Source organism: Saccopteryx bilineata, chromosome 1 (genome assembly GCF_036850765.1).
Source record: "Saccopteryx bilineata isolate mSacBil1 chromosome 1, mSacBil1_pri_phased_curated, whole genome shotgun sequence".
Lineage (NCBI taxonomy): Eukaryota > Metazoa > Chordata > Mammalia > Chiroptera > Emballonuridae > Saccopteryx > Saccopteryx bilineata.
In genome coordinates this window covers 154096112-154222874 of record NC_089490.1, presented here as the reverse complement: position 1 = coordinate 154222874, position 126763 = coordinate 154096112, and the positions used below count along the sequence as shown (strand labels likewise).

Genomic DNA, 126763 nt, shown 5'->3' with positions numbered 1-126763 from the left:
GGAGGAAAGGAGAGAGACAGAGAGGAAGGAGAGGGGGGTGGAGAAGCAAATGGGTGCCTCTCCTATGTGCCCTGGCCGGGAATCGAACCTGGGTCCCCCGCACGCCAGGCCAACGCTCTACCGCTGAGCCAACCGGCCAGGGGCATATTTGATTTTTTTAAACATTAAAATTTTTTTAAAATTTGTTGATTCTAGAGAGAGGAAAGGAGATAGAAACATCTATTTATTGCCCCACCCACCTATGCATTCACTGGTTGATTCCTACATGTACCATGTTCCCTGACTGGAGATTAAACTCACAACCCTGGCATGCCAGGCTGATCTCTAACCAACTGATCAACCAGGCCAGGGCCTATACCACGTTTGGTTTATCCATTCATTCACTGATGGACGTTTGGGTTATTTCCTCCTGTGGGCTGTTGTGAATAGTGCTGCTATGACTGTGTTGAAATTTTTATGTGGATGTTTATTTTTATTTCTCTTGGGTAGAAACATAGGGATGGAACTGCTTGGTCAGATGGTAAGTGTATGTTACATTTTGTAAAAGGAAATGTCTTTTTTTTTTTTTGATTAATTTTAATGGGGTGACATTGATAAAATTGTCTTCCGTCACCTTCTAACTGGTTTTCTTTGTGCCCCTCCCCTCCCCTAACCCTTTCCCTCTCCTCCCCCCCACCCTGTAACCCCAACACTGTTGTCCATGTCTCTGAGTCTCATTTTTATGTCCCACCTATGTATGGAATCATATAGTTCTTAGTTTTTTCTGATTTACTTATTTCGCTCAGTATAATGTTATCAAGGTCCATCCATATTGTTGTAAAAGATCCGATGTCATCATTTCTTATGGCTGAGTAGTATTCCATAGTATATATATACCAAAGCTTTTTAATCCACTTGTCCTCTGACGGGCACTTGGGCTGTTTCCAGATCTTTGCTATTGTGAGCAATGCTGCCATAAACATGGGGGTGCATTTCTTCTTTTCAAACAGTGCTATGGTGTTCTTGGGGTATATTCCTAACAGTGGTATAGCTGGGTCTAAAGGCAGTTTGATTTTTAATTTCTTTTTTTTTAATCTTTTTTTCTCTTTTTTTCTTTATTCATTTTTAGAGAGGAGAGAGAGAGGGAGAGAGAGAGAGAAGGGGGGAGGGGCTGGAAGCATCAACTCCCATATGTGCCTTGACCAGGCAAGCCCAGGGTTTCGAACCGGCGACCTCAGCATTTCCAGGTCCATGCGTTATCCACTGCGTCACCACAGGGCAGGCTGATTTTTAATTTCTTGAGGAATCTCCATACTGTTTTTCTTTTTTTTTCTTTCTTTCTTTTTTTTTTGTATTTTTCTGAAGCTGGAAACGGGGAGAGACAGTCAGACAGACTCCCGCATGCACCCGACCAGGATCCACCCGGCACGCCCACCAGGGGCGATGCTCTGCCCACCAGGGGGGATGCTCTGCCCCTCCGGGGGGTTGCTCTGCACGACCAGAGCCTCTCTAGCACCTGGGGCAGAGGCCAAGGAGCCATCCCCAGCGCCCGGGCTATCTTTGCTCCAATGGAGCCTTGGCTGCAGGAGGGGAAGAGAGAGACAGAGAGGAAGGAGGGGGTGGGGGTGGAGAAGCAAATGGGCACTTCTCCTATGTGCCCTGGCCGGGAATCAAACCCGGGTCCCCCGCATGCCAGGCCGACGCTCTACCACTGAGCCAACCGGCCAGGGCTTCCATACTGTTTTTCACAGTGGCTGCACCAGTCTGCCTTCCCACCAGCAGTGCAGGAGGGTGGAAATGTCTTTTTGATCTACATTGAATATGCATAATTATGTGGGTGTTTTTGTTTTCTGGAAAAAAAAGACTTTATACAGAAAATACATAGCAAAACAGAGCTGGAAGGTGGTGGGGAGTGAAAGATATGGAAAATCTCAATCACCAAACAAGTTGCCTGAACAAAGCTTTCTGCTGCGGAGAGTGACTTGGCCCTTACCTCACCTGCCTTTTTTTTTTTTTTTAATTAATTTATTGATTTCAGAGAGAGAAGAAGGGAGAAAGAGAAAAACAAAACATCAATTTTTTCTTCCACTTATTTATGCATTCATTGGTTGACTCTTGTACATGCCCTGATTGGGGATCGAACCTGCAAACTTGGTGTATGGGACAATGCTCTAAACAACTGAGATACCCAGCAGGGCTCACCTGCCTCTCATGATTCAAAGAAACCTAGCAGTATTGGGCTCAGGGAGCCCCATTTTCCAATCTATTTTCTTTTCTTCTTTTTTACAGAGACAGAGGGATAGACAGGAACAGAGAAAGATGAGAAGCATCAATCATCAGTTTTTTGTTGTAGCACCTTAGTTGTTCATTGATTGCTTTCTCATATGCGCCGTGACAGCGGGCCTTCAGCAGACTGAGTAACTCCTTGATTGAGCCAGCGACCTTGGGTCCAAGCTAGTGAGTTTTTGCTCAAACCAGATGATCCTGCGCTCAAGCTGGTGACCTTGGGGTCTGGAACCTGGGTCCTCTGCATCCCAGTCCGACGCTCTATCCACTGCGCCACCGCCTGGTCAGGCCCAATCTATTTTCTTCCTGGGTGTTTCAAGATATAGAAGACTTATGAGGAAGGGAAAGATGTGACAGCCCTTTGTTCCAAAGATGTCCCTATCTATTTATCTATCTATCTATCTATCTATCTTATCTATCTTATCTATCTATCTATCTATCTATCTAATCTATTTATTTTTCTGTATTTTTCTGAAGCCGGAAACGGGGAGAGAGAGTCAGACAGACTCCCACAAGCGCCGGACCAGGATCCACCTGGCATGCCCACCAGGGGCGACGCTCTGCCCACCAGGGGGCGATGCTCTGCCCCTCCGGGGTGTTGCTCTGTTGCAAGAAGAGCCACTCTAGCGCCTGGGGCAGAGGCCTAGGAGCCATCCCCAGCACCCGGGCCATCTTTGCTCCAATGGAGCCTCCGCTGCGGGGGGTGGGGGGGGGGTGGTGGGGGGGTGGGGGGTGGTGGTGGGGGGGGTGGGGTGGGGGTGGGGGTTGGAAGAGAGAGACAGAGAGGAAGGAGAGGGGGAGGGGTGGAGAAGCAGATGGGCGCTTCTCCTATGTGCCCTGGCCGGGAATCGAACCTGGGACTTCTGCACGGCAGGCCGACGCTCCACCACTGAGCCAACCGGCCAGGGCTGTCCCTCATTATTTATTTATTTATTTTTTTTTCTGAAGCTGGAAACGGGGAGAGACAGTCAGACAGACACTCGCATGCGCCCGACCAGGATCCACCCGGCACGCCCACCAGGGGCGATGCTCTGCCCCTCCGGGGCGTCGCTCTGCCGCGACCAGAGCCACTCTAGCGCCTGGGGCAGAGGCCAAGGAGCCATCCCCAGCGCCCAGGCCATCTTTGCTCCAATGGAGCCTTGGCTGCGGGAGGGGAAGGGAGAGACAGAGAGGAAGGCGGGGGGTGGAGAAGCAAATGGGCGCTTCTCCTATGTGCCCTGGCCAGGAATCGAACCTGGGTCCCCCGCACGCCAGGCCGACGCTCTACCGCTGAGCCAACTGGCCAGGGCCCCTCATTATTTATTGATGTCAAAAAAAGGTGTTCGAGTCTGCAAGCTTGGCATATCAGGAGTATGCTACAGACAACTGAGCTACACAGCCATGGTGAAACCTTTTAAAATATTTTATTTATTCATTTTAGAGAGAGGAGAGAGAGAAGGGGGGCGTGGAGGAGTGGGAAGCATAAACCTATAGTAGTTGACCCTGTGCATTGACCTGGAAAGTCCAGGGTTTTGAACCCATGACTTCAGCATTCCAGGTTGCTGCTTTATCCACTGTGCCATCACAATGGATAAACCATTTAAAAAGACTTTTAGCCATGAGCCTTGGCCGGTTTCAGTTGGTTAGAGCATCTTGATATGCATTGGATTCCCGGTTAGCGTATATAGAAGAACCAACCAATGACTGCATAAGTAAGTGGAACAACAAGTCAATCTCTCTCTCTCTCTAGTCAATAAATACAAATTAAACAAACAAACAAAAAAGACATTCAGCTGTTCAAGTTAAAAAATTTTTAACACAGCGGTCTTAATTACATTGAGTTCTTGGAGGACAGGCTAACAGTATCTAGTGCTCCCAGTATTTCAATGCCAGGGACAGTCCCCAGTGCCTTAGGCGTGAAGTCATTTAATTCTTGTGCCCCTTTATAAGAACAGTAACATTATGAGTCCCATTTTACAGGTGGGGAGACTGAGGCACAGAGGCATTAATTAACTTAACCACTAAGTGCTCAAAACATTTTTCTTGAATAAATTAATATCTACACTGGAAACTTTGTGACTCTGGCACACGTTGCTCAATAAACTTTTTCTAAGTGTTCTATGCATTTCACGACTGTTCAATTTAAGAATCCCACCATGGACCGCCCCTTCTCTTGAGCCCAACCCCCGTGGTTGGCCATAGCACCTCCCTATTTGGCGTTAACCTCCCTTACGACATCCAATGGCAGGCAGGTGCTTAAACCACGCCTCTCGTGGTAGTCAATAGTCATCCCTACCTTGAGACGCTTCTCTTTTGTTATCCAATGGCCTGCAACTCTCTTTTAAACCCCGCCTCTGGGAGCGGAAAGCTATCAAATGACCCGCCGTCTACATTGATTGGGCCTTCTTTCCTGTGGTATCCAATGGCCTGCCTCCTGCATAAAGTTCCTCTTACTGTCCGGTCCCATGGACCGCCCCTCTACTCTAGGCCCCGCCCAGAAGAAACCTGGTGGCTCTCCTCTGCGCTCTCCTCTTCGCTCTCCTCTTCGCTCCCTGAGTGCCTCCGTTCCCCTCCTCTCTCCTTTCCCCTTTCACCTCCCATAACCTTCCCTGGGTCACGCCCCTTGACTCTACCCGTTATCCAGTCTCGTTAACTTATTCTTCGATCCCTCTTTTCATTGGTCCCCGCGCTTCTCTATCCCGGCACGTGGTTCTGAGCGACAGCATCTCCCGCCGGTGACGGCAGGAAGGTGGGATATCCGGCGTCGGTACGCAGCCCAATAAGCACGCTCCAGCCCAAGGCCCCAGCGGCCGTCTCCGCCCCCTTCGCTCCTTGCTCCCGCCCCCAGCTTCGCCTCCCGCTGCTGCCGCCGCCGCCGCCGCCGCAGCCGCCGCAGCCGCCTCAGCCGCAGCTTCCCGCGGCCTGGGCTTCCCGCTGCCAGCATGCCGCACGCCTTCAAGCCTGGGGACTTGGTGTTTGCCAAGATGAAGGGCTACCCGCACTGGCCGGCCCGGGTGAGGCCGCGCGGAAGATGTGCCAGGCGCGGGATGGGGGAGGTGGGGCAGTAGAGTACCCGGGCCTGAGGGACCCGCGCGCTGGGGATCTCGGGGGTCCCTGGTCTGAGGGACCCGCGTTCCTGGAGGTCTGAGGGTCCCAGCCCAGAAGTACCTGCATGCCGGGTGTCTGGGACTTTCGGGCCTGGGGGTGCTGGGAAACCTCGGGCTTGGGGTACTCGGGGAGTCTAAGGAACCCTGGGGCTTGGAGCACTTTCGCGCCGGGGTATTGGGGGGCGCTCGGACGTGATGGACCAGCGTGCTGGGGTTGGGGGGAGGTCCAGGCCTGAGGGATTCGCGCGCCAGTGTGCTGGGGGACCTCCGAGCCTGGGGGGCCCTCTTGACTTGAGGTCTAAGGGTCCTGGGCCTGAGGAAAGCGCTACGGGCGGGTCCCAGTTTTGAGGGACGTGGGTTTCAGCGATCTGGTTCCTGAGCCTGTATGGTTCAAGTTTGAACGTGGTCCGTGAGTGGGAGGGGAGATGAGGAACGTGGAATTTGAGAAGAGGGCTCAAATTGGTGGGAAGAGGACGTCCACACTGAATGATCTCACTGGGGAAGCCATGAGAAGCTAAATTCTGATGGGAGCCCTGGGGCCTTTTGTGAAGGTAGCTAGGGATGACGAGTGCAGTAAGGGAGAAGGGTTGAGGGTCAAGGCTGAGGGAGGCCAGGCCTGGAAATGGGGCTGGGGCGCTGTTCATAAGGTCACTAGAGCTGAGAGGACTTGATCTGATAAAGCCTAGGGCATCAGGAACCAGAGGTTAGATTAAGACTCGTGTGGAGCACCCCCTAGAGCCTGGTGGAGGCTGATTGGGGCATGAGGTAGTCCTCCCAGATGCTTGAATCAGAAGCCTCTTGCAAAGGGGGTCAAACCCACAAGAGAGAGCATGTGAGAGAAGGGGGCTGGGCTAAGGGGATTTTGGGGATCCCCTTTGGAGGCAGCTGTGACCCAAAGGACCCAGATGGTCTGAGGATTCCATCCAGGTCTAAAGAGTAGTTCTGGGCGTAGGGTCCCTTTATCACATCTACAGATTGGAGTTCCAGGCATTGTCCAAGGCAGGCCAGTGTAGAGAAGGGACCCGTAGGTTATTGTCAACCCCAGGTTTTAGGACTAAAGTTGTCCCAGGGCTGGGATTGGTGGAATATGGTTGATAGGACTGAAGGAATTTGGGCAATGGGGGTGCAAGGTTCAGGCAGCAGCAGGGGATAGTGTAAGGATGAGGCTGAAGGTTTGACTGGAAAAGGAGTGCAGGAGTTACCAGAGCAGTCCTGTGGGATGGCTGGAGATTTCAGCCTGTACTGCCCCTCCCTCCTTATGGATAGAAGTAAGCAGAAGGTCATCACTTGGAGCTGGGAGTTTGGGTGCAGAGAACCTGCAATGGGTATCAGAAGAGGCTCAGGGACTGCTGTCCGGAGAGCATTCTGGAGCTGGTGCTGCTGCTAGGATGTCTGGGCTTCAGGCTCAGGGGCGGGTCCTGGGTGAGGCCAGAGCAGAAGATTGCCTAGAAGGCATACTGGGCTGGGACTCAGGGTGGTGGAGCTTGAGAATGCTTCTGTGTGTGAATAGGACGCATGGGATAGATGCTGGAGAACCACAGCCCAGAGCGAAGGATTTGAAAAGTAGCCTGTAACGGCGAGGCCTTCAATAGCTCAGTTGGTAGAGCGGACTGTAGTGGATGAAAAGTAGCCTATAAAACTGAGGAAGGAAGCTGGGTGAGGAGGGGAACAGGGAAGATCTCAGCAGCCCTCAGGCGTTGAAGAGGATGGTAAGGAATTAATGGGGACCAGAGAACTGGGATTTACTCAAGGTTATTTTCTTGGGGGACACCAGGGCAATGAAACTTTATGGGCACTTCCCTGCTTTCCAGAGTACCGGGTTCTTCCTCTCCTCCAACCCCCTCCAGCCTGAGCTCCTAAGCCTTGAACATTTCCAACCACCTGATTGGAAGTGAAAAGGCTGCTAGCCTCCTGGGGAGGTGACTGACAGCTGCTGGAGCCCATGGGCCTGTAGGAAGAGGGTGGGACTTCCTGGATGCTCAGGGCCTGCCTCCTGCAGCCCACCCCCCACCCTCTGCATCCTTGGAGCTGCCAGCTGCAGCCTCTGGGAGACCAACCACCCCACCACCAGATCCCTTCCTTGAGGGAGGGGGTCCTGTAGAAGGGTCCTGGTAATTCATAGAAGCTGAGGTTGGCCTTTCCCTCTGGCTTCACAGAGGACTATTTTTGGCTTGCTCAGGTGAAGCACCTACTTTGGGGGCAGAGAGCACCCTGTGTGGGGGAGGGGATAGATATGCATTGGGGGTTGTGTGCACAGAAAAATGCAGATGCATAACTGGAAAGTGATACCATCTTCCTAGACAGAAGGCTTACCTTCTCCCAGCATGCTTTTCCTTAAGTAACTTGGCTTATTTCTGGGTGACTTTCTGCATTAGTGGGTGAAGCTGCCCTGCCTCTCAGCTACTCTATTACTGGCCTTTCACTGTAGATCGATGACATCGCTGATGGTGCTGTGAAGCCCCCACCCAACAAGTATCCCATCTTCTTCTTTGGTACACATGAAACGTAAGTGTCCCTTTCTGGGCTTGATTTTTTTTACCCTCTGGTGCCTCCCAGGTTGGCCTGACTCACCTGGGACTGGCCATGGTTCCTCTCTCTAGAGCCTTCCTGGGACCCAAGGACCTGTTTCCCTACGACAAGTGGAAAGATAAGTACGGGAAACCCAACAAGAGGAAAGGCTTCAATGAGGGACTCTGGGAGATCCAGAACAATCCCCACGCCAGCTACAGTGCCCCTCTGGTGAGTACCTGCAGGTGGGGGACAGCTGGCGCAGGGTCTGCAGACATGAAGGGGACTAGAAGTAGCCTTAGCTTGTCTCATTGGAAAATGAGAGGCCTCTGGCACAGGGCTCCTCCCCCTTGGTCCTACTGACAATCTGGGCTTGACCGCTCTCTCTGTGGGGACACCCTGGGCACTGTGGAATGTTGAGCAGCATTCCTGGCCCCCACCCACTCAATGCCAGGATTGCCCTCTCCACCTCAGTTATGACAGCCACACACATCCTCAGACCTTGCTAGTGTCCCCTGGGTGGGGAAGAGGGGTACAGGTTCACCCCGGGTGAGACCCACTGCTCTGGGATTGGTGTGAATTTATAGCAGTGTTGTTAGACTCTTGTAAAACCTTTTGTTTTCTAAGGAAAACATTTTTTTCTTTCAATAACAACCCACATTTCTGCCATTGCTGCCAGCTTTTAGACTTGGAAAAAGGCAGCAGTTAGTAGAGGTGAGAGGTCTTGCTTAGGTGGAAAAAAATGCCAAGAATCATAGAGTTGACTTCTTAGTGATGAATCGGTATCTGGAAACACTCAGGGAAAGGAAGGGTTCTAGAAAAGTCAAAGTTAAATTCATAAAAAGCCATGGAAGGCCATGGAAGGACGGCAGAGGGTGCTGTGTTTGGCTATTTTGGGATGAGATGCCGATGTGGAGAGGCTGGTTTGGGGTTCTCCACTCTGCCTGTTAACCATTGCTTTTGGGGTTTCTGTGGGTGTAGGGAGGCTGAGTAGCCTGGGCTGAGGAGGGGTGGGCTCAAAGTTGGCTGGGAGCAAACTGACCAAGAAGGGCAGAGCTTGGTTGGTAGGCAGGAAACCAGCATGGTCTGTAGGGAGGGAAGCAGGCGTCTGAGAGGGTCTAGTTTGTGTGAGTGAAGGATTGAGTAGTTCTGTGGGGCCTAGTTCTGCTTTAGAACTTTGGGTCTTGAGATGGTCTGGGTGTACCTCTCCTGTGGCTCAGTACCACCACCACCACCCCCAGCCCCTAATCTAACAGACACTCCTATATTGACACCTGCATATGACTAGGGACCAGGAATTCAGAATGACTCAGGCACATTTCTTGCCTCCTGGGAGCTCATGGCCAGAATTTGGGGTTCACTCAACAGGTAGATCAGGCTCACATTTAGTGCATATTGGGGGCTGTGACTTTTACCTTCTAGGATGGGTCTTGGAGAAAGAAGTCCCTCTCCTTTGATACCTTCCCTTTTCCTGTGCTTTGAACGTCCCCAGCTCAGGTAAACATATTGGAATTTCTTTTTTTTTTTTTTTAATTATTTTTATTTATTCATTTTTTAGAGAAGAGAGAGAGAGAGAGAAGGGGGGGAGGAGCAGGAAGCATCAACTCCCATATGTGCCTTGACCAGGCAAGCCCAGGGTTTTGAACCGGCGACCTCAGCATTCCAGGTCGATGCTTTATCCACTGCACCACCACAGGTCAGGCTGGAATTTCTTTAAGGTAGTTGAATTTCATAAGATTGTTTTCTGGCCCCCACCTCAAGTTCTGTTTGGTCACATTTTAAACTTACTACCTCCTGGTGAATCATCGCACCGTTTAATACTTATTGCAAACCCACATCATGTTCACTACCGTGTAGATGCTGGCCCTCAAGGTAACAAGACTAAAAAATGGTGTTACCTTGACATTAAACCAGCCCCAAACAGGCTTCCCAGGTTGAGAATTAGCTCTGAGTGTGAGAACTTATCACTTCTCTTTGGTTCTCTAACCAATCTATGCCAACAAATGTAACATTGGTTTAAATACAGATACCTGTGCCCCGCCTCTAGAGGTTTAGGTGTAGTAAGGGCTGAGGTCTGGGGACCTTGGGGTTTTTCTTCCCATGCACTATCCTAGAATCTTCTGAAAGAGCCAGTCCACAGGCAGGCTTTTAGAGTCACTGCTTTATGGATACCTGAGCAGTCTCTTTTTTAATCTTCTAGGTTTGTAGTTTATTTTTACATATTCAGTGGGAATGCAGACTTGTAGTACAAAATTGAAATGATATAAAAGGGGTGTACAATGAAAAGTCAGTCCTGCCTCCTGGTCACTCTGTGTCCATCTTCTGTCAGGATAGCCATAGCTACCAGTTCCTTATATATCCTTATAAGATTTTTTATTCATTAAAACCCTATACGGCCCTGGCCGGTTGGCTCAGCGGTAGAGCGTCGGCCTAGCGTGCAGAGGACCTGGGTTCGATTCCCGGCCAGGGCACATAGGAGAAGCGCCCATTTGCTTCTCCACCCCTCCGCCGCGCTTTCCTCTCTGTCTTTCTCTTCCCCTCCCGCAGCCAAGGCTCCACTGGAGCAAAGATGGCCCGGGCGCTGGGGATGGCTCTGTGGCCTCTGCCTCAGGCGCTAGAGTGGCTCTGGTCGCAATATGGCGACGCCCAGGAAGGGCAGAGCATCGCCCCCTGGTGGGCAGAGCTTCGCCCCTGGTGGGCGTGCCGGGTGGATCCCGGTCGGGCGCATGCGGGAGTCTGTCTGACTGTCTCTCCCTGTTTCTAGCTTCAGAAAAATGAAAAAAAAAAAAAAAAAAAAACCCTATACGGCCTGACCAGGCGGTGGCGCAGTGGATAGAGCGTAGGACTGGGATGCGGAAGGACCCAGGTTCGAGACCCCAAGGTCGCCAGCTCGAGCGCAGGCTCATCTGGTTTGAGCAAAGCTCACCAGCTTGAACCCAAGGTCACTGGCTCGAGCAAACGGTTACTCGGTCTGCTGTAGCCCCACAGTCAAGGCACATATGGGAAACCAATCAATGAACAACTAAGGTGTCACAATGAAAAACTAATGATTGATGCTTCTCATCTCTCTCCATTCCTGTCTGTCTGTCCCTATCTATCCCTCTCTCTGACTCTCTCTCTGTAAAAAAAAACAAAAGCCCTATACGTATAGCTTTCTTTCTTTTTTTTAATTAAAAAAATTTTTTTAAATTTATTTTAGAGAGGAGAGAGAGAGAGAGAAAGGGAAAGGGGAGAGGAGCAGGAAGCATCAACTCCCATATGTGCCTTGACCAGACAAGTGCAGGGTTTTGAACTGGCGACCTCAGCATTCCAGGTCGATGCTTTATCCACTGCGCCACCACAGGTCAGGCCTTATAGCTTTCCTTTTTTTTTTTTTTTGTATTTTTCTGAAGCTGGAAACGGGGAGAGACAGTCAGGCAGACTCCTGCATGCGCCCTACCGGGATCCACCGGGCACGCCCACCAGGGGCGACGCTCTGCCCACCAGGGGGCGATGCTCTGCCCCTCTGGGGCGTCGCTCTGCCGCGACCAGAGCCACTCTAGCGCCTGGGGCAGAGGCCAAGGAGCCATCCCCAGCGCCCGGGCCATCTTTGCTCCAATGGAGCCTTGGCTGCGGGAGGGGAAGAGAGAGACAAAGAGGAAGGAGAGGGGGAGGGGTGGAGAAGCAGATGGGTACTCCTCCTGTGTGCCCTGGCCGGGAATCGAACCCTGGACTTCTGCACGCCAGGCCGACGCTCTACCGCTGAGCCAACCGGCCAGGGCCTAGCTTTCCTTTTTAAAGCATATGGTTTTCCACTTTGCTTTATCTCCCCAATAATAATATATTTTGATGACTGGTCCATGGCAACATGCAGAGAATAGCCTCATTCTTTTTTTTTCTTTTTTTCAGGGACAGAGAGAGAGTCAGAGAGATGGATAGATAGGGACAGACAGGAACAGAGAGAGATGAGAAGCATCAATCATCAGTTTCTCAATTAATTGCTTTCTCATATGTGCCTTTACCGTGGGCCTTCAGCAAACCAAGTAACCCCTTGCTTGAGCCAGCAACCTTAGGTCCAAGCTGGTGAGCTTTTTGCTCAAAGCAGATGAGCCTGCACTCAAGCTGGTGACCTCGGGGTCTCTAACCTGGGTCCTCTGCATCCCAGTCCGACACTCTATCCATTGCGCCACCACCTCGTCAGGCGCCTCATTCTTTTGACAGCTTTAACTTATCTGGTGCTCCTACCACAAGTGTACGGCAAGGCCTGTTCCACATCCCTTGCCAAGCTGGGTGAAAAACGGAATATTGGTATGGTTCCAACTTCATTGTCTTTTTTTTTTTTTTTTGTAGAGACAGAGAGAGAGAGAGTCAGAGAGAGGGATATACAGACAGGAACGGAGGAACGGAGAGATGAGAAGCATCAATCATTAGTTTTTCATTGTGCGTTGCGACACCTTAGTTGTTCACTGATTGCTTTCTCATATGTGCCTTGACCGCGGGCCTTCAGCAGACCGAGTAACCCCTTGCTTAAGCCAGCGACCTTGGGCTCAAGCCGGTGAGCTTTTGCTCAAACCAGATGAGCCCGCGCTTAATTAAGCTGGCAACCTCAGGGTCTCGAACCTGGGTCCTCGGCATCCCAGTCCGATGCTCTATCCACTGCTCCACTGCCTGGTTAGGCCAACTTCATTGTCTTTTGATCCACACAGTAATCCTGAGAGTGGGGTGGGCCAGTGGCATCTTTTAAATTTTACTAATGAACAAACTGAGGCCCAGAGGGTTTCCTTGATTGCCCAGAGGGAACCAGCTGGAATCTGAGACCTCTTAGACACAGACCAGGGTTTTTCAACATTTGGACCAGATCATTCTTTGTCGGGGCCTGTCATGGGCACCATGGGTTGTTAAGCAGCATCTCTGGCCCCCATGAACTCAATTCCAGGAGCACGCCATAATGATAACCAATATGTTTCAAGAGATTGCCAAATGGCCCCTAGGGGACAAAATCATCCCGATTGAAAACCATTGACCTGGAAAGATTCCATTTAATGCATCCTGGTCACCAACAGAGGAAGAGGTAGGGGAACCTATCCAAGGTTCTCAAGCTGATTAGAGCTGAGCTAGGACTAAAACAGGCCTCCTGCCTCTGCAGGTGACATGCTTTCTCTCTGGCCAATGAAAACCATAGTGGGGGCCTGGAGGAGGACCCAGATAATGACCTCTACATGGTAGGATCTAGTGTTAGAAGCTGTGTGATGTGGGCATCTAGACCTGGGTTCAAGTGAGCAAATGCATGTCAAGTACCTAGCACAGTCACACAGTAAGTGCAGGATTATTATTATTTATTTACTTACTTTTTTGGTGACAGACAGCGAGTCAGAGAGAGGGATAGATAGGGACAGACAGATAGGAAAGGAGAGAGATGAGAAGCATGAGTTATTCACTGTGGCACCTTAGTTGTTCATTGATTGTTTTCTCATATGTGCCCTGACCGGGGGGGGGGGGGGGGGGGCTACAACAGAGCTAGTGACCCCTTGCTTAAGCCAACGACCTTGGGCTCAAGCCAGTGACCTTAGGGCTCAAGCCACCGACTATGAGGTCATGTCTGTGATCCCACACTCAAGCCAGAGACCCTGCACTCAAGCTGGTAAGCCCACGCTCAAGCTGAATGAGCCAGCGCTCAAGCTGGTGACCTCGGTGTTTTGAACCTGGGTCTTCCGCATCCCAGTTCGATGCTCTATCCACTGCACCACCACCTGCTCAGGCATAAAGTGTAGGATTGTAGTTGAGAACAAGGAGGCTAGGCTGGATTTTTTTTTTTTAACAGAGAGAGAGAGGCAGACAGGGATAGATAAGGACAGATAGGAACGGAGAGAGATGAGAAGTATCAATTATCAGTTTTTCGTTGTGACACCTTAGTTGTTCATTGATTGCTTTCTGCAATGTCCCTTGATGTGGGACTTAAGCACACCGAGTAACCCCTTGCTTGAGCCAGCAACCTTGAGTCCAAGCTGGTGAGTTTTGCTCAAACCAGATGAGCCCGCGCTCAAGCTGGCGACCTCGGGATCTTGAACCTGGGTTCTCTGCATCCCAGTCTGACGCTCTATCCACTGCGCCACTGCCTGGTAAGGCAGACTACTTTTTTTAATCTTGTTAAACATTGTCAGTCCCTGCCTAATTCCTTTACTCTCAAGGGAGACAAAAGGTGTTTGGTGCTGAGCAGCACCCAGATCCTGTGAACACCCAATTCTCATTTTTCTCACTTGTTAAATAAGGATTGTGGTGAAGTCTGGGAGGGCTCATGACCAATTTCTTGGTGGGAGCAGAATGGGGCTTTGTATACGAGTGAGCATGGAGTGGGGAGGAAGGATGGACTGAGTCCCCTCCTGCCTACTCCCTCCTCCCAGCTCTCCTCTGGCATTGCTGTTCCTTGTTCAGCTCTGGGGCCCACATTTCTGCTTCCACATTTCCATCCTCTTCTGAGCATTTTCATTTTGATGTGCTGTCAAGACCTGGCTTCAGCTTCTGTCCCTCTGTTCATGACCCCTCTTCCCTCTCCTGGCCACCCAACCACACAAACCTTTGCCTCTTCTCGCACCTCATTTTAGTCTCACTTGGTACGTACTTTCAGTGCTGCCCTGGAGACTCCTCTCCTCTCCTGCTCTTTTGGTCCTCCTTCCTTTTGCTAGGCCTGTGTACGTGCCCTGTTCCAGTCCATTGAGCCTTAACTATCATCACACCAAGAGAATGTGGCTTTTTTGGAGTAATGTTTTTTTTTAATTTTGGTTAAAATTCACATAACGTGAAATTCATCATTTTAAAGCACACACTACAGTGACATTTAGTACATTCACAATGTTGTACAACCATTACTACTAATTCCAGAACTTTTGCAACACCTCACAAATAAACTGCCCTCCTCATAAGTAGTCACCCCCAATTCTCTTCTCCCCCAAACCCTAGGAACTACCAACCCACTTTCTGTTTCAACGAATTTGTGTATTCTGGACAGTTTGTATAGATGGAATTATATATATTTGGTCCTTTGTGTCTGGTTTACCTCACTGAAAATGTTTTCAAGGTTCACTCAATGTCTGAATAGTATTCCATTCTATAGCTGTCCCATTTTTTTTTTTTTTTTTTTTTTTTTTACAGAGACAGAGAGTCAGAGAGAGGGATAGATAGGGACAGACAGAGGAACGGAGAGAGATGAGAAGCATCAATCATCAGTTTTTTGTTGCCGCACCTTAGTTGTTCATTGATTGCTTTCTGCAATGTGCCTTGACTGTGGGCCTTCAGCAGACCAAGTAACCCCTTGCTCAAGCCAGTGACCTTGGGTCCAAGCTGGTGAACTTTTGCTCAAACCAGATGAGCCCGCGCTCAAGCTGGTGACCTCGGGGTCTCGAACCTGGGTCTTCCACATCCCAGTCCGACGCTCTATCCACTGCGCCACTGCCTGGTCAGGCTGTCTCACATTTTAATTATTTGTCAGTATACAGATATTTGGGTTGTTTCCAGAGAATGTGGCTTTAAAAAAAAAAAAAAAAAGAATGTGGCTTTTAAGAATCTCAGTCATTCTTTAAAAAATATTCAGTTATTTATTGATTTTTTTTTTTAGAGGTAGAGAAAGGGATAGAGACAGAGAGAGAAATATTGACTTGTTGTTCCACTTATTTACACATTTATTGGTTGATTATTGTATGTGCCCTGATCTGGGAACGAACCCCCAATCTTGACGAATTGGGGTGATGCTGTAACCAACTGAGCTACCTGGCCAGGGTATAAAAAATCAGTTATTTAGAAAAGCATCTCCTGGTCAGATATTACACTTGGAGTTGGCTGGGCGTCCCCCTCATGCTATGTTGTAACTGCATCTACTTGTCTGTTCCCCATTAGACTGTGAGCTCCTCAAGAGCAGGGACCCTGTCTTACTCATCTCTAGCCGTAGCACAGGGCTGGGCATATAATAGGTATTCTGTGATGTTCTTTGGATGAATGAATGATGACTGAATACAGCTGGGACTCATCCATTTTCCTCCCACAAACATAAAACATCCAGAAGAAGTTTAGAAAACGACCTGAGAAAGCCCTGTGGCCTGTCATTGTGCTGTCTGCCTGATCACTTTGAGCCTTGATAACTCCTGCAATGATCCGGCCGAGCCTAACCCCCCAGCCTCTCAGCTGCCGTTTGCTTCTCCTTTGCTGTGCCTCCTCCCCGACCTGTCCAGGTTCCTTAGGGGATTGTCACTTATGCTGATCTTGTTGTCCCAAATGCATCTAGTCCCTCTCTCTTTGAATGTTTGAGACATCCCCTCAGCTAAAATGTCACATCCTCTGAGGGCCCCCATCCCAGTGCAGAATACTTCTACTACTTGGCACCCACCTGTCTCTGACACCCCCCCCCCCCCACATGCTGATATGTTCCTTGCTTCCCATTACTATGATGTCACATTGGTCTGTTCAGATGGCTATGGTCAGTTTCTCCTACTAGATTGTAAACTCCCCAGGGGCAGGGACCCTGCCCTGTTCATGTCTATGCGCTCACCACCTACCTAGCACAGTGCCTGGCACACAGCACATGCTCCCAAAAGTGACTGAATTGTAAATGAGCCAGGCATGTGGCTCACTATGTGTTTGCTGTCTTTTTGGCTGTCACTGCCTGAGTGGGAATTTTGGGTGAAACAAATAACGGTGCCTTGAAGTTCAAGCCCAGAGGTCCTATACTAGATTGTCTTCCTCCTCTTAATTATGAGAATAATAATAATAAAATAAAAAAGCAAACCTTGCTGGACCTCTTGCCAGTCTGGTCACTGTCCTAAGTACGTCACATAACACTTGTGTCTCATCTTTGTGATAGGCCTGTGAGGTCAAATGGTGGCATCCTCATTGCTTTGATGTGGAAACTGAGGTACAGAGATGTTTAAATCACTTGCCTGTGGTTTGACTTTGAATCTCACGGTGCTTGAATTTTAGTTTAGTCCATCTCAACCTTCCACCTCAGTTCTCAGGGCTTTCTGGGCCTCAGTTCCCCCATTGGGAAAGCTAGGGGGCTCTGGCGTTTGAGACACTGCCATCGGTAGGTGCTGTCCTCTGGTTCTCTGTCCTAGTTGGGAAATCCTGCCAAGCCTTGGGGTGACTCACTGTCTCTGCCTCCCACTCTCCAGCCGGTGAGTTCCTCTGACAGTGAGGCCCCTGAAGCTGATCCAGCAGGCAGGAGTGAGGACGACGAGGACAGGGGGGTCATGGCTGTCACAGCTGTGACTGCTGCAGCTGCCAGCGACAGGATGGAAAGTGATTCAGATTCAGACAAGAGCAGTGACAACAGCGGCCTGAAGCGAAAGGCATCAGCCTTGAAGGTAGGGGTGGGGTGGGATAGGTGCACGTGACCTATGGGGGGGTTGGTGTCCCAGCAATGCTCTGACTCCTCCTTCCACCTTGACATTGCTGTCTCACCCACCCTGACTTTTTTTTTTTTTCAGTCAGAGAGAGGGATAGATAGGGACAGACAGACAGGAATGGAGAGAGATGAGAAGCATCAATTATTAGTTTTTTGTTGCAACACCTTAGTTGTTCATTGATTGCTTTCTCATATGTGCCTTGACTGCGGGCCTTCAGCAGACCGAGTAACCCCTTGCTCGAGCCAGCAACCTTGGGTCCAAGCTGGTGAGCTTTGCTCAAACCAGATGAGCCGCGCTCAAGCTGGCAACCTCGGGGTCTCGAACCTGGGTCCCTGGCATCCCAGTCCGACGCTCTGTCCACTGCGCCATCACCTGGTCAGGCCTGACTTTCTTTTTTAAACATGGATTTAAAAAATTGAGAAATCAATCATTCATATACCATGAAATTTACCTTTTCTTTTCTTTTCTTTTTTTTTTTTTTTTTTTTTTTTGTATTTTTCTGAAGTTGGAAACGGGGAGGCAGTCAGACAGACTCCCACATGTGCCCGACTGGGATCCACCCGGCATGCCCACCAGGGGACGATGCTCTGCCCATCTGGGGCGCCGCTCTGTTGCAACCAGAGCCATTCTAGCGCCTGAGGCAGAGGCCACAGAGCCATCCTCAGTGCCCAGGCCAACTTTGCTCCAATGGATCCTTGGCTGTGGAAGGGGAAGATAGAGACAGAGAGGAAGGAGAGAGGGAGGGGTGGAGAAGCAGTTGGGCGCTTCTCCTGTGTGCCCTGGTTGGGAATCGAACCCGGGACTCCTGCACACCAGGCCGACGCTCTACCACTGAGCCAACTGGCCAGGGCCTTATCATAAGTTTTTCGTTGTGACACCTTAGTTGTTCATTGATTGCTTTCTCATATGTGCCTTGACCGTGGGGCTGCAGCAGACCGAGTAACCCCTTGCTCAAGCCAGCGACCTTGGGTCCAAGCTGGTGAGCTTTGCTCAAACCAGATGAACCTGCACTCAAGCTGATGACCTCGGGGTTTCAAACCTGGGTATTCCACTTCCCAGTCTGACACTCGATCCACTGCACCACCGCCTGGTCAGGCCCTCTGCCTTTTGACAGCTTCTAAATACTTGGGTGCAAAATGAAAGGACCTGGACCTCCAGCAAACTCTTGATAAACTAAGACATTCTTTTCATTATTTTTATAAATAATATTTGCTTCTATTTCCAATGATAATTACAAGCCAAGCTCATTGTTTATAAGTAATCAAGGTGCAAAAAGGGTTAAAAAGCTAGTAGAAAATACACTATCTGCACCCAGGACTAAAAATATTTTTATGACCTGACCTGTGGTGGCGCAGTGGGTAAAGCGTCGACCTGGAAATGCTGAGGTTGCTGGTTCAAAGCCCTGGGTTTGCCTGGTCAAGGCACATATGGGAGTTTATGCTTCCTGCTCCTTCCCCTTTCTCCCTCTCTCTCTTTCTCTCCCTGTCTCTCTCTCTCCCTGGCCCCCCTCTCTCCAAAATGAATAAAAAAAAAATATTTTTAAAAATCAAACGAACAACTATATAAGGGAACAAAAAAATTTTTTTTAAATACTTTAAAAATATATATTTTTATGTATCTTCTCTGTGATGTGTTTGCCTCATACAGTATATGAGTGTGTGTGTAAAGTACAGAATTAGCAATACAATATGTGTCTTGCCTTTTTTTCACCACCTAATAAACATTTCCTTGTCATTAAATATTATTTTAAGGTTATTGAGAAGTAGTTTATGATGTGGATTCTAGCTAATAAGATTGTTGGGCATTTAGCCCCCCCCCCAACATTCTATGATTGTACTTTGTATTGTTTTTTAAAAGTCCCCATTATTTCTGTTAGAGAAGTTAAATATAAATATGTCAGTGCCCATCCTATATACCCCATAGAGAAATCACTATAGGTCAGTATATGTTCAGATTTTTTTGGCTAACTTTGTATTAAACAAATATGTATAAGTTCTTATTATAATACCTTTTAACAATACTGGGGAAAAATTTTAAAGACTTCTTCACTCTGAGCTCCACTGCACCAGCATATCCTTGTTGCTCCATTCCCTGATCTATGGTGTGCTGTAACCTTCAAAATAATGTATATATTTTTAAATTTATCCTTTTTAATGGCCTCATAGAGGAACACCTTTTGTCCAGGTTTAATAACAGACTCCTGCCATGAGCCCTCCTGGAGGGGAGCTGATCTGGCCCCTTCGAGGTGGCATTGCCTGGTAGCCACTCCAGCCCCTTTTCATGTCCTTGACAGTCCCAGGCTACCTTCCACCCCAGGGGCTTTGTACTTGCTGTTTCCTCAGCCCAGAACACTCCTTCCTGTGTTTGCCGTGTCCTGGTCCTGTAGATCTCTCCGCAGCTCTGTCTGACCACCACTATAAGGCATGCCCCATCACTCCACCACAGTGCCCTCCTTTATTTTCATAGAACTTACTCTTTTTTTTTCCCCCCGAAGCTGGAAACGGGGATGCAGTCAGACAGACTCCTGCATGCGCCCAACTGGGATCCACCCGGCATGCCCACCAGGGGGCGATGCTTTGCCCCTCTGGGGCGTTGCTCTGTTGCGTCCAGAGCCATTCTAGTGCCTGAGGCAGAGGCCACAGAGCCATCCCCAGCACCCGGGCCATCTTTGCTCCAATGGAGCCTCGCTGCGGGAGGGGAAGAGAGAGACAGAGAGAAAGGCGAGGGGGAGGGGTGGAGAAGCAAATGGGCGCCTCTCCTGTGTGCCCTGGCTGGGAATCGAACCCGAGACTCCATGCACGCCGGGCCGACGCTCTACCACTGAGCCAACTGGCCAGGGCCTAGAACAGGGGTCCCCAAACTACGGCCCACGGGCCACATGCGGCCCCCTGAGGCCATTTATCTGGCTCTCGCAGCACTTCTGGAAGGGGCATCTCTTTCATTTGTGGTCAGTGAGAGAAGTATAGTTCCCATTGAAATACTGGTCAGTTTGTTGATTTAAATTTACTTGTTCTTTATTTTAAATATTGTATTTGTTCCCGTTTTGTTTTTTACTTTAAAATAAGATATGTGCAGTGTGCATAGGGATTTGTTCATAGTTTTTTTTTTATAGTCCGGCCCTCCAACAATCTGAGGGACAGTGAACTGGCCCCCTGTGTAAAAAGTTTGGGGACCCCTGGCCTAGAACTTACTCTTTTCTCAGACTATCGATTAATGTTTCTATTTGTTTCTCCTGATGAGATTTAAGTATCATCTCTTATTGGCATATCACTGAGTGTATGATTTGCTCAGGCCATCATAGCAAAATATCTCAGACTGCGGGACTTAACAGACAATTATGTTCTCATATTTTTGGAATTAAGGTGCTAGCAGGGCTGGTTCCTTCTGAGGCTTTGCTCCTTGGCTTGTAGATGGCTGTCCTCTCCCTGTTCTCTCATATCCTCTTCCCTCTGTTTCCTGATCTCTTTTTATAAGGACATTAGTCCGATTGGATTAGGGCCCATTCTAATGACCTCATTTTAACTTATTACTTCTTTGAAAATTTCTATTTCCAAATAAAGTCACATCCTGAGGTACCAGAGATTAGGCTCCAAATTTGAATTTTAGGGGAACACAATTCAGCTATGACACCCTGGTCTTGGACAGGGCATGCAGCAGGGACATGCTTAGGGAGCAGTTTCTTTTTTTTTTTCCTTTACAGAGACAGAGAGAGAGAGAGAGAGACAGATAGACAGGGATGGAGAGAGATGAGAAGCACCAATCACCAGTCCTTCGCTGCGACACCCTAGTTGTTCATTGATTGCTTCCTCATACGCGCCTTGACCGCGGGCCCTCAGCAGACCGAGCAACCCCTTATTTGAGCCAGTGACAAGCCAGATGAGCCCGCACTCAAGCTGGCGACCTCGAACCTGGGTCCTCCGCATCCCAGTCCAACGCTCCATCCACTGCGCCACCACCTGGTCAGGCAGGAAGCAGTTTCTTTATGCTTCCTTACTTCTTTAAGAAGAACTCGTAGGTTGGCTTCTTTGGATGGACATCAGTCTATGAATCCCTGAAATTGAATTTAGTATTGTATGTATGCATATATATGTTTTTTGAAATTTAATTTGAAGTTTTAAATTTCTTCTAAGGAGAGAGAGAGAGGGAGAGATTGAATTTTTTTATTGAGGTGAAATTTATATAACAAAATTAACCATTCTGAAATGCACAGCTCAGCAGCATATAGTACATTCACAATGTTTTGCAACTACTGTCTCTATTTCTAGAGTATATACATATATGTTTCTCTAGGGTAAGGACCTCTGTTTTGATTTTTTTAAAAAATTGATTGATTTGATTGGATTGATATATTTTTATTAAAAATTGATTTTATAGAGAGAGGAAGGGGAAGAGAGAGAGACACATCAATCTGTTTCTGAAGTGCCTTGACTGGGGATTTTTTATTTATTTTTTTGACAGACAGAGAGAGAGTCAGAGAGAGGGACAGACAGACAGGAAGGAGAGAGATGAGAAGCATCAATTCTTTGTTGCGGCTCCTTAGTTGTTCATTGATTGTTTTCTCATATGTGCCTCGACTGGGGGGCTACAGCAGAGCAAGTGACCCCTTGCTCAAGCCAGCAACCTTGGGCTCAAGCCAGTGACCTCGGGTTTTGAACCTGGGTCCTCCGTGTCCCAGTTTGACGTTCTATCCACTGTGCCACTGCCTGGTCAGGTCCCTGACTGAGGATTGACCAGCAACCTTTGTGTATTGGAAGGATGCTCCAACCAACCGAGCTATCCAGTGGGGGTTATTTGTTGATTTTAGAGAGAGAGGGAGGGAGGGAGAGAAATATAGACTTATTGTTCCACTTATTTATACATTCATTGGTTGATTCTCATACATGCCCTGACTGGGAATTGAACCTGTAACCTTGGCATTAGGACAATAAGATAACCTACTGAGTTACCTGGCCAGGGCTTGATTTTTTTCTTTCTTTTTCTTCTTTTTTTAAAATTTTTTATTTTCATTATTTTAGTGAGAGACAGACAGACTGGGACAGACAGACCGGAAGGGTGAGAGATTAGAAGCATCAATTCTTTGTTGTTGTGCCTTAGTTGTTCATTGATTGCTTTCTCATATGTGCCTTGATGGGGAAGGGGCTCCAGCAGAGTGAGTGACCCCTTGCTCAAGCCAGCAACCTTGGGCTTCAAGCCAGCGACCTTTGGGCTCAAGCCAGTGACCAAGGGATCGTGTCTGTGATCCCATGCTCAAGCAGGCAACCCCATGCTCAAGCCGGTGACCTCGGGGTTTCATACCTGGGTCCTCAGAATCCCAGGTCAATGCTCTATCCACTGCACCACTACCTGGTCAGGCTTCTTTCTATTTTTTTTTATGTAAGTAAAGTATATATAACATAAAACATACCATTTTTACATGTATAGCTCAGTGGCTTAAAATATATTCACACTATTGTGCAACCACCAATACCATCTGCCTCCAGAATTTTCTCATCTTCTCAAACTGAAACTTTGTCCCCATTACACACTAGCTCCCATTCCCTTCCCCAGCCCCGGCACCTACTCTCTGTTTCCTGTCTCTATGGATCTGACTCCTGTAGGACTCTCTTTTATTAGTGGACTCTTAATAATATTTGTACTATTTGTAGTATTTGTCCTTTTGTGACTGGTTGATTTTATTCAGCATAATGTCCTCAAGGTTATAAGATCCCTATTTTTTTTATCATATTCTCGAAGGGTCCCCGCTGCCCTCATAAAGGTTCTAGAACCTCAGCTCTTCCCCAGGTTAAGAGGGGTCAGGTGGGAGACGGCTCTGCTGAGCACACGTGCTTTCCTTGTCGCTGATTTCTTTGGACTGCTCCACCTCCAGATGTCTGTCTCAAAACGAGCCCGGAAGGTCTCCAGCGACCTGGATCAAGCTAGCGTGTCTCCATCTGAGGAGGAAAACTCTGAAAGCTCATCTGAGTCAGAGAAGACCAGTGACCAGGTGAGCAGGCGATTGGCTCCTGGGGGGGAGAGATGCACAGGTGGGAGCCGAGCTGTGTCCAGCCAGCGGGACCCTGTTCAGCTCCCTTCTCTCTACTCAGGACTTCACCCCTGAGAAGAAAGCCGTCGTCAGGGTCCCACGGCGGGGCCCCCTGGCAGGACGGAAGAAAAAGGTAGAGGTGTGTTTCTTTTTTTCCATGCCCACCTGGGAACAACTCTTAAGAGTTTCTCTCCAGGGTCACCAGCCATTGTCTGTGATTACAGTTGGGTCCTTTTTGGAGGAGGATAGGGTATAGATTACAAGGAGACCCCAAAGGACCATCGACTTTCGCCTCTGGCTTCACTGATGGCCTTAGCCTGTAGTTTCCAGGTACCATGTGTGCAGAGCATTTCCCTGAGCAGGAGATGACCTGGCTGCCGCTGCTCCTGACCAGAATTCACAGGCTGGTTTGGAAAGTAGTATTCTGGAGTGCTGGCATTGGAAGGGAGTAAAGTACCCTTAATTGCCTAGTGTGTGTGAGAGAGGAAGCGAGAGAGATCTGTGTGTGTGTATGCCTGTATGAGTGTGTCTGGTGCATGTACAACTGTGTTGCATGTGTATGAGTATGGTTGTGTGTGTATGGTGTGTGCAAGTGTACGATTGTGTTGGTCATATGTGAGTCATGTGCAAGTTGTATACAAGTGTATGTATTGTATGTGCGTGAACATGTGTGAGTGTGCATGCACCTGTGTGTGCATGTAGAAGTGTGTGCCCAGGAGAACTTGGTAGCTGAAACAGTGAAAGGGCAGCTCCTCTGTTTGGGCTTCCAGGCAAGATTTTGTGGTGTTTTAAAAAGCTCTTGCCTTAGGGAAAAAACCATGAATCTCATTTGACCTCCTGCACTTCACCCAGGACATGGGAGGTCTGGAGAAATTACACTCTGAGGGAAGTGAAAGCTCAGGCAGCTGCAGGCACATCCAGAGCTGCCTGTGATTACAGGCCTAAATGAAGCTTTTCTCATTTGGGGGGGCAGATTTTTTTGGGTTGGGGGCTACAAAGGGCATTGGGTCTGCCCTCTCACCTCCATGCTCCGGCCTCTCTCAGAAGCCGCCCTCTGCCTCCGACTCAGACTCCAAACCAGAATCAGAAGGGGCCAAGGCTGAGCCAGTGGCTGTGGCCAGGTCGGCCTCCTCCTTCTCTTTAGCCTCCACATCTTCCTCCTCTGATTCGGATGTGTCGGTAAAGAAACCTCCCAGGAGCAGGAAGCCAGGTAGGATCATTGACACTAGTCCTGATCTGGTTTGCAGGACCTACCTTGTATGGGCCCTTGCCTCTGGGCTAGCCTATGGGGGTCCCCTGACCCACCTGGAGGGTGTTATGGGAGAAGACCACCCCCTTCTCCTTTTTCTTAGCTGAGAAGCCTCCCCCAAAACCCCGTGGGCGGAAACCGAAGCCTGAACGGCCCCCGAGCAGCTCAAGCAGTGACAGGTGGGCAGTGACCCTGGGTCGCCTCTGTCAGGGTCCTCAGCCAGGCTGTGGGTGGGTTTGGAGCTGTGCTTCCTGAGTACCAGGTCTCCCTTCTAATTGGCCCACACTCACAGTGACAGCGAGGAAGTGGACCGAATCAGTGAGTGGAAACGCCGTGACGAGGAACGGCGCCGGGAACTGGAGGCCCGGCGACGCCGGGAGCAGGAGGAGGAGCTGCGGCGGCTGCGGGAGCAGGAGAAGGAGGAGAAGGAGCGGAGGCGCGAGCGGGCAGAGCGCGGGGAGGCCCTGCACGCGGGCAGTGGGGGCAGCAGCGGCGATGAGCTCAGGGATGAGGAAGAACCCGTCAGGAAGCAGCGTGGCCGGAAGGGTCGGGGACGGGGGCCTCAGTCCTCCTCTGACTCTGAGGCTGAGGCTGAGCTGGAGAGAGAGGTGCGCCAAACCTGGTGGGGGTCATGGGGGCCCATGGAAGGTGATGGGGAAACATGGGTGGCTGAGGAGGCTTCTCCTTAACACCCACTTCTTCAAGCAAGTCCATTCCTTACCTAGCACATTTATTAAGCACATACTGCACTAGACACTGTTATGGGTGCCAGAGGTGTGGCAGTAAAGTAATGGGTGGGTGACATAGACACCTCTGCTGTTAAGCTGGCATCTGTGGGTGACAGAGTAGACAATGTTAGGATGTTACATGGTGTTTTCCAGAACATTCTGTGCTAAGAAGAGTAAAGTAAAGGGAGGGATGTGAAGTGTGAGGGTGGGAAGGTTACTATTTTAACTGGGGTAGATATAAAGGCTTCAGTTGAGGGAGTGACATGTAGGGGTCTGGATTAAGTGAGGTGATCTGGGAAAATACCTGGGGTTCGAGCATCCTAGTCTGCAGGCAAAGCCAGTGCAAAGGCCCTAGGGCAGAGCCATGTCTGGCATGAGGGAGGAAGAACAGGCCTATATGGCTGGATCAGAGTGAGCTGGCAGAAAGAAAGAGGTGAGGGCAGGGAGGGAATGTGGACAGGCTTTACAGGGCCTTGTGGGCTGTGAAGAGGACTTCAGCTTTTACTCTGAGGGAGGTGGGAGCCCTGAAGGGTTGTGTGCAGAGGAGAGATGGACCTGACTCAGGTGTTCACATGTGTCCTCTGGCCACTATGGAAGAACAGTGTGTATTGTTAGTGTGGGAGCATTTAAGAGGACTCGGATGCCAATGACGGGCAGTGGTGACTATCAGGTACCATTCGGTGCTGCAGGCCTGTCAGTCCCTACTTGGTGGCACTCACAGTCCGGCTTGAATCCAAGAGTCTGACTTCCCAGGACCATCACATTCTAGACTGAGCCTAGGACCACACTTGATGTGGAGATGATGGAAGCCTGATAACACCCTAGTCTCTCCCAGTTGCTCTTCCTTTTGTCACTAGGGGAGCTAAGTTCTCTGCCTCAGGAAGTATCCTGCTTGGAAGGAGGAATATGGTGGGTTCTCCACTGTTGGGTGGTCCTTTCAGATCCTGACAGCCTGTTGCTGGAGAATGGATTAGACACAGGGATCTTTCTTATCCCATCCTGTCCATTCCATCAGCTCCCAGCAATGCGAAGGTCCATTCCATGATACTTCCCAGCAGGAAGTATCATGCTGTATCTCCAAGGGGGACAGTTCAGGAGATCAGGGCAAGCCCCTGCTCCTTCAGCTCCTCCATTTTGCTGCTGCAGGTGAAGAAATCAGCTAAGAAGTTGCAGCCACAAAGCACAGAGCCTGTGAAGAGATCCAGCCATAAGGAAAAGAGAGGGCGCCCCGAGGAGAAACCTCGATCCAGGTCAGCACTCAGCCTGTACTCCCACAGCTCCCCAAGGTTGTTCCTGGTCCCTAGGTTCTCAGCCTCCTGGGGACCTCTTACTTATAGTTGAGATGACCCAGCTTCCAAATTTAGTTTGGTAGTCAGATTCAGTTGAAGTGTCTATCCCCTGTTCAGGATTGTGGTCTTTGGGGGGGTATTCTTGACATCGAGCAGGTGGGGGTCAGGGATGCTGCTCAACACCCCACAGTGCCCAGAACAGCCCCCCATAGAGAATGAACTGGCCCCAATATCAGTAGTGCTGAAGAAGAGAACTGTCCCCAGACTAGTGGTTCTTAGGCTTTTGAAAGTCTGAGGCCAACTGAGGTGTGGGGATGGTACATCTCCCTGCCATTCATTTTCAAAAGATTTTGTTTTATTGATTTTAAAGAGAGAGGGAAGAAAAGAGGGTGAGATAGAAACTGATCTCTTCCTGTATGTACCTTGACTGGGGATCGAACCCGCAAGCCCTGCATATTAGAACGATGCTCCAACCAATCAAACTATCCAGCTAGGGCCTCACTGCAATTTTTTTCAGTGGAATTCCAGCCATTGGTTGGAATCTGCTCACTGGGAACTTGGCATCCAGACTGCCAAGTAGAGTATAGATCTACAACTAAGTTAACGAACACTGCTGTCATCTATGAGTGTTCAATTCGAGTGCCTTTTATTATTTATTTGTTTACTTACTTTTTTATTCAGTGAGAGGAGGGGAGGCAGAGAGACAGACTCCCACATGCACCCTGACCAGGATTCACCTGGCAAGCCCCTTCCCCGGTGATGCTCAGCCCCATCGGGGTGGCAGCTGAGTTCCTAGTGCCTGAGGCAGAGGTCATGGGGCTATCCTCAGCGCCCAGGGCCAACTTGCTCTGATTGAGCCATGGCTGCAGAGGGGAACAGAAAAAGAAATGAGAGGGGGAGGGATGGAAAAGCAGATGGGTCCTTCTCCTGTGTGCCCTCATTGGGAATTGAACCTGGGACATCCACACACCAGGTCAACACTCTACCACTGAACCAACCAATCAGAGCCTATTGATTTATTGATTGTATTTTTCCATAGAGAGAATCAGGATGAAGTCAGACAGATAGACTCTCACATGCACTGACCGGGATCCACCCGGCATGACCACCAGGGGGCGATGTTCTGCTGCAATAGGAGCCATTCTAGCGCCTGAGGCAGAGGCCATAGAGCCATCCTCAGTTCTCCAGACCAACTTTGCTCCAATGGAGCCTTGGCTGCAGGAGGGGAAGAGAGAGACAGAGAGAAAGGAGAGAGGGAGGGGTGGAGAAGCAGATGGGTGCCTCCCCTATATGCCCTGGCTGGGAATCGAACCCAGGGCTTCCACACATTGGGCAGATACTCTACCGCTGAGCCAACCAACCAGGGCCCCAATTTATTTATTTTTTAATGAGATAGACAGGAAAGAAGAGGGATGAGAAGCGTCACTCAAGAGTTGTGGCACCTTAGTTCATTAATTTGGTGGGGTGTTTGTTTTTTTAGATTTTTATTGATTTTAGAGAAAGGAGAGAGAATGAAAGAGAGGGAGAGACTGAGAGAGAGAGAGAAAGATGGGGGAAAAACAGGAAGCATCAACTCATAGTAGTTGCCTTGACTAGGCAAGCACAGGGTTTTGAGCTGGAGACCTCAATGTTTCAGGCCAACGCTTTATCCACTGTGCCACCATAGGTCAGGCTTGATTGCTTTTTCATATGTTCCTTGACAAGGGGGCTTCAGCCGAGCCAGTGACCCCTTGCTTAAGCTAGCGACCTTGAGCTCAAGCAGCAACCTTGGGCTTCAAGCCAGCAATCTTTGGGCTCGAGCCAGAGACTATGGGGTCATGTCTGATCCCACGCTCAAGCTGGCGACCTTGTGCTCAAACTGGTGAGCCCGTACTCAAGTCAGACTAGCCTGTGTTTAAGCCAGCTACCTCGGGGTTTTGAACCTGGGTCCTCAGTGTCCCAGGCTGACGCTCTACCCACTGTGCCACCGCCTTGGTCAGGCTCGAGTGCCTTTTAATAACTCATTCACTAGGTTTCTAAGTTTTACTCACTAGCCAGTAGCCCTGACACATATTAAAATAACAATTTTTGGATTTCACATGGTTTGTCCGAGGTGCCCATTTTAGACCAGGTCATGATGGTCTCTGATCCCTCCTTCCAGCTTCTAGGGCCTCCTAAAGGTTTTCTTCTGCAGCTCCCAGCTCTTGATGGGGAGGATGGTGGTGATTGGGTTAGGGTGGCTTTGTGGCTGTTGGTCGAAGGCCTAAGGAGTGTGAGTCTTCACAGGCCTATGAAGGTGGAACGAACCCGGAAGCGTTCAGAAGTGTTCACAACGGACAGAAAGGTTGAGAAGAAGAAAGGTGAGGGCCCAGCTGTCCTGGTCACTGCCCAAGGTCTTGCAGCCTGAAGTTGCTGAGGGGTTGGGAGGAGGGAAGATTTCTTCTGTCATCATAGCATTGCTCAGGCAGGTTGTTGGCCACATCTGGGTGTAATGGCTTAGGCCCAGGTGGTGCATTCTCTCCTGGCCACAGAACCTTCCGTGGAAGAGAAGCTTCAGAAACTGCACAGTGAGATCAAGTTTGCCCTGAAGGTTGATAATCCGGTAAGAACCACCTTCAGGCCACAGGGAGCCACTTTCCCTAAGTGAAGCAGTCCCTGCCACCCCCTCATGTCTAGAGATCCCTTAGAAGTCTCCAGAAGTTGAGGCAAATTCAGGGTGCCTCAGGTTGGGTGGGGTGGGGGTCTTTGTTTCTGTGTGTCTCCCTGCTGAGGGCCATCCTGAGGTGCAGTGCTTAGTATGCCCACCAGGTGGCGCTGTGGACAGCCCCCAGGGCTTCTCCAAGTTCTGGGTCTTTTTGCTGTCCCTGGCCTTCCCAATTACTCAGCCCTCCTGTGGGTGAAACCCCAGGGTGTCTTTCTCAGACCCATTGGGTCTCCTAGGTGCTGTCCCTCTTTACTTCTTTCTTTCCCACCCTACAGGATGTGAAGAGGTGTTTGAATGCACTAGAGGAGCTTGGGACCCTGCAGGTGACCTCACATATCCTCCAGAAGAACACTGATGTGGTGGCCACATTGAAAAAGGTGTGATTGGAACACAGGTGGAAGGGGCTAGGGGAAGGTGTCCAAACAGTCTGAGGTCTGCTTGGGGAGCCCGTGTTTCTGGGCACAGCTGCCCTTGGTCGGTGAGGAGAAAGCTGGTGTACTGGCTCAGGGAGTGCCAGTCTCAGGGGAGGTACCAGGGTGGTGGCAGCAATAGGGAGGGTCTCAAGTTAGGGGTAAGGCCAGTTGCACTCACTGAGCCAAGTCTCTTGGTGGGCAGATTCGTCGTTATAAGGCCAACAAGGAGGTGATGGAGAAGGCTGCGGAAGTCTACACCCGGCTCAAGTCGCGGGTCCTGGGACCAAAGATTGAGGCCATCCAGAAAACAACCAGAACTGGAGCAGAGAAGGAGCAGGCTAATGCAGAGAAGGCCGAGGAGGCTCTGGTTGGAGAGGAGGCCCTGTCAGAGAGGGTGGAGGATGAGCCCAGTGCTGGTGAGGAGCCGAGTGGGCTGCCTTCCCTACTTCCTGACAGCCAGGGTGGTATGTCCTGCTGGTGTTCTTTGCACAGGTCTAGCTGTGTTCCCAAGGCAGCTAGTGCCTGGTACTCACACCTATGCTGCTCACAGGCTCTGCTCCTTAGACCGGGTAGTGTAGGAGGCTGTGTATGTATGCTAGCTGGTGTGTATGAACACTTCTGGGAGGCACAAGCCTTGGGCTGGTTCTGGAGGGTCATGGGTAAGCTAAGAGGAGGAAGAGGGTGTTTCTGGCAGGGGCAGTGGCCTCTGGGAACAGGAGTGTGTTCCTGTTAGGGTCACCTGGTCCTGATGACAGATGCTTGAAGTAGCCCTTGAGACTGATGTCAGGTTGACTCAGCTGAAGAGGCCTCAGCAGCCTGAGGAATAGCCCAGAAGGGGCATCTCTCTCCTTTCTAACTCAGCCTCAGCCATTCTTCAGGGGTTCTGGATGGCTGCAGTACCACACGCAGCCAGCCGTGGCCTGATGGAGCTGACAGTCCCCATGCATCTGGAAGGCATGGAGGTAGAGATGACTGGGCATAGGAGGCCAGAGCCCTTCAGGAGGGTCAATAGTCTCCTGTCCCAAAACTGACTTGCTCTCCCACCTGCTCTCAATGGGAAGGGGACAGGGATCCCAGATAAGAGCACTGCAGTGCCCAATGACCTCCTTTCTGTCCGCCCCCCCAGATCTCTCAACCTCAGTGAACGGTGAGGCCACATCCCAGAAGGGTGGGAGCACGGAGGACAAGGAGCAGGACGAAGGACAGAACTCTGAAGAGGGGCAAATACGAGGCTCTTTTGAAGACCTGTTACACAATGAGTAAGTGACCCTGGGAGCAACTTTCTAAAAAATGGGGGGTGACTTGCTGAGAAGGCACCCTGATGTCTTGAGTTGCTCCCAGTGGGCTGCTTGTCCTGGTCAGGGTCCCAGGGACTTGGCCCCCATGTGCTAGCCTCCCATCCCCCACTTTAGCAGCAGACACCCCTGGACCCCCAGTTGAGGGATTTGAGCTGCCTTGGGTCAGATGCTAGGAACAGTGGCTTCCTCCTAACTCTCCAGGAGTGGGTTCAGGCAGGCTCTTTCACAAGCACCCTGGAGTCTAGTATGGGGCCGAGCTGAGAACCCTAGACCATTCAACACACACTTACTGCATTGGGCATGGTGGGGGTAAGCCTAGGGCTTTCAGTCTGTCCGTGGTAGATTGAGATAGACAGGAAGGCAGTCTGCTCATACCCACCGTGCTGTGCTTCACCAGCAGTGCGAGGGAGGGGCCCGACCTGGATGGGCCTGGGAAGGACCTGCAGGAGCGCCAGAGGGCGCACGTGGACTCTGAGTCCCTGGACGACGAGGACAGCTGAGCCCCGGGCAGCCTGGCGGCCAGGCCCTGCCCATCATGTAGATGCCTGTAGGCCTGCCCTCCTCCTTTCCAGCCGGCTGCCTAGGGAACAGAGAACTGCTGGGGAGATGCTGTGCTCTTCATTTGTATTTGTCCCCTTCGGGTTGTTTTATTTTCTGCCCAATTTCTGTGATTTCCAACCAACATGAAATGACTATAAAGGGTTTTTTTTAACGAAAAACACTTTTATTGGCTTGGTTTTCTAGTGTTGCTGGTGCAGCTGGGCTGCAATTGCGGAGAGGTCTGTAGCTGACAAGGGCCCATTTGGGGACAAAGGGTTTTAAGCCATACAGTAAATGTGAGCTTGGTTTTAGTAGTGTTTCTGGCCTGGCAGGGCTGATGGGAGCAAGGCCTTTCCAAAAATAATAAAGTAAAAATAAAACTTTATGAATTTCGAGGCTCAAATGGAGGCTGTGGTTTGATGTCCTGGGTTTGGCTGCCCAGTGCCTAGCAAGGAGGAACAAAGAGGTTGGGAGGGCAGGTCCAGGACAGTGACCACCATGTTTTCCCCAGAAGCTGCTTTCTTGCTCCATTGATTCAGCCATTTTCCCTCTCACCCTCGGGGCAGATGGCACTGCACCTCCCTCCCCAAAGCAAGACCCAGAGAGGTTGGCACTGCCACCTCAGGGCATTCAGGCCGGGAATGGCTCTGTGGGCTGTCCTTTCTCTTTACACATTCACAAGGCATAAGCACTGGGGGTAGGCCTCACTGTGTGACCTTGGGCAAGTGGCACTTCCACTCTGGGCTTTTCTTTTCTCACCTGGATATAGGATGACTCGAGCCTCAAAGGGCTGTCTCATGGATTCAGATGGAGGATGTGTGTGTGGCTTCCAGCCAGGCACCTTTACGTGGCAATTTGTGGTTAAGCAGTGGCCTCCTGTGTGTCCCCCTGCCCTGGCTGAGTCTATCCATCCTAGCTGAGAGGGAAACCATGGTGTGGTGGGTGACTTCTTGAGCACTTCCCCCCTCCCCATTTGGTTTGGCTGGATTTGAAGTCAAGTCACTTCTGCGAACAGCTATATTCCCAGTGTCTTCAACTCTGATAACCTTACTTGATGGAAGCCAAGGAAAAGAAGGCTTAGAAGATTCCCTGACTTGTTCCCATGTCGAACCAGGTGCCAGCACCCTGATGCAGAGCCCCTCCCAGGTTCTGGCAGCCTTTGGTAAACTTTAGGGAGATTTGGCCCATCTGTCCTTGAGCTCAGAGCACCTGATCATTTCTGAGAAGAGGGTGCAATGTGGGGGCATGCTGTCAGCATGGTGTAGGTTCTGGGAAGGAGGGAGCTCTATGGCATGGGCAGCTGATGTTCTGATGTACAGCTCCCCGCTGGAAAGAGGCTGAGGTCAGTGAGAGGTGTTTCTTGAATGAACATTCGGGTTTGTTTTTTTTGTGTTTTTTTTTTCATTTTTCTGAAGCTGGAAACAGGGAGAGACAGTCAGACAGACTCCCGCATGCGCCCGACCGGGATCCACCTGGCACGCCCACCATGGGGCTATGCTCTGCTCACCAGGGGGCGATGCTCTGCCCATCCTGGGTGTCGCCATGTTGCGACCAGAGCCACTCAAGCGCCTGAGGCAGAGGCCACAGAGCCATCCCCAGTGCCCAGGCCATCTTTGCTCCAATGGAGCCTTGGCTGCGGGAGGGGAAGAGAGAGACAGAGAGGAAAGCGCCGCGGAGGGGTGGAGAAGCAAATGGGCGCTTCTCCTGTGTGCCCTGGCCGGGAATCGAACCCGGGTCCTCCACACGCTAGGCCGACGCTCTACCGCTGAGCCAACCGGCCAGGGCCACATTCAGTATTTTTACATCTGGGTACATGGGCAGGGGGCTTGGACCTCTGTGGCCAGGAAGGCAGAGACGCTTTCAAATTATTGCAGGCCCTGGTCTCCAGCTGGGAGCAATTACTAAGACCTGAAGGATCATTCAGCCCACTTTGTCACATACTCCTAAGGGTCCTTTTCCCTGTGGGGAAGCTCTTCTATTTGGCCATGGGCAGCCTCTGGGCTCAGGTGCCTTAGGATTAGAACCTCAGCTCTGTGATCCTGTGATTGGCAGGGCCAGGCAAGTGGGTAAGCAGAAGAGGGAGGAAGAGACTTGATTTGTAACCCACCCCCTCTCCTCCTGAGCAATGTAGTCTTCAAAGGAGGCCTCTGCAAAGCCCCTCTGGGGGTGGCTGCTGGTGGCTTTGTCCTCATAAAGCTCCTTCTCTTGGCTACATTGGTGTCAGCAGAGGCAGTGGATGCCTCAGGATGGCAGTGGCACTCTGGTACATTCTCGTACAGGTGTTTGCTAAGGGCTGGGGTCGACATTTTTCACAGTGAGGATGGAGGAGCAGGACCACCAGCTAAGCTGGTAGCTGAAGGCCCAGACTAGGGTGGAAGACCCCCGCTACCCACAAGATAATGGAGCTCTTGGTGGGGGGCTTTATCAACCCTGGGCTTCTAGGGCCAGATGTGCTGGGGAAAGAAGGTGGACGATGCAGTCCCAGAGCTGGGAGCGTGGTACACTTAATGCAGAAAGTTTTTCGGGCACCAGCCGGCAGGGTCCAGAGTTTCAGGAAGTTGGGGCTGGTTTGGGGCTGGGGAGTCTCTGAGGGGGACCTACAGCTGCTGCCCACCAGGATGCAGGTCAAAGGGCCCCACCAACCAGCTGAGTGGGGGGCTGTGCTGCACGCTCTCCAGCAGCTTTTCCAGTCCTTGCCAGGCCTGGGTTACACCCTCACGGCTCTGGGCCAGGCGCTCAGCCGGCAGCTCTGCGATGGAGCCAGCAGAGGAGACAACACCATAGAGCTCGCAGAGGCTGTGCCGCGCCCGCCTGACCCACTGCTGGAGCTCGGCCGGGAGACCCTGGAGGCCAGAGGCCAGGGTGCTGTAGGCCACATGGAGCTCCTGGATGAGGCCACAGGCCCTGGACAGAGCCCCTGAATCTGGCACCTGTGGAAGGAGGGAGGAAGGTAAGCAGGTGTCAGAGAGCAGAAGATGCTGGGAGCATTGGCTTTTCATATGTACCTCTTGGGTGCCGGCTTTCTCCACTCTGCCTCTCAGGCTTGGATCTGGCGACAGTTGTTCTTCTTGAGCCTGCTTGGTCTTTTCAATCTGGAAAGAGCCCCATAGAAAAATGATGGCTTTTGGCAGGGACCTTTCACATATTTTCCCCTGGGGGAGGCATGAGAGGCTGAGGTGGACACTCCAAGGCCTGGCCTGGAGCCTCATGTGTAGACCTTTGGCATGTTGGAAAGGCCACAGGTTTAGAGCCAGCTGTGCCACGATGGGCTCATTTCCTCTTGTAAAGTGGCAATAATCCAAATTTCTCCTGAGGTCTTCGAGAAGATCAAGTAACAGATAATGGGATCTTGTCACCCCTCAGCTCAAAGCTCCCCAGTGCCTGTTTGTTAAAACCAACACCTCACCATGGTCTGTGCAGTATGTTCCCAAGGCGTCTCAGTCCTCGTCTCCCACTGGCACTGCATCACGATCTCTGCCCATCACTGAACCCTAGATACCTGGGCTCCCCCTTATCTGTCCCCACCTTCACTTCACCCTGTCATCCCAGCTGCCTTTCTGTTCTCTTAACATCCAGCTTGTTATTGGGCACTCTGTTCTTGTGGTCCCCTTCTCCCCAACTCTGCAGGGCTTTCCTTGGCATTCACAATGTGGCTGAAAGGCACACGCTCCTGCCCGGCCTGACCCTCTCTGCATGGTCTTGTTCCTTCCTTGCATCCCCATTGTGAGTAGGTACAAGTCTCCCCTTACCCTCGGTTTCACTTTTCACAGTTTCAGTTCCCGTGATCAACCATGGTTTGAAAATAATTAAAGGGAGAATTCAAAAAATAATTCATAATTCTTGAATGGCATACTGTTCTGAAGAGTGGGATGGAATCTCACATAGCCCTACTCTGTCCTGCCTGGGATGTGACATCCCTTTGTCCAGCATATTCACGCTATAGATGCCCCTGGCCTGTTAGTCACATAGAAGCTGGCTCAGTTATCAAATCAACTGTGAGGTTATCACACCATTCATGTTCAAGTCACCCTGATTTTACTTAATGTCACTTTGTTAAAATGTTATAATATTTTTAATTCCTTATTGTTAGTCTCTCACTGTGCCTAAATTATAAGTTAAACTCTTATCATAGCTATGTATGTATAGGAAAAAACAGTATATATAGGGTTTGGTACTATCTCTGCTTTCAGGCATCCCACAGGGAGTCTTGGAATATATTTCCCGTAGATAGACAAGGAGGGACTACTGTATTTGGTTTGGTTGTCCATCTCTCTCTCTGGGACACAAGCCCTTCAAGAGCAGTCTGTGGCTGTCTTAGTGGCTGACAGATGTCAGATAAGGAAGCTCTCAGGGGATATTCTGAGGAAGGCGCCCTTGGGGAAGGGAAGACTTACCAACTGGAAGGAATTATCAAGCTCGGCCAGTGTGGCCCTGGCCTGGAACTGGCCATGCTGCAGGTGGCTCAGGGCATGCTCAAAAGCCCGCTGGCGGAAGCCATGGGCCAGGTCACCCAGACGTACAAAGTAGCTGCTCTGGTCTGCTGCTGGTACCCTGGGCCCAGGCTCAGAGGCCATCAACTGAGCTGGAAGGAAAGATAGTATTACTCGACCTGAGAGTCCCCTTGGGGCATTCAAGACCTGGGTTGGACAGATAACAGGCCCCCACTAGGACTTGGGACCCATTCCGTCTTATTCTTACCTTGTTCCTTGGCACTCATGGGGTGGAAGAACTCCCCCAGCTGCTCCAGCTCATCCTGGAGTGTAGTAAAACCTGTGACACCTTCATGGCCACATGTGGTAACCAAGTACCTCACATCCTCCTTGCCCAGGGTGTCCTCTTGGATGAATGTTCCCACAGAGGAGTCAAGGCTGTGGCTGCAGGTGGTGACTTCTAAGATGAGGTCCTGGTCAGTACAGAGAGTGTCTGGATTGCTGGAGGCCCTGCAGGATGGAGTCTCCTGGGTTATCAGGACAATAGGTTCCCCACATTTGTTAAGGTCCCTGTCATAGATGAGTTCACCAGAGGAGCTTTCCTCCGTGCCAGGTAACCAGTTCTGTATGGTTCCCAGACCAGTCTGGACAGCAGCCTTGGACATACACATAGCCCCTGTGAGCCCAGTGGACACTGTGTCTTTGGTGCCAGTCAGGACGGTTTTGGTGGTGTCCATGCCAATTTGGACAGTACCCTTGGCCACAACCATTGCTCCAGTGAGCCCAGTGGACACTGTGTTTTTGGTGCTAGTCAGGACAGTCTTGGTGGTGTCCATGCCAGTCTGTACAGCACCCCTGGCCACACCCATTGCTCCTGTGAGCCCAGTGGACACTGTGTCTTTAGTGCTGGAGAGGGCTGCTTTGGTGGTGTCCATGCCAGTCTGGAGAGTACCCTTGGCCACACCCATTGCCCCGGTGAGCCCAGTGGACACTATGTCTTTGGTACCAGTCAGGACGGTGTTGGTGGTGTCCATGCCAGTCTGTACAGCACCTTTGACCACACCCATTGCTCCTGTGAGCCCAGTGGACACTGTGTCTTTGGTTCCCATAAGAACCGTCTTGGAAGTATCCATGCCAGTCTGCACAGCACCCTTTGCCACACCCATTGCTCCTGTGAGCCCAGTGGACACTGTGTCTTTGGTGCCCGTCAGGACAGTCTTGGTGGTATCCATGCCAGTCTGGACGGCACCCTTGGCCATACCCATTGCTCCTGTGAGCCCAGTGGACACTGTGTCCTTAGTGCCAGAGAGGGCTCCTTTGGTGGTGTCCATGCCAGTCTGGAGAGTACCCTTGGCCACACCCATTGCCCCGGTGAGCCCAGTGGACACTGTGTCTTTGGTACCAGTCAGGACGGTGTTGGTGGTATGCATGCCAGTCTGGACAACACCCTTGGCCACACCCATTGCCCCAGTGAGCCCAGTGGACACTGTGTCTTTGGTGCCGGAGAGGGCCGCCTTGGTGGTGTCCATGCCAGTTTGAATGATACCCTTGGCCACACCCATTGCTCCTGTGAGCCCAGTGGACACTGTGTCTTTGGTTCCCATAAGAACCGTCTTGGAAGTATCCATGCCAGTCTGCACAGCATCCTTGGCCACACCCATTGCTCCTGTGAGCCCAGTGGACACTGTGTCTTTGGTGCCCGTCAGGACAGTCTTGGTGGTGTCCATGCCAGTCTGCACAGCACCCTTGGCTACACCTATAGCTCCGGTGAGACCTGTGGACACTGTGTCTTTGGTGCCCGTCAGGACAGTCTTGGTGGTGTCCATGCCAGTCTGGACAGCACCCTTGGCCACACCCATTGCCCCGGTGAGCCCAGTGGACACTGTGTCTTTGGTGCCCGTCAGGACAGTCTTGGTGGTATCCATGCCAGTCTGCACAGCACCCTTGGCTACACCTATAGCCCCGGTGAGCCCAGTGGACACTGTGTCTTTGGTGCCGGAGAGGACCGCCTTGGTGGTGTCCATGCCAGTTTGAATGATACCCTTGGCCACACTCATTGCTCCTGTGAGCCCAGTGGACACTGTGTCTTTGGTTCCCATAAGAACGGTCTTGGAAGTATCCATGCCAGTCTGCACAGCACCCTTGGCCACACCCATTGCTCCTGTGAGCCCAGTGGACACTGTGTCTTTGGTTCCCATAAGAACGGTCTTGGAAGTATCCATGCCAGTCTGCACAGCACCCTTGGCCACACCCATTGCTCCTGTGAGCCCAGTGGACACTGTGTCTTTGGTGCCCGTCAGGACAGTCTTGGTGGTATCCATGCCAGTCTGGACGACACCCTTGGCCATACCCATTGCTCCTGTGAGCCCAGTGGACACTGTGTCTTTGGTTCCCATAAGAACCGTCTTGGAAGTATCCATGCCAGTCTGCACAGCACCCTTGGCCACACCCATTGCTCCGGTGAGCCCAGTGGACACTGTGTCTTTGGTGCCCGTCAGGACAGTCTTGGTGGTGTCCATGCCAGTCTGCACAGCACCCTTGGCTACACCTATAGCTCCGGTGAGACCTGTGGACACTGTGTCTTTGGTGCCCGTCAGGACAGTCTTGGTGGTGTCCATGCCAGTCTGCACAGCACCCTTGGCCACACCCATTGCCCCGGTGAGCCCAGTGGACACTGTGTCTTTGGTGCCCGTCAGGACAGTCTTGGTGGTGTCCGTGCCAGTCTGCACAGCACCCTTGGCTACACCTATAGCTCCGGTGAGACCTGTGGACACTGTGTCTTTGGTGCCCGTCAGGACAGTCTTGGTGGTATCCATGCCAGTCTGCACAGCACCCTTGGCTACACCTATAGCCCCAGTGAGCCCAGTGGACACTGTGTCTTTGGTGCCGGAGAGGGCCGCCTTGGTGGTGTCCATGCCAGTTTGAATGATACCCTTGGCCACACCCATTGCTCCTGTGAGCCCAGTGGACACTGTGTCTTTGGTTCCCATAAGAACGGTCTTGGAAGTATCCATGCCAGTCTGCACAGCACCCTTGGCCACACCCATTGCTCCTGTGAGCCCAGTGGACACTGTGTCTTTGGTTCCCATAAGAACGGTCTTGGAAGTATCCATGCCAGTCTGCACAGCACCCTTGGCCACACCCATTGCTCCTGTGAGCCCAGTGGACACTGTGTCTTTGGTTCCCATAAGAACGGTCTTGGAAGTATCCATGCCAGTCTGCACAGCACCCTTGGCCACACCCATTGCTCCTGTGAGCCCAGTGGACACTGTGTCTTTGGTGCCCGTCAGGACAGTCTTGGTGGTATCCATGCCAGTCTGGACGGCACCCTTGGCCATACCCATTGCTCCTGTGAGCCCAGTGGACACTGTGTCTTTGGTGCCCGTCAGGACAGTCTTGGTGGTGTCCATGCCAGTCTGCACAGCCCCCTTGGCTACACCTATAGCTCCGGTGAGACCTGTGGACACTGTGTCTTTGGTGCCCGTCAGGACTGTCTTGGTGGTGTTCATGCCAGTCTGCACAGCACCCTTGGCCACACCCATTGCTCCTGTGAGCCCAGTGGACACTGTGTCTTTGGTGCCCGTCAGGACAGTCTTGGTGGTATCCATGCCAGTCTGCACAGCACCCTTGGCTACACCTATAGCTCCGGTGAGACCTGTGGACACTGTGTCTTTGGTGCCCGTCAGGACGGACTTGGTGGTATCCATGCCAGTCTGGACAGCACCCTTGGCTACACCTATAGCCCCGGTGAGCCCAGTGGACACTGTGTCTTTGGTGCCGGAGAGGGCCGCCTTGGTGGTGTCCATGCCAGTTTGAATGATACCCTTGGCCACACCCATTGCTCCTGTGAGCCCAGTGGACACTGTGTCTTTGGTGCCTGTCAGGACAGTCTTGGTGGTGTCCATGCCAGTCTTCACAGCACCCTTGGCCACACCCATTGCTCCTGTGAGCCCAGTGGACACTGTGTCTTTGGTTCCCATAAGAACGGTCTTGGAAGTATCCATGCCAGTCTTCACAGCACCCTTGGCCACACCCATTGCTCCTGTGAGCCCAGTGGACACTGTGTCTTTGGTGCCTGTTAGGACTGTCTTGGTGGTGTCCATGCCAGTCTGGGCAGCACCCTTGGCCACACCCATTGCTCCTGTGAGCCCAGTGGACACTGTGTCTTTGGTGCCCGTCAGGACAGTCTTGGTGGTGTCCATGCCAGTCTGGACAGCACCCTTGGCTACACCTATAGCCCCGGTGAGACCTGTGGACACTGTGTCTTTGGTGCCCGTCAGGACAGTCTTGGTAGTATCCATGCCAGTCTGGACAGCACCCTTGGCTACACCTATAGCCCCGGTGAGACCTGTGGACACTGTGTTTTTGGTGCCCGTCAGGACAGTCTTGGTAGTATCCATGCCAGTCTGGACAGCACCCTTGGCTACACCTATAGCCCCGGTGAGACCTGTGGACACTGTGTCTTTGGTGCCCGTCAGGACGGTCTTGGTGGTGTCCATGCCAGTCTGCACAGCACCCTTGGCCACACCCATTGCCCCGGTGAGCGCAGTGGACACTGTGTCTTTGGTGCCGGAGAGGGCTGCGTTGGTGGTGTCCATGCCAGTTTGAATGATACCCTTGGCCACACCCATTGCTCCTGTGAGCCCAGTGGACATTGTGTCTTTGGTGCCATTCAGGACCATTTTGGTGGTGTCCCCACCCGTTTGAACGGCACCCTTTGCCATACTGATTGCCCCGGTGAGGTTAGTGTACATTGCATCTTTGGTGTTTGTGAGGACAGCCTTTGAAGTATCCAGGCCTCCCTGTACAACCTCATTGGCCATGTTCACAGCACCTGTCACTCCACTGCAGATGGTGTCTTTGGTGCCAGTCAGCACAGTCTTGGTGGTATCCATACCAGTGTGAACGGCCCCTTTGGCCATGCCCACTGCCTCCACAACCCCGCTGGCCATAGCATCCTTGGTTCCTGTGAGCACAGGTTGGGTCATGCTGAGACCTCCTTGGACCACTCCTTTAGCTGAGTCCATCACGTTGGCCGCACCAGAGGAGATAGCATCCTTGGTTTTAGACATCGTGGAGCACACCAAGTTCTTCGCCCCTGAGATCATCTAATGAGAAAGGATACATGTAGTCAAGAGCAGAGCTGGGAGATACCTCCCACCTAATTATTGCCAATCTGATTCCTGACGAGCCTGCTGAGTGGGATCAGGCCCCATCTCCTCACTTTCCACCTCTGATATACCCATGGCCTTCCAGTACACTACACAGCCTTAAAACGCGCTATCATGGTGTCAAATTATTCCCCCAATTCAAGTAATTCCCCATTGCTGACAGCAAGTCCCTAACACCTCTGGAACCCCTGACAAGGTGCCTTGGCCTTGGGCTCAGCAAGCCATTGAATTATATATTTTTATCTGTAGCAGAATTTGAGCTTGGTTTCCCCATTACAATGGAGGGACCAAATTGCTCATCAAAATGAATGTATTCAACTAAGAAGGGAATAAATGTTTGGGAAATTAGTAACTGAAAAAATACAGGGACAGCCTGACTGGCGATGGCACAGTAGGTGGAGTGTCAACCTGGGATGCTGAGGACCCAAGTTCTAAACCCGAGGTCACTGGCTTGAACATGGGATCATCAATGTAATCCCATGGTCATTGGATTGAACCCAAGGTCCCTGGCTCGGCTTGAGCTCCCCTGGTCAAGGCACATTTGAGAAGCAATCAATGAACAATTAAAGTGCCACAACTATGAGTTGATGCTTCTCATTTCTCTCCTCCCTCACTTTCTCCCAGTCTTTCTTGAGTGCGCTAGAAGGAAGAGAGGGAGGAAAGTATTGGGGTTGAGCCATAGGAAATTGTCAATAACTTAATTATTTTAATCTACTCAATGGTAGTTGTCACTAGTTTAACCAAACTACCAAAGCATTGTAGTGTCCTCAGGGTTGCCACCATTCAGGTTCAGCTGTGAGTGTGCTATTTTTTATTAAGTGGTTTTCACGGGCGATTCTGTCCCCCACCACCACCAGGGGATGCTGGGCAACATCTGTGGTTGTCGCATCTGGAGGGGGAGGGGGAGGGTGCTACTTGCAATGATTGAGTGGGGGCCCAGGCTGCTTTGCAGCACCCCATGGTACCTAGGATGACCCCACAACCAAGAATGATTCTGCCTCAAATGGCCACAGTACTGACATTGAGAAGCTCTGAAGTTTTATTCTCACTGACTGCCTCCTGTCTAGCATTGAATCAAGTGGGCACCTTGGGCTCCATGCCTGTTGAGACCCAGGTTCAAATCACAGCTTTCTTGTACTTGCTGTGGGAAAGCCACATCTCTGAGCCACTTTCTGAAAAATGGTGGTTAAAATGGCATCTCCTTCGTCCCTGGATGGCTGACTCAGTGGTAGAGCATCAGCTTGGCATGTGAAAGTCCTGGGTTTGATTCCCGCCAGGACACACAGGAGAAGCGCCCATCTGCTTCATCCTTCCCCCTCTTTTCTGTCTCTCTCTTCCCCTCCCGCAGCCAAGGCTCCATTGGAGCAAAGTTGGCCCAGGCGCTGAGGATGGCTCCATGGCTTCCTCCTCAGGCGCTAGAGTGGCTCCGGTTGTAATGAGGCAACACCCCAGATGGGCAGAGCATCGCCCCCTAGTGAGCATGCCAGGTGAATCCCGGTCAGGCGCATGCGGGAGTCTGTCTCTCTGCCTCCCTGCTTCTCACTTCAGAAAAATACAGGCCTGACCTGTGGTGGCGCAGTGGATAAAGCGTTGACCTGGAAATGCTGAGGTCGCCGGTTCGAAACCCTGGGCTTGCCTGGTCAAGGCACATATGGGAGTTGATGCTTCCAGCTCCTCCCCCTGTCTCTCTCTCCTCTCTCTCCTCTCTCTCTCTCTCTCTCTCTCTCTCTCCCCCCTCCTCTCTAAAATGAATAAATAAAAAAATATTAAAAAAAAAAAGAAAAAAGAAAAAGAAAAATACAAAAAAAAAAAAAAAGGTACCGAGGGCACTTTGTAGATAGCAAGTGCTCAGTTAACACAAGCAGAGAGGAAGTAATGCATAAATGGAAAGAGGGTGAAGGGTCTGTTTTAAATTTTTTTGTGACATAGACAAGGCCAAATAGGGACAGACAGACAGGAGGGCAGAGAGACAAGAAACATCAATTCTTCATTGTGGCACCTTAGTTCATTGATTGCTTTCTCGTATGTGCCTTGACTGGGGGGCTACAGCAGACCGAGTGACCCTTTACTCAAGCCAGCAACCTTGGGCTTGCAGCCAGTGTCCATGGGGTCATGTCTATGATCCCACAGTCAAGCCAGTAACCCTGCACTCAAGCCGGTAACCTCAGGGTTTCGAACCTGGGTCCTCTGTGTCCCAGTTTGATGCTCTATCCACTGCGCCACCACTTCGTCAGGCATGCCTGTTTAAATTTCTGTCAGAAGGGCTTTCTGAGGTTCTTTGCTCTCTGAGACCCTAGACCTGGTTGAGCTGAGGGCAGAGGAAAACTGGGAAAACCAAAGTGAGGGCATGAGCATATGCTGGGCAGAGGCGTTCCTGTCGGGGCTCTGCCACCCTGCTGTGGCCTCAGCTGGCTTACATCAGCCCCTCCACTTGGCCCAGCCTTGAGAACAGAATAACATGGGCGGTCACCAGGTAGTCAGGATGGAGGGTGGATGCAGCACTGGTGTAATTCAGCCTCTGACTACCCCTGGGTTCAAATCTCAAGCTACCACATCCTGTGTGACCTTTGGCAAGTGGCTTAGCTTCTCTGTGCCTCAACTACAGTGTGGGGTACTATCTACTCCCTCACAGGGTGGTTGGAAGAATTAACTATTAAACAGCATGTATAAGGCATGGTGCCTAGAGCCTGACATGGTGAGTGAATTGTAGTTGTTTGGGTCATTTCATCCTAGTCACAGCGAAGGGCTCTCTGTATAGTCTGTTTGGAGGCTGACCATGCTGAGCAGTGAGGCAGACTGCACCCATTTCACAGATGTGGAAATGGGGCTTAGTGGGGAAGGATCTGTCTGAAGTTTTATAGTAGGACACACAGGGATGTCTTGGGGAGGAACCAAAACATACCCAAGGGAGGCAGAGGCCATCAGACCAGACTCTTCCAGCCCCCCCCCCCCTCACCTTGTCTGAAGGCGGTGGCAGCTTCTCCACCTCCTTGGCCATCTGCTTCAGATCGGTAGCTGCTATGGGGACAGGAGCTGGTCAGGCACCCCAGGGAAGGCGAGGGAAGCGGGCTGGCATCAGCCACGCTGATGCTCGTTGCGCAATTGGTGGGCACAGCCTGAAAGGTCAGGAATGTCCCAGCTACCCTGCCAGGGACAGCAGGAGGTGACATCTATGGCTATGGGCTTGGCTCCCTTCGACCGCCCCCCAAGGCCACGGTACCCTGGAACAGGAGTCCTTGGTGCTTTCTCTGCCTGGGGCCTGGGTGCTGGATGCCCACCCAGGGAGGCCACAGGGAGAGGAGTCGGGGCCCTGCCCCATCCCTGCTACAGCTGGCAGTTGCCTGTCAGTCCTGGGTATGTGGAGCAAAAGTCAGCTGCCAAGGGCTCTGGGCCTAGGGTGAAGCCCAGCCCAGGCAGCCACCCCAACTCTGGGCCCCCCTGCACCAGTCCCTCTATGTGTCTTGAGTACCCTGGCTGAGTATCTGGAGGGTAGGGAAACCCCCAGGCTCTGCCACCCCAGGGAAGCCACTGGCCCTCTTTGGGAACCAAGATCACCATTCCCAATAAGTTGAGACCTGCAGAACGCCCAGCCCCTGGTCCATGGGCATCAGAAATGGGGTGATGGGGTGGTAGGGGCTGGAGAGTGTGGATAGTACTGGAGGGAGACAGGCTGTATTTGCACCCCACTTTTGCTGGTTATGCCACCTTGGGCCACTCAGCTGCCATATTTATGCCTTAGTTTCCCCACCTGGTGCTGAATGAGTATTGCCAGTCTTGCAGGAGTGTCTATTGAGATGACGCAGGTAAACATGAAACACCCCCAGGGTGGCCGGAAGTCCTTTTGATTTCCTATTGCTGGGGTCCCCGCCAGATCCTCCACCCTATGGAGCTGTGAACTCACCCTGGGCCTGGGGATGGGTGACCTGGGGGTTGGGAGTACCTGTGGGGTCAGTGACTGGCCGGGCCTCCCTTGTTGAGCCATAGTTGTTGGTCACCAGGTTCCGGGCAGAACTGAAGCCAGGCAGGAACCCCAAGAAGCTGCCCAGGGTCTGTGTGAGGAGGGAGCAGCGTAAGCTGGGCCAGGCTGTGGTGGGTGGGGGAAAGCATCAGACAGCCCTGGGCTCCCACACCTATGTGTGGCCCTTGCTTTTGTGTGACCTTGAGTTTTAAGCCTCAGTTTTCTCGTGGGGACATTGGGCAGATGCAGCTGGCCTCCAATGGACAGAGAAAAAGGTCTTTCTAATCTCCAAGGCCTTCTCCTTCCACAGTCCCCATTTCACAGATGGGGAAACTGAGGCTTAGAGAGGGGCTGTGGATAGTCCAAGGTCACAGTAGGAAAGGAGCTGAGGTCTGCAGAAGCCACCCCTCACCTCAACTTGGGAGAGAAGGGAACAGCTAGCACCAGGCTATCAGAGTCCTCCCATCCCACCCCCTTCCAGACAGAGGACTGGAGGTCATGACCTTCTCCAAGGTTCTGGGGGGTCTCCAAGCCTCAGCAGGGATCCCCCTCCCATACCTCTCCTTACCTTGCCCTTGGGTTTAGTGGGCTCCCGGCCACCTTCCTCTTGAGCAGACATGTTAAACTGTAAGCAGCTGGAAGGGGGCAGAGTGAGTCCATAAATGGGTCTCCAAGGCCTCCTGCCCCACACTCAGCCCCCAGACGTTCCTGGACACCCACCTGGAGAACTGGCCTCACCCTGGTACTGCTCACCTGGACTGTGAGAGGGTCCTTTGGAGTGACTGGTGGCACAGCTGGCAGCTGGCTCTGTTTTCAGCTCCCACGCCTTATAGGGTCTGGGGCAGGCACAGGCCTGGCCAGCAGAGGCAGGCGGCCAGAGGGTTGGGGGAGGGCCCTGATGGTCATGTGCCTGCCTGCCTGCCTAGCCCAGCCCAGCCCAGCCCAGCCCAGCATGGGCCCTGGGCCCAGCACCCTTCCCCTGCTCTGAGTACTGGGCCACCTCTGCCCACAGCACCCACCTCCACCAAGCTGAGTGATTCACAGGCCATCTATGTCCCTGAGACACAGCCTATATGCTCCCTTGGCCTACTCTTTCCATCCATGAGATGGACATCGTTCAAATTTCAGCTCTACTAGGACCTTGCCCTCAGTTTCCCTTCCAGGCTCCTCACTGTTGCCCATAATGTTTTTCTTCCCCTATGCTTTCATTTTTCCTGGCTCTTTGCCCTTGATCACTCTAGCCACAGGAGCCTCCTTGTTATTCCTCTAAATCTCCAGGCATGGTCCTGCCTCAGGGCCTTTGCATGGGCTGTGCTCTGCCTACAGCACTCTTCCCCAGACACCCACACAGCGCTCTCCCTCTGTTCCCTGCATTAGAACAGTACCCAGCACACAGTTGGCACTTAAATATTTGGTTAAATAGGCCAACTAATAGGGTGGTTATGAGTGCATAATGAGGACACATATGTGACCTGTTTATCCCTGTTCCTAGTACCCGGCAGGTGCTCAGCAGACAGCTTAGTATTGTCCAGGCAGAGAGTAGCAGTGTCCTCAGCAGGGAGGGGACATGTCACTCTCCAGAAAGAATTTCCCTTGAGACAGACTAAAATGCATATCAAGACAGCGCCAACAGAGATGGAGGTACCCTAAGCGTGAGAACCAGACCTGGTAGAACCAATTTAATATAGCTTCCTGGAGGAGGCATTCTATGCCTGAGGCCACAGAGCCAGGAAGTGGCAGAGATAGGATTCAGACCCAGATCCTGAGCCTATGTATAGAGTGAGCTGTCTGTGGATGGGCACACAGAGTGCCCTGGGCTGTTGCCCCCCTGCCTGCTCCTGAAACAGGGATCCCAGTTGTGAACTGGTGGGGGTTGGGGAAAGACCCAGCTAGTGACTCTGGGTTCTAGGCTGGGAGAAGGGAGGGTCCTGATGCTGGTTCTGATTACCCTCAGGTTGTCTCCTAGGAGTCAAATGTTTGCCAAACAGTCAAGGAACAAAAAGGGGCAGGGGATCCTCAACCTCTCCTCCTGCCAACACTTCCTAAAGGCAGCGTTGGGGGGTCATGGGCCTTGGGTGTGCCCCTTCCCTCGGCTACCATAGTGCAGCAAGGCCTGGGGAACCCAGCAAAAATAATAAGAATGATCATAAACACCAGGTCAGGTTTCATCCCCCTTCTTCCCACAACTCTCCAGGGCTCCTACCTCCCTTGGAGTTAAGGCCCAAGTTCTCCCTGTGGCCCATTGTCCCTGTCCTCTCGCTGCCTTCTCATACCCTCTTTCCCCCATTCTGCTCTAGGTACATAGGCCTCTTTGCTCTTTTTCCAACAGGTTAGGCAAGGTCCTGCCCTAGGCCCTTTGCACAGGCTATGCCTCCTGCCTGGAATGTTCCTCAGTCTTTGCTCTATGTCACCTCCTCAGAGGCCTTCCTGTGGACCCCCTCTCCTATTTAAAAATAGTATACATCTCTCCTCGAACCCCCATACACTCCCCATTGTTCTTTCCTTTTATTTTCTTTTTTTTTTTTCTTTTTCTGAAGCTGGAAACGGGGAGAGAGAGTCAGACAGACTCCCGCATGCGCCCGACCGGGATCCACCTGGCACGACCACCAGGGGGCGATGCTCTGCCCCTCCGGGGCGTCGCTCTGCCGCGACCAGAGCCACTCTAGCGCCTGGGGCAGAGGTCAAGGAGCCATCCCCAGCGCCCGGGCCATCTTTGCTCCAATGGAGCCTTGGCTGCGGGAGGGGAGGAGAGAGACAGAGAGGAAAGGGGGGTGGTGGAGAAGCAGATGGGCGCTTCTCCTATGTGCCCTGGCCGGGAATCGAACCCGGGTCCCCCGCACGCCAGGCCGACGCTCTACCACTGAGCCAACCGGCCAGGCCCTCCTTTTATTTTCTCATCATTCTACTAACACTAAGTTTATTTACTTTTCTTGATTATTGCCTGTCTTCTGCTTTATTGTCAAGTCATAGAAGGCAGGATTTTTATCCATTTTGCTCACTGCCATGTTCCCAAGGCAAAGAACTGCCAGGCACATAGCAGGTGTTCTATAAATATTGGTTGAATGAATGAACGAGTGAATAATAACTGAGGTGGTTTACTAGGATTGGTCCTGCCTTACTCGTTTTGTTGAGCAGAAAATGGGTTCAGAGAGGGGAAGTCACTTGCCTGCCCATCTGTAGGAAAGACTGGGATTCAACCCCAGGGCAATAGGGAGCCAGGGAGGTCCCTGAGCAGAAGTGAATCTGGCTGGCGGGAGTGGTCAGGGCTCCCAGAGCTACCCCTGGGCTCAATCCCAGGGAAGCCAGGGGCCACCCTGACCTCACTAAATCAGACTGTGGTTTCCCAACACCCTGCCTGGCCACTGGGGAGTCTGAGGGACAAGAAGAATGTGGTCAGAGGACAGGAAGGTCCCCATGAGACTGTCCTGTGGCCCTTGCCCTGCCTTTTACCCCCAGTCCTGTCCAGTGAAGAAGCCACAGCAAGATCAGTTCCTGTGGGTCCAGAGAGGTGGACATGGGGCGCGGGGGTGGGGCGGGGGCTGACCTGTCTAACTTCTTTCTCCTGATGATCCTGCTCACTAGTTTCCAAGACATTCATTTATACTAAAATGTGAACTTTTACTCCAGGAAGCTAGAACTGAAGGTGGACTGGGCACTAAAAGTGCATTACAGACTGGATGGCAAGCTGGTGTGTGTGGGAGGTATCACTCCTTTCAAATCTCGAAGCCTGACCTGTGCCATGCAGTCATAACTGCAACTGAGACTCATCCTGGTCAGAACAGAGGTCATGGGGCCTTTGAACAACATGAAGCACCTTTATTCTGGAGAGCATACCCCAAACAGCAAAGCAAGTGCTCCTGGAAGGCCGAGTTGGTGCAACCCAGCATCTCTGGAGACCCCTCAGTCCAAGATGTAGAAGCTGGGAGGGGGGCAGGGGGGTGCTCATTTTTCAAAGCCCCAAATAGAAGCCATTGGGTAAAATGTGTTTCTCTGAGGAGCTTGGTGACCACAGACCCAGCTGGGGATCCCAGTTGTGTGCTGGTGATTAGTCGGATCTGAGTTAGGTTCACATCCCCATATATCCAAAGGGAAGACTGGGAAGGGTCTGAGGTCAGTAAAACTGGCCTAGATTAAGAATTCTGCTGCAACCCCCCAACTGAGCCTAGGCCAAGGTCAAAAGGCACTGGCTGTTTGTGCTTCTTCATGGCCACTAGGAGGCAGCAGGATATGGAGGTGTAGGGTAGCTTCCTGCTGCCTCTGTGGTTCAGAGGCCTCATTCCGTCAGAAGTCCAGCTCTGGCATCAGCGTGTGCTTGGGCCGGCTGGGGGCCTCAGGCTCCTCCTCTGGAATGTCCTCTGGGAAACCTGTCCCGTTCCGGTGCTGGGCCTGCCAGGCTCTCTGCTGGGCCGGCCAGTCCAGGTGTGCCCAGCGGGGGTCAGGGCTCCCCACGACCTCATCGACTAGGTTCTCCAGGTCGGGTACGGGCTCTGATCGCTCTATAAGGACGGGCGAAAAGGGCCCCACGAGCCAGGGCAGTGGCACGGCCTGCATCACTAGCTCTAGCAGCTCATCCACGCATGCGTGGGCCCGAGCCACTCTGCCCCGGCCCTCGGCCAACGCTGATGCTGACACGTCCCTGAAGCAGCGTGCGTCAGCGAAGGCAGCCTGCAGGGCGTTCACACTGCGCCGTACCTCAGCCACCTTCTCCTGGGCGCCCTGGGGCAGGCCTCGCACGCTGGTCTCCAGTGCGTCCACTGAGCTCTGTAGCTCCTGCATCAGACTTCGAGACAGTACCAGTGTTTCCAGCTCTGCCTGCGGGGAGAGGAGGGGCGGAGCCTCAGTATCCCGGATGGACATATGCTGAGACAACCTCCCAGCCTGTTTTCCTATAAACACACAATGGGACTATCGTCATACCTTAGTTTCTCCCACAGGTACATACTGGGACCATCACCCTAACTCAGTTTCCTCCATGGACACAACGAGACAGCCTTGCCTCCCCAAAAGCAGGAATCGGGAAGGTTTTAAAGGACCCACAATAAGACTTCCCCTGCCTCAGTTTTCTCGAATGGGCACCCAGTAGGACTGCCTCACCCGGCCACAGTTTCTTCCATACGCTAAGTGAAACCAAGCCCTGCTTTAGTTTCCCCTTTGGGCACTCAGTAGGACTGTCAACTTGCCTCAGTTTCCCCACGGACATTCCGAGCAGCTGACGTCAGCAGTTGGTTAGACTAACAGCTTGAGCCTGGCCTCTGGCAACCCTGGGCAGATCCAGAACCTATCATCCTACCTGGCTGCGGCGGCGTCCGTTCTCTGGGGTGCACAGACTCCAGTCCTCCCACAGCTCATGCACCTTCCCAGGGCAGGCTGGGGCGGTGGGGGTCACCCCACACTGCACGAGGTCAATCTGTGAGGTTGGGCGAGGTGGTCATCAGAAGAGGATTTGGGGGAGTCGGGGAGCCAGGACTGATCTTAGCTTGGATCTGGCCTCAATAAGTATTTAGGGAACACCTCCTGTGTACAACGTTCTGCACCTGCTGATCCAGCCTGGCCAGCCTGTTCCTTGTCTCCTCCACTCTGGCAGACCCCGTGACCTGTGGTTACCCTAAAACGGAGACTCATGGCCAGGCATTTGCTCATATTGGTTCCTCTGCTAGGTATACTCTTCCCTCTACCCTCTCTCCCTTCCTGATTCACTCCAGTTTAAGTCTCAATGTAGAAATCACACCCTCCAGGAAGCCTTTCCTCCTCCCCTCCTGGCTGCCGTGGATCCACCGCACCTGCTATGTTCCCTGTTAGGACCTTGGTCCCCCGACTGGACTGTGAGTGTCTTGGACGGGGCTCTGTGCCTTTAGTACCCAGGCCAGGGCATGTATTAGAAGAGGAATAGAAATAATCGTGGCCCATCCATACATTGGAATATTGTTGAGCCATAAAAAGGAAGTTCTCACACATGCTACAAAATGGATAAACCTTGAGAACATTACCGCTCAGTGAAATAAACTAACTCAGGTGCTCACAGGCGCCCTCTGGTGGCTGCTCTGGGGATGACAGATGGGTCCAGGAGGAGAGCTGGGGATCAGGTGAGCAATCTTGGGGACTGGACCCAGGTGGTGGAAGAGGAGGGAAGATTCAGGATAGACTTTGAGGGCAGATATAATATTATGGCTGATGTGTCTGATGTGGGTGGGGGTGAGAATGCAGAACTGCTGGCAGTTGAGATGAGAGGGGATGTGGGATAAGCAGGTTGGGACATCTGAATTTATCAAGCCCAGTAAGCAGGAGCTGTCATGTTCCTTTGGAGCAGGGAGGGATGGACAATGGGGGAGGAAGCTGGGTGTAAGCTGTAACCTAAAGGATGGAGAGGAATGGGATTGGTGACAGAAGAGCAAGGGAAGAGGCACCTTCTCCCTCTCTATCTGCTTTAATTGCCTATAAATTCCAGCTCCCACTTTTCCTCCTCCACAAAACCCCTTCCTTACTCCCCAGGCTGAGCCTTAGCACCCCCTGAGCTTCCCCAGCCCAGGCATCCCTCTTCCCAGCCCTGAACACACACAGCGAGAGGCAGCGGAGCCCAGTTCCCTCCCCCTTCAGTCTAGCATGAGACCAAGCACTCAACTAGCACTCAGTCCATGCTTATTGGCCTGCATTGTGGGGTGGAGGCAGGCAGAGGGCTCTCACCAGCTCCAATGTCTCCCGGAGCTGGGCCAGTGTGTCCTGGGCATGGTGTTTCTTCTGCCTCAGTTTCCCCAGAGAATGTTCATATGCCAGGTGGCGGAGCCGTGTTGAGAGGGAGCCCAGGCGCACAAAGTAGCCCTGCTGTCTCCTCTGCTCTTCCACTGAGCCCACTTCTGGGCCCTCAGCCTCAGCTGCCAGCGCCACTGGAGGACAGGATGGGGGAGAGACGGTCAGCGTGGACACTACCTCTATGTCTGTTCACCCTTTTTCTGGCTGGACAAGCCCATGGGCTCCCAAATTGATAGTGTCTCTTTACCAGTATCAATTCATTCAATCCTCCCTAAACCCTATGATGTAGCCAGGGGTCCCCAAACTACGGCCCGCGGGCCACATGCGGCCCCCTGAGGCCATTTATCCGGCCCCTGCCGCACTTCTGGAAGGGGCACCTCTTTCATTGGTGGTCAGTGAGAGGAGCATAGTTCCCATTGAAATACTGGTCAGTTTGTTGATTTAAATTTACTTGTTCTTTATTTTAAATATTGTATTTGTTCCTGTTTTGTTTTTTTTTACTTTAAAATAAGATGTGCAGTGTGCATAGGGATTTGTTCATAGTTTTTTTTATAGTCTGGCCCTCCAATGGTCTGAGGGACAGTGAACTGGCCCCCTGTGTAAAAAGTTTGAGGACCCCTGATGTAGGCACTATTACTAGGCCCATTTCATAGAGGCAGAGAGAGCTGAAGTCCCACAGTGTGAAAAAGCAGAAGTGGGATTTGAACTCAGTCATTCTGGCTCTATTTTTTTTTTTTTTTTTTTGGTATTTTTTCTGAAGCTGGAAACAGACTCCCACATGTGCCTGACCGGGATCCACCCGGCATGCCCACCAGGGGGCAATGCTCTGCCCATCTGGGGCATTGCTCTGTTGCAACCAGAGCCATTCTAGCGCCTGAGGCAGAGGCCACAGAGCCATCCTCAGCGCCCGGGCAAACTTTGCTCCAGTGGAGTCTTGGCTGCAGGAGGGGAAGAGAGAGACAGAGAGGAAGGAGAGGGAGAGGGGTGGAGAAGCAGATGGGTGCCTCTCCTGTGTGCCTTGGCCGGGAATCAAACCCGGGACTCCTGCATGCCAGGCTGATGCTCTACCACTGAGCCAACCGGCCAGGGCCCATTCTGGCTCTATTCTTAACCACTCTACTAAACTGCCTCATATCACAAGTGCCTGGCACACAGTAGGTGCTTCATAAATGCCTCACAGCCTTTCCACTGAGGGAGCACATCAACATATTCTTCTAGTGTTGTAACACAGCAGTTAAGAAGTCAGATTTTTTCCAGGGCCAGAGACAATAATGGAACATTGGAGAAAGAAGGGCTCTAAGGGGGCAGATGCTAGGCATTGGCTGGGTGGCTTAGTGCATAGAGCATTGGCCCGGTGTGCAGACATCCCAGATTAGATCCCTGGGCAGGACACACAGAAACAACCATCTGCTTTTTCCTTCTGTCTTTCCCTCTCGCAGACAGTGGCTCAATTGGTCCAAGTATTAGCTTCAGGTGCTGAGGATAGTATTGGCCCCAAATGGGCGTTGCTGGGTGGATCCAGGTCGGGGCACATGTGGGAATCTGTCTATCTCTCCTCCTGTCACTTTAAAAAAAAAAAAGAAGGGGGCAGACGCTAGCTATTCAACCCAAGTCTAGTTTTTTAAGGCAAGCCAGAAACCGGGATTTATAGGGCAAAATCTGATTGTGAAAGTCATGCAATGAATTAAAACATTTTAAAGGCACTGTACAGGCCCTGGCTGGTTGGCTTAACGGTAGAGCGTCAGCCCGGCATGTGAATGTTGGTTCGATTCCTGGTCAGGGCACGCAGGACAAGTGACCATCTGCTTCTCCACTCCTCTCCTTCTCTCTCTTCCCCTCTGGCAGCCATTGCTTGATTGATTTGAGCAAAGTTGGCCTTGGATGCTGAGGATGGCTCCATGGCCTCTGCCTCAGGCTGAAAAAAAATGGCTCCATTCCTGAGCAATGGAGCAATGGCCCCAGATGAGCAGAGCATCGCCCCCTAGTGGGCTTGCTGGGTGGATTCCTGTAAGGACACATGCGGGGGTCTCTCGGCCTCCCCTCCTCTCATTAAAAAAAAAAAAAGGCACTGTACAGGCTAGATAATACAATTTGGAGTGTTACCAGTTTGAGACCACAGCCCTCTCAAAATTTTTTTTTATCTTTATTGAGAGAGTCAGTAAAAAAGAAGGGAGACAGATGAGAAGCATCAGTTCGTTGCAGCACCATAGCTGTTCATTGATTGATTTCTCATATGTGCCTTGACTGGGGGGTTCCAGCAGAGCCAGTGACCCCTTGCTCAAGCAGTGACGTTGGGCTTCAAGCCAGCAACTTTTCGGCTCAAGCTAGCAATCTTGGGGTTTCAACCTGGGTCCTCTGCACCCCAGGGTAATGCTCTATCCACTGTTCCACCACCTGGTCAGGCAAGTCTTTAAGCCACTTACACCCTTGGGGTCTGGGTGGTCTGGTTTCTAGTAGGATGTGAGTGAAGGGCCTGGAAGGGGAATGGGAGGTCAGGGCTGGGCTTTAGCTCCACATTGCTGCTAATCTGTTGTGGCCTTGAGTGAGTCCTGAGCTTTTCCGATTTGTAACCTCTGGGGATGGGGACTGGGCAGGAGGTTTCAGGGGCAGGGTGGGGAGGGCACCAGCCTCACCGAGCTCCTCCTCAGTCATGGGCAAGAAGTGGTCCACCAGCTCCTCCGACTTGCCCAGCACAACGTCCACAGCGTGGCTCATGGAACGCTTTAGCTCCACACTCCAGCGTCGGCTCTGCCGTGCCAGGCCTGTCACACTGCTGGCCACTGCATCCTTGGCTGAGGTCACCACCTGGTGGGAGGTAGCCCTGATCCAGGAGCTGTCAGTTTCCGGTTCTCTTCCCTGACCCCTGGGGCTGGGGGGTCAAGGATCCCTGGCCCCTTCCCAACTCTGGGCCTCAATTTCCCCTCTATAAGTTGGAGAAAAATAAAATCTCTCCCACATAGTGTGATTGAAGGGGTTACCAGCACCTACTGGCATATATTAAGTGTGCTATTAATATGGGTGCCATTTATTTTAATGTAGCTGATTTTTTTTGAGTTGACCAAAGCCTAATTTGGTCCCAGAATCCGACTGGCAGAGGATTCAGGCCAGGTCTGGAAGGAGGCAGCCCCCTCCCACCTCCATCCCTGCAGGTCCCCATGGTCTGGTGCTGTACCATCTCGGAAGGTTGCTGGAGAAAGGGTAGCTTCTCCTCCAGCTTGTCCAGGCCCCTGCAGGCAAGATCATTCACTGTAGCCACTGGTGGGAGAGAGGCAGGAAGTGAGAATGTGGGGCAAAGAGGGAAATAGGAACAAAGAGGGACAGGTAAGGGGGAAGTTCTGGAGAGAGAAGCAGAGAAAAAAGGAGAGAGGGAGAGACAGGGAGGGAGAGTGACAGGCAGGAAGAGATCAAGGAAGGCCTTCCTGGCAGGGAGACCTGGCTGGTCCCCTGAGGGGCTGGAGACCCTGAGGGACTGGGTAGGCCACCAAGCTGGGCCCCGCCTCCTCTGCTTTCCCCACCTCTGCCCTGTTACTGGCTTCTGCCAGCTCCAAGGTGACTCCACACCCATGCTCAGCTCAGATGCCTCAGCCGAGCAGGCTCAAGGTCACTCAAGCCAGCTAAGAAGGAGGTGGGGAAGGCCCTGAGCTAGGACCCTAATGTGACCATCTTCTTCAGTCAAATGTGAGGCCAAGTGTCTGTCTCCCTCACCCCCATCAGGTTGACAGATTTGACTCCTGAGCTGGTCACAGGTCTAGGGAAATGCGGGGCTCAGGGAAGATCGAGGCAGGGACAGGGGGGCAGATAAGGAAGGGAGGTTGGAGACCCAAGGCACCACAGGCCAACCAACAAGTGAGGAGGACATCAAAACAGATGAAATGGGGACAGAAGTAGGGGGACCACAACTAAATGACTAAGGGCAGATGATAGCCAGGCAATAAAACATAATATGCAACAGGTGTGTGTGTGTGTGTGTGTGTGTGTGTGTGTGTGAAGGGTGGAACAGGCAAAAAGGAATTGGGAGATGGCACTGAGAGAAAGACTGAGCAAGGATGACAGGTGAATGGGGGTCGGGAACAGGCAGTCAGACTAAAGGCACACAGGACAGGGAAGACTGAGGAGGGACACCCAGGTCAGAGGGTCCACCCCAGCACATGCTATGTGGATGGAGCACGAGACGGTGGAATCATGGGGCAACCACGGGACTCTGGCCAGGGGGACTCACACTGAGGCTGCAGGTGGTTGATCAGTGGCTGGGCGTGGTCCAGGGCACTGTTGGTAAGGCTGCACACGCAGTTCTCAGCCAGGCGGCAGGCAGAGCCCAGCAGTGGGTGCCTGTCCTTGGCTGCGCTATAAACATCGGATACCGCAGTACACGTGGCCCTGACCAGGGGCAGGGCCACAACTCGCTGCACCACGTTCTGTGGGAAGGGGCAGCATCAGAGGGGCTCCCAGGGATGTGGGAACCTCTGCCAACACATTAGCTCACTTCTTCTCTATGGGCCAGAATGAGGGGTGGGCAGGGGTGTGAGCACCTGGCTGTGTACAGCAGAGGAAACCCACATGAAGGTCCTCACAGGCTCCTGTTCTCCATAGCACACACAGCATGAAAAGTTCTGAAAGAGTCTGGCAGCTAAGGGCACATAGTCTCTGAGGCAAAAGTGCCTGCATTCAGTTCTGTTTTGGCCACCTCTGAGTTATGTGAGCTTGGGCAAGTGAGTGAACTGCTTGGTGTCTTGGTCTCCCATCTGTAAAATGGGTTTGAAGGGCTGGGGTGGGGATTCTAGGAGCCAATGTATGTGCAGCACTTGGAACAATGACTGATGCAGAGTAGATGCTGAGAGTGCTGATATTACTGTTTTTGTTTAGAGTGCCATGATGGTGGATACAGAAACAGGGAAATAAAGGCAGAGACCCAGAGGTGGAAGAGGGAAAGTCGGGCAGAGGCCAGGTAAGCCAGCTGGGTGTGCTTGGAGGGATGCCCTCCCTGGGCATCACTGTGCCCCTCTGGGATATGGGTAAGTGGTGCAGAGGTGCCAGCTTCCATGGTCCAATGCCCTAAGAGTGAGGCACTCTCAGCAAAGATAGAGGTGGGAGGGGGTACTCAGCCTGCAGCTGTTCAGGGAGGGATTGTCTCCCACTCTGCTTCATGCCCTGTTCCATAGGAGGTGCAGCCCCTCACCTGCTGGTCCTGCTCCCACAAGCTGGGTCTGTGAGTCTGAGCTGTCTCATCTTCTGACATGCCTGCTGAAAACAGGGTCACCCTGGGGGGCAGGATAGAGTGAGGGGGCCATTCCTTTCAGCTCTCTCCCAGGCCTTGGGTTCTGGCTGGCTGGGCTCTGTGACTCCAGCAAGTCTTGTTCCTTGGGGCCTCAGTTTCCTCATCCAAAAAATGGGGTAATGATAATACTTCAGAATGTCATAAGGAGCACGGACAGTGAGTGCCCATGACTCTGCACACAGTAGGTGCACACTAGAGAGCCTCTAGCAAGATGGGGACCCTGTAGTGATTCAAAACATAGGCTCAGGGTTTGAACCCTGCCATTACTTGCTGTGTGACTTTGGGCAAGTGCCTTCACCTCTCTGGGCTGTTTCCTCTCCTGCAAAGTAGGGTGGGTCCCTGTAGCCCCTGCCTAGGAAAGAACTGTACAGCAGCCCCCGACAGGGATGCAGGTGGTAATTACAGAATTCCAATAAACCCAGTCACTTTGACATTGGGGGAAACTAAGGCACACAGCGGTTCCTTGCTGGGCCCAAGGTCACTCAGCTTAAGCTGACTCAGAGTAGGGAGTCCGACCTCAGGCTCCCCGGCAATTCATCCCTACCCCGTGCTTTCAGAGCTTGGTCCCCGCCCAACTGGGTCCCGAGCTTCAGCCAACTGGGCCAAGGGTCCCAGCCACCTGCTCCAGCCCGTCATCCCCCCTCCCCTCACCATGCCGCTGGACTCTAGCCTACCCACCCATTTCTGCGCTCCCAGGCCTGAGGGGCACTCCTGGACGCCACCCACGTGGTACTCACCTGGGCGCGCGCAGCCTCAGCACCCCAGCACGGACCCCAGACTAGGGCTCCAGTCTCCGCCCCCTGCCACCCCGCCCGCCTTATAGTGGCTCGGGGGGCGGAGCCTCCTGAGACTGACCAATGAGGAGAGGTTATGCGGGGGCGTGCTCCAGGGGGCGGGGCTCTAGGCCCCCTCTCTCTTTTCCGTTGCTCCCAGAGGAAAGTGCGGTTGCCAAAGTAACTTGGGAACGGTGGATGCCCAAGGATTGAGCTACTTTCGTGGGTCACATTTGGCCACTTGTCACCCTCACTGCTATTGCCGCGGAGACAATGGAGGGCGATCACAGCCCGACCTCCTCCTCCAGTGACCTTGAGCAAGTACTTAATGTCTTTCTATATTTTTAAATCCTCCCCTTAACTGAACCAGGAGCCAGGCCGGCTCATTCCGTCAGGTTGCTTTGTTTTTTCCCAGCGAGAGAGAGACTGACAGACAGGGACAGACAGACAGGAAGGGAGAGAGATGAGAAACATCAGCTCATAGTTGCGGCACCCTAGTTGTCCATTGATTCCTTTCTCCTATGTGCCTTGACAGAGAGTGGGGTGGGCTCCAGCTGGGTCAGTGACCCTTTGCTCGAGTCAGTGACCTTGGGCTTCAAGCCAGCGATGATGGGGTCATGTCTGTGATTCCACGCTTAAGCTGGTGACCCAGTGCTCAAGTGTCCCAGATGCTCTATCCACTGCGCAACCGCCTGGTCAGGCCCCTTAGATTGCCTTTTACAGATGAGTAAACTGAGGCTCAGAATGTTTAAACTACTTGTTCTGGGCCCAACAGGGCTTGAGGGATTCGATTTAAACCAAATTCTGCCAGGCTCCAGGTCTAGCTTTTTCATCACCATGCCTGGAATGACCACCAATGTGGACATGACACTCCTAGGGGGCTGAAAAAGCCGAGCATGGCCCAACACCCCCAGAACCCCCAAATCTGACCTGGCCCCACTATGTTCAGCATCGTGTCATCAGGTGGCTCCAGGTTCAGAATTGTGATAACACCCCTGGGCTTTTTGCCCATCTGTTCAGCCCCATCCAGCCTGTCCATGCTTGCCCTGGGTGGCTGCCCCTGGGTTATCACTGGCCAGCATGACAAATTGTTTGGAGACCTGAAGCAATCTGGCTTAATTTAAACCTTACCAGGACACATGCTCTGGCAGGAATCTGCCAGTAAAATGACACCCTGGGCAATTGTTAAGGTTTTACTTCCAGTTAAGGGGGAGGAGGAAGAGCAGCCACAGGCCATCAGATCCCAATTGCCATCCCTTTGGGATTTCAAGTCCAGCACCTTAAGCCCTGGGTCATGCCTCCGCTTTCCTTCTTCATCCTGGAGACTTAGTAAGTTGACTTGGGAGATGCAGGAACACAGTGAATGCCAATTTTTCCCAATTCTGTTCAACAATTATTTATTAAATCCCTCAGCTCTGACCCCTGAGTGATGATTAGGAGATAACTCAGCCCCAAGGCCCTTCAGAGAGTCCCCCAAATTGGGAGAGACCCAGTGTGGCCCCAGTGTGGCCAGGGCTATGCCAGAGGGAGGGTGAGGGATCTGAGGGACCCGGGAGACCAAGAGATCTGGGAAATGGGGAAGGCATTCTGGAAGAGGGTACAGCTTGAGCAAAGACAAGGAGGTCAGAGAGCCTAGGGGGTGTTCTGGGAAGCATGGGCAAAATGGGTCCAGAAACTATGGGAAGTCTGCCTCATCCTTAAAGGGGAGGATTAATTGTCTAGTGGGTGCAGTATTCTGCCAGGCCACCCCAACCCCTCTTCCCCTTAGCCTCAGGCTTCAAATAGGACATGGCTGCGGCCAGGAGTGTCTTGCCCTCCATGGCTTTAGGCTCAGCGCAGCATGTGCTATTCCGGAAGAACATCTTGTCTTTATTGTCCACAAGCCACTGATAGAGGTCGTCCAAGTTCTGGTCGCAGGTCCAGCGGTTACCAGAGATGTCAAAGCCATCCTTCATGTCCCGGCCTGCCCCGGGCCGTCCCAGGGATGACCAGAACCCTTTCGGCACGCTTTTCAGTGAGTTGTTGGAGAGGTCCAGCATGTCCAGCTGCTTCAGACCTTGGAGGGCACTGGCTGCCACTGTGCCCAGCTGGTTGTCATTCAGGAAAAGGTACTGCAGGTTTGTCTGGGGCACCAGCAGCCCCTCTGGAAGCACTTGCAATCTGTTGCCATTCAGGTACAGCCATTCCAACTTCAGGGGGCCCCTCAGAAGGTCAGAAGGCAAAGTCTCCAGCTGGTTATTGCCAAGGTTAAGGATGCACAGGTCGGTGAAGTTGGCCAGCAACCCAGGAGGCAGCATCCGGAGGCGGTTCCCAGATAGGTCCAGATGCCTCAGGGCTTTCAGGCCATGCAGCCACGAGGTTTCCAGGACTTCCAGCTGGTTTTCCTGCAGCACCAGGGTGTGGAGGGCGGCTGAGCCCTGGAAGAGGCCAGTGGGCAGCTGGGTCAGGGCATTGCGAGTTAGATCGAGCACCTTTAGCTTAGGCACAGGCAATAGACACTTGGCTGAGAGGCTCTCCAGCCCATTGCTGGAAAGGTGTAGTTCCTGGAGGTTAGAGACGCCCTCGAGAATACTGAGTGGCAGCTGAGTGAGGTTGAAGAACTCTACAGACAAGTATATGGTGTCGCCTGAGAGGTTGTGGGGCAATTTGGCAGGTGGGTAACAGGTGACGGAGCTGCCGTTGACTGAATGGAACACCTGGCAGGCTTCAGGGTTTGGGGCAATCTTCTGGGCTGAGGTGGCCACAACTAGTAGCAGCAGGAACAGGGTTCTAGAAAGATGGGAGTCCAGGCCCCCTGGGCTGCAGGCAATAACAGAAGGTGCTTAATGAGCCGAAATGAAAATGCACTCAGCTCAGTGAAAATATACCCAGAATCTGCCCACTTCTTCCCATTTCCTCTTCCAACCCCAAGACTGTGCCTCCTCATTGCTCCCCTGGACTAATGCAGTCATTAGTCCTCCTCCTCTTCTTATTTTGAAGACAGAGTCAGTGAACTCCTATTCATCCTGCAAAGCCCCCAATTCTTTTTTTTAAATTCATTTTAGAGATTAGAGAGGAGAGAGAGAGAGAGAGAATGAGAGAGAGAAGATGGGGAGGAGCAGGAAGCATCAAGTCCCATACGTGCCTTGACACAACAAGCCCAGGGTTTTTTTTTTGTTTTGTTTTGTTTTTTGTATTTTTCTGAGGTTGGAAACGGGGAGGCAGTCAGACAGACTCCCACATGTGCCAGACCGGGATCCACCTGGCATGCCCACCAGGGGGCGATGCTCTGTTGCAACCAGAGCCATTCTAGCGCCTGAGGCATAGGCCATAGAGCGCCCTCCCCCCCCCCCAAGCGCCTGGGCCAACTTTGCTCCAACAGCCCTGGCTGTGGGAGGAGAAGAGAGAGACAGAGAGGAAGGAGGGGGGAGGGGTGGAGAAGCAGATGGGCGCTTCTCCTGTGTGCCCTGGCCGGGAATCGAACCCGGGACTCCTGCACACCAGGCCAATGCTCTACTACTGAGCCAACCGGCCAGGGCCCAAGCCCAGGTTTTGAACCAGCGACCTGAGAGTTCCAGGTTGACACTTCATCCACTGCACCACCACAGGTCAGGCTGCAAAACCCCCCAATTCCAATTCTCCTTTTCCATGAAGCTTTTTCTGACTTTGCCAAGCAGAACTCTGTTTCCCCCTCTGTGCTCCTCTTCTTTTTGTCAGGTCTGACTAAACCAGCTTAGGTTATCTGTGTCCAGCTCCATCTTGCTTTAAGCACTTGGGTACAACCCAGGGTTCCAGGTGCAAAACGGCTCTGAACATGAAAAATGCCCAAGCAGGTCTGGGGAGTGCATTTGGCCCTGGGATTGGGTGGTTTACAGTTGGCACTATAACCCTTAGAGGGCTGGGGCTCCTGCTCCTCTTGGTCCCTCCAGCAGGCCTCCGACCTGCGGGGTGGGCTCCCACACTTTGCCTGTGGTGTCTACAGGTGAATGTGTGTATGGGAGCAAGCCTGGCCTAGTTAGAACTTGAGTGTTGGTCTGTTCCAGCCTGTAGGCCTACATCTGGCCCTGTGACTTCAGTGGGTCAGACAGAAATCCTGCTGTCCAAGCCTGCCCATGAATGGCAGGGTGGGGGCCTACCTCTGGTTTCGCCCTGGGCTCCAAGAGGACATGGTGGCTTTGCTCTTTTCCATCTAGGTCCTTTGGTCTGGCGAGTTGGCCTTATACCTGCCTGGGTGGGGCACAGGGACCAATCATAGGGAAGTCCCCACCCATATCCTGTTCCTGGTAGGGGCTGACCCTGAGCCAGGCAGAGGAAAGGGAGTGGTCAGGATTGCAAAATTGTTTCCTGGCAGGGGGAGGACAGCAGAGGGGCTGCCAACCCCTTCTCGTCCCTGCTTCTGCCCAGTTTTCCTTCCTGTGATTCCTGCTTTTGGGAAATAGACACCCAAAGGTCTCTGGGGCTGAGACCCTACTCCCCCCCAACCCAGAAATCAAGGGTCAAGCTTGCAAGGTGCCAGTCCTGGGGGATGGGAGCAGCTCTTTGAACAAGAGCTAGTACTTATGACACCTTTGAGTAACCAGGAAATGCAGTGAAGAGAACAAAAAACACTTGTCTTGAATTTATGAACTTATTAGATATATTTTCCTTGAAATAATTTCTTAAGAATAGAGTTTAAAAGCAAGTAATGCCAGAAGTCTTCACAGCCTTTGAACAATGGTCTGGGAGGGACTAAACCTGGTTCTGAATCCCAGCTGTGCTAGGACTACTTTGCTTTGTGACCATGGGTGAGTAGCTTAACTTTCCTTGACCTCTGTTTCCCTGTGAAGTTGAATTCAATCTTTGAGGGCCCCAGTCTGCTCTTTTGTTCTTCATGCTAAGTTGATGCACTATTTATTTTGAATTGTTTGTTTACTAATGAACGCATTGGGAGGCTACCCACTTCCCTTTGAGAATGACTTTGGCTGCATCTCATGGGTTTGGCTATCTAGTGCTTTCATTCTTGTTGAGTTCTAAAAATTAAGGTGTGCTCTGTTGTTTTTATCTGTCACTCCTGGCCACGGCCTCTTCTCCTTGGCCCCACCTTCGAAGAGTTTTGTCCCTATTCAGCTGTCAGGATGACTGAGTCCTGTCTTAGTGGACACACAGGTTCAGTGACATACATGCAGGCTGACAATGACAAGCACAGATAAAGAATGCCAGACAGACACATGAATCTACAGACATAGACACTGAGAAGGCAAAAACATATAGACAGAACCTAACAGAGATATGGACAGAGCAGGACACACAGGGCAGAATGGCAGAACTTCAGAGACAGACACACACCAAAACAGGCAAAGGACCTGAATATTTTTCTGAAGAAGAAATACAAATGGCCAACGTGTATATGAAAAGATGCTCAACATCACTGATCACCTGGGAGTGCAAAGCAAAACCACCATGCAGTATCACCTCCCACCTGTTGGGATGGCTATCCTCAAAAAGACAAGAACTAAGTGCTGGCGAGGATGTGGAGAAAAGGGAACCCTGTGCACTGCTGGCAGGGATGTAAACTGGTGCAGCTGCTATGGAGAACAACATGGAGGTTCCTCAGAAAATTAAAAATACAGATTCCATACCATCAAGCAATTCCACTTTTGCATATTTATCTGAGATAAATGAAATCACTGTCTTTAATCTGCACCCCCAGGGATATTGCATTGCATTTATTACACACACACACACACACACACACACACACACACACGAATATTAGCCATAAAATAAGACACAAATCCTGCCATTTGCAACAACACAGATGAATCTTGAGGGCATTATGCTGAATGAAATAAGTCAGATACAGAAAGAAAAATACTATGTGATCTCACTTATATGTGGACTCTAAAAAAAAAAGATGAACTTATACAAAGTGATAGAATAGTTTCTGCCAGGGGCTGAGTGGTGGGGAATGAGGAGATATTGGTCTAAGGGCTCAAACTTGCAGTTACGAGTATGTTCTCAGCATATAACATGCAGCATGATAACTATAGTTGATAATATTGTCTGCCTTATATACTTGAAAGTTGCTAAGAGAGTAGATCTTAATGTTCTGACCATACACTAAAAGGTAATTGTGAGGTAATAGATATATTAACTTTATTGTGGTGATCATCTTACAATCCATATGTATATCAATGTTGTATGTCAATTATATCTCAAACTGAAAAGAAAAACAGACATACACAGGTTCAGGAGGAGCTGTTTGATGCTTTCACAGTGTTTTGTGTTTCTTTCCCCTTGACAAGGGGAAACTGGGTCTGTTTTGTTCGCACAGTAGGTGTTAACATGGCTGGAAGGAAGGGCTATGAACTGTAATGACATAACACTATTGTGATCTCTCTCTCTTTTTTTTTTTTTTGTATTTTTCTGAAGTTGGAAACGGGGAGGCAGTCAGACAGACTCCCACATGCACCCGACTGGGATCCACTCAGCACGCCTACCAGGGGGCGATGCTCTGCCCATCTGGGGCGTTGCTCCGTTGCAACCAGAGCCATTCTAGCGCCTGAAGCAGAGGCCACAGAGCCATCCTCAGTGCCCGGGCCAACTTTGCTCCAGTGGAGCCCTGACTGCGGGAGGGGAAGAGAGAGACAGAGAGGAAGGAGAGGGGGAGAGGTGGAGAAGCAGTTGGGCGCTTCTCCTGTGTGCCCTGGCCGGGAATTGAACCCAAGACTCCTGCACGCCAGGCTGATGCTCTACCACTGAGCCAACCGGCCAGGGCCTATTGCGATCTCTTAAAATGAAATCAGATCACATCCCCTGCTTAAAAATCCTTTGGTGGCTTCCTGTCCAGCTTAATATTTTTTTTGTTTTGTTTTTGTTTTTGTATCTTTCCGAAGCTGGAAACGGGGAGAGACAGTCAGACAGACAGGCATGCGCCTGACCGGGATCCACCCGGCACACCCACCAGGGGCGACGCTCTGCCCACCAGGGGGCGATGCTCTGCCCCTCCGGGGCGTTGCTCTGCTGCTACCAGAGCCACTCCAGCGCCCGGGGCAGAGGCCAAGGAGCCATCCCCAGCGCCCGGGCCATCCCTGCTCCAATGGAGCCTTGGCTGCGGGAGGGGAAGAGAGACAGAGAGGAAGGGGGGTGGAGAAGCAAATGGGCGCTTCCCCCCCCCCCCCGTGTGCCCGGCCGGGAATCGAACCCGGGTCCCCCGCATGCCAGGCCTACGCTCTACCGCTGACCCAACCGGCCAGGGCCTCCAGCTTAATATTGATAAGACTGGGTGACTAGGGGGTAGGATGGAGTTTCAGGTTGGGAAGATTAGAAATTGCTGGAGATGGATGGTGGGGATGGTTGCCCCACAATATAAATGGACCTCATGTCACTGAACTGAACACTTAAACAAGGCTCAAGCGGCACATTTGAATTTATTTGTATTTATGCATATTTTACCACAGTTAAAAAAACTTGTACTCCTCACCTGTGAGGCCCTGCCAACGTGGGGCCATCTGATCTTCCTTCACCAACTGCTCCAGCTACACTGGCCTCCTCACCTCTCCTTCAAGTGAATTCCCACCTCAGGGCCTTTGCATGTTCCCTCTGCCTGGAAGACTCTATCTGTATATCTCCCCAGGGCTATCCCTTCTCACCCATTCCTGGCTCAGCTCAAATGTCACCTCTGGCAGACCCTCCTTGACCCCCCTCTATCCTCCCCAGTCATCCCTACCTAGCACATTATCTGGCTTTTACTTGATTACACATTATCACTACCTCAGCTCAAGTCCTAATTTGCTTGATTGTGGCCAGTCTCCCCACTAGGCTGTGAACTCCATGAGGACAAGGGTCTTTGTCCGCATACAGTGCCTGGCACATAGTAGGTGCACAATAAAATTTGCCGAAGGACCAGTCAGAAACGGCCCCCATGCAGATGAAGAGAGAGATTCCCCCTGACTGTCCGCATTCCGACACTCAGCACCTTAGAGTTCTGTTAGCTGCTGGGACCCAGCTGTGAGTCTGGCAGGTGCTCCCAACTGTTTAGGGCCATACTACTGCCCAGGTCCCACCCCTGGGAGACAGAGCAGACCCAGAGCCTTGGGAGCCGGTGGTTGTAAACAGTTTTATTGATGGGGAGGGGTTAGGGAGGCAAATTCCAGAGAGGGTCCAGATCTCAGCTGGCCACTCAGCTGGCATGCATGGTTAGCTGGAGGTCGAAGGGGAGGTCACAAAGGGACAGGTGGCATGGGACCCTATGACCACCTTGGGGCCATATTTACAGGGGGGCCCACCCGCCTTTGCTGTCCCCCAGCCCTTTACACAGCTGCTGCCAGTATGATTTATGGGCAGGCCCTCCTGGCCCCCCTGCTTGAAAACCCCCTCTCTGTCTCCCCTCCAATTCCTAACTGGCATCTTGGAGGCCGCCCTGGCCTTCTGGAAGCGCCTGCGTCGGCTCAGCCAACGCCCAGGCCACTGGGGCCGCCACACTCACACACAGACACACACCCTGCATGAGAGCCCATCCCCTCGCACACTCCAGCAGCAGCCCTCAAGGGCACACACACGCACACCTCCCTCCCCTTCCCGGCCCCTCGCACACAAACATGGCATGCACACACACACACACTCACACATGCCAGGAACCTGGGTCAAGGAGGGACCCGGAGGGGGGGCACTTGAGTCTGCAGCTATGGCCCCCTCCTCATCCTGCCACCACTAAGCCCCCAGCCACCACCCCAAGAACGGAGTTGTGCAATTGGGTAGAAAACTGCAAAAACAAAAAAAACAAAAACAAAATACCCCCCCAAAACAACGCAAATTGGAAACAAACCCAAACCCACGCACAGAAGGTCAACCTCAAATCCATAGCACATCCTCCCCCCACAAACCGCCTCATGTCCCGCAGCCCTAGTCAGGGTGGGGGGCCAAACCATTGTGCTTCCGTGTGGCAGAGGCCCCCTCCCCCTGTGCACTGGGGTAGGGGGTCTTGAGCACCCACTCGGAGCTGGGCTGGATCTCTTGCTCCTGTTCCTGTGGCTGACACAGCTGAGGCGTCGGGGGCCCCGGCCTAGGGCACGGGGGGCGCAGTCCTGTCTGTCCCACCGTAAGAGAGAAGGTGGGCCAAGTCTGTGCTGGGCCGGGCATGGCGGCCACGGTGATGGTCACCTGGCCGGCCCTCGCCGCTGTTGAACGTGTGCGTGCGGCGCAGGGTGGTGGCTGCTGGGGCGTGGGGACCTGGCCTCCGAAGGCTGCCTGTGGGTGGTGGGCTCCAAGGCCGAGGGAGATTGTCGGTGGCCCCGGTTGGATCCACGGGGCCCGTGGGTGCTGACACTACCCGTCGGCGGTCTGGGCTGGCGTGGGGCGTGAGTGGGAAGTCGTTGTGGGAGGCCCGGCAGGGCGCAGGGGGCTGCTCCCCGGCCCGGGCAGGGGCCAGCAGCAGCAGGGAGGAGGAGGCAGAGGCTGGGAGCAGGGGGTGGCTGTGCTCCCAGGCACAGGGGCCCAGGGCGTGGGGGTGCGGGGTGGGCAGGCGCTTCTGGGGCAGCGGTGTCTGCTCGGGTGTGGGCAGCAGCCCAGAGTCCAGGTCGTGTGGGCCACCCTGAAGCAGTGTGGCCTTGGTCCACCCATTCTGCATTAAGGGGGCCAGCAGGGCCTCAGGGGGTCCCCCAGCTCCACTGCCACCCCCGCCCCGGCCACCAGGGCCACCTGCCCGGCGCTCGCCCAGCCGGCTCACGCTCAGTACGGCCTCGCTGCCCCCGTGGGCCAGGATGGCCTCCTTGTCCTTGCGGCGGGCTAGCTCACGTCGCTCGCGGAGGCCCACGTACCAGCCTACGCTGAAGCCCGACACCACGGCACCCACCACAAAAGCCGCCACTGACGATGTCACCAGTAGGTTCACTGATACCAGTCCGGCGCGCTCCTCTGAGAGGCTGGCCCGCAGGAGTCCTGGCCAAGAGGGCCATGTGAGATGGGGCTGGCTAGGGGACAGTTCTGTCCAAACTCTGGCCACCTCAGGCTTTTCTGCCCATTTGTCTATCCTCTTGAAGTCTATCTGTCCATCTTGTGATATCTCTTTGTCCCTTCAAAAGTCTGTCTCAGCATCTCGGTTTCTTCGGGGCCTATCTGTCCTCTCAAAGTGTGTTCATCTGTTTGTCCTATGGTATCTTTCTGTCACTTTAAATTCTGTTTATCTGTTTGTCTCTTAGCATCTGTCTCCAGCATCTGTCTCTCATTTTCTCTCTGTCCCTTTCAAAGCTTGTTCATACATCTCTCTGTCCCCTGGCATCTGTCTATCCCCTCAGTTTGTCCATCTGTTTGTTGGCCTCTCTCTGTCCTTCACCTTTCTCCCTACCTGGAAGATGGACCCCTTTCCTTTCCAAAGCTAGTCCCCCCCCCGAATATGGGCTGCAAAGGGCATGAGGACCCCAGGAGAGGGTGCCCAGGTACCCTCCCTTTCCCGCACTTACCTGTGCAGTCTCCTAAGCCTGAGGTGCTAGCCCCGGACACATCCTGCTCAAAGGTCACCCTAATGGGGGGAAGACAGACACAGTGAGCCTGAGGAGGGGCAGGGGGAGTCCTGATCATCAGGCAGGTCAGATCCCCTCCCCCGTCCTCCTTTTCCCCAGTACCTGGTACCAGGGCTGAGGAAGATGCAGGAACCATCAGGGGCCCACCCGCAGTAGGGGTCCTGACTGCCAATGCAGTTCCTAGAGCAGACAAGAGACCCGGCAGCTCCATCAACCACAGCCTCCTGCACCTCCTACTATCAGCCTAGCAATCCTGGTGACTAATCTCTGCAATGGGGGCTATTCATTCTCTATTTTACAGATAAGAAAACTGAGGCTCAGCAAAGTTCAGTTTTGCCCGAGCGGCAGAGCTGGCACTGATGCCCAGCACGCTTGCCCAGAGTCTGGTCTTGACTCTGTGCAATGGCATCCCTGTTGCCCCGATAGTGGGCGTGGGTGGGGGTTCACAGTGTGGAGGGTTCACACAGAGTTCAGGGGGTGCCAGTACTTTACATATTATCTTTCCCCCCATTTTAGAGGTAGGGAAACAGCCACCTCCCTGTCCTCAGCTTCTGCTCCTGCTGCTCTTAAAAATATCACTCAGGCTGACTCGTGGTGGCGCAGTGGATAAAGTGTCGACCTGAAACGCTGAGGTCACCAGTTTGAAACCCTGGGCTTGCCCGGTCATATATATATGTACGTTTTTTTAAAAAAAATATATCACTCAGGTCCCACTCCCCTCTGCCCACAGGCCTCCAGGGCTCCCACCTCCCTTGGGGTAAAAGCCAAACTCCTCCCCACAGCCCACAAGGCCCTGCATGACCTGCCCCATCCTCTTCCTGCTCTTACCTCCTCCTTCACTCCTCTCCAGCCACATGGGATTCCTCACTGTTCCTTTAGAGCCCCACACACAGTCCTGTCCCAGGACCTTTGTACGTGCTGTGACCTATGCCACACTATTCTTTCAATATGTCAGGATGCTGTTGGGCCCTTAACTCAAACTCAGCTCTTCCCCTCTTCCCATGCTCATCTGCCCTCAATCACCCCCACATCCTCCCCCCAGCAGTGGACCCAGGGGGCACTCACTTCATGCATCCTGAGTACTGCTGGCAGCGGGCCACAGGCACACGGACCACACAGCGAGGGAAGGCCACCAGCAGGCCTCCTGAGACCACATCCAACTCCAGGCTCAGCAGCCGTTGCCCTGTTTCACTGCCACCTGACTGTCCACACCTGAGGATGAGCAGATTAGTTAAGACTCAAGGGCTGACCCCATCTCTCTGTCCATTGGCCCTGCCTCCTGTCCTCTGCTGGACCTCACCTGTCTGGCCGGTAGGTCTCGAACTCTTCAAGGAAGACACTGGGCCCAGAGGCGCCCAAGGCACTGGCATTGGGCCAGATGAGGAACTTGAGGATAGTGCCTGCCTCAGAGCCCAGGAAGACGATGGTCTGGTTGCCCCAGGGGCCGGCACCCACATCCACAGCCACTCGAGTCAGCTGGTGCCTATGACCAGGGCAGGAGTGATCAGTCTGGCTCCATGGCCCCTTGGGTCCCACCCCACCCTTATGGGGCACTTAGAGACATCACCTACATTGGGCATGGTGGGCATGGGCATGCTTAATGGGTACACATCACCCTCCTCTAAAACAGACTCCCAAACTGGTTCCCAATTGGGCCTGTCTCCCTCTGTGTCTGTCTGTCTGTCTGTCTCTCTGTTTTTCTGTCTCCCTCTCTCTGTTTTTGTCTCCCTGTCTCTGTGTCTGTCTGTCTCTCTGTTTTTGTCTCCCTCTCTCTATGTCTGTCTGTTTCCCTCTCTGTCTTCTTCTGTGTCTGTCTGTCTCTCTCTCTCTGGGTCTGTTTCTATCTCCTTCCCTCTGTCCTTCTCCCTCTGTGTCTGTCTCCCTGTCTCTGTCTGTCTCCCTGTCTCTGTGTCTGTTTCTGTCTCCCTCTCTGTGTCTGTCTCCCTCTCTGTGTGTCTGTCTCCGTCGCCCTCTCTCCATGTCTCTGGTCAGCCCCAGAGCTGCATACTCTCTCCAGCAACACTGTTCTTCATCCTTCCCTCGTGTCCAGTCAGCCCCATCCTTCCTCCACGCCCACCACCCCATCCTGGGCTTTCATCTGCATCCTCTGCCCCACCAAGACCCCAGCCACTCATGGGGACTGACCGTGTCAGTGTCCGCACTATCCAGGGTGCGTGGCCCAGTGAGGGCACCGCCTCGTCCATCAGGGGGTGGGTCTTGACAAAGTTGAGGATCTCATCCGGGAAGGCGCTAGAGGCGTTGTACTGCATGCCGGGAGCTGCACAGCACCCAGGCCTGGATGGGAATAAGGGTGTGGTCAGGGCAAACTGGGGCTCCCATATAGGGGCTCTGACTCTCCAGGGGACCCAATGCCCTGCCCTAAAGGCCTTAATTTCCCCCCAGCTATATAATGGGTACAGTTGAACTTGGCGACAGCCTGGGAGTCCTCAGCCTTTGGTTGTGAGGACAGGACCCCCTCCAGGCACCTGTCTTAGGATGGAGGGGGCTCTTACCGGGGCCGCGGCACCTGATCCTCTGGCACAGGTGTCCAGATGGACTCAGGGGACTTCTGCTCGCGGAAACGGCCTTCAAACACGGCAGCCACCTGTGTCATGTCAAAGGCGCAGACAGCAGAGCCGGGAATGCTGGGGAGGTTAGGTGAAAGGGAACAGTGAGCCTGGGGGAGGCCCCTCTTCAGGCAAGTGGTGGAGGAATCCTTGTTCTCAGGAGTTGTGAGATATTCAGTCCCCTGGGCCAGGGATACCACCTACCTGCCCCCTAGTCATTCTGCTTCCTGCGCAGCGTTCAGACAGGATCAGATTTCAGCTCCTCCACGGCCACCCACCTCCTGGCCTGCACTATCACTTCCCTGAATGGCTAGTCTCCTAGATGCCACTCTTGCCCCCTTACAACCCATTCCTTCTGCTCCTTACTCTCCCATCCCAGGATAAAACCCAGGCTCCTCCCTGCAGCCCATCACCGCTCTGCCTCATCTTGTCCACTCTCGCTTTCCTGCCTCCATTTCAGCCACATGGGCTCCTCCCAACTGTTTAAACCTACCAAGTTCATTGCAGCCTCACAGCTTTGCACATGCTGTTCTGCCAACTTGGAAAGCTCTTTCCTTTTCCTCCATCTCATACCACTGAAGCCTTGTTCCAATGTCCCCTGCCCCAAGTAGTTCTGACTCCCTCCTTTAAAGGCGGTGGATACTGATATCCCCCATTTGCCCAGTTCTGACCAAAGGGCCTTGGAGAGTCATTGTGGCTTTGTTCTAACATAGTCTGGGGCCAAGGCCTCTTAGGGTCCAGTCTTGCCCAGCCCAGGACCCAGGGAATAAGGAATGAGTGAATGTGGGACCTCTTAACTCATGCCCAGTTTTGCTCCCATCAATGCCCACTGACCTGTTGCTGGGGGTGGAGAAGACAGCAAGGACTATGGGCCGGCCTCCCAGGCTGACCACGCCCGTGACGGCCTGCAGCACATTAAAGTAGAAGTGGGAGTCCCCAGGCACCGAGCAGTTGAGCCGCGCCTTCAGGAAGGACGTCCACTGCTTCTCCAGCACACGAGGGGAGCCCCCCACATCATTCTTGCACACCCGGGCCACGCGGGACACCACCACCTGGCATGACAGTGGACAGATGGGGCCTGAGTCCTATATCCCAAAGGTCACTCTGCCCACCTCCCAGGCTGGGATGGAGGGGCCTGGCCCTGGTACACTGTGGGGTCCTGGCCAGTCATTGTATCCTTCTGGGCACCAGAGTTCCTGTGGAAATGAGGATCATACCAATGTGGCAATCATAATCATAGTCATTTACACTTACAGACCAGTCCCTATGGACCTGGCACTTTATTATCATTTCTCACTTTCCTCCCAAAACTTGACAAAGGAGGGCCTACTAATATCCCCATTGTATTGATGGGGAAACTGAAGCACAGAAAAAGAGAAGTGACCAGCCCAAGGTCACACTAGTGGTAAATGGCATTCTGTGCACTTAACTGTCTGGCTGCTGGGATGGAAGGGTCAGGTAGAGGGATGGAGAAATGATGGATGGACGAATGGATCAGTGGATGGATGGGTGGGTAAATGAATGATTTCAAGGAGATAATGATCGATAATGAAGGAGATAATCAATGGATGGATCTGTGGATGAATGGATGTCTTTCAGCTCTAGGCCCTACCACCTGGGCCTCTCTGAGTGGGGAAATAGGTCTTTACCTTCTCCAGGTAGTTAAACTCCATTGCGATCTCCCGGAAGAAGAAATAGATGTGGCTGCCCCACTCCACTGCGTGCACAAAGTAGGGCTCTAAAGGAGAAGAGGGGTCAGGACCCAGCCCCTGACACGAGAAACAGTGCTTCTGGGGCTGGGAACACAGCCTGGGTGGCTGTTTTTACAGTGAAGGAAGGGACCTCAGTTGATTACCCAGGCAAAGAAAATGGACTCAAAGTTTTGGGATTTTGTGGGGAGGAGAGGGTGTCAGGATTCTAAAATCACTGTGTCTACCCTCCACAAACAGTAACATCTACTAGTTTTGTCATCTTCCTCCCTTGTGTTAAAGAGCTGCTATACCTCTTCTATAGTTCCACCCATTTCCAGCAAGTTCTACTTTAGGCCCAATTTCACTCTTTCCTCTAGCTTTGTCTGTAAAGAGGCTAATAGGTTCCAAAGATGAGATGGGAGTCCCCTCCCTTTCTCCTCTGGGACTCTTATTCTGGTGGGGTGGGGGGATTCGTTGAATGTCCATCCCACCTTTAAACCACTTGGAGTCATGTTTCACTGTGCGCAAAGTGGGGCGCTCTCCGAGGCTGCGGTAGATAACAGCATCAATGGCTAGAAAGTCGGTAACAGTAGCTGTGAAGAGCATTCCTTCTGGATGGGGGTGATGGGAAGAAGCAGGTGAGAGACTGGATCATAGAGGTCAGAGGCTGTGTGGGACAATACTTGATCTTCCAAAGCTCTGTCTACCTTACTGAGCCTAAATGAGCCCCTGTCTCTAGGCTGGGCCCTGACCCCACCTAAGCCCTGAGCCTTAGCTAAGCCCAGAGGTGAATTTAATGGTGCATACCCTGGTCCCCAACTTCTGAAGGGCCCTGCAAAACCCCAACTTTACACTTTTTTCTATGACACCAAGTTTGGTTTTATATGTGTAATTTTAACATTAATAGTACATAGTATTTTTTATTTAAAAATATTGTTAACATGTATTTTTATTTTCCCTGCCTCTCTTTTTTTAAGGGGCCCAATATTTTTTTCTGTGCCCGGGGCCTCAATCGATCTTAATCCGCCTCTGGCTAAGCCCCACCAACACTGCTGAGGCCCTGAGCTCAGCTGAATCCCTGCTGCCACTGAGCCCCAACCCTGGGCTGAGATTCTGCCTGTTTCACAGCTAAACAGTCTTCCAGCCACCTTCTAAATCAGTGGTCCCCAACCCCCGGGCCACGGACCGGTACCGGTCCATGGGCCATTTGGTACCAGTCCGCAGAGAAAGAATAAATAACTTACATTATTTCTGTTTTATTTATATTTAAGTCTGAACGATGTTTTATTTTTAAAAAATGACCAGATTCCCTCTTACATCCGTCTGACTCACTCTTGACGCTTGTCTCGGTCACGTGATACATTTATCCATCCCACCCTAAAGGCCAGTCCGTGAAAATATTTTCTGACATTAAACCGGTCCATGGCCCAAAAAAGGTTGGGGACCACTGTTCTAAATGACCCCCAACTCCAGCCATGGAAACTGCCATGCCTTGCTCGGGACTAGGGTGATGGTCAGAGTTGGGGATGACACTCACCAGAGAAAAGGGCGACGTTGGCGTGTTTGGGGTCATATGGGCAGCGGGCCATGCCACTGATGTTGTCCCCAAGTGGCTGTAGTGTGTTTATCTGCAGGGGGACAGGACCTGAGTGACAGAACTCCTGGCCATGCCCAGCAGCCCCCAGCTTCCCTATACCCCCACTCCAAGGGGAATCCAGCCTCTATCTTGGATGCTGTGTGACTTGACCAGTCACTTAACCTCTCTGGGGCTCAGTTTGTTGATCTGTAAATGGGTCTAAGAGTCAATTCTAGTTAATCTTATAACTGGGTCATAGGTTAAGTAACTAGGGCTTTCCTGACCCTGTACAGGCCTCCTTTGGAAGCCTCTTCTTGAGTTCTGGGTGAGGAGGGTGGGGATCTGGGAGGAGGTTATGCAGGTGGGGAAAGGGCACAGCCAGTGTAGGGCTGGTGAGCAAAGGTCCTGAAGTTGGACCTGGGACAGCCAGAACTTCAAAGGGCAAACTCACGCTGTAGTTGGCGCACACTGGGTTGAAGGCATTGGAACCACACACAAAGAGTGTGGATTCGTCCCGAAGAAGCAGCACCTTTACAAAGTTTCGACATTCGCCCTGGGGTGAGGAAGGAATAGAGAAGCCAAAGTTGGTGTGGTCAGTGTGTGGCTAGAGTAGCGGAAGAACCAGGGCTGATGGCAGGGTCAGGTATGTGGGCATGTCTAGGTCTTCGGACAATGTTAGGGGCGTGGTCACGGCTAAAATGGTACTGGTTGGGGGCATGGCCATAACTAAGGAAGGGCCCAGGACAGGGAAATACCTACTTCCTATCAGTGGCCATGGAACGGGTAGAGCAATGGCAAGACCTGGCCTACAGATGTGGCCACGACTTAGGACCCGTTTGGGGGTTGTGGCCAAGCTCTAGGCATAGCCATGACTACAGCAGGGTCCAGACCTGGGATGAAGGGTAGGAGGATTTTGCCTCAGGTGTGGCCAGGCCAGATTGGGGCATGACTTGGGGCATGGTCATGGCTGATTGGGGGCATGAGTTGGGCCCACTCACCTCCTGCTTGCCCTTCATCCGACACACATTGATGTCACTGGGGTTGGAGCGCCAGGTCAGCTTCTGGGGGCACAGGGTGCTGGTGAGGGGTGAGGGGTATGCAAGAGCCCTACAAACCCCCACTTGGGTAGGCCCGAATCCACCTTGCTCCCCAGTGCAATGTCAGCTCCCTCTGGTGGGAGCCCCAAGCACTGCCCCTTCCCTTCCCTCCTGTGACCCCTCCTCACCCTCTGGTACCGAAGCTCCGTGGAAGTGGGGGGCTCCAGCTCCACCCGGTACAGGTTGTCCCTGGGGGGTGTGTGGTTAATGAGGCTGGGGGCATGACAATGCCTCTGCTGTGAGCAACTCCAACACTGCGCATGCCCTCTCCTGCTTGTGTATGCCCTTACCTGTCTCCTCATGCCCCAAAAGACCCACGGGTTCTAGCACACCCATGTTCCTTAACACGCCGCCTCAGGCTTGCACACCTGACGGCGTGGGGCCTCACCCGACATGATAAACTGTCCAGTGCCTTTACATCAGGAGCCGCACTCGGCCCCGCCTTAGGCTCCCCTCCTGCTCCCCCTGTCACGGTCATCTGCTGTGGGCAGATGGTATTAAGTACAGCAGTCACTTCTCTGTCCTCCCTCTTTCCCCAGTGTCTGACCCCTGCAGGTCCCTCCTGGGAACGTGGTTCTCACAAGGGCCTCTGTCCCCACAAACTCACCAGGCTTCCCTCCTACTTCTTAGCCTCTCTCTGGCTTCTTCCCTCCCACACTCACACCTCCTGAGCTGCCTCATCCACTCTGTCCACTTTAATACCAACTACACCTTCACGACAACACCGACAAGTCCTCTCTCCAGCTTGGGCCTCCTCTAAGCTCCATGTTCATCATCTAGCTGTCCTTCAACACTGTCACATGGAGGGCTCACGGGCATTTCACACTCAATGTGGCCTTTCTGAGCCCAACTGTCCCCTCAAACTTGCTACCCTCCCCTCCCCCCATCCTCCACCTCTGACTTGCCCCTGGACTCTGTCCTTCTGTGGGTGCAGACCACAACTTGGAAGACACCCTCAACTCCCTCTTCTCCTTCCCTCCCACATCTAACACACTAGCCAACACTGTCTCCTTTGCTTTTAATGTCTATTCAGAGTTCACCTTCTTACCCCTCCATGGCCACCACCCCATTCCAGCCCCATCATCTCCCACCTGGACCAGCTCAGTCCCCTCCAACTTGCCCCTCCCTCATATGTCCTCCTCAAAGGAGATGCCAGAGGGTGACTGTGAACACCTGAGTCAGGTTCTCTCCCTTTACTATAGCCCTCCTGGGCTCCCACCTCCCTCCAGGTGAAAACCCAAGTCTTCCCCTCAAGTCTGGAGGCCCTGAACAACTTGCCCCTGTCCCCTCCGTGCCCTGAGCTCCTGCCTCTCGCCCCTCACTCACTCTGCTCCAGCCACATGGGCTTCCTTGCTGTTCCTCTAACATGCCAGGCACAATCCTGGCCTTTGCACATGCTGCACTCTGCCTGGATGACTCCCTCTTGCCCAAATTTCCTCAAGGCTGACTCCTCATTATTTAGGTTTCAAATCAAATGTCACCTCCTCATTGAAGACCTGGGAAAGCACTTCACACCCTCTGTAGGCACCTGGTGAATTCTGACCAGTTGTCCCCTCCACTAACACACACACCATAGCAGGCACTACCACACCCAGAGTTCAGCACCTTTAGAAGTCCCACCAGGTGCACGCATTCACATTCCAGCCAATCAATAGGCCCCATCATGAAAACTACCCCAAAGGCTTTCACCTGCTGCACATACTCTGCCAGAAAGACCCTCATACCTGTCCCCAATGAAGAGCGTCCTGTTGACCCGCAGGACCCGCTGGATATTGAGGTCCTCAGCACCCTCTGGGAGGGCTGCTGGCCCGCTGCCCACGAACACCGGATAGTGGTTCAGGTCTGGGGGAAGGGGAAGAGAGAAGTGTGACTCAGGGCCAGGGTGAACCTGGCCTAGTGAGCCCCTGGGGGAGAGGGATAGCATGCTCAATTGGGGATCAAGACCCTTCCCAGTATGCCCCCTCCCCCAGGGTCCCCACTCACAGTCCCTTGGGGCCACACTGAGTGGCGGTGGCTCCTCGGGGAAGAGTCCGTGGGCACCTCCCAGAAGCAGCAGAAACAATAGGGCCGGGCGGGGAGGGGGGGCTCTCGGGGTCTGCATGGCGAGGTCAGGGTGAAAGGAGGTGACACCTGCCGGCGAGGGGTGGGGTAGTGAGCAGCGTGACTGCACTCGCCGCCAGATGGCGCTCGCAAGCCACAGCGGCCAGGACCTTCCATTCCCAGAAAAATTTCCAACTGGGATAAATATCCAGTACTGCTCACAAAAATTAAGGGATATTTTATAGCTTCATATTCATTTTGAAATATTTCCTAATTTTTTGTGAGCAGCATAATTGAACAGTAATCATGACACTAACAACAATACCAGCACTTGTTTAATTACTAGAACTTTCTTATCATATTACCTATATTAGTGAAATCTCAATAAAAATAATATTTAAATTATTTTAAAATTATATTATTTTAAATAATTATAATTTGATAATGGTAATAGATACATTTCAAAAGATATTTAAAAGTCAACCTCAAAAGATATATTAAAATTATTACAATTAAAATACGAACATCTTAAAAAAATATGAACATCTTTAAATAAAAGGCTAAAAAATTCAAAGGTTCTTAGAATTTTAAAAACCACAAACTGGGAACTGTAGTACTTTAGGATCACATAATATTCCAGCTGACCAGAGGCCCTGGTAAGTCTGACCTTCTTCTGGATTCTGTCCTTGGCTCCAGTACCCCTGTGACAGGTGCCTCAATACTTCCCCAGGGGCCTGTTTCCCACTCCCATTCAAGAGACTTTACAGAACCTTCCAGGCGTGTGGAGCAAAGACCACCCCCCACTAAATGATGATTTAGTTGGTGGAAGTGTTTGTAGAACTCACCCTCTGGAACCTAGCCCTCCATACCCCTTCCAGAAAGGGGTGCAGTCCAGAGGCCCTGAATAAAAAACTCACAGCCTTGTCCTTCTGAGAAGTCACGGCAAGCTCCATGCTTTACTTGTCCTGTCTCAGCAGCAGGGACATTTCCAAGCCCTCCTGCCCTGGCCTCAAAGGAAATTCTGAGCTCCTGGAGGTGGAGGTGATGAGAGAACTTTGGCCCTGGAGTGCCTGCTTCCTGGTCTTCAGGGCCAAAACAGGAAGCTTTTGCATGAACCATCACGGCTTCCTCTGCATGACCCTGAACTTCCAGGATTTGTGATTAAGAGGATGCCCGAATCCCATGTGCACAGATATGGCATTCCTTCCTTAAGAGTTTCCTTCCCCAGCTCCTCCCCTGCTCCACAGTCCCCCATGGCTCTCAATGACCCCAGATCCAGCCCCCAGCTGCTGCCTGGCATTCAAACCCCCCCACCTTGACTGCCAGCCCGCTCTTGCCTGTCCCATGCTTCTCCCTGATAGCCCCCATCCGGGTAACCCTGACCTTTCAGGTGCTCTGTCTGCTCTTGCCTTTTTAAAAAAACACATTTTTTACATTGTGGCAAAATATATATGACATAAATTTGACCATCTTAACCTTTTTTGTTTTTGTTTTTCCACCTTAACCATTGTTAAGCGTACAGTTCAGTGGCATTCAGCACAGTCACACTACTGTGCAGCCGTCCCCACCGTCCATCTCTAGGACTTTCTCACCTTCCCAAACTGACACTCTGTCCCCTCTAAACACTCCCTCCCCATCCCTCCCCCAGTCCCTGGCTCCCACTATCTACTCTCTGTCTCTATGAATCTGACCCCTCTAGGAATGTCCTATGAGTGGAACCACCATATTTGTCCTGTGTCTAACTTATTTCACTGAGCATAATGTCCTCAAGGTCTATTAATCCATGTGGTAACATGCATCAGAATTTCCTTCCTTTTTAAAAAAACATTGATTTTAGAGAGGAAGGGAGAGAGAGAGACAGAAACATGGATCTGTTCCCGAATGTGCCCTAACTGGGGATCGAAACTGCAACCTTGGTGTATTAGGACAATGTACTAACCAACCAAGCTATCCAGCCACGGCCAGAATTTCCTTCCTTTTTAAGGCTAAATAATATTAGTGTGTGTGGATGGACCACATTGTGTTTATCCATCATCCATGGATGGATATTTGGGTTGCTTCTACCTCTAGGGTAGTATGAATAGCGCTGCTGTGAACAGGGGCATGCAAATATCTCTGAGAATCTGCTTCCAATTCTTTTGGGTATATACCCAGAAGTGAAATTGCTGGATCATATGGCAATTTTGTTTATTTTTTAGAAAATGCCATACTGTGGCTCCACCATTTTACATTCCCACCAACAGTGCACAGTATTCCAATTTCATCACCTGTTGACATTTTTTTATAGTAGCCACTCTAATGAGTGAAGTGATTCTCTGTACTTCTTCATGTTAGTGTTAGTTATTTTGATAATACAGAACTGAACCCCACATGCTCTTTTGGGGGAGTCTGGGCCAACCTTCTACACCTGGCCTCAGTTTACCCTCCCACCTGGGGTTACCGGAGGCCTCAGCACCTCCCCTAGTTTCCCCCCAAGACCATCTGCTTCTCTCCATGAAACTCGAGGCGCCTCTGCTAGCAGCCTCCGGCGCCTGCCTGTCGGGAAGCTGCCCCACCACCTGCCCAGCACCTGGCCACTGGGAGCTGCCACCAAGCAGGGAAGTGTGTAGCAAGCATATGCACCCCATGGCATGCAGGGCACCCGTGCACCCACATGTCTGTGTGCCTGTGGAGGGGGCATGCTTCCTGCCTGCAGACCTGAGACATGCATTCATGCTCATGGGGGTGGGGCAGTCATAAGTTAATAAAGTGGTAGCTCCCGCCCAGGAGGGTTCAAGCTGTGTCTGGGCCTCTCAGCTTGACCCCTCAACCATCATTCCAATCATGACAGGCAATCAATCCCATTCTACAGATACGGAAACTGAGGCTGAGATGGAAATTCCTCAAGGTCACCCTACTGCATCTCCTCCCATTGTAAAGTGCTCCTGAACCAACTTCCCAGGTACTATTAAACTGCCTTAGTTACTGTAAGTTTGTCACAGGTTTGAATTTCCTTCTGACCATTTCTCCCACCTCTCCAGCCAGGGTGTCTGAGCTACTCTGGGGATCCAGGGCTTCAGTATAAATTTTAGGATCAGCTGGCAAGTTCCAAAACAAACAGCAGATAAACACTGTCAGGATTTCCACTGGAAGGTGCTGAACGTATAGATGAAATTGAACTACTGACAGCTGATTCTCCTCCACCCTAAGCGATGCTTCCTTGGTCCTGCCTGTTTCAGCTGAGAGCACTGGCCACGCCTGGGAATCACTCTCCAACTCCCTCCAACACTGTCGCTGCCCCAGTCTCATTCTCACCTTCACATTCAATGCCAGCAAGTCCTGTAGCTCTGCCTTCAAATTGATTCTGAATTCTCACCCCTTCCCAGTCCTCTCCTTGGTCAGCCCCCATCATCTCCCACATACACCAGTGCAGTACTCCACCCTGGTCCCCTACCTAGCTCCCGCCCTTGTGCCTTCCAGCCTGTTTTCCCTGCAGCAGCCACCAGAGGGCCTTATGAGCAGCTACCTGAGCACCTATATCAGGACCTTGCCACCCCTCACTGCACAGCCCTTCTCAACTCCTACCTCCCTTGGTGAAAGCTGAAGTCCTCCTAGTGGCCCACAATCCACAATGCCCTGTATGACCTGCCTCCATTTGCTCCTCTCTGCCCTATCTCCTCCTCTCTCCTCCTTGCTCACTCTCCTCCAGTCTCCTCACTGTTCTTCCATCATGTCAGGCACAGTCCTGCCCTAGGGCCTTTGCACAGGCTGTTCCCCCATGCCTGAAAGCCTTTTCTTTTAGATACCCACAAGGCTCCCTCTTTATTTCAGGTCTCTGCTGAAATGCTGCCTCCTCAGAGAGTCCCCTTTCACACACCCCAATCACCCTGGACTCCAGCAGCCTCTCCCCTCCCCATGTGTACCCCCCACCCCTACCTGGTGTCATGTTTTCAAAGGGTCCTTTTAACCCTTTACTTCTCCAAATGTGGTCCTTGAACCAGCAGCCTCAGGCTCATTTGAGAGCTATTAGAATGCTGAGTCCCATGCCTCATCCCAGACCCATTCAACCAGAGCCTGCATTTTAGCAATATCTCCAGAGACCTGTGTGCACAATAATTCAGATAAGCTTGGCTTATGCATGGAAACCCCCATATGAAATAATCACCCATTTAACAGCTTGTTCAGAGTCTGTCTACCCCCTGGATTGTGAACTCCATGAGAGCAGGCCTGAGGGTATCTTGGCCAATGACATGTCTCCATAGTGTCTGGCACACCATTGGTGCTCAATAATGGCTTGTTGCATGTTGATGAACTAAGTGTCAGCACTAGGAGTTGAGCCCAGATTGGACCTTTTGCCAGGTTCAGTTTTGCTCATCACCTTCAGGGTACCACAGACAGGTAGATACCGCCCCCCAAAATGTCCATGGGCCCCAAAATCCACTGCACATTACAGTGTCTGTGTGTTCGCATATATCCACAGATGGAACCACAGAACAAGCATGTGCCCCAGTAGTTGTGGGCAGTCAACATGTGTGTGCACACACCTGTGTGTCCCAGTATTACACACACACACACACATACACACACACACATGGGAAGCTTCTTTCTGCACCTCCCTGTTGATTACTTTCTGGCTGCCAATTTCCAAGGACCCCAATTAACTATTGATTAGGCTTTCTACCCACCCTCCTGCTTTTCCCAGCCCAGCTCAATCTCATTGATGGATTGGGGAAACTGAGGCCCAGAATGAGGGCTAGACAGAAAGCAATGCTAACCAAATAGTCCCAGGTTAGCAGCTCAGTCTCCAATATGCACAGTCTAGGTTCAAATCCTGGCTCTGCCTCTCATCAGCTGTGAGAATTCTGACAGTCACTTCCCCTCTCTGGGCCTCAGTTTCTCCATCTACAAACTGCAGGTGACTATAAATCCAATATTAAAATGATGCTACGTGGTTGAAAGGACTTAATATAGATCAGCAATGTCCAACAGAAAACCATGTGTGCACATGTGTAATTTAAATGTCCTAGTGGCCAAGTTGGAAAGGTGATTCAATAGCCACATGTGGCCAGTGGCTGCCATTTTGGACAGCTCAGCTCTAAATGAAGAACTGAGCACAGTGAATGGAATAGCAAGAAGGTTCTGGAGGGTGGGGGAGGATTCATGGGATTTTTCCCCTTTTCCAGACAAGATGATTTCCCATTCTGTAAAATAAGGCACTAGAACAGAGCCTGGTCCACGTGTTCCGTTTATGTGAAATGACTTTGCTGGATAATCTTGGGTCAGCAGCTGGCCCTCTCTGGGCCTCTGTATCATGGCAGAAACTCAGTGACCCTAGGCCAGCCTCAGAGCCCATTTCTCTATCTGCCATGGCAAAGATGGGGGTGAGATGCCCATCTCCAGTTCCATAGAAGGAGCTCCTGTCAGCCCAGCCATCCCAGGATTCCAGCTCCGGAGCCCGGCATCCCCAAGGAGATCGAGTAACCTGGCCTGGCAGCCAGGCCCCTGCACTGTCCAGGTCTAGTTACCGGCTCTGCTTACAGCTGCCTCCACCACCTGCCTCATTCGCCCGCGTCACAGCCCAGCCAGGCTCTGGAGCTGTCTAGGAACTTGGTTGAGCAACCAGAGGGTGTTCCTGGGGCCCTGGGCATGGGGAAGCTGTGGAGAGACCCCCTTCCCCCCCCAGTGCCCTCTCAATGCCAGTCAACTCATCTCCCCTAGCCTGGAAGGTGGCCAGTGTATCCCCCTTCATCCTTGAACCTCCTCCCTGTTTCTCCATCATGATAACCATCACCATCTGGTTATCATGAAGCGTAAATGAGCTATGCATAGTAGGTGCTTAAAAAACTACATCTATTGACTGCTGTGAAGCCTTGGGTTCAGCCTCCCCCTCTCTGGGCTTGCTTCCTCCTCTGTGAATCAATGATGAAAATGTCAGCTCCACAATAGCAGGGGGTTCTATGCACATAGTAGATGCTCAACACTGAATGAATGTCCCACGAGTAGTTCTTACAATGGAAAGACCTGTGAGGATATGTTTATTCCAGATTTCCTGAGCACCAACTGTGCACCATCATGGCTAGGGGTAGAGCCATGACTACGACTGTGTGTCAAAGGCTTGGCATAGAGCTGGGCATGCAGTCAGCACTCAATTAATGCTGAGCGTCTCTTTTGAACAGGATGGTACTCATAGTACCTGAGTCTTACCCATCCCATAGCAGCCCAGGGGAGTCAGCATTTAAGCTAAGATTTTATGAAGTCCCCACTATGTGCAGTGCTGAGCCAAGCCCTTCACACGTATGAACTCATTTCCTGCCCACACCAACCAGATGAGGCAGAGACCAGCACCATCACACCAGCATCATCATTCCTGTTTTACAGAAGTAATACTGAGCTTCAGAGAGGTTAAGTCACTTGGCCAAGGTTGCACAGCACAGAAGAATACAGCCAGAATTTGAACCTAGGCATGTGGTTATACTGCTTCTTGCTGACATTTATGGAGCGCCCACAATGTACCATCTGTCTATGAGGCTGCACAATCTGAAACATTTTGAAGATAAATGAGTGGAGACCCAGAGAGAGGTTGCCCTGTCTCTAAGCCACTGAAGGAACCAGAGAGGAGACCAGATGGCAGAGGCAGGACCTTGAATGGGGGACACGAGCAGATCCCTGGGACTCCCAGCCCAGAAGGGTAGGGGGTGCTCCTAGGTAATTAATTTTAATCACTGTTTGGAAATTGGGCCGCCAGGAGGCAAATCGGAAGTAGCAACTTGTAATTAGGAATGGGGAAGGAGGGGTGCTTTCTCAGTGATTCTGAGACCATTCTGAGGAAATTAAAGTGTCATTTATATCTAGTGTGTCATTAGAGGGTCCGGAAACAGGCTGCTCAAGGGGGCTGGGATTCCTAGGGAAGCCGGGCTGGGGCTAGGGTGCTTGGCAACCACAGATTCCCAAGTGGAGGGCGCTGGGAAGGCCTGGAGGCAGATGGGCCCTGCCCTCATCCCCAATTTGGAGGAAATGCAGTCAGGCCCTGCTCCTGGGGCCCAGTTTTGGGAGACAGAGGGAAGTAAGGTTTGGCTTTCAGGACTCCACTTTAGGAACAACAAAGATCTGATCCTTGTCCTTGTTGTCCTCCATCTGAGAGCAGACAGGAACTCGTGCCCCACTCACTTGAGGTTCTGGGAGCCCTCCTTTCCCCCAGGCTGAACCTCCACCAATTCCTCCAGTCACTGTCCCTCGCAGAGGCCCTGCCTGGGAGGACACAGGGATCCCCAGGTGGGACAGGGCCAGAAAGGCATGTCTGTAGGGGGATATCACTGAGAGGTGCTAGGCTGCAGACAGGCAGGGCTGTGCCAAGTGCTGCCGAGAACGGAAGACCTGGCCAATGAACTTGAAGAAGACAAAAGCTGGAAATAGGTCCCAAGGGAAGACCCTGGGGTCAGAGCAGAGCACAGGTCCTAGTGGTCAGGGCTCAGGAATGCCAGAATCGAATCATTGGCAGAGTGACATGAACTCTGGGTGATGGGTCATGAGAAATGTGCATCAATGGAGAAAAATAGCAAAGGTTCCTGGGTTTTGCTGGTTGACCTCTGGGAATTTGCCACCTCAATCTGTGACTTCTCTCCCCAGAGTTTGGGATTAGACATTCAAAGGGAAATAACAGCAAACATTTATGGAGCATCTATTGTATTCCAAGCCCTCTGCTAAGGAGCTTTACAGAAAATACTAGTAGGGTAGGTGGGAGGGTTTCTTCTCACCATTTTACAGGTGAGGAAATTGAGGTCTAGAGTGGGTGAGTGGCCTGACCTGTGGTGGTGCAGTGGATAAAGCGTCGACCTGGAAATGCTGAGGTCGCCGGTTCGAAACCCTGGGCTTGCTTGGTCAAGGCACATATGGGAGTTGATGCTTCCAGCTCCTCCCCCCTTCTCTCTCTCTCTCTGTCTCTCTCTCTCATCTCTAAAAAATGAATAAATAAAATTAAAAAAAAAAAATAGAGTGGGTGAGTGATGTGCCCAAGGTTGCACAGCTAGGAAGTGGCTAAGCTGGAATTTAAGTCCAGGTTATCTGGTCCAGACATCACACTTAACCATAGCATTACCTGCCCCAGAGACAGGGGCTCTCAATCCCTCCCCACATTCATCCATCAGCAAGTCAAAAATCTACCCCATCTATCCACTTCTTTTCCCTTCTACTGACTCAGCCTGGCCAACTCCCATCATTACCACCAGGACCAGTGCAGTCACCCCGCCACCACCCACAGCGCTGGCCATTGCTGCTCTCAGTCTGTCCTCCTTGCAGCAGCCAAGAGGCACTTGTGGTTACCTGAGTCAGGTCCCACACTCCTCTTCCCACAGCCCTCAGGGCTCCCACCTCCCTCAGGGTAAAGGCCCAAGTCCTCCCACAAGGCCCTGTACAGCCTGCCCCTCATCCTTCCCCCCTCACCTTCTACCTCTTTCCCTTTCACTTACTCTGCTCCAGCCACATGGACCTCCTCCCTGTTCCTCCAATATGCTAGGCACATTCCTGCCCCAGGGTCTTTGCTCAGGCTATGCCCTCTTCCTGGAAAGCTATTCCTCTAGATCTACAAATGACTGGCTCCTTCACATTTTCCAAGTCTCAGATCAAATGTCACCACCTAAGAGACACCCTCCCTACTCCATCAGTTCTACCCTTCTCAGCAATATTATCCAGTATTATCGTCTTTAGGGCACTCATTATACTTAATTTAGTTTCTCTCTCTAGTTGGTGTCCATATCCCTACCTGGCTGTGGGCATGACAAGGGCAGGGTCCAGTCAGCCTTGGTCATTGCTGGGTCCCTAGTATCCAGCTATGGTCAGTGCTTGTTAAATATTTGTCAACTTATCAAATGAGAGCAAAGACCCACAGTTCCCATTGCAATCAGGGTCAGAGGCCATAATTTTTGCTTTTCAAAGTTATTCCTTTTTCTGGAGTAAGAAAAATAGGACTATGCCTGACATTTTGCCTGCATTCTCCTGTTTAAATGTCAAACCCTGAGAGAGAGTAGCATCTATGTTTTCCTGATAGGGAAACTGAGGCTCAGAGAAGGGGGTGTGAATGAATGAGTGAGTGAAGAGATGGACTCAAACTTAGGTAAGTCTGATCCGAATGTTGTGGCAGTCTCAAAGGCCAATAATTCTGAGTGGCTATTTCAACTGCCTGGGGCTCTTACTCCAAAGAAGAAAGAAGATTCTTCTGAAATTATCAGAAAACATGTGGTCTCCTCTGGTGAACTCCTACATACTCATCATAGTCCTAGCTGCTATGCCCCTCCTCAATGCATCTTCTCTGATCCACTGAGCATAACCCACTTTTACCAGTCCCATTTGCTCACTCTGCCCAGGCCCTGACCCCATGTAGTAGAGGGCCAATGCCCATCTCTGTTTCCCTTTCCCCCTGAGAGCCAACTAGAGCTGAAAGCCTCCCTCTCTGGGATCCCAGTGTCACTCAGCATGGGGCAGAGTATATGGGGCCACTGCTGCATTTGTTGAGTGACAGAGCTCCCTAGCTGCCTTGAACTAGGGCCCCGCTGAGAACCCACAGTCTACTGGGCTCCTGTATTTGGGAAGTTCTCTCCTAGATCTGTCCTTGGAATGTTGGTCTAGCCTGGGCCAAGGTGCATCCTGGGAAATGTAGTCCTCATTACACAAGGCAACCCTCCCAGCAGGTCCTGGGGTGGCCACCATCGGACACTGGGGTCAGACAGTGAAGGGTCATTGAGGGTGGCTGGTGAGGGGCCGTATCCTTGCCTAAAGAGAAGAGGGTCCCGACTTTCCAAGCCACCTCTTTAGTGTTCTAACACCTGCCACTTTATCTGGCCATCCCTAAAGGACAGGGGACAAATGACCATGAAAATAAAAGATAATTTTGTGGCTCAGGTCCAGATCTCTTAGGCCACATACTGAACCTTGGCTCTGGCAAGCCAAGCCTGCATCATTCATGATGGTGGGAGTATCTAGGGTGGGGTCTGTCCCTTGAACTCCCTTACCCTGCAGCCAGACACTAAGATCCTAGATAATTCAACAATAGGATTTGAGGCAGGTGGTTAGGTCCTGTGTCTTTTGTGGGGCTGCCTTGAGCCTCAGTTTCTCTATTTCTGCTAAATGAGGCTCCACCTACAATCAACCCCAATCACTGCTGGGTCTTAGGAATCAGTCTGAGAATCTGCAGCCCATTAAGTGACTTAGGATTTCAGAATCATGTGTCTTAAACATTCCAGTTTAGAAAACCCATAGTACCTGGAAATTTAGAAGAAATCTGGAGGGCCCCCTGGGCCTGACCAATACCAGAATTATTTTTCCAGTATTTTGGAAAGATGGCTGTCAAACCCCACTTGCCTGTCTCCCATGATGGGTGGCTCACCACCCCTCCAAACAACTAACTTGGTTTCCAGGAGCCTGTCTCCTGGTAGCTACTCTTTCTCACTGTTGTTCAAGATCTGAAATGTTGCCCCTTCAATTCTCCTGCTCTAAAATCTTCCATGGCTCCCTATTGCCCTTGGGATAAAGCCCACTCCTTAACTTGGCATTCACAGCCCCTGCCACCTCTCAGGCCTCCTTGTTCATTGTTTTCCACTCTGTAAGGATTCCAACTCAACACATAGTGGCTATCTTTGCTGCTCCTTCTACCTAGAATCCCTGACACCCCTGTTTCCTGGCAACATCCTTTTCATCCTTTAAGCCTAATGCCAGCAACCCCTCCTCCAGGTAGCCTTCCCTGCTTCCACTGGTCATGACTCTGGCTGAGTCCTCTCTGGGCTCCCAGCATCACCTGGCAAAGGGGCAGGCACACAGGAAAGGGCCACACCCTAGGTTCAGCTAGGGACATCCTCCATCCCAGGAGACAGGTAGCAACCAGCATGTCCTTCAACCCCTGGGGACCTAGCTCTCCTGTCCTGCTGGCTGACGTCAGGGTCACCTTCCCAAGGGCAGTTTGATTTCTATCTTCTAGGTCCAGCCCCAGGTAACCCCAGCAACTCCTGTCACAAGCCCTGGGAGGCCACTGCAGATGACAAACTCTTCCAGAGGAAAATCTCCAGCACCTTCTTTCCCCAGGGGACAGAAGCCTAGAACAAATCCAGGGCATTCTTAAGTGACCTCTCTCTGCCTCACCTACCTCCACTCAGCTCCTAATCCCAAAGAGCACCTCCTGGGGAGATCACAGCCCAGAGCCGGCTAGAGAGCTAAGGCCATACCTCTCAGTCCTCTCTGCCTTTCCTTCTACACTGAATTTTTTCTTGGAGAGGGGTGGGGCATTGGAAGCTCCAGGTCTAATTTCTGCACAGCTCAGGGTGGACAGAGGACTGGATTCAAGGGTAACCTTTGGGAGGGTATTTGGGTTTCAAGTTGGGGGCATGAACTTGACCCGGTCTAGCAGCCCCAAGAGCAGAGAGGCCTGGCTTCCCTTTTCACACACTCTGCCACCTCCCTTGTCCTCTCAGTTTTTCCATTCTGTTCTTGGGAATGTGCTGGTATAGGGTGAACATACTATAGTTTAATGAGGCTTATGGCAGGCTGCCACCTACCCAATATCCAGGGGTCTCTTATGGACCCCAGCAACCCTCAGCTACTTTTCTGTAGAGCTTGAGACTGAGCCCTCCTCTCAGGTGAGTCCTGACCCCACCCGTGACCCTATCCATTACCCCACATCCTGTATTCTCTTAAAATAAAGTTTCAGCAACTGCCCAGATAAATCTGAAATTTTTATACTTGAAAGAAATCATGTTTACTAGGACGTGGGAAAGGGGACGGGGCAGGGGAGTGTATGGGGGAGGGGATGTCTCAGGGTACTGAACTTTTATTTTGGACCCCTTGAGAAGCTGAGGAAACCCAGAGAAATATAAAGAAGTGCAATTTTGCAAATGGGGCATGCGTCCCTTCGTAGCCTCAGCCATTGGTCCCTGTTCCTCCTTAAATCCAAATCCAGACCCCCAAACCCCAAGTCCCAGTTCACTTTGGGTCTGGGGGTCAAAGATGACAACCTTAGGGTTGTCAAAGGATGCCAAAGATCTCAGCCAGAGAGGGCTGAAGAGGGGTTGAGGGTGTGTGAATGGTCTCAGTCCCAGGGCTCTTGCAAATATTTCCAACTCCAGTGGCCACATATCCCAGTCAGGAGCAGAGGTTCCCCATGGTACACCCACTCTGGGAAATAACCCCAACTGGAGGGTGCTGGGAGACAGAGAGCAGGACGGGGGGGGGGGGGGGGGGGGGGGGGCGGCGACGACGACGACATGTGACCCTCACCCCAGGGACCAATCAGAGTCTGCAGGGGGAGGGGGGTCACACTCAGTGACCCCCACCCTGCCCAGCCCACTCAGAGAGAGATGCTTTCTTTGTCCCTTTTGTCACCTCTTGGGGGACCCTAGAACCCCTCAGAGTAACCACTGTAGCGAGGGGTATCCGGACTGGCTCTCTCCCTCCACCACAGCTCCTTCCCTGTGGCCAGGGCCCTGGACTCGATCTGGGCCAGGGAGGAGGCTGGAGAGGGCTCAGGGGCAGCCAAGGTATGGTGGCTGAGGGTGGAGTGGGGTGGAGGGGCCTCACTGTGCTGGGACCACCACCTCAGTCCCGGTGGCCCTAGACTTAGCCCTCAGGGCCCCGCCCCTTATCAGTCTCCATCCCGGGCCAGCAGGCTCCCTGCCTGCTCTGAACCTCCCACCTGGGCCCAAATCCAGCTCCCCAGCAGCAAGGCCGTAAGCCCCCATTATTGTCTCTTACATCCCCCCAACAAAATCTCCACCCGCTGCGGTGCCAACAGAATCCCCATTATAGCTCCACATACAGGCCCCCAGTCAACATCCAGCCCCCCCCCCAGCTGCGGTGCCATCGGACACCCCCATTACGGAGCCTCATTCAGCGCCCCAGGCCCAAATCCAGCTTCTTCAAGGTATTGCTACTGGACCCCATTATAACCCTCCATACAGCACCCCCCCTAAAATCTAGCCCCCCCCCAGTTGCGTTGCTGACAGATCCTCCCGTTATAATGCTCCACAAACACCCTCCCGGTTCCAAATCCTTTCCCTTCCCAGTTGCGGGGTCTTCAGGCCCCCCCATTATAGCGCCTGATCGGGTCTCCCGGTTAACATTTCAGCCCCCCAGCTGCATGCCTACTGGCACCCCCAGGGCAGCGCCTCCCCAGCCCCTCTCGAAAACGCCCCGGGGCGCTTACCTCGGAGCCGCGGCCGCTGCGAGTGCGCGGGAGGGAGCGCGAGGACAGGAGGACGCGGGCGGGGGCTTGGGGGGGGGGGGGTGTCGGTGCGCGCACCTGTCCTGTCCCGGCCCGCTCAGCCGGGCATCCCGGGTGGGGAGGGGGGCTGGGGGCGCGCGCTCCCCCGCCCCCGGACCGCGGCGCTGCGCTAGGGGAGGGGGCTCAGCCCCGGCTCCCCGTGCGCTGGCGTCGGCTCCGGGGGGGACGCTGCGCGGCGGCCGGACACGGGGCGCGCCTCGGCCGCATTTCCTTCGCCCGCCGCGGCGGCCGCTGCGACTCGCGGCTTGCCACCTCCGCCCCCCCACCCTTGTCCACCTACCCCCCACCACACAAATCGGGCCGGAGCTGCGCAAAACACGGCCCGGATTGACGGCTGCGCGGAACGGAGGCAGAGCTGGGTGGGCGGCCCGAGGCTCTGGGGGTGGATGCGGGGGATGGGAGAGAGACCCAAGAGAAGGCTCTCTTTTTCTGTTCAGGTGGGGCGCCTAATTGCACAATCCCTTCCCCTACCGCTCCCCCCCAGCCCCCTCCCAACTTCCTGCTCCGGTTCACTCTGGCCAGATTCACATCCCCAGGATCCATCCCCAGTCACACCCCTGGATGATGAGGTGGTGTCAGGAACACCCGTGGTCTACATGGCCCCCTTCATATGAGGTCATTCAATCCACAAGCATTACATCTAACACTCAGTAGACATGTAAGGAAACTGAGGCACAGAGAGGTGTCTGGTCCAAAGTCACCCAGTCAGAAAGTGGGGAATTGACCTGAGCCAGCTGGCTCCAGAGATTGTGGCACACATGCTGTCTGCCGTTCCACGTTCCATCATTCTGTGCAGCCTGGTAGAGAAAAGGGTTCCTAGGGCCTACAGCTCCCGCTGGGCCCATGGGGATCATTCCTGCCCCCTGCTTTTGGGACTCTAAGACAAACCATCTTCTGATTGTAGAGACCTCCTTGTAACCTCCCTGTCCCTCTGTGACCTGAGGACAGTGGGAGTCCCTCTCAGGGACTCAATATCCCTGTCTGTCCAAAGCACCTCCCCATGTGGATGTGACCATGTATGTCTCCCCTACTGGTCTCGTCAGCATTTCCAGTATACAGTAGGCACTCAACAAACATTTTATTATGTTTTTATCTAATGACATTTCTTGAACACATACTGTGTGCTGGGGCCACTTCTGAGCCCTTGATGCATAAGTCACTTCATTCACTCATCAGGGCAGCCCCATGAGGCTCCCACAGTTGAGAAACCAAAACGCAAAGAGGCCAAGGAGCTTGCCCAAGTGCACAGGCAGATGGGAAGAAAGCATTAGTCCTCTTACTGAAGGTTATAACGCATCTTCTGTGTGGGCCTTACCCATTGTCTCATCCATAACACCAACAGTCCCAGGGCTCACACAGGCTGTGTGGCGTCAAAACTTGAACCCTGCTCCCTGGCCAACCCGTTTCTTCCATGGCCTAGGCATCTCCCCAGGGGCTGTCCTGGTGACCACAAACCTCCGCCAGCAGCCCGGCCTTCCTGCCAGTGGTTTTGTCTTGACCCGCTTTCCGGCACAGCCAGAGTCCCAGGCAAATAGGCCTGCACCTGCCAAGTATCAATCCCACTCCCTGTGTCCTACCCACCTGGGGAGATGAGGCCTCCCAACAAGGGTGGGGTCTAAGACACAGCACCTCCAGGTGGCAGCCAGGCTCTGCACCTTCCACCTCCACACCATGACCTGTGCTGTGCCCACCCCCTGGCATGTCCTCCCTTTCCTGAAACTTATTCTGTCAACAAACATTTATTGAGCACCTACTTTTTACCAGGCCCTGGGCTGAGCAGTGAGCAAGACAAACCTGCAACTTGCCTTCAATCTATCAGGGAAGACAGAGGAAAAAAGGCTGAGATGGACGAGGGCACTGTGACTGGGTGGGGACCCAGGAGGACCAGAGAAGGTCTGGGGGGCCATAGAAGGACAATAGATGGATTTGGAAAAGCACATGGAGCGTGGGGTGAGGGATGGAAAGGGAATATTAGGAAGAGGGACCTGTTTGGACAAAGGCCCTGAGGAAGGCCCCACCCCCATGGCCCAGCTCAGCTGTCATTCAATGTTCAGTGGCCATGAATGGGTCTTTCATGCCCCGGATCAGGGCAAGGTCAGACCAGGCTGCTCCCTCCCCCGCCCTGGGCTCCTGAATGTCTGAGCCCTGACCTGGAGGAGGGTGGCAGGAAGTTCACAGCTCACCCCGAGGCCCGGGGAGGGGCAGGACTTCACCCGAGGTCGCCAGAGCCAGCATTGCCCTCTCAGTTGTGTGACTTTAGGCAAAGCCCCGCCCTTCTGGGCCTCAGTTTCCCCACCTGAGCTGCCAGTTGGACAGCACTGTGCTCCCGTCCTGCTCCGACTGGGAGAAATCCAGTGCGGGTTTTGCGGGCGCCCGCAGCCACGGACACCTTCAGCCCAGCGCGGCCCGGCTGCGGCCCCGGGTCGGAGGGGGCCAGGGGAGATCTGGAGGGGACCATAACGTCTTCGGGGACCCCGAGAGGGGCTGAGGCTGAGCCTGTCCCTGGTGCCTGGCGCCACTGGAGAAGGGGAACACTGCCCCGCTGCCTGCGCGCCACCCATCCATGCTCCTCGCCTCGCGGCTCCGCTGTGTGACTCCCGCCCATCCCTGTCCCTCTCTGGGCCCAGCTGGAGCCAGGCCCGTGGGCAGCGGCGCGCCGGGTCCCACTTCCCCTCTGGCGGTTTCCAAACTCGGTTTCCCCGGCCAAGTGCCGGCCTTCTTTTAAACCCAGGTTGGGGGTCGTCACTGCTGGGTCACGCCCTAGGTCGCTGCTGTGGCCCGGGAATCCCCTTGGGGCTCGAAAAGGGCAGCTCCGATTGGCTAAGTCTCCTTTGACGTCAAGGCCTCCTGGACACCCCCTCCCCCCAAAGGCACGTGGGGCCGGCCGCCGCAGGGGAGGGGCACAGGGTCCTGGCGGATTCGGGGTGTCCCCCCACAGCCTGAGCTAGCAGCTGGGAGGCGCAGACGCAATTCTCCTCGGACAGATTTTCCCTCGTCCCAAAACCCCCTCCAGCCTCCCCCCCTAAACGGCAGCTGCTCTGGTGGCAGATGCGCCGGCTAAATCCACCCAGCTGGTCCCTCCACAGAGCTAACCGCCTGGAGTCCATGGTGTGTGTTTTGCGGGGTGGGGGTGGTGGTGGATGTCGGGTAGGTGTGTGTGCGTGAAGGTCCTTACCCTTCCCTGCCCCTACCCTTTGACTCTTGCCTCTTCGCAGGGGAGAGGGGGATTCTCTTGGACCTTTTCCCAAGTTCAAATATCCTCCTAGAGTTCCTGGAGGATTTGGGTGTAACTGGTGCCAGAGAGGGTGTGGACCTTTCCAGAGACTATACAGCACCCCTGGGCCTGCTGCCCAGAAAATCTCCCATAGTGTGCATATATTAATCATTATAATAATGAGCTAACATTTATCGAACATCTACTATAGGCAGCCCCATGATTCTAGAACAAAGCTATGGCTATTATCCCATTTTCAGATGTGGAAACTGAGGCCCAGAGAGAAACAACTATGCCACTCACATAGCCAGGAAATGGAGCTGGAATTGGAACCCCACACTTTTAATCATAGCTATCTGCTCTTGGGCTTGGAAGGCGCTTAAGGCAAATGACTTAGGATCTGGGCTGAGTGAGTGGGGGTCTCAGGGACCTCCCACCTGCACATCTGAACCTGGGATGGGCCCTCCCTTCTTTGCTTCTTCAGCCCCATGATTTGGTGCCACTCTCATCTGGAAGCATTGAGTATCTGGTGGAGGGGAGCTTCCTAAAGGAGGAGGCATCACTCCAAAGTGTTGGAGGTATAGCTGTTAAGGATTTGATGGTGTCTCTGAGTGTGTAATTTTGTTCCCAGCCTGTCCTGCTCCAGGGACTTTGCACTTGCTGTTATTGCTGCCTGGAATGTTCTCCCTACAGATTTCTATAGGTCCCTTCTGCCAAATCTCAGCTCAAATGTCACCTCTGCAGTGAGGCCACCCTGACCTTATATCTACAGCAACACTCCATCCTTTCTTCTTATCCTGCTTTGTTTTTCTTTATTTTATTTATTTTTCACAACCAAACATTGTATATGTGCTCCCTCGTAGCACTATTTTGTTCCCTGCTGGATCCCCATTGCCTAGAACAACCCTGGCACACAGTAACAGTAGCTATTCAATAAATGTTTGTTATCTGGAAATCTCAGGGACATGAGTACAAATGGGGGCTGGAGGGCAGAGGCAGCCACAAGGAAGGCCATATGGTGCATGTATCTATGTGTCTTGGTGCATGTATCTAGAAGCCTAGGCCATGACCCTGTCCTGTGCCGCCTTCATCCAGAAGTCCCCCTAGGGTCTACCCTCTCCCATCCTACCCCCATCACTCTGCTTCAGTCACATGGATCTCTGCCTTCTCACTGTTCCTCCAGTAAGGCAGACACAGCCCAGCCTTAGGGCCTTTGCACTGGCTGCTCCATTGTCTCAGGAAGATCCTTGTGTACTTGGCCAATGTCCTTTTATCTAAGAGGCCTTCCCTGACAATTCAAAGTGAAGGGGAGGGCAGCTCTTTGTCTCCTCAGTTTGTTTTTGTATTTTTCTGAAGCTGGAAACGGGGAGAGACAGACAGACTCCCGCATGCGCCCCACCGGGATCCACCTGGCACACCCACCAGGGAGTGACGCTCTGCCCACCAGGGGGCGATGCTCTGCCCCTCCGGGGTGTCACTTTGTTGCGACCAGAGCCATTCTAGCGCCTGGGGGAGAGGCCAAGGAGCCATCCCCAGTGCCTGGGCCATCTTTTGCTCCAATGGAGCCTCGCTGCGGGAGGGGAAGAGAGAGACAGAGAGGAAGGAGAGGGGGAGGGGTGGAGAAGCAGATGGGCGCTTCTCCTGTGTGCCCTGGCCGGGAATCGAACCCGGGACTTCTGCATGCCAGGCCGCCGCTCTACCACTGAGCCAACTGGCCAGACCTGTCTCCTCAGTTTTTTTCTTCTACAATTATCAATCATTTTTGAATCAGTGATGGAATGGTGAGCTGCCCCTAATTAAAAGCAAGCAAGCAAGCAGGTAGTGGAATGGATATGCCCTCTGCAGGCTGGGGTCTAAACTTCAGCTTTCCACTTCCCAGCTATGAGCAAGTTGATTAATGTGAGGATGTTTCAAAAGATGCCAGGGCCAGGCACATAGAAGGTGCTTAAGATAGATGAGTTTTCTTCTCGCTTCCTTTGAGGTTGTGAAATTCCACATTTCTTCCTCTTAACACTTCCCCATCCCCCACCCCCTCTTCATCTTTTCTTGGAAGTTGTGAGGAGCTTTGATGCCCATGACATTGTTCAGGGCATTGTCAACAGAAATAAAAACAGACAGAACAGATACTTGTATGTCAGAAACAGATTATTGCACACCTTTGTTCATACCAGCATTACTCACAATGGGCAAAAGGTGGAAATAATCCAAGCATCCATGGATGGATGAATGTGGTCCATCCAAACAGTGGAATATTATTCAGCCATCAAAAGGAAGGAAATTCTGACACCTGCAACAACATAAATGAACTTTGAGGACATTTTGCTGAGTGAAGTAAGCCAGACACAAAAGGACAGGTACTGTGTGATTCCACTCATAGAAGGTCCCAAGGGGAGTCAGAGCCATAGAGATAGGAGGTAGGAGGTAGATGGTGGGAGCCAGGGGCTGGACCAGGGGGTGGTGGGGAGATAGAGTTTAATGGGGACAGAGTTTCAGTTTGAGAAAATAAAAAAGTTCTGGTGAGGGATGATGGGGATGGCTGCACAATAATGTGAATGTATTTAATGCCACTGAACTGTACATGACAAATAGCTAAAACAATAAATACTATTATGTATAGTTTACCACAATTTATTTTATTTATTGATTTTAGAGAGGAAGGGAGAGATAGACAGAAACATCAATCTGTTCCTGTATGTACCTTGACCAGGGGTTGAACCCATAACCTTTGCATATCAGGACGACTCTCTAACCAACCAAGCTATCTGGCTAGAGCAGCTTACCATAATTATTTTTTTAAAAGAAAATAAAAATTGTTATGGAGGAAAAAAGAGATGGTGATAGTGGAGGAGGTGTGTGAATGACCTCAACCAATGGCAATTCCATCATTGCCACCAGGGTTAGTAACTCAAGTGATGCTGACATCAGTGTGTGGAGGTGCTCTTGGCAGGTGCTGAACTTACAAACTCCACACACATGCTCCTTGTACCCTTCTTGCCCTTCCTGGGACAAGCTCAACTCCAGCTACCATACCTTCAATGTCTTCAGGAAGCACAGCTGCAGGCCCCTGGGTCTTGACCCTCACTGAACTATTTATTCAGCTAACTTTATTGAGCACCTACTGTGTGTTAGGCTCTGGGTGGTGCTGGGGACACAGCAGTGACAAGACCAAGCTAGTCATGAGAGAGTTTATAGTGAGCAAGGGAGATGATCTGATTTAACTTTTAAAAAAATTCCCTCAGGCTGTCTTGCAAGAAACAATGCATCCTGGACCGGAATGACTCAGGGGGACCAGAGAGAAGGTGACTGCATTAGACTAAGGGAACAACATGTGGCCTGGACCAGGGTAGGGCTTGTGGAGATAGAGAACAATCGGTAGGTTTGAGAGGCATTTTGGATTTGGGGAGTGAGGAAAGGGGAATAATCCAGGAGGACTCAGAATTTCTTCCCCTCTCCAACCTGGCTCTTCACCCCTCCATCTCTCTCATCATCCTTTGGGCTCAGCTCATATCACCTCATCCAGAAAGCCTTAATGACTGCCCTGGCTAAGTCTGAACTGTCTGCCTCGGTGCCACTAGCTTCCCAGTGCCCAACACAATATAGACATCCTATGTGTTTCCAAAGAGAAGGAAGGAAGATGCCAGAGTTTTGGGATCTGAAGGTTTCAACAAACACGTAATCCTAACTTCTGGGCTTAAAATCTTATCTACACCTCCCAAGAACAGACCCAGTGGTGCCTCTCTTTTCTCAGACATCTGGCAGGGGGAGGCAAGGGCCGAAGTTGAGCTCATTGGGAGAAACTGAGGTTCTGTCAGTTGCTTCCTCCACTGTTTTCCAGTAGGGGTACCTGAGGTTGGGGGCTTTGGCGCAGCAACTACTGGGTTGGGCACCTAGCCTGGAAAGATTCGGAGTGGGAGAAAGGCAAGGCCGAGAAGAGCTAGAAAAGTGTCTATTTTTCCTCCTGCAGCTGTATTTATAGATTCCCTTTGATGTCCCAGCGGTTGGCTGACCTGGTTCTCTGCCACCATGGGAGGAAGACAGGTTCTCTGAGCCGCTTCTTGGAGCTGGGCGGTGATGGGGGGATGCCTGGGTGTGCAGAACCTGGTGTGCAATGACTAGGCTCCTGGGCTGGGGAAGGGTAGGCTGTAGGAAGCTAGCCTCAGTTTCCTCATTTGCAGTGTACAGTTCTCATAAAGTTGAAAACATGACTCCTCCCAACAGAGTAAACACGAGTCAATGATTAACTCATTCAGGGAACCAGTTAAGTGGTCAAGTTAGTTCTAAAAGCATTAGCAGAACTAGGTATTTGTCAGGATTTTTCCTTTTTAAAGAATGTTAGGGCCCTGGCCGGTTGGCTCAGCGATAGAGCGTCGGCCTGGCGTGCGGGGGTACCCGGGTTCGATTCCCAGCCAGGGCACATAGGAGAAGCGCCCATTTGCTTCTCCACCCCTCCCCTCCTTCCTCTCTGTCTCTCTCTTCCCCTCCCGCAGCTAAGGCTCCATTGAAGCAAAGATGGCCAGGGCGCTGGGGATGGCTCCTTGGCCTCGGCCCCAGGAGCTAGAGTGGCTCTGGTCACGGCAGAGCAACGCCCCGGAGGGGCAGAGCATCACCCCCTGGAGGGCAGAGCATCGCCCCTGGTGGGCGTGCCGGGTGGATCCCAGTCGGGTGCATGTGGGAGTCTGTCTGACTGTCTCTCCCCGTTTCCAGCTTCAGAAAAATACAAAAAAAAAAAAAAAAAAAAAAAAAAGAATGTTAGGCCTGCCTGACCTGTGGTGGCGCAGTGGATAAAGCACCAACCTGAAAAGCTGAGCTCACTGGTTTGAAACCCTGAGCTTGCCTGGTCAAGGAACATATGAGAGTTGATGCTTTCTGCTCCTCCCTTCCACTCTTCCCTCTCTCTCTCTCTCTCTACTCTCTAAAATGAATGATAATAATAAAAAGAATGTTAGAAAAAGATTAGGCTAGATATGAACTTGCAACATGTCCTGCATGTCACAAACTAATAGGGCTTCTCTTTTGTACCAGGCAGAAATCTACAAGGTAACTGCTACTTTCCAGGGGGGCCCTAACCTGACGATAAAGAGCAAAGTCAACTAGAGGTGTTTTCTAGAGAAACCTGGTCCAATAGAACTTCCTGTGATGATCGACGTGTTTAAAATCTGTACTTTTTTAAAATTTCTATTTACAGAGACAGAGATAGAGTCAGAGAGAGGAACAGACAGGGACAGACAGACAGGAAGGGAGAGAGATAAGAAGCATTAATTTTTCATTGTGACACTTTAGTTGTTCATTGATCGCTTTCTCATATGTGCCTTGACCGTGGGGCTACAGCAGACTGAGTAACCCTTGCTCAAGCCAGCGACCTTGAGTTCAAGCTGGTGAGCTTTGCTCAAATCAGATGAGCCCGTGCTCAAGCTGGTGACCTTGGGGTCTCGAACCTGGGTCCTTCCGCATCCCAGTTCGACGCTCTATCCACTGCGCCACCGCCTGGTCAGGCGAAGCTGTGCTTTTTAGTACAGCAGCCATAAGCCCTGAGGCCATTGAGCATTTACACAGTGGCTAGTATGAATGAGAAATTGGATTACTTATTTTATTTCATTTTAATTGATTTACATTTAAATTGACAAAGTCACAGGTGGCTAGTGGTCCTGTATTGAACAGTGCTATAAAAAGGAAATAACCAGTGGTGGTCATGTTGGATATCACTCCAGTAGAACTTCAAAATCACATGCTATAGTCTCTTTTCCTTCATTTCCAAGTTTTAGATAAGTTTTCTTAACAGGTAGAAGAATAATAACAGCAGCAATAATAATGGCCCTATTCATGGAGTGTTCCCAGTGGGTTATACAGCTTCATAACTTAGGGCAGATTGTTTAGCCTCTCTGGGCCTCAGTTCCCACATCTATTAAAAGAGACCTCTATTAATGGTTCCCACAACTTCATTTGGTTTTGGGGTGAATTAAATGAGCTAATTCATATGAAGAAGGCACAAGGTGAATGGGTTATTTCAGCTATAGGATTATTTCACCCTGTAAGTCATATAACCCTGCTCTGTGCCTCAGTTTCCTCTTCTTGTGAAATGGGATCAACGGTACTTGAGAACTCAGAATCCTGATATAGGATATAGTTTATTTATAGAAGGCTTTAAACATGGCCCCAGGCATATATGATATATGCACTGAGGATGTGTTGGCTGTATTTTTATTGATGGTGATGGTGACCAGAGAGGTTGACTGACTTTCCCCAGGTCACACATCCAGGCAATGTTAGAGCTAAGAGTCAAAGTGGGATCTTTCCAGCTAAAATTGGGAGCAGTGCCAGAGTTCTCTATGGGGTCAAGAGGGACAACATTGGGCCTCTGAGGACCCGGCGCCCAGGCTCCAGGGTTAAGCCAGTGTGGCAGCTGAACTTCCGTGCATCCACTCGTCTGAAATCCCTGGGAAGCAAGGCATCAGGTGTTCCGGAACAGGTGCTTGCTCTTGACAGACCAGAGCACACATGGAGGGACAGCTGGCAGAGGACTGGTGGGCCAGGGGGAAGGGGCCGACGGGCAGGGGGCACCTTGGCCAGGAAAAGGTCATAGGCTGCCCCAACCTGCTTATTCCAGACAGGGGCTTATGAGCCTTTTGTTTTATGACTATCTTCTAGAACCTCAAAATTTTCATCAACATTTGGCAAATACTTATGGACTACCTTTTGTGTTCCTGGTGCCCTGTTGGGCCTTCAACTTGAGTATTGTGAAACTGAGGTTCAGAAAGAGGCAATTCTTGTCCAGACCACACAGCAAATAAATGGCAAAGCTAGGACCAAAGCTAGAAGTTCCTGTCTCAGGACCTTTGCACTTGCTGTTCTCTCTGCAGGGAACACTTTCCCTTAGCCCCTAATACCTTTAGCCCTCAGTTTAGATGACATTTTCTACAGGAAGTCTTCCCAGACCTACCAGCTCCCTGATCCCCATAGCTGCCTATGTGCCCCCATCACAGCCTGCTGACCCCCATCACCCCTCTGGACTGCGAGCCCCTTCACTATGGGGCTATCCCCAGGCCCCCAGCACAGGTGCTCATGAAATGTTTGTTGGATAATATGAATGAATGATGTCAAAATTTATACCTATCCTCCATTTCAAAATTGGCTCCTAGATGGGAAGTGGAGTGGAGATGTCTATACTGGGATTTGAAAGGGTGAGGGTATGGATGGGCAAAGTTCTCTCTGGCACAGTTTCCAATGAAGAGCCTAGCCTAGGACTGGGTGTCCCAGGTCAGTAGTGTTTGTAGATAATTGCTGGGTAATCAGGCTGCAGGGAACCCAAGGGCCGAACCTCAAAAGCTCTGGCCCAGCTTGGTATCACAAAAATATGAAGGTGCTGCCCCAGATAAGAAGGGCCAGGGAGGTCTCCACCAGCCAAAGGGTCACATTTCTTTTTTTGTATGTGTGACAGAGACAGAGACAGAGAGAGGGACAGACAGACAGGAAGGGAGAGACATGAGAAGCATAAATTCTTTGTTGTAGCACCTTAGTTGTTTCATTGTTTGCTTTCTCATATAGGCCTTGACCAGGGGACTACAGCAGACCGAGTGACCCTTTGCTCAAGCCAGCAATCTTGGGCTCAAGCTGGTGAGCCTTGCTCAAACCAGATGAGCCCGCACTCAAACTGGCAAGCTCAGGGTTTCGAACTTGCGTCCTCCACGCCCAGTCCGACGCTCTATCCACTGCGCCACCGCCTGGTCAGTCCAAAGGCTATCTGGACTCTCTGGAAAGGGCTGTTCCAGTCCACCCCCTCTGAAGGGGCTGACAGATGAGAGGGAGTGCTCAGAAAGGGGTGGAGAGAGAAGGGGATTTAGAAGGGGAAGGGGGCTTAGAAAGGTTGAGGACACACGGAGGTCCTCTGCCTGCTCGCCTTTCTTCTGCCCTCCCCTGGGGCCTCAGGACGCCAGGGTCTGGAGTGTATCTTGTCATCAGGTTTCATGTCCATCCAGAAACCTGACCGTATCCTCAGGTCTCAGGGTCGCCCCCCTCCCCCCTCCCCCCACCCCTAACCCTACCCCTTTCTTCTAAGTTCCTCCAGGTTCTCTCCGATCTCCCCTTCGCCCCCCTAGTCAGCTGTGTCCATATTTATAGCGGTGTGTGGCCGATGTTACTTCACTTCCGAAATGGATTGTATCCCTTATCCTGCCTTCAGAACCCCCCACACCTGTCCCTGGAAGCTGTCCGGAGCCAGAGGGAGTGGGCGGCCTCTTCGCAGCGGCGGCGGTAAGAACTAAGGTGCCTCCTCTCGCTTAGGTGCTCCTCCCCTCTGAGGCCCCGCCCCCTCCGAGGCCCTGCCTCTCCTGAAGCTCCCTTGTGTCCCCTCCCTACCCCACCTCCCACTCCCGCCCAGTGCCACAGCCTCTTGCAGTCCCCCTCTGATCTCAGGCCCCCTCCCTGCACACCAACCCCAAGCGGCCTGTTCCCAGGCCCCCAAAGCCCCAGCTCCGCCTACCCCCCTCTTTGCCTGGCCTGCTTATTGTCCTGGATGTGGGTACCAGGGGTCTTCTTGCAGGCGCAGTCGTCTGCTTGCTGCCTACCCGTCTCTGGGCAACGCTGGCAAACCTCGACCAGGACACAGAGGGAGTGCTGTTTCCTAGGAGGTTCCAGGGGCATTCCGTGAAGGAACTCCTGGGAAGGAGGGCTCAGGCAGTGGGCAGATTTAAGGGTCCCAGGTTGGAGAGAGGCTAGCAGGTGGTGGCATGGGGCATAGGCTTGGAGTCCCAGATTGAGGCAGGTGTGTTTGGGACTGGTCCCCTTGCCCGTTGAGTGACATAGCAGGTTCCCCTACCACACCCTCTATCTCTTCTGCCTGGGCTCTGACCCCATCTGGATAGTCTCTAGAGAGCGGGAGGAAAGCCCCCCATTCCTCCTCATTGTGATTCCCTCAATATGACTCCTCAGGGTGCAGGGGGCTGCAGGCAACCTCCCCAGCTCTCCCCTCCAAGCAGAGCTGGTGGCAGTTTTCCTCTGTGTCAGCTGCCCTGATGGTCACCAAGGTGGTGCTCTTCCCAGTGGCATCCTTCCCAGAGCTTCCTGGTGTGTGTGTGTGTGTGTGTGTGTGTGGCTGGGGGTGAGGGGATGAGGTGTGTGGGGGAAGGGGGTAACCACAAGAGAGTCTCATTGGAGCAGATTCTGGAGGAAACAGGAGAAAGGAAAGGGGACAGTGAGTGTGTGGACAGAGACCCCCAGGAAAACTGGGTGGTTACTGGAGAGGCGTGTAGGATCAACAAAAGGGTTTTTAAAAGTTCCTTGAACAGTGTAAATGCTTACCAAATGGTTGATGCTAAATATACTTTTATTAAATAATAATTAAAATCATTATCCTAATGACAGCTATTACCAGTTCCCAATGTTTTGGGCAAATCCCAAACTACTCCAAAGTCTGTCATTCCTTCAGCTCACAAAGGAATGGCTTAAAGTGACAGCAGGCAGCCAGGGGCTGATATCCCAAGGTCCAAGATCAAGGTGTCCGCATGGAGGAGGCATTGATTTTGATTTAATGTGTTGGTTTTAAAACCCAGGAGGCTGCACCTTTCTGCCTCTCAGGCCATCAGGGAGCAGTAGTGAGGTCTTTTCAGGGAGGATGAGATGCTAGAAACAGATTCTAGCAGCGTGGTGGCCAAGGTAGGGACTACCTGAGTCAAGGCTGGGAGGTAGGAGGACTCCAGCCTGATTTTTCCCAGCTGCCAGTTAGGAAGCTGTCTGGGAGGGGATGCATCCTAGACATCCTAGAGTTGGATCTGAATGCTGGTGCTTTCAGTAACTATGCATTTATTGAGCACCCATTGTGCTCCAGGCTCTGGAAACTTAGTGGCATCTGCAACAGATGTTAATGAAAGGAGCTCCTAGAGAGTTTTAAGGAATCAGACTCCAAGTGAGTGAGGGAGCAGAAGGTGTATCCTGAGGAAGTGATGCTTGATCTGAGAACAGAAGGATGAGGAAAGGAAAGGGAGCCTGGCAATGGAACAGCAGGAGCAAAGACCCCGGGGCCACACAGATTGTGGAATGAAAGCCTCATTTACCCCATCTGTGAAATGGGAATAATCATAGAACCTTGTACAAACTACCTCTGTAGGTGGTGTGTGTGTGTGTGTGTGTGTGTGTGTGTGTGTGTATTAGTCTTATTCTGTCCCTCTTCATTCAGATGTCAGCTTCTCAGGACAGGAATTTGTGAATATTCTGTTCACTGCTGTAACTTCTTGGTCTGTCATGCAGATCAATACTTGCCAAATACTTAAATAATAAGCATTGGATAACACTGAGTATATACTTTGGGCCCCATGTTAAACATTCTCTATTATTTAATTTTCCCAGAAGTTCCATGGGTGTGTGTGTGGTGGGGGGTGGGGGAGAGTACTGTCACAATCCCATTTTGCAGGTGGGAAGACTGAGTCACAGAGCTGTGCCCACTAATGTCACAAGCATGCTACACTGCCTCTCTGTCTGATCTGTGGGCTGTGGGTTTGTCTGCATGTGTTCATGTGCCTGCAGGTCAGTGGTGCCCTAGATCCAGGGCCAGAGGGGAGGGCAAGTGGCCAGCCTGGCTCCCTCCAGCATAGCAGAGTTCTGCCTTCAGGCCTTGTTTTCTTCTCCTGAAGCAGCCCCTCCCGCCGGGCCTGGCCCAGGCCCAGCTGCAGACCTCAGAACTTGAGTCCCTCCCCCCACCCCCAGGGATATAAGCAATCAATTAGGATTGGCAGCACCCGCCTAAGTAAAAGGCCTGCTTTAATGAGGACACCAGAAAGAGTTGCGGTGGGTGGAGGTCACTGGGCTGAGCCAGGCAGAGCAGGACTGGGCCAGGCCAGGGCTAAGGGGTCCCCAGGCCACCAGTGTCCACCCAACTGCCTACTTCACAAGTCCCTGTGTTTGCTATTATGTTTACCATCATTAGAATGGCTATTTACAAGCCCAAATAGAGCAGCCTTCAATTCCTGCTGGCCACAAGCATTTACTGGGCCCTGTTCTGGGTATGAGGACACAGCAGGGACAAGACACACTTCCCAGGGTCTCACAGTCCAGCAGGGATGATAGACATGTCACCAGCAACCCACACAGGGAGGCAAGGGCTCTGATGGGGACACAGACAGCAGTGGAGATCAGAAGGGAATCCAGGTGGGCTTCCTAAAGGAAGTGATACACAAGCCAGTCTGGAAGGAAGGAAGGGAGGAATACTATCGTGGCATGCTAAAGAATTTTTCCCATGTGTTTTGTATGTTTAAAGGTTGCTAATCAGTTGACGTTAAGATAGATTGATTATCTTGGATTATCTAGGAGAGCCCAGTGTAGTCACAGGAGTCCTTGTGAAAAGGGAGGCAAAGAATTGGAGTAATAATACAATGTGAGAAAGACTGGGCCCTCCATGGCCAGCTGTGACAATGGAGGAAGGGCCACAAACTGAGGACGCGGTACCTCTAGGAGCTGGAAAAGGCCCTAAAAAGATTCTCTCCTGGAGCCTACAGAAGGAGCCTGCCCTGCCCACACCTGAATTGTAGCCCTGTGAGACACATGTCATACTGCTGGCCTCCAGAGCCTTAAAATAATAAATTTATGGGCCCTGGCCGGTTGGCTCAGCGGTAGAGCGTCGGCCTGGCGTGCGGGGGACCCGGGTTCGATTTCTGGCCAGGGCACATAGGAGAAGCGCCCATTTGCTTCTCCACTCCCCCCCCCCCTTGCTCTCTGTCTCTCTCTTCCCCTCCCGCAGCCAAGGCTCCATTGGAGCAAAGATGGCCCAGGCGCTGGGGATGGCTCCTTGGCCTTTGCCCCAGGCGCTAGAGTGGCCCTGGTCGTGGCAGAGCAACGCCCCGGAGAGGCAGAGCATCGCCCCCTGGTGGGCAGAGCGTTGCCCCTGGTGGGCACGCCGGGTGGATCCCGGTCGGGCGCATGCGGGAGTCTGTCTGACTGTCTCTCCCCTTTTCCAGCTTCAGAAAAATACAATAAATAAATAAATAAATTTATGTTGTTTTAAGCCATAGAAAGACCAAAAGATGGTGAGAGAGAAAGAGAGAGAGTGTGAGAGAGAAAGATGTCTGTGAGAAAGAGGCTCCCAGCCCATGCCCTGCTTGTCTCTCAGGGCATCCCAGGCCCTATGGCTCTGGATCTCCCCATTCCTTTAGCTGGTACTTGAGAACCCTTCCCTGAGTGGCAACAGTCCCTAACAGGGGTCTCATGGGGTCTCCCCAACACAGAGGTCCTGGGCCCAGCTTTGGAACTCAGATGCGGTGGCACAATTCCTCCTGAGATGAGGGTGTCCATACCACCCAGGCCTGAACTGAGAGGGAGCCCAGATTCATGAAGCACCTACTGTGTGCAACCACCATAGCAGTTACCTTGCCTTCTCTTCCACTCACCCCGGATCTGTGTGGGAGGGTTTCACCCCACTTTACAGAAGAGGGAATGAGGCCTAAAGATGGGAAGGGATTGTCCAGGGGCATAGGTTTATTCACCCAGAATAGCAAGGAACAAACACCTACTCTGTGTGCTAGGCCCCATGCTGGGGGCCTGGATTTATTGTAATGGCAGAGGTTGTTTGGGTCTATCGATGCAAAACCAGGCAGTTACAACTTAGAGTGATGAAGGTCACGATGGGGGATACCCAGAAAGTTTGAGGATATATATGAGGCACCAGGCCCAATCTGGGGATCAGAGAAGATTTCTCAGAGCAGGAGCCATTGAAATTGAGCCCTTGAAGGCCCAGTAAGAGTAGTAAGGGGAGAGAACATGGTCTAGGCAGGGGGTATAGCATGTGAAAAGGGCCTGGGGTGAGAACCAGAGAAAGAATTCTTTTTAAGAACTGAAGAAGGGAATATGAATGCGGATAATATTGGTAAGAGTCCACCCATGCACGGGTGGGCCTGATTTATTATTTTGAAGACTCTTTGGGGGGTTTATATTTGCCTGGTAAATCTTTTTATATTCCTTGACTTTTAAGTTTACGTGTACTATTTTTAACATTTTATTATGAAAAATTTCAAATATATATAAAAATAGAGAAACAAATACAAGGTGGGGCAAAACTAGGTTTATAGCTGTGAGTGTATGAAACAGTTTATTCTTGTATTATTATGTATTAATTATTGTATTAATCATTATATTTTCCATAAGAACAACTGTAAACCTACTTTTGCCCAGCACTATACAATAAGCCATCACATTTATCAGTCTATGACTGATCTTGTTTCATCTCGTTTGGTGTTATTTTGAAGAAAGTTCTAGAACCATATAATTTATCCATACATAGATCAGTTTGTATCTCTAAAAAATAAGGATTCATAATTTAACTTAACAATACTTTTATAATAGCATCAAATATACCATCAGTCTTTACATTTTTAAACATTTAAGTATAGTTTGTATGCAATATTATATTACATAGTTATATTAGTTTCAGGTGTATAATACACTAATTCAACATTTTTGTACCTCATAATGTGACCACCCTATTAATTCTAGTAATCATTTGTCACCATAAAAACATATCAAAACACTATTGACCAGGGGTCGCCAAACTACGGCCCGCGGGCCGCATGCGGCCCCCTAAGGCCATTTATCCGGCCCCGCCACACTTCTGGAAAGGGCACCTCTTTCATTGGTGGTCAGTGAGAGGAGCATAGTTCCCATTGAAATACTGGTCAGTTTGTTGATTTAAATTTACTTGTTCTTTATTTTATTTTATTTTTATTTATTTATTTATTTTTTTAGAAGCTGGAAACGGGGACAGTCAGACAGACTCCTGCATGCGCCCAACTGGGATCCACCCGGCACGCCCACCAGGGGGACGCTGTGCCCACCAGGGGGCGATGCTCTGCCCCTCCGAGGCATTGCTCTGCCATGACCAGAGCCACTCTAGCGCCTGGGGCAGAAGCCAAGGAGCCATCCCCAGCGCCCAGGCCATCTTTGCTCCAATGGAGCCTCGGCTGCGGGATGGGAAGAGAGAGACAGAGAGGAAGGAGAGGAGGGGGTGGAGAAGCAAATGAGCGCCTCTCCTATGTGCCCTGGCCGGGAATCGAACCCGGGTCCCCCGCACACCAGGCTGACACTCAACCGCTGAGCCAATCGGCCAGGGCCTGGTCTCTGCTTCTGAATCTGGGTATTTTTTATTTGTCTTGTTTGTTCATTTGTTTTGTTTTTGTAGTTTGCACACGTAAGCAAAATTATATAGTATTTGTTTACTTTTTTTTTTTTTTTTTTTACAGAGACAGAGAGTCAGAGAAAGGGATAGATAGGGACAGAAAGGCAGGAATGGAGAGAGATGAGAAACATCAATTATCAGTTTTTTGTTGCGATATCTTAGTTGTTCATTGATTGCTTTCTCATATGTACCTTGACCGTGGGCCTTCAGCAGACCGAGTAACCCCTTGCTCAAGCCAGTGACCTTGGGTCCAAGCTGGTGAGCTTTTGCTCAAACCAGATGAGCCCACGCTCAAGCTGGCGACCTTGGGATCTCAAACCTGGGTCCTTCCGCATCCCAGTCCAATGCTCTATCCAATGCGTCACTGCCTGGACAGGTGTATTTGTTTACTTCTGTCTGACTTTTTCACTTAGTGTAATATCTTCCAAATCCATCCATGTTGATGCAAATGACAAGATTTTGCTCTTTTTCATTGCTGTGTAATACTTCATTGTATATGTTCCACAACTTCTTTCTCCAGTGGTCAATTGGTGGACACTTAGGTTGCTTCCATATCTTGGCTATTCTAAACAATGTTGTAATGAACACCTGGCTGCATATATCTTTTTTGTTTCAAATTGGTATTTTCATTTTCTTTGGATAAATATGCAGAAATAGAATTGCTAGATCATATGATTGTCCTATTTTTAGGTGTGTGGGTTTTTTTTGACAGAAACAGAGAGAGAGTCAGAGAGAATCAGAGAGAGGGACAGACAGGCAGGAAGGGAGACAGATGAGAAGCATCAATTCTTCATTGTGGCACCTTAGTTGTTCATTGATTGCTTTCTCATATGTGCCTTGACTGGGGGCCTACAGCAGAACAAGTGACCCTTTGCTCAAGCCAGCGACCTTGGACTCAAGCCAGTGACCTTGGACTTCAAACCAGTGATCTTTGGGCTCAAGGCAGCAAGCCAGTGACCCCGCACTCAAGTTGGTGAGCCTGTGCTCAAGCTGGATGAGTCCGTGCTCAAGGCGGTGACCTCTGGGTTTCAAACCTGGATCCTCTGCATCCCAGTCCAATGCTCTATCCACTGTGCCACTACCTGGTCAGGCTTAGGGTTTTTTGTTGTTATTGTGTTTTTTTGTGGAATCTCCACAGTGGCTGCACCAATCTGTGGTCTTGGGGCACATCTGTGGTCTCACCAACAGTGCATGAGGGTCCCTTTTCTCCACATCCTCACCAACACTTGTTGTTTATTGATTTATTTTATTTACTTTTTTTCTAGTCAATGACAGGAAAACTTTACTGAGGCCCCAGGGCCGGGGTTTAGGTATGAGGCTACCCTGTGGCTGAGGAGGTGTTGGAGGGGCCTTATTTGACCCTCTTCTTGGGGCACAGGTTGTTAGGGTGGCCACACTTCTTGTGGCAGTTGACTGTACAGGGGTACAGGCAGGCATAACACTTGCGGCAGATCATCTTGTCGCAACTGTACTTCTGAGCGAGCTGGCGGAGGGAGGGCTCCATGATGCCACCCAGCAGGCAAAGCACCAAGTATGAGGTGACTCTGTCATAATACTGTATTCTGATAGGGTGGCCTTCCTCCAGCTGTCTGCAAAAACAGATGCTGCTGGTCAGGCGGGATGCCCTCCCTGTCTTGGATTTTATTTATTTATTTATTTTTTGCATTTTTCTGAAGCTGGAAACAGGGAGAGACAGTCAGACAGACTCCCGCATGCGCCCAACCGGGATCCACCCGGCACGCCCACCATGGGGCGACGCTCTGCCCACCAGGGGGCGATGCTCTGCCCATCCTGGGTGTCACCATGTTGCGACCAGAGCCACTCTAGCGCCTGAGGCAGAGGCCACAGAGCCATCCCCAGCGCCTGGGCCATCTTTGCTCCAATGGAGCCTTGGCTGCGGGAGGGGAAGAGAGAGACAGAGAGGAAGGTGCAGCGGAGGGGTGGAGAAGCAAATGGGTGCTTCCCCTGTGTGCCCTGGCCGGGAATCGAACCCGGGTCCTCCGCACGCTAGGCTCTACCACTGAGCCAACCGGCCAGGGCCCTGTCTTGGATTTTAGCTTTGACATTTTCAGTGATGTCACTGGGCTCAACTTCAAGGGTGTTGGTCTTGCCCATTAGAGTCTTCACAAAGATCTGCTTCTCTACATCTGCTGGGGAAACTGCTCTGCTGCCTCATTGGACAGAAAGAGTGTTTGTTTATTTATTGATGATAGCTATTCTGACTGGTGTGAGGTGATGTCTCACTGTGATTTTGATATGCATTTTCTGGTGATTAGTGATGTTGAGCATCTTTTCGTATGTGTGTTGGCCATCTGTTTGTCCTCTTTGGAGAAATGTCTCTTCATGTCCTCTGCCCATTTTTTGATCAGATAATTAAAAAAAATTTTTTTTTTTTTAGGTGAAAGGAGAGATAGTGAGGCAGACTTCTGCATGCACACCAACTGGAATCCATCCAGAAACACCCACCCATCTGGGGGCAATGCTCAAGTACCAAGCCAGTTTTAACATCTGAGGCTGCTACATCCAACAGAACTATCCTCAGCACCAGGACCAGTGCTCGAACCAATCAAGCCACTGGCTGCAGGAAGGGAAGTGGGAGAGCAGGGAGGAAGGAAGAGGGGGAGAAGGGGAAGAGGGAGCGGGGAGAAGCAGATAGTCGCTTCTTCTGTGTGCCCTGACTGGAAATTGAACCCGGGATGTCCATATGGTATGCCAATGCTCTATCCACTGAGCCACTGGCCAGGGCCCATTTTTAAATTTTTATTTATTGATTTTAGAGTGAAAGGAAAGGAGAAAGAGAGAAAGGGAGAGAGAGAGAGAGAGAGAGAGAGAGAAGAGAAGAGAAGAGAAGAGAAGAGAAGAGAAGAGAAGAGAAGAGGAGAGGAGAGAGAGAGAGGAGAGAGAGAGAAACATCAATTTGTTCCTGTATGTGCCCTGACTGGGGATTGAACTGGCAACCTCTGCATAGCGGGATAACAGTCTAACCAACAGAGCATCCAGCCAGCGCAGATGGTTTATTTTTTCGTTATTGAGCTGTATGAGTTTATTATATATTTTGGATGTCAACCTCTTATTGGATGCATCATCGGTGAATATCTTCTCCCATTCAGTAGGTTGTCTTTTTGTTTGTTGATGATTGCCTTTGCTGTGCAAAATATTTTTAGTTTGATGAAGTCCATTTGTTTATTTTTATTTTTGTGTCCCTTGCTTGAGAGGACATGTCCAAAAAAGACATTACAGCCTGACCGGGCGGTGGCGCAGTGGATAGAGCGTCGGACTGGGCTGCAGAAGACCCAGGTTCGAGACCCCGAAGTCGCCAGCTTGAGCGAGGGTTCATCTGGTTTGAGCAAAAGCTCACCAGCTTGAGCCCAAGGTCACTGGCTCGAGCAAGGGGTTATTCGGTCTGCTGAAGGCCCGCAGTCAAGGCACATATGAGAAGGCAATCAATGAACAATTAAGGTGTTGCAATGCACAACGAAAAACTGATTGATGCTTCTCATCTCTCCGTTCCTGTCTGTCTGTCCCTGTTTATCCCTCTCTCTGACTCTCTCTCTGTCTCTGTAAAAAAAAAAAAAAAAAAATTTAAACAAACAAAATAGACATTACTCAAGACTGATGTCAGAGAGTTTACTACCTATGTTCTTCTAGGAGTTTTATGGTTTCAGGTGTAAAATTTAAGTCTTTCATCCATTTTAAGTTTATTTTTAATATAGGTGTAAGGAAGTGGTCCAGTTTCATTTTTTGGCATGTATCTGCTCAGTTTTCCCAACACCACTTATTGAATATACTCTCTTTACTCCAATGTACAGTCTAGCTTTCTCTGTCATAGATTAATTGACCCTGTAGGCATGGGTTTATTCCTGAATCTGTGTGCCTGTTTTTATGCCAGTACCATGCTGTTTTGATTACTATAGACTTGTAGTATAGTTTAAAATCAGGGAGTATAAATATCTCCAAAATTAGGGAGCATAATATCTCCAACTTTGTTTTTCTTTCTCAGGATTGCTTTGGTTACTTATGGTCTTTTGTGGTTCCACATAAATTTTAGGATTATTTGATCTAGTTCTGAGGAAAATGTCATTGGTATTTTGGTATCAATGGTATTGAATCTGTAAATTGCTTTGGATAGTAATGGTCATTTTAATGATATTACTTTTTTCAATCCATGAGCACAATATATGCTTCTGTTTATTTATGTCCTCTTCAATTTCTTTCCTTGATGTCTTTTAGTTTTCTGAGTACAGGTCTTTTACCTCTTTGGTTAAATTTATTCCTAGGTATTTCATTCTTTTTGATGAAATTGTAAATGGATTGTTTCCTTAACTTCTTCTGATTGTTCATTTTTAGTGTATAGAAACATGACAGATTTTCTGTATACAGGGGGTCCTCGAGTTAGACAATCTTGACATATGATGTTTCAAGTTTACAATGCTCACTCCCACAATAATTTTAAAAAATTGAAACGTGAGTGTTTCGGCTTATGCCATTAGTGTTGTACTTATGGACTACTTGGGCGAACTAAATTGCTCACAAAAATTAGGGAATATTTTAAAATGAATATGAAGCAATAAAAAAATAGAAGCATTTGATTTTTTTAAATTTTATTATTAAACAAGAACATCAGCCTGACCTGTGGTGGCACAGTGGATAAAGCCTTGACCTGGAACACTGAGGTTGCTGGTTCAAAACCCTGGGCTTGCCTGGTCAAGTCACATATGGGAGTTGATGCTTCCTGCTCCTCCCCCCCTTTCTCTCTCTCTCTCTCCTGTCTCTCTAAAAATGAATAAATAAAATATAAAAAAAATAAAATAAAGACATCAGAAAAGCAAATAAGTCAAAGAAAGCTGCTCAGTTATGCAAATGAGATGCAAAACCAACTTATTTCATTGATGAAAATGCACTATACAAAAGGCTGAAAGTACTGGATTATCTGCATGGTCCCTGATCCCCTAATTTTTGTGAGCACTGTAGTTTGGTTGCACATGGTGGAAGAATGCACAGTACAGTATACAGTACAGTATATTTATGTCCTTTTCCTTTTTCTGTGACTTAGTTGGGTTTATATGGTCTAGATTATGATTTTACAACTGTGTTAGGATACATAAGTGACTTAGACTAGGGTGTATTTCAACTTACACCAAAATTCGAGTTATGTCACTGTCGTAAGAATAGAACTATATCATAACCCAAGGACCCCCTGTGTTTTGTATTCTGATACTTTACTGAAATCTTTTACTTAAGTCTGTTTATTTTTGGTGGATTCTTTGGAGAGATATATATATATCTCTATTATATATAGTATATAATATATAGTATATATATAGTATATAATATACTATATACTATATATAGTATATATATACTATATATAGTATATATAGTATATATAGTATATATAATATATATAATATATATAGTATATATAGTAATATATAGTATATAATATATAGATATAGTATAATATATATAGTATATATATTATATATAGTAGATATATATATATATCTACTATTTGCAGATAACATCTGCAAATAGTAACAGTTTTACTTCTTTCCAATTTGGATGCTATTTTTTTTTCTTGTCTGATTGCTGTGGCTAGGACTTCAATACTATATTGAATGATAGTGAACATCCTGGACATGTCCCTCATCTTAGAGGAATAACTTTCAGCTTTTCTCCATTGAGTATGATGTTAGCTGTGGGCTTGTCATATATGGCCCTTATTATGTTGCAGTAAATTTTTTTGTTGTTGAGAGTTTTTATCATAAATGTATGTTGAATTTTGTCAAATGCTTTTCCTGCATTTTTGAGATAATCATATGATTTTAATCCTTCATTTTGTTGGTGTGATAAATCACATTTTTTGTGGATGTTGAAAAATACTTGCATCTTTTCTACAGTTTAAAGCAGGATCCAAATCAGATTCACACATATAAATAGTTGCTACATCCTTTAAGTCTCTTTTAGTCTGCAGGTTCCCAGCAGTCCTTTTTTCTTTTCCTTGCTATTTATTTGTTGATGATGCACATTCTGTTTTAAGTGCATCATGTCTTATGTGTCTTCAAAAGAACATATAGTAGAAGTGGGTTTTGTTTGTTTGTTCTTGTTTCTATGCATCCAATCTGAACTCTGTGTCTTTCAAGTGATGAATTTAATCCATTTTTATACATATTATATTTACAGACATATAGTATTTGGGTATATTTCTATCACCTTTTATGTGTTTTCTGTTCAATGTGATTTTTTTCCATTGCTCCTTTTTTACCCCTTCTTCAACCTTCTGCTGTATTTGCCAGATTTTCTTTTTTTTCCTTTCTTATTCCCTTTAGTGATTTGAAAATTATTTACTCTATTTCTGTTCTCTGAGTAGTCATTCTTATACTTTCTAACATATATACTTAGCCTATAATGGCAGAAAGTTAATCAATGTCTCTTCATATCTCCTAACAAGGCAAGATCTTAGGATTCATGCACACCAGAACCCCTCCCCCCATCACCACCACTCTGCATGTCACACTGGTTTAGTATTTGAGTTCTGCCTTGGCACACCCAGAGATGTAGATGGGGCGGTGGGGCGGTCATCGGTTGCATGCACAGATGGCAGAAGACATGGAAATAGATTCCAGAGGCCCTAACTCTCTGTGTGGCTTCAGACAGGTCTTTCTTTGGGCCTCAGTTTCCCCATCTTTAAGAAAGCATAAAGATTCCCTCTGGTGCTAACATCTGAGGATTTTGAGCCCCTCAACTTTCTCCTTGTTCCCACCACTCAGGAAAAAGACTGCAGGCAACTAGATCGCAGGACTAAAATGAGGGGGGGGGTTCTCCAGGAGCTTGCAAGAGAATGCTAATGTCATTATTTACTTCACTGAACTAAATAATCTCAGAAATTGCTCGTCGGGGCCTGATAATTCTATTGGATTTCATGCACAATTAGGCCTTCAGAGCTGAGGCATTTATAAATGAGTTCAGGGAAGAAGCCAGGCTCTCTGCCAGAGAGGCTCAAGGTGAGGGGGCAGCACTGGGACCCTTAGCCCCAGGAAAGGATTAAATGTGCCTGCCAGAGGGAGGTTTGGATGTCCCAAAGTCAGTGGTTCAGCTGGGGCTGGAGTTGGAGACCCATCAGTTGGATTCAGCGTGTTGTTGTTCAGTTATTAGTTGATTATATATTTGGAGACATTTTAAAGTAACAAAGTCCTGTGAATAATAGCACATAAGGACCAACTTCAGTTAATGGACACAGTTAATGTTTTGTTACTTTTGCCTGAGATTTTTGTTTTTCTTCTTATGTGAATGAATTCAGAATGATCAATTTAAAATATAAGTTCTATCCATGCCTTTTCTGCCCACAGCCCAACAGGGCTCCCATTTCCCTCAGGGTAAAAGCCCAAATCCTCCCACAGGCACCATACAACAGCCCTGCTCCCCTTCCTGCCCTCCCTGTCTCTCTCCATTCACTCTGCTCCAGCCACACGGGCCTCCTTGCTGTTCCTCCCACATACCAGGCACAGCCTGCCCCAGGACCTTTGAATAGGCTGTACCCAATGCTTGAAATGTCTTTTCCCCAAAGTCATTCCTTCCTAGTGATTAGTTGTCTATTAATCCTTTAATGCCCCAGCGTCAAGCCCTTCTTTTGTACAGCCTTAATTCTCCAACCCAGACCTGAGCCTCTGCTTCCTGTTGTCCTCTGGACAATTGCTCCACTGGCTCCACTCCTTCCACCCCAGCCTGACTACAAGGGATAGGGGGTGACCTATGGGGGACCTCCTGAGCTCCACAATGACCGGGACCTGCCTGTTTGCCCAAAGATAACTGCTAAAAGAACATAAAGCAGCAACGTAAACAATTATGATCTGAACTGTATGTGTACTGAATGTCACTTCAAGGTCTTTCCCAGCTCTCAGTGCTGTCTCGCCAACTCTCCTTATCTGTGCACGTCTCTGATCCTGTGTGTGTCTGTGTCTGAACTTCTCTCCGTCTCTCTGTCTAGGTCTCTCCTTTTGTCTCTGTTTCTCTTGTAAGCCACCTGCTTCATTTACTGCTTCAACTTCCTGGCCCTGGCCCTCTCTCCCCATTCAACTCTCCTCCCTACTATACCTCCTTCACTCTCCTCCTTTCCTCTTTTTTCTCCCTTCCCCCATGAAGCTGTGTGGACTCATATACCCTTCTATGAATGGTCACGGGGTGGGGGGATGCTCCCCTTTCTATCAGTTCCCCCTACCGGACCCCTCCCTCCATTGGCTTTCCACCCCACCTACTCCCTTCTCTCCCTTCTCCCCCTTCTCTTTACCTCTCCTCTTTCCCCTGACTTTCTATTTCTAGCTTTGGTAGCCAGGATCTGAGATGTGCTGGGTGCCCTCCCCTAGCGCTGCCCTCAGGGCTCCACATTCCCCTTTTCCAATGGAGGGCTGCCTCTATTTCTGGGCCCTCCATCTGCTTCACTAGCTTCTCAACTTAGAGCTGGGAGGCAAAATTGAAATGTACTCTATAACCTCACCTCTCCAGGTCTGGCTAGGCATTGGGGGGAAGAACAGTGAAGAAAGGGAGCCTCCTCAAAGTCACACAGCACCTGGCAGTGTGGGGGATGGGTGCGCAGCTTCTGGGTGAGGACCATCAGGGCATCACTTGCTTTATGGTGTGGGCACTTTAGCCTCATCTGTATGGGAACAATGAAAGTGCTGCCTCACTGAATGACAGTTAAGCAAACTAGCACACAAAAGGTACTTAGAACATGGGAAAGATGGACTCGGGGAGACTGCTGTAGACATGGCTATTCCCAGGAGCTGGATGAGTAGGTGGGGAGGGGCCAGTTTGCTTTGGGACCCTCATGCAGAGGCTAGTTTGGTTCATGATGGGGGAGGGGAAAGAGAGGTGAGAACAGTTTATCTGTTTTTCCCAAGAAAGGAATATGAATTGAGGGCTGAGGGAGTCAAGAGCATTGGGTTGCCTAGCAACAAGGATGAAATTGACATACAGGGTCATGACCACTGACTTCCCAGGGTCTGGGGTAAGAGGAGCATTTAAGAAAAGAGGGCTGTTGTCATTTGTTGACAACATGGATGGACCTTGAGAATATTATGCTAAGCGAAATAAGTAAATCAGATAAAGCTAAGAACTATATGACTTCACACATAGGTGGGATATAAAACTAAGATTTATAGACATAGAAAAAATGAAGTGGTTACCAGTAGAAGGGGGTGGAGAGGGAGAGGAGTAAAGGGGCCAAATAAAAGGTGGTGGGAAAGTGCTTTGACTTTGGGTGATGGGCACACAATGCAATGAATAGTTCACATGCTATGGAGATGGACACCTGAGACCTATGTGTTCCTATGCACCAATGCCACCCCATTAAATTAAATTTCTATTTATTTTTTAAAATAGATAGATAGATAGATAAAAGAAAAGGAGGCTGACCACTTTCCAAACAAGGAGCCAAGCACAAAACATTTTAATGTTCTACCTGAAGACTACGAGACTTCAGTATTCCCTAATAAAGATAATGACACAGCCTGACCTGTGGTGGCACAGTGGATAAACCATTGACCTGGAATGAATGCTGAGGACTCGGTTCAAAACTCCAGGCTTGTCTGGTCAAGGCACATATAAAAGTTGATACTTTCTGCTCCTCCCCCCTTCTCTCTCTTAAAAAAAAGAATAAATAAAATCTAAAAAAAAATAAGAAAAGAAAAAAGATAATGGCCTGACCTGTGGTAGCGCAGTGGATAAAGCATCGACCTGGAAATGCTGAGGTCGCTGGTTCGAAACCCTGGGCTTGCCTAGTCAAGGCACATATGGGAGTTGATGCTTCCAGCTCCTCTCTCCTCTCTCTCTGTCTCTCTCTGTCCCTCTCTGTCTCCTCTCTAAAATGAATAAATTAAAAAAAAAATGAAAAAATTTAAAAAAAAAAAAAAAGAAAAAAGATAATGATATAAAACACTGACATTTGTATCAGGAGGGAGGGAGTAGATGGCACACTTAAATTAAGATATGGTGTGGTGGGTGGGCGTAGCTAGTCCAGGCCAGAGCTGCAGGTGGGAGTCAGCCACCCTCGATTCTCAGGCCACCTCCAAACACAGGGGGCTCCAGTCCTACCAGCGAGCAAAGTGTGAGTGAGACAGGTGTGGGCAGGGGTTGGCGTGTGCCCTTTGTCAGAAGGAGAGGTGTGGCCAGTTGGGTGTGGATTAATGAGTTCTGAGTGTTTATTTTCTTCTTTCCTTCGTTGCCTAATGAGGCCTCCAAAGACACAGGTCCTAAGCTCTGAAAGCTTTGGGGACTTGTCCCAACCACTTTCACTCGGACTTGAACTGCGATCAATCAGCCTCAATTAACTGAAAGTCCAAGACTTTGGGTTTGAGGCCCGAGGCTTTATCTCTCAGGACCCTTGGGCCTGCTCCTTTCCGTGCTGATGGTGAAACTGTTTGGATATGGCTGTTTTTTACCTTTCTTTCTTTCTTTCTTTCTTTCTTTCTTTCTTTCTTTCTTTCTTTCTTTCTTTTTTTTTTAACAAAGGACAGAGAGTGCAAGAGCGAGAGCAAAAGAGGGACAAAAAAAGGAACAACAACAAAAAAAAAGGAACAGACAGACAGGAAGGGAAAGAGACGAGAAGCATCAACTTGTAGTTGAGGCACTTTAGTTGTCCATTGATTGCAGTTGCTGAGCCAGTGACCCCAGCTGAGCCACGGTCGCTGACCGTGGGGTCATATATATGATTCCATGCTCAAGACAGCAAACCTGCGTTCAAGTTGGTGAGCCCAAGCTCAAGCTGGAGACTTCGGGGCTTTGAACCTGGGTCCTCAAGAGTCTCAGGTTGACGCTCTATCCACTGTGCCACTAGCTGGTCAGGCTATATCTCTTTCTAGTGATGGTATTACAAAATAAATTAATTTAAATTAAAAAATGTTGCCTGACCTATGGTGGCGCAGTGGATAAAGCGTCGACCTGGAAATGCTGAGGTCACCAGTTCGAAACCCTGGGCTTGCCTGGTCAAGGCACATATGGGAGTCGATGCTTCCAGCTCCTCCCCCCCTTCTCTCTCTCTGTCTCTCCCTCTCTTCTCTAAAATGAATAAATAAAAAAAATGTTGAAAACCTTTCATTGATAAAGGAAAAAGTTATTAAGGTGGGGGCAGGGGAGGGAAGCACAAAGGTTAGTGCTGGAATATGGAATAGTAGAGAACATGTTGCCCTTAATAGGTAATAAAGAGGGAGAAATTATTGATGTGTGGAAGGAGAGAGTCCTTCAGTGAGGGTCAGATGGAGAAGAGCAGTGACCTTTGGGGGAGTCTCCACCAGCCAGCAGGAGGTGAATTCACAGGAGCCAGGTAGAGGCTAAATCCTCTCTCCTCACTTCCTTTGTTCTCTTTGATATCTTTGCTCAACTCCCCATCAGTCAAATCTAACTTGAGCTTGAGAAAGAGTGAGCTCTTTTGTATCCTTAAATTTTGGGGTACACAATAATGGGTAACCATAGAGAATGGGCCGGGGAGGACAAACAGAAGGTACCGCGCACAACGTCAAAACAAATTGCTCTCTTATGTCACTGTGACTATTCCGTTGGAATGAGAGGAGATCTAGTGACTTCATACTTCTTATAATAGGAATAGTTCTTTTTCAGTAGATGGGGGGCCATGTAGTGAATGTCTGCAGTGTGGAATGGGAAAGTTTCCATAAGGGGGTGTCAAGCTACAAAGGCAGACAATGGGCCTTCCTGGTTGAGCAGATTTACAGGATACTCTTTGTCCACTGCTCTCTGGACAGTACATGGAGAAGTAACAAGGCTAGACCCTAGGAGGGAACCCCGGTCCTTGGCAATGGGGCTCTGAAGCTCTATGACTAAAGTAGCACCAGCCTATCCACTGGCACAATTGGGGACTGTGTCTAAGTCTTGCTGTTTCAGTGGATATTACTTGGTCCTGATGTGTAACACACCGTCTCTGTTCCCTAAAAGCTTGATTGCATCAAAGGCTCAGACATGGACAGCTTCCTGGGAAATTAGCCATGGAGAATTGGTCTTGGACAAGTGAAACCTTACCTCTGTGAGGAAAGTTTTGTGTGCTAACTTCTCAGCTGGCCAAGAGTTCTTTCAGCAGTGTTGGAGATCTATGGAGATTGTAAATGCTAGGAGTCAGACGCCGAGTCATAGGTTCTATTTCCAGGACTGACAAATGGATAAGCTTGGTCAAGTGAATTCATCTTTTGGCTTTAAATTTTTGTAAATAAAGTAAACGTTGAAAAGTAGGATGGGCACTGGATCGTATTATATCAAGTGATTCTTTCTGTTCTAATGTCTTATGGTTGTACCCTCTATAATTGTCATCAATGTCCACTCTTTATCTCTAGAACATCTTTAAGAATGCTCTTAAAATTATGGTTTGAAAAAATTCTGATGATGCCCGATCAGTGGTGGCACAGTGAATAGAGCATCGACCTGGGACACTGATGTTTAAGGTTCGAAACACCGAGATCGCCAGCTTGAGTGCTGGGTCCCAGCTAGAGCACAGGGTTTCCAGTTTGAGTGTGGGATCATAGACATAATCCCATGGTTGCTGACTTGAGCAAGAGGTCACTGGCTTGGCTGGCGGGCTCCCTGCACCCCCCCCCCCATCAAGACATGTATGAGAAGCAATCAATGAACAACTAAAGTGATGCAACTACAAGTTGATGCTTCTCATCTCTTTCCTTTCCTGTCTCTGTGTCTTTCTGTCTCTTTCTCTCTCTCTCTCTCTCTTTCTCTCTCTCTCTCTCTCTCACACACACACACACACACACACACACACACACACACACACACACACAAAAGACTTTAAAAACTTCTGAAGATGACCTGCCTGTGTTTAACACTTTATAAATGGTGAGTGGAGAGTACTAGGAGAGTTTTGAATGTATTATGTATTAGAGAAAATGTAGGCCTCCTCCTGTGTTTACTAATATACCCTTGTGTTTAGAACTGATTTCCTCATGAACTATTTAAGAATGGTAATAGAGACCTGGCCATTTGGCTCAGTGGTAGAGCATTGGCCCAGAGTGTGGATGTCCTGGGTTTGATTCCAGGTCAGGGCATACAGGAGAAGTGACCATCTGCTTCTCTACCCCTCCCCCTCTCCCTTCTTTTTCTCTCTCTCTCTCTCTTTTTCTCCTGCAGCCATGGCTCAGTTGGAGCAAGTTGGCCCCGGGTACTGAGGATGGCTCCATGGCCTCACCTCGGGTGCTAAAATAGCTCAGTTTCCGAGCAATGGAGCAATGGCCCCAGATGGGCAGGGCATCACCCCATGAAGGGCTTGCCGGGTGGATACCAGTCAGGGAGTACTCAGAAATCTGTCTCTGCCTCCCCTCTTCTCACTTAAGGAAAAAAAAAAAAAGATTGGTAATAGAAGGGGTTCTAAATCAGTTACAAATATCAGTTAGAGTACATAGAGAATATACAGGTTTAGAGAAAGCTCAATTCTTGTTGATCTAAACTTAACACAGTCTTTGATGAAATAATTTGCCAACTTCCTCTGTATTTAAAGAGAATAAGCAAAAAAAAGCTAAAGGACAAAATGAAATAATAACAAAATTCCTTTATATATATATATATATATATATATATATATATATATATTTTAAAGCTGTAAATCATGTAGTTAATATATTTTGATTCATGTAAATGATAACTAGTTTCTACATCAACAGGTTAAATATATTTGTCTCTGAAGGATCATATTTTGCATGATCTTTATAATTCTGTGAATTTCTAAATGTTCAAAGGTAAACTCAAATTATTTTTTAAAGAAATGTATTTTTTTTATTTATTGGTTTGAAAGAGAGAGAAACATGGATTTGTTACTCCACTTATTTATGCATTCATTGGTTGATTCCTGTATGTGTGCTGATTGGGGATTGAACCCACAACCTTGGCATATCAGGACAATGCTCTAATCAACTGGGCTACCCAGTTAGGGCAACCTGAGCTATTTTTATTTAAAAAAAGAAAAGGGGGCTGACATTCAGGATTTTTCTGGGGGAGTGGACAGAAAAGTTAATCAAAGGATCTGTATATATGTGTGTTAGTGTGTGTAAATTTCTTTGTTCAATCCATCTTTATTGAGCATCTGTTATGTGCTAGGCAATGCAAACACAGCAGTGAACAAAATAGACAAAAGTTTCCACTCTTGGAGCTAACATTCCAGTAATGGCAAAGGAGGGTTAATAAGATTGATACAGGCCCTGGCCGGTTGGCTCAGCGGTAGAGCGTCGGCCTGGCGTGCGGGGGACCCGGGTTCAATTCCCAGCCAGGGCACATAGGAGAGGCGCCCATTTGCTTCTCCACCCCCCCCTCCTTCCTCTCTGTCTCTCTCTTCCCCTCCTGCAGCCAAGGCTCCATTGGAGCAAAGATGGCCAGGGCGCTGGGGATGGCTCCTTGGCCTCTGCCCCAGGCGCTAGAGTGGCTCTGGTCGCGGCAGAGCGACGCCCCGGAGGGGCAGAGCGTTGCCCCTGGTGGGCGTGCCGGGTGGATCCTGGTCGGGCGCATGCGGGAGTCTGTCTGACTGTCTCTCCCCGTTTCCAGCTTCAGAAAAAAAAAAAAAAAAAAAAAAAAGATTGATACATAAGGTCAAGTGGTGAGCTGTGCTATGGACAAATTAAAGTGTAGGGGAAGATCAGGGAAAGAGATGGGTGATTTTAGACAGAGAGCACTCAGGGAGGGCCTTTCTGTGGAGGTGACATATGAACGAAGTCCTGACGGAGATGAGGGAGGGAGTCACGCAGAGCTCTGTAGGAGCACTCCAAGTGCTGGTTCTGAGTCAGGACCATTACTGAATTATGAGGGATGTTTGTATATACACACATTTTTTTCAACAGTGACAAGTTAATATAATGTAAAACTTTCCTATCACATTTTTTCTAATTGCTTGATTTTAGAAAGACAGAGAAGAAAGGAGAAAGACAGAGAGAAGCATTCACTTGTTTTTCCACGTAGTTGTGCTTTTATTGCTTGCTTTCTGAATGTACCCTGACTGGGAATCAAACCCTTAACCTTAGCGTTTTGGGACAACACTCTAACTGACTGAGCTACCTGACCAGGGCTTCCCCTAACACTTTCAACATCTGTGCACTATTCGAGGCATAAGCATACGGTGACATCTTTAATTAAGCCCCAATTCCACACCCATGTGTAACCCCTGCCAACTGGGCATGAGTGGGGCCTAGGACTCTTTTTTTTTTTTTTTTTTGAGAGAGAGAGAGAGAGAGAGAGAGAGAAAGAGAGACAGACAGGGACAGACAGACAGGAAGGGAGAGAGATAAAAAGTATCAACTCATACATAGTTGCAGCACCTTAGTTGTTCATTGATTGCTTTCTCATACATGCCTTGACTAGAGGCTCCAGCCAAGCCAGTGACACCTTGCTCAAGCCAGTGACCATGGGGTCATGTCTACGATCTCATGCTCAAGCAGCGACCCTGCACTCAAGCTGGTGACCTTGGGTTTCGAACCTGGGTCCTCAGCACCCCAGGCCAACATTCTATCCACTGCACCACCTCCTGATCAGGCTATGACTCTTTCTAACCAATAAAATTTAGCAAGTGATGAAATATTACTTCTGAGAGTAATTAGGTTACATAATATTGTAAGTTCTTCCTGGCCTGTATTGGCACAGTTGATAGAGCCTCCATCTGGAACACTGAGGTCACTGGTTTGAAACCCTGGGCTTGCCCAGTCAAGGCACATATGACAAGCAACCAATAAACTACATTTTAAAAAAAGGTTTTATTTATTGCTTTTTAGAGAGAGGTAAAAGAGAGAAAGGGGGGTGGGAGGGGAGTGGGAAGCATCAACTTGTAGTAGTTACTTCTTATATGTGCCTTCACAGGGCAAGCCTGGGGTTTCGAACTGGTGACCTGCGCATTCCAGATCCACACTTTACCCACTGTGCCACCACAGGTCAGGCAAGCAACTACTTGTTGCCCCCGCCCCTCCTCTCTCTGTAAAATCAATAAATAAAATCTTTTTTAACATTTCTTTTTTTATTAATTAATTAATTAATTTTAAAGCGGGAAGAGAAAGAGAGAGAGAGAGAGAGAGAGAAGGGGGGAGGAGCAGGAAGCTCCCATATGTGCCTTGACCAGGTGAGCCTGGGGTTTTGAACCAGTAACTTCAGAGTTCCAGGTTGATGCTTTGTCCACTGCACCACCACAGATCAGGCAATAAATAAAATCTTTAAAAAAGGAAAAAAGATTGTAAGTTCTGTTTTGCTGGTTCTCTTTCTCTTTTCTTCCTCTCCCTCCCCTTCCTCCTTCTCTTTCCTCTCTCTAGACTCTCTCGGGCTCACTTCACACGCTTGCCCTGATGAAGAAGGCCACCTGGCAAGAAACTGAGGGCAGTCTCTGGCCAATAGCCCTTGAAGAACTGAATGCCGCCACCACACAGTCGAGTAGACCTGGAAGCCCAGCCTTTAGATGAGAGCACCACCCAGCTGTCCTGTCCCATGAATGTGGTCTTATAAGATCCTCCAGCAGGGCACCTAGCTAAGCCATGCCTGTGTTCCTGGCAGAAACTGTAAGTAGTAATGTGTGTGGCATAAAGCCTCTCATTTTGGGGTCATTTCTTTACACAGCCAGAGATGACTAAGACAACATGTGTGGCCTGGCCAGGTGGCTGCCTTGTCCTGAAGCATCAGGGTTGCAGGTTCAGTCCCCGGTCTCAACCAATGAGATCGTAGATGGGTGGAACAATCGATCGATGTTTCACTCTCTCTAAAATCAATCAATAGTATATATAAAGACAACATGGGTGACTTCTTCCTTTGTGTCAATTTCTAGAAAGGATAGGAAGGGGCGGAAGGCACAACATGGGCAAAGGCTTAGAGATGAGACAGGCACAAAGGCAGGTTTTCTCTGGCTGGGGCCCCAAGTGAGACAGGGAGAGTGGAGTTTGGGTTCTGCTTGTGGGGCAGTAGGGAACCAGCTGAGGTCTGCGGTAGGTGGGATGGAGTGAATCTGGCTTTTAGATTGGCTACTCTGGTCATGGCTGTGTGGGAACCAAGCTGTCGGGAGCAGGACTGGAGGTGGTGTGGGGCCCGGGCTTGGAGCCCAGAAGGCTCCTGTCCCAGAGACCCCGATTCTGTAGTTGCCCTGTGAGTTGTCCACCTTCCCCATCCTCTAAATCCCCTATCTCTCCTTGCTGGCTCCTTCTGCTGCTGCAGACAGAATGGAATTGTATTTTAAAAACTTCTTGTTTTTTCTGAACTACATTCCATGTGCACTGGGCTACATTTTAAATCCGATAGATTTAGAGTGATCATGTTCATTCTTGCTCCCCTTGGGGAAATAAAGCCTCCATTCAGGGGCTGCTTCTCTGAGGAATGCAGGGACGGGAGGGGGGGCATTTTGCTGAGGAATGACAGGACTGAATCGGGAAAGTTAATACCTGGATCCCAGCTGCCTCCTCCCTAAAACCTAACCCTGGCCATCCCCCACTTGGGCCATCTCTGGGGTCCCCTATCACATCCCTGGTCACCCTTTGCTGGAACCAACTGTTTACATGTTTGTCACCTCCTCAGGGCCTTCACTCTTGCTCTTCGCTCTGCCTGGCACACCTTTCCCACATGTATCTAGGGCTGGTGTACCTTTCAGGTCTCAGTTCAAATGTCACCTTCTCCGAGAAGTCCTCCCAATCACCCCAGCTCCAAAAGCTGCCCAGTGGCTTTCGATGCCATCATCTTTTTGTTTTCTCTGTAGTGCTTGTCACCCTTTGGAACTCTCCTAGGCTAGTGATGGTAATTCATTAAGTACAATTAAGGGGATTGGACCTTGGCTGCCCAACCACTCCTAAGTCCAAACTGCAGACTTGTAGAGTTTCCCGTTCCCTACACCTTCTGTATTATTCTCCCCAAATAATTCAATTATCACTCAGAAAACATGTTTTTAAGTGGCGACTGCACTGAACCATGTGCCCCGCAGTTCCCAGCCCTGGATGCATACAGTAATTACTAGAATCTCCTGAGGAACCATAGACTCCTGCCTGCCACCTTCCACTCCACATCTTCACTGGTCTGGAGTTGGGGGCTGGGTGCATGCTTTGAATGTGCCAGCAGGGTGTAGAATGACTTTGCTAGGCTTCCTCATTTCCCAGAAAGATCAAGCTCATCACTGCCTCCAGGCCTTTGTGAAGCTGGTGCCTCTGCCTGGACCACCCTTTCACTTCTGTCCCATATATTGATTTATTTATTTTAATATTAAAATTTTTTTCTAATTTATTTTAGAGGGAGAAAGAGAAGGGGTGGGGGGAGAGAGAAACATCGATTCATTGTTCCATGTAGTTGTGCATTCATTGGTTGCTTCCTGTATGTGCCCTGACCGGGATCGAACCTATAACTTTGGCATAGCGGGGGCAATGCTCTAACCAACTGAGCTACCCAGCCAGGGCCGCCTCACCTATTTAAATCCTCCCTGGGTTTCTTTCTTTGTTATATTCATTTATTTTTAGTTTTGAGAAAAGTATAAAAGAAAAGTACAAAGACAAATATAGCACACACCTGTGTATCTTCCACTCTGGACTGACAGCAAATGGTTAACACTTGTCAGGTTTACTTTAGGTTTTTTTGTTGTTGTTTAAGAAACAAACATAACATTAGAACTAAATGTGAAGTCTCATTTAATCCACATGTTCGTTCACACATTTTCATACATTTATACATATACATACTCTCATACACACACCCATGAACAGTGAATAGGATTATTCTGTGAGTAAAAATATTAATGTACTCATATGGTATATATAATTCTGCAGCTTGTTTTTTTCACTCAATTTGTGTGCATGTGTGCGTGAGAGAGAGAGAGAGAGAGAGAGAGAGAGATATGGATAGACAGGGACAGATAAACAGGAAGGGAGAGAGATGAGAAGCATCAACTCATAGTTGCGGCACCT

The 126763-nt window shown here is 50.9% G+C and overlaps 6 protein-coding genes and 1 non-coding gene across 15 annotated transcripts; 1 reads left to right on the top strand and 6 right to left on the bottom strand.

Moving 5' to 3' along the window:
• Positions 1–5069: 5069 nt before the first annotated feature.
• Positions 5070–34023, top strand: HDGFL2 (HDGF like 2). 3 transcript variants are annotated; one of them, XR_010731214.1, is made up of 17 exons: positions 5070–5258; positions 7780–7856; positions 7952–8090; positions 16997–17188; positions 23097–23213; positions 23314–23391; positions 24297–24462; positions 24605–24680; positions 24794–25109; positions 26376–26479; positions 28784–28857; positions 29029–29099; positions 29477–29578; positions 29817–30030; positions 30741–30873; positions 31310–32828; positions 33247–34023. XR_010731214.1 is itself a non-coding variant. In XM_066275429.1 (16 exons), the coding sequence occupies exons 1-16, from the start codon at positions 5187–5189 to the stop codon at positions 31410–31412; spliced, it is 2028 nt and encodes a 675-aa protein (XP_066131526.1). In that variant the 5' UTR covers positions 5070–5186; the 3' UTR covers positions 31413–32929. The 3 variants fall into 3 exon arrangements, 2 of the variants coding, with proteins under 2 accessions (XP_066131526.1, XP_066131536.1); XM_066275429.1 differs by lacking the exon at positions 33247–34023 and having other exon boundaries at positions 23314–23385; positions 31310–32929; XM_066275439.1 differs by lacking the exons at positions 16997–17188; positions 33247–34023 and having other exon boundaries at positions 31310–32929.
• Positions 27810–27885, bottom strand: TRNAI-AAU (transfer RNA isoleucine (anticodon AAU)). Its single transcript has one exon. It is a non-coding gene; the product is annotated as a tRNA-Ile (tRNA).
• PLIN4 (perilipin 4) lies at positions 32877–45875 on the bottom strand. Of its 4 annotated transcripts, none has more exons than XM_066275386.1 (8): positions 45765–45875; positions 45580–45646; positions 44994–45102; positions 44010–44086; positions 36151–40990; positions 35847–36034; positions 34458–34544; positions 32877–34382 (listed from the first exon to the last, which is right to left on the bottom strand). In XM_066275386.1, the coding sequence occupies exons 2-8, from the start codon at positions 45628–45630 to the stop codon at positions 34050–34052; spliced, it is 5685 nt and encodes a 1894-aa protein (XP_066131483.1). In that variant the 5' UTR covers positions 45631–45646; positions 45765–45875; the 3' UTR covers positions 32877–34049. The 4 variants fall into 4 exon arrangements, with proteins under 4 accessions (XP_066131483.1, XP_066131501.1, XP_066131508.1 ...); XM_066275404.1 differs by having other exon boundaries at positions 44010–44071; XM_066275411.1 differs by having other exon boundaries at positions 44010–44068.
• A 2928-nt stretch (positions 45876–48803) lies between these two features.
• Positions 48804–57828, bottom strand: PLIN5 (perilipin 5). Of its 2 annotated transcripts, XM_066275348.1 has the most exons (8): positions 57771–57828; positions 56935–57016; positions 55978–56173; positions 54931–55013; positions 54392–54563; positions 51693–51892; positions 50302–50418; positions 48804–49823 (listed from the first exon to the last, which is right to left on the bottom strand). In XM_066275348.1, exons 2-8 carry the CDS (start codon positions 56992–56994, stop codon positions 49293–49295), a joined length of 1359 nt encoding a protein of 452 aa, XP_066131445.1. In that variant the 5' UTR covers positions 56995–57016; positions 57771–57828; the 3' UTR covers positions 48804–49292. The 2 variants fall into 2 exon arrangements, with proteins under 2 accessions (XP_066131445.1, XP_066131454.1); XM_066275357.1 differs by lacking the exon at positions 55978–56173 and having other exon boundaries at positions 54931–54985.
• A 1358-nt stretch (positions 57829–59186) lies between these two features.
• On the bottom strand, positions 59187–62019 carry LRG1 (leucine rich alpha-2-glycoprotein 1). Its single transcript, XM_066275333.1, has 2 exons — positions 61922–62019; positions 59187–60605 (listed from the first exon to the last, which is right to left on the bottom strand). The coding sequence occupies exons 1-2, from the start codon at positions 61972–61974 to the stop codon at positions 59525–59527; spliced, it is 1134 nt and encodes a 377-aa protein (XP_066131430.1). The 5' UTR covers positions 61975–62019; the 3' UTR covers positions 59187–59524.
• Positions 62020–65979: 3960 nt separating this feature from the next.
• SEMA6B (semaphorin 6B) lies at positions 65980–90746 on the bottom strand. Of its 3 annotated transcripts, none has more exons than XM_066275309.1 (17): positions 90418–90746; positions 77199–77345; positions 76940–77057; positions 75344–75404; positions 75117–75179; positions 74570–74671; positions 74080–74170; positions 73034–73153; positions 72501–72589; positions 71686–71903; positions 70798–70929; positions 70430–70579; positions 69585–69767; positions 69350–69496; positions 68387–68464; positions 68225–68283; positions 65980–67703 (listed from the first exon to the last, which is right to left on the bottom strand). In XM_066275309.1, the coding sequence occupies exons 2-17, from the start codon at positions 77314–77316 to the stop codon at positions 66829–66831; spliced, it is 2604 nt and encodes an 867-aa protein (XP_066131406.1). In that variant the 5' UTR covers positions 77317–77345; positions 90418–90746; the 3' UTR covers positions 65980–66828. The 3 variants fall into 3 exon arrangements, with proteins under 3 accessions (XP_066131406.1, XP_066131417.1, XP_066131396.1); XM_066275320.1 differs by lacking the exon at positions 90418–90746 and adding an exon at positions 78173–78304; XM_066275299.1 differs by lacking the exon at positions 90418–90746 and adding an exon at positions 78101–78256.
• An 18466-nt stretch (positions 90747–109212) lies between these two features.
• Positions 109213–110331, bottom strand: LOC136319392 (ubiquitin-ribosomal protein eL40 fusion protein-like). Its single transcript, XM_066252673.1, has 3 exons — positions 110328–110331; positions 109892–110008; positions 109213–109403 (listed from the first exon to the last, which is right to left on the bottom strand). Exons 1-3 carry the CDS (start codon positions 110329–110331, stop codon positions 109213–109215), a joined length of 312 nt encoding a protein of 103 aa, XP_066108770.1.
• Positions 110332–126763: the final 16432 nt, after the last annotated feature.

Excerpts from the sequence above, each read along its gene's own strand:
- PLIN4 (XM_066275386.1), bottom strand. The coding sequence starts at position 45,630 with ATGTCTGCTCAAGAGGAAGGTGGCCGGGAGCCCACTAAACCCAAGGGC. Across the intron at positions 40,991-44,009 it reads TGCCACCGCCTTCAGACAAG|ATGATCTCAGGGGCGAAGAA; the intron begins GTGAGGGGGGGG and ends CTTTCTCATTAG. Across the intron at positions 34,383-34,457 it reads AGAAAGCCGGCACCCAAGAG|GTGCCAGATTCAGGGGCTCT; the intron begins GTACATATGAAA and ends CTCCTTCCACAG.
- PLIN5 (XM_066275348.1), bottom strand. The coding sequence starts at position 56,994 with ATGTCAGAAGATGAGACAGCTCAGACTCACAGACCCAGCTTGTGGGAG. Across the intron at positions 51,893-54,391 it reads CATGACTGAGGAGGAGCTCG|TGGCGCTGGCAGCTGAGGCT; the intron begins GTGAGGCTGGTG and ends CCTGTCCTCCAG. Across the intron at positions 50,419-51,692 it reads TCCGGGAGACATTGGAGCTG|ATTGACCTCGTGCAGTGTGG; the intron begins GTGAGAGCCCTC and ends CCAACCTCACAG.
- LRG1 (XM_066275333.1), bottom strand. The coding sequence starts at position 61,974 with ATGGAAAAGAGCAAAGCCACCATGTCCTCTTGGAGCCCAGGGCGAAAC. Across the intron at positions 60,606-61,921 it reads AGCCCAGGGCGAAACCAGAG|CCCAGGGGGCCTGGACTCCC; the intron begins GTAGGCCCCCAC and ends TATTGCCTGCAG.
- HDGFL2 (XM_066275429.1), top strand. The coding sequence starts at position 5,187 with ATGCCGCACGCCTTCAAGCCTGGGGACTTGGTGTTTGCCAAGATGAAG. Across the intron at positions 23,386-24,296 it reads TGGCAGGACGGAAGAAAAAG|AAGCCGCCCTCTGCCTCCGA; the intron begins GTAGAGGTGTGT and ends GGCCTCTCTCAG. Across the intron at positions 24,681-24,793 it reads AGCAGCTCAAGCAGTGACAG|TGACAGCGAGGAAGTGGACC; the intron begins GTGGGCAGTGAC and ends CCACACTCACAG.
- SEMA6B (XM_066275309.1), bottom strand. The coding sequence starts at position 77,316 with ATGCAGACCCCGAGAGCCCCCCCTCCCCGCCCGGCCCTATTGTTTCTG. Across the intron at positions 75,405-76,939 it reads ACGCTCTTCATTGGGGACAG|GGACAACCTGTACCGGGTGG; the intron begins GTATGAGGGTCT and ends CACACCCCCCAG. Across the intron at positions 69,497-69,584 it reads GAGACCTACCGGCCAGACAG|GTGTGGACAGTCAGGTGGCA; the intron begins GTGAGGTCCAGC and ends GCTCATCCTCAG.
- LOC136319392 (XM_066252673.1), bottom strand. Across the intron at positions 109,404-109,891 it reads CCAAGACAGGGCCCTGGCCG|TCACCTCATACTTGGTGCTT; the intron begins GTTGGCTCAGTG and ends ATTATGACAGAG.